The 144,179-nt window shown below is 40.4% G+C and overlaps 2 protein-coding genes and 1 long non-coding RNA gene across 6 annotated transcripts; 2 read left to right on the top strand and 1 right to left on the bottom strand.

The window, feature by feature from the left end:
- Nucleotides 1-39,621: 39,621 nt before the first annotated feature.
- Nucleotides 39,622-41,149, bottom strand: LOC125133856 (uncharacterized). The gene is made up of 4 exons (XR_007136519.1): nucleotides 40,923-41,149; nucleotides 40,596-40,718; nucleotides 40,261-40,430; nucleotides 39,622-39,925 (listed from the first exon to the last, which is right to left on the bottom strand). It is a non-coding gene; the product is annotated as an uncharacterized LOC125133856 (long non-coding RNA).
- Nucleotides 41,150-41,844: 695 nt separating this feature from the next.
- On the top strand, nucleotides 41,845-44,398 carry FOXD3 (forkhead box D3). Its single transcript, XM_047792223.1, has one exon. It carries the CDS (start codon nucleotides 42,328-42,330, stop codon nucleotides 43,771-43,773), a length of 1,446 nt encoding a protein of 481 aa, XP_047648179.1. The 5' UTR covers nucleotides 41,845-42,327; the 3' UTR covers nucleotides 43,774-44,398.
- A 39,728-nt stretch (nucleotides 44,399-84,126) lies between these two features.
- ALG6 (ALG6 alpha-1,3-glucosyltransferase) lies at nucleotides 84,127-140,127 on the top strand. 4 transcript variants are annotated; one of them, XM_047788818.1, is made up of 15 exons: nucleotides 84,127-84,237; nucleotides 89,446-89,729; nucleotides 102,580-102,664; nucleotides 109,134-109,223; nucleotides 110,338-110,426; nucleotides 112,385-112,467; nucleotides 113,119-113,183; nucleotides 113,952-114,137; nucleotides 114,718-114,853; nucleotides 117,849-117,934; nucleotides 119,844-119,928; nucleotides 123,380-123,450; nucleotides 131,985-132,053; nucleotides 132,182-132,380; nucleotides 139,769-140,127. In XM_047788818.1, the coding sequence occupies exons 2-15, from the start codon at nucleotides 89,648-89,650 to the stop codon at nucleotides 139,964-139,966; spliced, it is 1,524 nt and encodes a 507-aa protein (XP_047644774.1). In that variant the 5' UTR covers nucleotides 84,127-84,237; nucleotides 89,446-89,647; the 3' UTR covers nucleotides 139,967-140,127. The 4 variants fall into 4 exon arrangements, 3 of the variants coding, with proteins under 3 accessions (XP_047644774.1, XP_047644775.1, XP_047644777.1); XM_047788819.1 differs by having other exon boundaries at nucleotides 84,127-84,244; XR_007136122.1 differs by lacking the exon at nucleotides 139,769-140,127 and having other exon boundaries at nucleotides 123,420-123,450; nucleotides 132,182-132,298.
- The last annotated feature ends 4,052 nt before the right edge of the window (nucleotides 140,128-144,179 follow it).

The raw sequence follows: 144,179 nt of genomic DNA, 5'->3' as shown, positions 1-144,179 counted from the left end.
GAGATATTTTAAGCGTTAGAGGCGGACAGGGGTACAAATAAAGAAACAGTATAATACATGGGAGAAGCCTATCATTTTACCAGTGCAGAAAATACTAGATAGGAAAACTGCAGAGAAGTCAATTTCTGCAGCACAAATAAGTTTCTGATTTTATTTTCAATGTCTCACTTTTAACATTTGTAAATTTTTAATAGCAAAGTAAAACAGAGTGACAATACTGAGTCTGTGTGAAATCCAAGACATTCTTTTTCCAGGGCTTTGGAAGCATGTAGGACACGAAGAAGACAACCCAGCAATGACAGCAGGTCCTCTCAGAGGTAAATAGTTGCTAGGAACAAAATATAATTCATTTGCACTCTTCTTTTGTGAAAAGATTACTTGTGGAATATCCGTTATAAAGTCATTTCTATTTCTTAAGAGCTCTTAGTACCTGGCCCCCAGCTTCATTAAGACATGCTCCTGCAATGTGTTCTTTTATTTTAGACTTCATCCTACTTCTCAGCTACACAGTGCACACTGCAATTTCACAGCTCCCCAGGGGGATGTCAGCCACACCCACGATGACTGGCATGCAAGGACAAGGTAGCAATGGAGAGGAAGGCGGATTTGTTGGCAGCAAAAGCATTTCTTAAACCCTAGAGGTTAAAAGGGAATTTGGCCAAGCCTCTGAGACAGTGTCAGGTCATTCAGCTGATACTAACATCACCACGCTGCCCATTAGGAGGGCATGGGTCTCCCACCCATTTTAATCTCACCCAGTGTTCTGGGGGAGCTAAAGAAGCCAGAAGTTTTGAGAGTCCCTGCCACCAGACCCCAGTGTTGCCTAAGCAAGCATTAAGAGATTACGGTAATAATAGGTATGCTTACCCCAAATAAAAGGTTTCATTAATCAAGCCATATTGAGATAAACCTGTCACTGGACAGAGGAGACCAGAAATCAAATGCTGTGAAAGTTCTGACAGATTGTTAAATAGAAACCCTTTAAAATAGAATTTAATTTACTGTGATATTATAGATATTTATGCATCAATAGGCAAGTGCAGATTGAGTTCAGAGGTCGGCTCTGGTATTTGAAAAATAAAAGCACAGGATGAAACAAAAGGTGACAGTTACCTTTGTCTGAAATTAAGGTTCATTAGACTAAATGGGAAGGTTCTAACTGATTCATGTAGGGAACTGAAGCACGGCATGTGATGTGGTGTGCAATATTGGCTAACAGGCAAATCCAATTAAGGGACCTTCATTCTGTTAAAGACTTGTCTACAAACTTAAACACACACACACACAAAGACACACTCACACACACACACACAAAGACACACTCACACACACATACACACAAAACCAGGGGCTAGCAGAACACCCAGGCTGTGGTCTGTGGTGGTCCTCTATCACACCACATAGGCGAATATATTTCCTTCCTAGCATCATGTTAGGAGTGCCAGATTTGGGATCGAGACAGACATGAGTTCAAATCACAGCTCTGCTACTTACTAATTGTTTGGCTTTTGGCAGATGACCTCATTTGAGCCTCAGTATCTTCATCTGTACAACCGAGGTATTACCAGTGCCAACTTTACAGGGCTGCTGTGGAGACCGAGAGAAAGTTTGCAAAGCGCTTAGCACAGAGGCTAGCAGCGCTCAACAAACCACAGTTATTAATTCTTCCTTTTCCTTCTTCTCTTTTTCCTCTTCCTCTTCACTTCTTCCAGCCCCTTTCCTTTTGTCTTTTGCCCCCTCATCCTTTTCTCATTTACCCCCGCCCATCCCTCAGCACCAACCACCAGCACGACCAGCACCTGCAGGTGTTGTGCAGCCTCCTGGGATCCAAGGGCCTGCTGACCTCTGGTGTGCAGGCAGAGTTCAAAATGAAGTTATGAAAGGTCTGTTCATTCATACTGCCTCATTCACCAAAAACTACTGGAAGTTCCCTTGGCTCAAGAATGTCTGAAACGTGCTTGTTCACACTGACAGAATTAAGTTCCAGATTCTACCAAATTGATCCACAGGAGCAATCTTTCCTTCCAGTTCAATCAGCATTTTGCCACAAATTTCTTACTGACCAGTGCCTAAAATTTTGTTTCAGGAGTTCCCATCATGGTGCAGCGGAAATGACTCTGACTAGGAACCCTGAGGTTGCAGGTTCGATCCATGGCCTTGCTCAGTGGGTTAAGGATAAGGCATTGTCGTGAGCTGTGGTGTAGGTTGCAGACACGGCTAGGATCTGGCATTGCTATAGCTGTGGCGTAGGCTGGTGGCTACAGCTCTGATTAGACCCCTAGCCTGGGAACCTCCATATGCCTCGGGAGCAGCCCTAAAAAGACCACAAAAAATATATATATATTTTGTGACAAATCACTAAAAAGAAGATTCATTTAAAAACAACAACAGGAGTTCCCGTCGTGGCGCAGTGGTTAACGAATCCGACTAGGAACCATGAGGTTGCGGGTTCGGTCCCTGCCCTTGCTCAGTGGGTTAATGATCCGGCATTGCCCTGAGCTGTGGTGTAGGTTGCAGACGCGTTGCTGTGGCTCTGGCGTAGGCTGGCGGCTACAGCTCCGATTAGACCCCTAGCCTGGGAACCTCCATATGCCGCGGGAGCAGCCCAAAGAAATAGCAAAAAGCCAAAAAAAAAAAAAAAACAACAACAACAAAATTTGTTTTGGCTGTGCCCTCAGCATGTGAAAGTTCTTGGCCAGGGACTGAACCTGCACTGCAGTTGCCACAGCTGTGGCAATGCCAGATCCTTAACCCTCTGTACCACAAGGGGACTTCCAATGACAACTGTTTCAGAGTCCCCCACTCCAAATGCTTCATTCTTACAGACTGGCACTATGTATTTCAATCTCCTAATTCATGTTTCCAACACTTCTAGATTTCCTGGGGTTTGTTTTGCATTTTAATGTTTCTTTTTCTTTCTTTTTTTCTCTTGCTTAAATAAACTATTCTTTCATAGCCACACCTGCAGCATACAAAAGTTCCCAGAATAGGGGTCAAATCAGAGCTGCAGCTGCAGGCCTACGCCACAGCCACAGCAATACCACAACACCAGATCCCTAAACAAAATGAAAAGCCAACCCACAGAATGGGAGAAAATATGTGCAAATATAACGACTGACAAGGGATTAATCTCCAAAATTTACAAACACCTCCTGCAGCTCAATACCAAAACCAAAAAACAAAACAAACAAACAACCCTATCAAAAAAAAATGGGCAGAAGATCTAAACAGACAATTCTCCAAAGAAGAAATACAGATGGCTAAAAACACATGAAAAGGATGTTCAGCATCACTAATTATTAGGGAAATGGAAATCAAAACCATTATGAGGTACCAGTTTACACCTGCCAGAATGGCCGTCATCAAAAAGTCTACAAACAATAAATGCTGGAGAGGGTGGGGAGAAAAGGGAACTCTGTTACACTGTTGATGGGAATGTACATTGGTGCAACCACTGTGGAAAACAGTATGTAGATGCCTCAGAAAACTAAAAATAGAACTACTATTTGATCCAGCAATCCCACTCCTGGGCATCTATCCAGAGAAAACCATGACTTGAAAAGAAACATGTACTACAATGTTCATTTCAGCACTATATACAATAGCCAAGACATGAAAACAACCTAAATGTCCATTGACAGAGGAGTGGATCAAGAAGATAGGGTACATATACACAATGAAATATTACTCAGCTATTAAAAGGAAAGAAATAATGGCATTTGTAGCAATATGAATGGACCTAGAAATTATCATGCTAAGTGAAGTCAGTCAGATGGTAAGACACCAGCATCAAATGCTATCACTTACATGTAGAATCTAAAAAAAGAACACAATGAACTTCTTTGCAGAACAGACACTGACTCACAGACTTTAAAAAACACCAGATCGGAGCCACATCAGTAACCTATGCTGCAGCTTGCAGCAATGCCGGATCCTTAGCCCACTGAGTGAGGCCAAGGATCAAACCTGCATCCTCATAGACACTATGTCCGACTCTTAACACACTGAGCCACAACAGGAACTTTTGTTTCTTTTTCTTAGTGTTTGTGTCTCATTCCAATTATCCTGGTAGAAAGAAAAAGGAAGGGTTTTTTTGCTTCTTTTTTTTTTTTTTTTTTTTTTTTTGCTTTTTAGGGCCACACCCCAGACATATGGAAGTTCCCAGACCAGGGGTGGAATCGGAGCTACAGCTGCCAGCCTAGGCCCCAGCCACATCAGTACAGGATCCAAGCCCACATCCGCCACCTACACCACAGCTCAGAGCAATGTGGAATCCTTAACCAGCATTAAGGACTGAGCAAACCCACATCCTTATGGATCCTAGTTAGGTTTATTAACTGCTGAGCCACGAAGGGAACTCCCAGGAAGTTCTTTTTTTAAAATAAAGTTTGAATGATATCTCAGTGAGAAGTTGTAGAAAGGGTCTCTAGAAAAACAGAGAGCACCATAACAATACACTGACATCACTAGGCAGGCAGAAGACAGGTGTCTAAAAGCAGCCAAGATGGATTCAAAATGCTACAAAGTGGCTATGCAACTCTGTGAAAGGCTGAGTTAGGTGTTCCTCCTCTGTGCTTTGCCTGTTTCCTGTGAATACCTGTATTGGAACGCTTTCTACGTGAATGAAATGACCTACCTCGCCACTAACCTATAAACCATTCATGGGCAGGGATAACTCGTATTCCCTTTGTATTCCCAGAATATCTTTGTATTCCCTGGCTGGCAGTGATGTTCTGACAAATGCTTGCTGAATTGGTCAAAACTATTCATATCTAGTCCTGAGGTAAATAATCCATTGAAACCTCCTCCAAGTTTATTAATTAAAGGTGGCTTAATTCACCCATGTGTAGAGATAAAATGACTCAGATCACATGAAGTGATTTAATATTTAAACAACAGCTCTCAGTAAACATCTCTTTAAATAAAATAAAAGTTTCCTCAAACCACATCCCTCTCTTTTGTATCCGTGGTGTCAATTTTGGATTTAGTCTTTACTTGCATGTTAATAGAGCCATATTTCAAAGAAAAGTGGACAAAGAAGTGTGTTGCAATTACTAGCCACCATCACTCCCTCCAATAAATAAATCATTTAATTGTTCTGGCCATCAGTTTCCTGTTTAATAAAATGAAGATACTGAATATAAGCCAAGTACAGATATAGCTTTTGTTTGTAAGTGTCAAATCTCATAATAAAAACATCAACGACTATTGTTATAATTGCCTTCAAATTGAGACTGCTTAACTCTTTTTTTTTTTTTTTTTTGCTGTCTTTTTGCCATTTTCTTGGGCCGCTCCCGTGGCGTATGGAGGTTCCCAGAATAGGGGTCGAATCGGAGCTGTAGCCGCCAGCCTACGCCAGAGCCATAGCAACGTGGATCCGAGCCACGTCTGCGACCTACACCACAGCTCACGGCAACGCCAGATGCTTAACCCACTGAGCAAGGCCAGGGATCTAACCCGCAACCTCATGGTTCCTAGTCAGATTCGTTAACCACTGAGCCACGATGGGAACTCCCGAGACTGCTTAACTTGTGTCTTGTCAATTGTATTAGTTATCTACTGTTGTGTAACAAATTATCCCCCAAATTTAGCAGCTTAAAACAATAAGCATTTATTATCCTACATGGTTTCTGGAGTCAGGAGTCTGAATGTGGTTCAGTTGATGGTTCTGGCTCAGGGTCTCTTGTGAAGCTACAGTCAAGCAATCAGCTGGTGCTACAGTCACCTGAATGATTGACTAGGGCCAGAGCATCCTTCCAAGACGGCTTACTTAATGAAGGCCTCAACCACTTCCCCAATGGTTGTTGGTATAAACCCTTGGTTCCTTGCCACACAGACCTTACACAGCGCTGCCTGAGTGAACTCTTAACCTAGCTCCTGGCTTTCCCGGAGGGAAGGATACAAGGAGTGCAAGGCAGAGGAGGTATACAAGGCAGAAGCCACAATATTTTCTATGAGGCAGCCTCAGAAGTGACATGACAGTATGTCTGCCATATTCCAGTGGTCACATAGACCAAGGCTGATCCAGTGGGGGAGGGGACTATACAGAGGTTGCCAGGAGGCATGGGATCATTGAGGATCATCTTAGAGCCTGGCTACCACAGCAGCAAAAATGAATGTCCACACCAATGGAGCAGACAAGAAATAATTCTTAGTTGTTCAGAGGGTGGAAAGCCAGAGTCTAAATGACTTCCTCAGAACTGAGATTAAACTCTACTAAACCATCTCAAATAATAAGTAAGTGGATGCACCTGGGATTCGGACTCCTTATTTAAGTTCAAACTTTTCCATCCTGCTGTTTTTATATCTCAACTCTTCATTATATCACTGATCCCCTAAACTCATCAAAAGCAAATTCACTTCCCCATCCACAGCACTTCAGGTTGGGGGAAAAATCATATTTCTCCTAAGCAATAACCAACATTAATAACCAAAACATAAAAATGAACCCCACCTGGGGATACAGGAGCTAACAGACACAGACTGGATATTTAGTGGGCAGCACTTAATTTTTTATACCAGTTCTTTTCAGCCTCTTAGCTGGTTACACAAGGATCATATGAAACTAGATTCTTGGATTCTCAGCTGAAGTATACGAAAGTCTGAAACCTGTGATTGTGACAAATCCTACTCTAGCAAACGATAATTCTCCCCCTTCTCCAAAAGATAATTGTCCCTATACCCTTCTTCCTATATCCTGCCAGGTAAAAAGAAAACTGGAAATTGAGACCTGGGTTCTAGCTCCAGCTCTGTCATCAACTTGCTATGTGACCTCTAGCAAGTCACTTGACATCTCTGCTCTTCTACTTTTTTTTAAAGGGTTTTTTTTTTGTTGTTTTTGTTTTTGTTTTTGTTTTTTGGCCACACCCAAGGCATACCGAAGTTCCTGGGCCAGGGATCAAAGCCCAGCCTCAGCTTCAACTTACACCGCAGCTGCAGCAACCCCTGATCCTCAACCCACTGCACTGGCCCAGGGATCGAAGTCACGCTGTTGCAGAGACAGTGCCAGATGGTTAACCCGTTGCTCCAGAGCAGGAACTCCTGCTCGTCAACTTTAAAGAGCAATAAATGGATCATAAAAGATTTCTTCCAGGGCTGAAATAAATCCTATAATTCTGATTCATCTGTGCTTTCAGATGAACCCAGTTTGCTTTTCCTTATCTACTGTCAGTTGAGAGTCTAATTGCATTGATTTCCTACTACACTGTGTCAAAAAGCAATAGGACAATGGCCATATTGGAATTTATATTAGGTCTTTATCCACCCCACCCCTTTACAAAAATACTGCTAGAAAATGCTCTGTCATATTCACTGTGGGAAGCTCAGCAGAAATGAACACACTCAGCCAGGAAGGTAAAACTATTCTGTGACCAATGGAACCAAATTGGAGATAAATTTAGGCACACGGGCATAAAAACCAATTTTTAAAAAATGGTTTTAACAAAAAATGATTGCTTGTGGATAGAGACGGGAAGATGTCTTTCCCCAAAGGATTCACTCTTCACAAAGTTTGGCAGCTTGATGAAAGACAGAGGAGTATGATTCTATTGCAGTAAAGGAAATGATACTTTCATCAGCTGGCAACCAATTTTCCTCAGAGGAGGTACAGACACAGCGAAGTCAGGCCAAAAGTTATGAATGTCCCTGAATTCCCACGGGAAAATAGTGTAGTGCAAAGAAAGAAGTCTCATCTACTGAGCCCAGACCAGTTTGAAGTAGAAAGGGAAGCCCTTAAGCAATTTCCCAACAAAGAAAGAATGGAAGCGAAGGAAGAAAATGAGGAAAAGAATAAAGGTAAGACAAAGAAAGGGCAGAGAAAGAAGATGACAGGAAAATGCAAGAATGAAAGACGAGAAGGGAAAAAAGAGAAAAAAACTGTCCAGGACTAGACACTCCTCAAAGGAGCCCCGATTGTCTGGTTCAACAAGGAACTTTGACCACCTACCGCAGTGCCTGGCATAGAATACGTGCTCAGTATATGCTGAAGGAGTGAAAGAATGAGGATAAAGAAACAAAGAATAGTTTGGAGAAAGGCAGGGTATTCATTTGCTTCCAGTTGTGTACCTACTCCAGCCAAAATTCTCACAACTGAAGAATAGATGTGAGCAAGTGAGAGAAGGTTAATGGATGGGTACAAATCTATTACCGCTCCAGGTATGGGGGGAGATAAAAACCCATGTCCTACTGCTGCATACTTTGTCAATTTTTCAAATTTCTTCTGTATATTAATAATCTGTATAGTGAAACACATCATAAATATTGTAGGATCTCATGTTAAAAAAAGAAAAAAAATAACTTTTTTATTTGTATACCAATTCCAAAAAGTTTAAGCGTTCTAAAAGAAAACCCCTTGACTTGGACATAGTCACCACACAATCCTCCCTGGCTTTCTTAGAGCTCTATCAATATTTCAGTACTAAAATAAAATTGTCAAGAAAAAGCCACTAGGCAAAACAAAAAGCACTTAAATGTTTTCTAGGATTTTTATCCTTCTGCAGAGTAAGTCATTTGTTTACAAATTTGGTTCTTTGGGTTAAAAGCAGACATGAGATCAAATTCCATTGCAGCTTGAATCCTCAGCTCATTCCCTTCCACAGATTACTTTAGATCTTGGTTTAACACAACTATCCCTTCAGGACCAGCCAGATTGCCATAATAATTGCTCAGTGACCACAGTTGTTGCAACTTTGACACAGAAATGACCACAGTTCTAGGTCAGCTTTCATTTCACTGAGAAATGAAGACACATTAACAAAAGTGGGACCACACCACAGACACACACACAGAGTCACAAACACAGTACCTGTTACAGAGAGGAAACAGAAAGAACAATATCCATTTCAAGATCTCATAAAGACTCAAATTAAGAATACTATTATTTTTTCTTCCATTATTCCTCTCTTTTAAGAACATGAAAAAGGTCGCTTCCACACAAATTTTAATCAGATATGACTTTCTTTTCAATGAATTATATTCCTAATTGGAAATTATCAAACCAGATAGCCTGTTAATAATCTATGCAATGTTTTTTTTCAAAGTGCATATTTTGTAGGAAATAAATATTTTAGAATAAGACTGTGAGAATAATTTTTTCTTAATGAAGTCAATTTCAAACTAATTTGATGTCAGCTGAATGTAAATATTTTTAATAGAGAAACCATATGGAGTTTCCATTGTGGCGCAGCAGAAACAAATCTGACTAGAAACCATGAGATTGAGAGTTCAATCCCTGGTCTTGCTCAGTGGGTTAAGGATCCGGCATTGCCATGAGCTGTGGTGTAGGTCACAGAAGCGGCTCAGATCTGGCATTGCTGTGGCTGTGGCATAGGCTGGCAGCTGTAGCTCTGATTGGACCCTTAGCCTGAGAACCTCCATATGCCAGCGGGTCCAGCCCTAAAAAGTCAAAAGACAAAAAAAAAAAAAAAGAAAAAGAAAGAAAGAAAGAAAGAAAGAAAGAAAGAAAGAAAGAAACTATAAACATGTTTATAAAATGAGTCACTGTATAAGGAATTGAAACATATCTGTAAAATCGAAAAAAAAAGAAAACAGGAGCTCTGGTTTTGGCTCAGCAGGTAAAGAACCCTACTAGTATCCATGAAGATGCACGTTTGATCCCTGGCCTCACTCAGCGGGTTGTTGCAAGCTGCAACGGAGGTCATAGACGAGGTTCACATCTGGTCTTGCTATGGCATAGGCCCTCAGATGCAGCTCCAGCTCCAGCTCCAATTTGACCCCTAGCCTGGGAACTTCCATACGCCACAGCTGCAGCCCTTAAAAAAAAAAGCAATTGAATTAGGAATCAAATATCTACAAACAGTGTTCCATGACTACACACATGCTAAGTAAAATAAGTAAGATAAAAATGAGGTGAGCCACTCAAGGATATATAATACAAGATAGTATATATTTAAACAATAAGTTTTGTATGTTCACATTTTACAAAACAGGGAGCTTGGAGTTCCACTTGTAGCTAATGAACCCAACTAGTGTCTATGAGGATGCGTGTTCAATCCCTGGCCTCACTCAGTGGATTAAGGATCTGGCGTTACTGTAAGCTGTGGTGTAGGTCACAGACAAGGCTAGGATCCCACGTTGCTATGGCTGTGGCCTAGGCCAGCAGCTAGCTACAATTTGACCCGTAGCCTGGGAACTTCCATATGCCATGGGTACAGTCCTAAAAAGCAAAAAATAAAAATTAAAAAATTTTTAAAAATTAAAAAGGGAGCCACCTTTTTTTTTTTTTTGGTCTTTTTAGGGCTGCACCTGCAGCATATGGAGGTTCCCAGGCTAGGGTCTAATCAGAGCCATGTCTGCAACCTACACCACAGCTCACAGCAACGCCAGATCCTTAACCCACTGAGCAAGGCCAGGGATTGAACCCGCAATCCTGTGGTTCCTAGTCAGATTCGTTTCCACTGTACCACAATGGGAACTCTGGGAGCCAACTTTTAAGTGAGCCAACATTACACTCTAAGAGGGGGCCAAAATATTAATTTTAAAATTCATTTTAGTAATTTTCTTTATGCAGATTTGCATTATTATCTAGAGATTCTCAATCAGCATTAATTAATAATTGTAATAACTAACATTTTTGAGCACTTACATATCAGGCACTAAGCTAAACACTTTATATACCTCACTATCTCATTTAATTCTGAAAACACTATTAAGTAAATAAATTACTTTCCCCACATTAACAGTGAGGAAACTGAGACTTCTGATAATACAATGATCTAAGATAACCAAAATGAACTGTCCATTACAAAGACACAGAAATGCTGGAAGAAATAAGATAAACATTATTTTTAAAATGTGACAGAGAAGGAAGAAAGAGAGGGAGGACTCCATCCATCCTAGGTACCACAAATGAGGTTTGCTGAATCATAAGACAGAGTAAAGCCTCAATTGCCTTGGGAGAACTAGTGCCAGTAACCTAAAGGCTTAGGTTTTAATATTCACTTAGGAAAAAAGAAATGAGGATTAGGTATGTATGAAGAACTGAGACCTTGGATAAAGTGAAGACCCTCAAATGGCTGCTCTTTCCGGGAAGAGATGAACTAGAAAAGAAGTATGTTTACCAGGACAAAGTAACAAAGAAGCTCCTCTGTGTCTTTAGAGTTTTAAGTTGGAAGAAGACCCCTTCCCCCTAAATGCAAAATCTCAGCCCTGTGCTCCCATAAACTTGGGGAGAAAATGAATATAATTATACACGGTTTAGGAAGCCTTAAGTTGAGAAGTAAAGACGATGATTAAGCTGTGATTGGTGATGTCTCTGAAGCAACTTGTAGAAGCAAAAGCAAAAAGGTCTCAATAAAGATAATCTCACAATAAAATATGTGAGGAAACAATATTCAGTAAGCAAGAGTCCACATCCAAGAACTTCCACATCCAAGAATTATATCTCAGTCCACAGCATTCTGAAAGAGAATCTTGAGAATGGAATAAAACTATGGGAAAGGAGGTACTATGAAAAAGAATAAATTGATAATGGAAGAAAATAAAACTATACAACTTTTTAAAAAATGTTAGCACTTTCAGAAATGAAAAATTAAACTCTTTAAAGTTAAAACTCAAGGAATGGGTTGAATGAAAGATTAAACTAGTTGAATAAAAGAATTAATGAATTGGAAGACAAATTTAAGGAATGAAACATGTAGATCTAAAAACTGAGAAAATGTAAAGAGAAGAGATGGAGGATATAATCAAAAACTCCAACATCTCTCTCTTTTCTCTCGCTCTCGCTCTCTCTCTCTGTCTCTTGTTTTGTTTTGTTTTTGGCTACAACTGCGGCATATGGAAGTTCCCAGGCTAGGGATCAAACCTGCACCACAGCAGTGACAACACCAGATCCTTAACCCACTGTGCCACAAGAGAACTACCAAAAACTCCAACATATCTCTGATAAGGGTACCATAAGAAGGGAGAGGGTAGAAGAGGTGAAAGGCAATATTCAAGAGATTATGGCTGCTGAAATAGTGCAGCCGCTTTGGAAAACAGTTTGGCAATTCTTACAAAAGTTAAACACAGTTACTATAGGCCATACAAAAAGTTGTACATGGATATCCATAGTAGTATTATTCATTACAGACAAAAAGTAGAAACAACCCAAATGCCATCAACTGATAAATAACAAAATGCATTATATCCATACATGGGAATATTTGTCCACAAAAAGGAATGAAGTTCTGATACACATTACAACATGAATGAACCTTTAAAACATTATGTAAAGTGAAAGAAGCCAGACACAAAATGCCACATATTGTATGATTCCATTTACAAGGAATGTCTAGAATAGGCACATAGGCAAATCCACAGAGACAGAAAGTAAATTAGCAGATGCCAGGGGCTGGAGAGAGAAAGGAATGGAGAGTGATTGCTAATGGATATGGGGTTTCATTTCCAGGCAATAAAAATGTTCTGGAATTAGAAAGTGGTGATGGTTGCACAACTTCGTGAACATACTAAAAACCAATGAATTATAGGTACAATTTAAAAGGGTGAATTTTATGGTATGTGAATTATACCTCAGTTTTTAAAATAACTTTTAAAAATACAGTAGCCAAGAATTTTTCAAAATTGATGCATTCAAGACACAATGAGTCTCAAACAGGATAAATTAAATTAAAGACACAGCAGAGTGTAAGAAACAAAAAAACACCAAAGATAAACAGAAATGTCTTCAGAATAGCCAGAGAGAAACATAGATTATTCACAAAGGAACAATAATTAAGCTAAAAACATTCTCCTCGGAGTTCCCTTTGTGGCGAAGTGGAAATTAATCCAACTAAGAACCATGAGGTTGCAGGTTCGATCCCTGGCCTTGCACAGTGGGTTAAGAATCTGGCATTGCCATGAGCTCTGGTGTAGGCTGTAGATGCAGCTCGGATCTGGCGTGGCTGTGCTTGTGGCATAGGCTGGCAGCTGTAGCTCCAATTCAACCCCTAGCCTGGGAACCTCCATATGCAGAGGGTATGGCCCTAGAAAAGACAAAAAAAAAAAAAAAAAACTGAATCATATATTCAAAAGATCAAAGAAAAATATCTATGAATGCAGAATTCTATAATCAGCTAAATTATGATTTTTAAATGAGTAAAGATATCAGTAGACAAAGGCTGAGACAATATATTTCAAATTTATTTAAAGAATTATTTAATACATATTACAGAAAAGAGAAAATCAAACCAAGAAAGTTAAGAGAAATTCAAAGAAACAATGACGTACAAAGAAATTGGTAGTATGTGGGTAACAGTAAAGAGGAACTGATGATACTGATGAATAAACAAAATGCAGTATATCCATACAGCTGAACATTACTCTGCCATAAAAAGAAATAAAGTACTGATACATGCTGCAATATAGATGCCCCTTGAAAATATTATGCTAAGTAACAAAAAACAGTTACAAAAGACTACATACCTACATACTCTATAATCCATTCATATTAAAGTCTAGAATACAGACACCTATAGAGACAGAAAGTAGTTTAGTGGTTACTTAGGGCTTAGGGAGGGGAAGGAAGGGAGGTGAGAAGTGATAGCTAAAGAATACTAGCTTTCTTCCTCAGGAGATGAAAATATTCTTAAATTAACTCTGATATTAGTTGCACATAATTGTGAAGATAGTATAAACTGTTAAATTGTACACTTTCAAATGGGTGAACTGTATCATGTGAATTATACCTCAAAAAAGCTGTTTTTTAAAAATGAAGGTGAGGGAGTTCCTGTCATGGCTCAGTGGTTAACAAATCCGACTAGGAACCACGAGGTTGTTCGTTCTTGTTCCCTGGCCTCCCTCAGTGGATTAAGGATGCCACATTGCCATGAACTGTGGTGCAGGTCACAGACACAGCTCAGATCTGGCATTGCTGTGGCTTTGGCATAGGCCAGCAGCTACAGCTCTGATTAGACCCCTAGCCTGGGAACCTCCATGTGCTGTGGGTGCGGCCCTAGAAAAGACGAAAAAAAAAAATTGAAGGTGAGGAGTTCCCATTGTGGTGCAGACCTAAAGAACCAGACTATATCCATGAGGACATAGGTTCAATCCCTGGCCATGCTCAGTGGGTTAAGGATCTGGCATTGCTGTGAGCTGTGGTATAGATCACAGATGTGGCTCAGACCCCATGTTGCTGTGGCTGTGTTGTAGGCCAGCAACTGCAGCTCTAATTCAACCCCTAGCCTGGGAACTTCTATATGCTGTGGGGGTGCAGCTCTAAAACGACCAAAAAAAAAAAAAAAATATATATATATATATATATATATATATATATATCATGGTGAAATAAGGACTATTTCAAACATTTAAAATCTCAGCGAATTCATCACCAGCAGACTTACAATACAATAAATGTTAAAGAAATGTCCTTTAGGAAAAAGGAAAATGATAACAGCTAGAAATACAGATCTACTCTAAATAAATAAATAGCAAAAATGATAGATATGTGAGTAAATATATCTTTTTATTCTTATTTAAATCTCATTAAAATATAAGTTAAAATAATAATGTGGTATCAGATGCATAACATATAAAAGTAAAATGTTGGAGTTCCCGTCGTGGCGCAGTGGTCAACGATTCCAACAAGGAACCATGAAGTTGCAGGTTCGGTCCCTGCCCTTGCTCAGTGGGTTAACGATCCGGCGTTGCCATGAGCTGTGGTGTAGGTTGCAGACGCGGCTCGGATCCCGAGTTGCTGTGGCTCTGGCGTAGGCTGGTGGCTACAGCTCCGATTCAACCCCTAGCCTGGGAACCTCCATATGCCGCAGGAGCGGCCCAAGAAATAGCAACAACAACAATAACAACAACAAAAAGACAAAAAAAAAGAGGAAAAAGAAAAAAAAAGTAAAATGTATAACAAGGTACAAAGGCTGGGAGGGGAGCAATGGAAATATACTAGTACAAGGTGCTTATATAAAATATGAAGTAGTAGATTTCACTTGAACGTAAACTGTTACAAATTAGATGAACACTATACATTATAAATCAAGCACTAAGATTAATAAAAATATAACTAGTAAGGCAATAAAGAAGATAAAATATAGTCATAAAAATATCAGTACAAAAGAAGGCAGTAAAGAGGGAAAAGGAGAACAAAAAAAATCAAACATAATAAGATGGCAGATTTAAACCTAATCATTATCAATAATTACATTAAATGTAAATGGTATAAAACCTCAATTAGGGGAGTTCCCGTCATGGCGCAGTGGTTAATGAATCCGACTAGGAACCATGAGGTTGCGGGTTCGGTCCCTGCCCTTGCTCAGTGGGTTAATGATCCGGCGTTGCCATGAGCTGTGGTGTGGGTTGCAGACGCGGCTCGCCCGCGTTGCTGTGGCTCTGGCTTAGGCTGGTGGCTACAGCTCTGATTCGACCCCTAGCCTGGGAACCTCCATATGCCGTGGGTGCAGCCCAAAGAAATAGCAAAAAGACAAAAAAAAAAAAAAAAACTCAATTAAAAGGCATAGGTTATCAAAATGGGTAAAAAAAAACAAACTCAACTACATGCAAAACCTACTAAAAAACTCACATTGAATATAATAATACAAAAAGGTTAAAGGTGCAAGAATCAGAAAAGTTATTCTATGCTAACACTAATAAAAGAGAGATGGAGGGACTATATTAATATCAAAGTAGGAGTTTACTGGTAGCCTAGCAGGTTAAGGACCCTGGGGCTTAGGTTGCTGTTGTGACACAGGTTCAATCCCTGGCCTGGGAACTTCTACATGTTGCAGACATGGCATATATATATAAAATAGATTTCAGGACAAAGACTATTGCCAAAGATAATGGAAATCATTTCATAAAGACAAAAGGGTTGATTCATTAAGAGGGTAACAATCCTAAGTTTATGAATCTAACAACTAAGCACCAAAATATATAAAGAAAAGCCTGATTAAACATCAAGAAGTAAATAAGTCTGAAATTTTAATCAGAGATTTCAATATCCTCTATGAAAATCAATATAATAACTAGACAGAAAATCAGCAAATACACAGAAGACTTGAAAAACACTATGAAACAATTTGATCTAATTAACATTTATAGAACACTCCACCCAATAACAGCAGAATACACACTGAATTTCAAGTGTACATAGAATATTTACTAGGCTAGAAACCATATTCTGAGCAATAAGTCCTCACATATTTAAAAATATTCAGAGTTCCCATTGTGTCTCAGTGGGTTAAGAACCTGACACTGTCCTTCTGATGATGTGGTTTTGATCCCTGGTCTCACTCAGTGGATTAAGGATCTGGCATTGCCACAAGCTGCAGCAAAGGTTGCAGATGCAGCTCAGATCTGGCATTGCTGTGGCTGTGGCATAGGCTTGCTGCTGCAGCTCTGATTCTATCCCTAGCCTGGGAACTTCTATATGCCACAGGCATGGCGATTAAAAAGAAAAAAAAAAAATCAAGTCATACCAAGTAACCACAATAAAATTAAAGTAGAAATCAGTAACAAAAGAACAAAAGGACATGTAGAAAATCCCCAACCAGTGGGGAACTAAACTTCCAAATAACCCATTGGTCAAAGAAGACATCAAAAGAAATTGGAAAGTGTTTTCAACTATATAAAATTAAAAAGACAACATATCAAAATTTGCAGGATGCTGCTAAAGCCATACTCAAGGGAAATTTATAGCACTAAAACATCTATATTAGAAAAGAAGACAGATTTCAAACGAATGACTTCAGCTAGAAAAATAAGAGCAAATTAAACTGAAAGTAAGCAAAAAAAAAAAAGATCTAAACAAAAATTAAATTAAAAAACAACAGAGAAAATCAATGAAACCAAAAAAACAGTTGAGAAAAATCAGTAAAACTGATCAATCCCCAGCTAGATTGATCAGGAAAATTTAAGAGTATGAATTGAATGAATTAGAAGGGTGCATAGCAACCCAGATAAACATTATGCATTATGCAACGAATAACATAGAGGGGTAAAATTGCAAAAAATACTGATAGTTTGATGCTGCTTAAGTTCAAAAACACATAAGTTCTCTTGTGGCACAGAGAGTTAAGGATCCATTGTTGACGCTGCTGTGGTGCAGGTCACAGCTGCACCTCAGATCTCATCTCTGGCCTGGGAACTTTCATATGCCACAGATGTGGCCAAAGAAAAAAAAAAAGAAAATATCACGGAAAGGTTGAAAACACAGGGATGGAAAAGCTATTCCATTCAAATTCTTACCAAAGGAAAGTTGATGAAGACTATTAATACTAAGATAAACTTTAAAGCAAATATGCATAGGCACAAAGAGAATCACCGCCCCAAACGAAAGGATAAATTCACCAAGAGGTTCTAACAATTCTGAATCTATACGCACCTAAAAACATGGCCTTAAAATACATACAGCAAAAATACACAGAATTACTATCAACTCCACCATTACGATGTTAAATTCTAACTCACCTCTCCCAGCAATGATACAGATGAGTGTAGATACAGAGTTTTTGTTTTGTTTTGTTTGCTTTTCAGGTCCTCACCTCCAGCATATGGGAGGTTCCCAGGCTAGGGGTTGAATCAGAGCTACAGCTGCCAGGCTACACCACAGCCGCAGCAACTTGGGATCCAAGCTACATGTGCGACCTACACCAGCACTGGATCCTTAACCCACTGAGCAGGGCCAGGGGTTGAACCTGCATCCTCATGAATACTAGTCAAGTTCATTTCCACTGAGCTACATCAGGACCTCTGATATAGATGTTTTGATAACACAATTTATACAATTGAGCTAATGACAGAACTCTGAATTCAATTGTTGGAGAATATTCTTCCTTTTTTAGCACACATGGAATATTTAATATAAATACATACATACATACATAAATGCCAGATATTAGATTACAAACATTCTAATAAAAACCCAATAATTTGATGCTATTGGGATAAAGAAACTGAAATTTCAGAGAGCTTAAGCAATTTTCCCCAGAACATATAATTAGTTAGGTAATACATGTTTGACTCCATGGTCCCCAACAATAACCACTACATTATACCACTTCCATTAAATATTTAATTAAATATTAGAATTTTTATGCCCCATAATATAGTACATTTATTCCTTCTACATTATCTCTGAAACACATGCTTCTCTGTAAACTCCTGATAATAGAAGTATTTTATTTTACTAGGGAGCTGTAATTTGAAATATGGGTAATTTTTATGGCCTCACCTGCAGCACATGGAAGTTCCAGGGCCAGGGAATGAACCCACACCTCCACAGTAACCCCAGCCACTGAAGTTGAATTCTTAACCTACTGTGCCACAGTGGAAACTCAGAAATATGGGTAATTTTAATAGGCTATGTAAACATGCTAGACAGAGAAAAACACACCAACAAACAACCCAGAGGTAGGATTAAGAGAAAGCAGATTGGGGCTATATCAATAAGAGTTTATTCACTAGAAAGAGATAGAGTACAGAAGATTATTAAGGAAGTGACATGCTTTAGAAGAATAATATGGAGTTCCCTGGTGGCCTAGCAGTTAAGGATCTGGCATTGTCACTACTGTAATGTAGCTCCCTGCTATGCTGTGAGTTTGATCTCTGGCCTGGGAATTTCTGCAGATCTTGGGTGTAGCCAAAAAAAAAAAAAAAGAAGAAGAAGAAGAAGAAGAATATGATGCATATAGAAATAGGGATCCTTTCAAAATTCTGCTTATAAACTACTATATTATTATATCTAAATTGACTTTCATTTGTTTGTAAGGTGTTTATCTTGAGAACTAGCATGGCAGTGTGTGTGTGTGTATATATATATATTTAATATATGTATGTATAAATATATACTACTACTCCCTACTTCTATGTTATGACATTGATCAAAGTATTTCTTTTTGTTGCATCTTGGATTTTGTCTCAACGCAATTCTCCTACCAGGTATGATCAACTGATGAAACTTTTTGAAGGTCCCAACACTGTAAAAGAGAACGGGATTAGGAATTAATGTCCAGCTCTACTACCTACCAGGTATGATCAACTGATGAAACTTTTTGAAGGTCCCAACACTGTAAAAGAGAACGGGATTAGGAATTAATGTCCAGCTCTACTACCTACTTAGCTGTGTGAACATAAACAAGGTACTTGTTACCCCTAAGCCTTGGTTTTAAAATGAGACTGATGATATTTACTTTACAGGACTATATAAAATAATGCAATCAGTACCCAGCCCAAACAGCCATTTAACAGATGTTAGTCATTCTTTTGTCTATATTGCTATTCAAACTAGCAAATAGTATGGACACAGCATTTTCATAATATTATCTTTAATAACTATAAATAAATCCCAATTTAAAGAATTCATGGCATGCAAATATCTCAGGAAATAAAATACCAGAGTATACACGTCTCCTCTAAGTCTTGTTCAAATGTCACTTTAAGACCTTCCCTTGACAACTTAAAAATTGTACCAATGCCCTACCCCTGAGGAGGGGGGTGGGGATGGAGCACAGAAGTCTTAAAAAATAAATAAAACTGTACCAATGCCCCGCCAGTAGCATTCCTAATTCCTTCATCCTGTTCCTCTCTTTTTCCTTAATGCTTATTTCTTTCCAAGGTAATGTATCAATGTTGTTATCTTTTATTGCATTGACACAAAGTAAGCTCCACTAGAACAGGCATCTTTATCTGCTTCATTGATGTACCCCCAAGCACTTAGAACGGGGCCTGCACTATGACACGTGCTCTTTAAAGATTTGTTGAATTATTATTCTCAAAATATAATATGCATTTAGGATGATGTTTATCATTAACAATAGTGAATAAATAAATAAATAAAATCCATATTTCAAAAACTCTTGCTTGATAAAAAGGTTTTTGGCCAATTTCTTGTCAGCTCTAATTAGACTACCAATGCATTGCTTTTATTTTGTAATGTACTGGAGAAGAGCTCTAATTGGATCATAATTATTTTTACCTTGTAATGTAGCTGAGAAAAACCTCTCCTAGGAGAGGAGAAAAGTCGGTACTACCATTTTATCATTAATAACATCTTGAAACTAAAGTATCTTTGCAGGAATTTTTCATGCTTAAATTACATGTACAATTTGATAGATTATTATAATTTAACAATATAACATAATCTGTAAATTCACTTAACCAAACAAATGCTAACTGCAATAACCTCACAGTAAATGGGAAGCAAACAAACAAACAAAAAATCCCTGGAAACCCTCTGTGGTGTACAATTCCTACTCTCTTCTCTCAGAATCCTTCATCTCCCTTAGTTATAGCTTCCTCCCCTTAGAAGACCACTATTTTAAAGAACCAAAGCAAAAGAAGGAATAAATCATATATTTTTGACCTTAATGTTGAGAAAAATAGCAAATCTGGGTACCTTCCCCACTCTATGTCAGACTATTATTAGGTTTTTATGCCAGAGTAAAGGTTAATTGCATGAATATCCTGTTTAGTCCTGGTAGGAGGGGTGGGTTGCATTCCTGAGATAGGTGTGCAAACTAAATCGGTCCATATGTAGTTGTTTTAGCATAGCCCCTGTGGAGATGCTTTGTAAGTCAGCAATTGTTCTCCTCAAATCCCCTGAAGTCACTACATCCCTTAGGTAACAGGTATCTTCTGCTACCTTTCCACAATTATCTATCAATCCTGCAATATTCAGGGATATTTATCATGCTCTTCTTAACAGTCAAAAGGTTGCACCAATCCCTAAAGGCCTCTGGCTCTTCCTTACCCTTACCTCCACTCTTCTCTTGAAGGCACCTTGAGCTGCCTTAAAAATGTATTGTAATATCCAGTATGAACCCCTTCCTCTGTGACTTTGTAACAACGTACTACTATTCATGTATATCTTCCCTCAGCCGTGAGGGATTTGCCAGCACACAGGATAAGCAGTAGAGGAAGATCACAGTGGAGTTCACGCATCACAAAACACACTCAACTCAGGACAGCAGGATAAAGAGCTCCAAGGATGAGAACAGATGGCCAGAGTTCAGATATCCTGAGAGTTCAATGGCCAGAAGTGAAAAACATCTCACAGAACTTGGGGTAGGGGCTGAGGGTGGGGAGTTCTACTTAAATTCCAGTAACATGCATTATGTTATACAAAAAAATACGTCAGAGACAGAGACAGAACAAAGCAGTGCTACTTTAAAGCTGCTCTCTTTCCAGATGAGTGTCCTCTCTCAGAGAGGTCCTGTTTGAAAAGACCTTTGCAGACTAAAACACATTCTTTCCATCATCCTTAAGAATACAAAACTGTCATTATTTAAAGGTGGCTCTTACTTTAGACAACAGTCTCCAAGAGTAAGTTGGAGGGCAGATAATCAAGCCAGTACTAATTAGAGGTCAAAAATTAGATAAAGCGATGGGACGGATTTTCTTCTTACAGTTATATATAACGTCTCAATTTTATAACAATCCTTCCCAATCATGTTGGAATACTTTACAGAAGAAAACTCAGAAGTGGTACACGGTACCACAAACACGGAGGAAAAATGAAAAAAAAAAAAAAAAGCACTGACATTACAATATTCATTATTTACCATGATCAAAAACCATCACCAACAGCTTTTAATTATCAGTATTCATTTTAAGGATCTATTTGTTTGGTCCAAAACAATAAGATATAAAATATATGATATACACAGACTCACATATACACATACACATGTAGGATAATGAAAGTTTTATTGCTTCTTAGAGAAATATATTTAAAGTTATGAAAACAATTATATAATTGGTATTGTTAAGGTCGTATCTTAAAGCTGGCCTGAAGTACTTAAATATAATTTTGTTATATATATAGGCTCATCTTCCTCATGGTATGCCACCTCCAAGAAAGCTTATTTTCTCAATCCCATAACATCAGTCCACACACAATCTGGCTAAATTTGGGTAACTATTAACACTTTGGTATAAAAGACAAAAGAGAAGTATTTTCAACATATATTTTTAAACCGCTCTAAATATCGTACACCTTAAAACACAACTTCGAGAAATCCTGGTTTGGGATTTGAGTTTACTTAAAAATTCATATGTGAAAGTCACGGTTTCATTCTAAATATTCTCTTTGAAAAAGATATTATAAATCACTAAACCATATTAAAACAATTACAGAATTGATGGTATTGCTTTGATTTTGAAAGGTTAAAATGTATTGAGAATTTTTAAAATTCTCTAGGAAATGTCTTGTTAACAAAAAGTCCTAGTTTTTCCTTTTGTCTTCTTAGTATTAAAAATCAGAATTGCTTCAAATGAAGATCAGAAAGAATAATCTCCTTCAAATAGCAATCATAATTATTTATATCAAGCTAAAGAGAACTGGGAGGTTGGTGGATAATAATAAATGCTTCACCACAATGTACTTTAACCCTTCTTCAATTTAAGATTTTTTTCTCAAGATATACAGAGATGGCATTCAGAATAAAACATACACAATATTGCACCTTAACTTTCTAAGAAACCCCTCTTTTCGAAGAAAGCCCTCTGTACAGCATCTTCAACCTTACTCCAAATATGTTTTTTATGTTTTCACTATAATTGATATAAATGCATTCTGAAGTTATTGTGAGTGCTGCTTTTTAAATTGGTGTTGGTTTTAGCTTTTCACTTCCAGATTTTAACAAAGGGCACCACCCCCACCCTCCCCACCCAGTCAGTCAGGACAGATAGCCTTATAAACTGCTTTCGGAATTGACCACACTTAGCCACAAATTTAAATACCTTCAGTCTTCTTTTAACTTCCAAGCTGGAGATATCTTGTTTAAAAAAAGGAAGAAAGAATTTCAAATTACCCCATGGTTCCAAACAAAGCCTTTCTGACTAAAAGGAAAGAGTTTAAACAACATCATTTTGCATCACAGTGCTGTCTTAATTGTTGTTTTTACTGACTTGTTTTATGCAGTATCTGCTGAGCTTTTTCAGAAGCCTTCATAATCGTCACTGCCTTCTTTGGAAGGGGGTAGAAGGGACAGAATCGTCATTTTCCATTTACAGAGGAACAGATCAAGATAGCAATAGAACAAGACTGGATTCTTCATCTCCGCCCCCCACCCCAATCCAATGCTCTTTTAAAACTACCTCTCTAATTCTTTAGGCCTCCATATAATTTGTTAATAAATTCAAGCAGCTGAGAAAATCAAGACAAACAGCCCTGGCTGGATCTACAGATAATTTCCTGCAGAGGGCTATGAACTTCAATCCTACTGCATAACACTTTCAAACTATTTTAGTCCTGGATGTCTCCCAAGGGTCTGGTGACAATCATATCATATTGAGGATCCGCAATGTAGTGAGGACCACGCTAGACACACAGGCACTCATTTAGACTTGAAACTTTTAACAGGACTTTTTGTCCTTTACTCAACTTCCTAACATTTAAATCCCACTTATCCTTTCAACACCGGGAACAAATGCTACCTCCTTCAGGAAGTCTCTCTTAATCCCTCCCCCCCCCATCCCCTCCATCCCCTCCATCCCCTCCATCCCTCCCATCCCCCATCCCCCCCCCAATCACCCAGAGCTAAAAGAAATCTCTTTTCTGAACTCCCAGCAGTAATTTATTGGTATCTTTTATCCCATTGAACATATTCTGCTTTATAATATTTTATATATCGTAACTCTGTTACTACTGAGCAACTTCATTAGGTTAGCCTCCATATTTGACTCACTTAGTATGACTTCAACACATGCTTTCTAAAAGCCAAACAATGTACTATACGGACAGATAGTAGAGAAATTAAAATAAAATGTTGGTCATTTCCAAATGGAAAACTACCAAAGTAAATACATGCACTCTTGAAAAGGGTGTTAGAAGGCTAGATGTACAATAGTTACCATAATATATGCGAATTGGTTAGATCTTGAAATTTCATTTGATGCAACCAAGTATTCCAATTAAGAACCTCTCAGAAACTTACTGTTATCAGAAGGACCGATCTGGGAATGGTTATCCCTCTTTGTACATGTAATAAAATCTAAACTCCTTTCCATGCCTCTAAGACCCTGTGTGATCTGGCTCCAGCCAATCTCTTCAGCTGCATTTCCTGTGCCCCTGCCATAAAAACCTCCTGTCTAACTATCCAAAATTCTTTTTTGCCTCAGGGCTTTTGCCATTTGGGGCCATTCTACCACCTTGAACACAGTGCCCACCTCCCCTCCTTCCTTCCTCACCATCCACCAGCGACCCTAAAACTCTTACATAGGCTGGTTCCTCAGCCTTCAGATCTTTGCTGCAAAGACTCACCAGGCAACTCTAATCTTAGAATTTCATTGTAGGCTTCGGACTATTATTTTCTTTCATACAACTCTGTTTACTCCTTCATAACATTTTACATGTTTTTATTCATTTCTGAACTTGTCTACATTATCTGTCTGTTCTATCAGATCCTCTGGTCTTGAAAGCAGGAACCAACCATATCCCGTGTGGTTACCACCATACACCTAACACCTGTAGGTTCTCAATTCCTTTGTTTTGAACAAACGAATGAATGAAATGCCAAAGACATGAATTTCAAACTGAAGTGAACAAGGTGGCTTCAACCTCATATATTGTAATGGTTAAAACACTGGACCTGGGTCCAAATTCCAGTTTTAACTGCTTACTAGCTGTATAACCTTGAGTAATTTCCTTAAGCCCTCTAAACCTCAATTTCTTCAAAAAGGGACTAAAAATAGTATTTACTTCTCAGAGTAAATACTATTCCTCCCTCCCTACTTAGTTATTAAAAGTTCAATAAATGTTTGGTATTATTTATATTAGAATTTCTTTTATCTCCCATTGGTTCTTTGTTTGTCATTTGTTTCACTGAAAGCAGCAATTTTACCATAATGAGGGTTTTTTTTTTGTTTATTTTTTCTTTTGCTTTATAAACAGCTTTATTAATGTTTAATTGGCATGCCTTTAACTGAAATGAGATTATTTTTTAAATGGGACGTTGGCACAAAGAGTCCTCTAGAAAATGTGTGAAAGAGAATGCTAACAGCATTGTATATAACTTTCCATGCTATAGGAGTACAGGTATGTCCCAGGTGAAGAAATCTTTAGGAAACACTGTGTCTACATTCATTAAACAAATATTTACTGGGTACCAGCTTGTGTCAGGCAGTGTTCTAGGAGTCAGCTTTATACCAGTGAATAAAATGGACAAAAACCTCTGCCTTCTTGGAATTGACATTCTAGTATTATTTGCTGTAATACAAAAGGATTTTAGAAAATTTGTAAATTTTTTTCAAAAGGATTCTTTTAAATGGCTGCACACTGTGCCTAAAAAGCAAAACTGTTGATCCATCTGTCACCTGGAGCACATCTATAATAAAAGGCCACCTCTTCGTTAGGTTTAAAGTCTATACACCAAGGATCTGACAGTTATGCCCAGGTTACAGCTGTTTCATTCCTTACAGGCCACTCTATGAGATAGTTCCTAGCTACAACTTCCTCTACTCTTGAAGCTAATGATGATAAAAATTATCTTTCCATCTTTCAACCTGTAAAATACCAGATCTGAATACAATGGAAGGAGAAAATAAATGTATAACATGAGGGAAAACATGGAAGACAGTGTAAGGAAGAGAGTTGGTTTCACTTGGCTGCAGAATTCCTGAAAGTCGAAAGAATGTATTTCTTTAATTCTGTTATTTCTCTGGAGTCTAGATAGTGTTTTGAGGTTGCTGTTGGTTTTTTGAGGGCCATACCCACGGCATATGGAGGTTCCCAGGCTAGGGATTGAATCGGAGCTGTAGCTGCTGGCCTTCACCACGGCCACAGCAACGTGGGATCTGAGCCAAGTCTTTGACCTACACCACAGCTCACAGCAACACCGGATCCTTAACCCACTGAGTGAGGTCAGGGATCAAACCTGTGTCCTCATGGATACTAGTCAGGTTCGTTAACTGCTGAGCCACTCAGGAACTCCCTAGATAGTGTTTTATCAAACTCTAGGTTGCATTTCATTAGTGAGCAATGAAATCTATTTTGTGAGTTGTTACAAGCATTTTTTTTCCGAAAAAAAAAACCCAAACATAGTACAATACATATTGTGTGACTCTTATTCTATGAAACATGTGTTTCATGTATGTATGAATCTACTTACATGTATTTATCTACAAGGTCATGTATTCCTTACCATGAATCAAAGATAAAAAAAAAAGATAAAGGAAACTTTATCTGTTGGGGAGGATCACTTGTACGTTCAAAAGTAAGAGAATAAGCTGAGTTTTACAAATCAAAGAAAGTTCAATATTAAAACTTCTCAGAGGAGTTCCCATCGTGGCTCAGTGGTTAACGAATCCAACTAGGAACCATGACGTTGCGGGTTCGATCTCTGGCCTTGCTCAGTGGGTTAAGGATCCAGTATTGCTGTGAGCTGTGGTGTAGGTTACAGATGCAGCTCAGATCCCGAGTTGCTGTGGCTGTGGTGTAGGCTGGCGGCTACAACTCAGACCCCTAGCCTGGGAACTTCCATATGCTGCGGGAGCGGCCCTAGAAATGGCAAAAAGACAAAAAAAAATTTTTTTTTTAATTAAAAAAAATAAAACTTCTCAGAGTTCACACTGTGGCTCAGCAGGTTAGAATTCAACTAGTATCATGAGGATGCAGGTTCAATCCCTGGCCTCACTCAGTGGGTTAAGGATCTAACATTGCCATGAGCCGTGGTATAGGTCATAGATGAGGCTGTGGCTGTGGTGTAGGCTGGCAGCTGCAGCTCCAATTTGACCCCTAGCCTGGAAACTTCCATATGCTGCAAGTATGTCCCTAAAAAAAAAACAAAACTTCTCCAAAATGGTCATCAGCGTATGGATTTGGTTTTTTTTGTTTGTTTTTGTTTTTGTTTGTCTTTTCTAGGGCCGCACTCATGGCTTATGGAGATTCCCAGGCTAGGGGTCGAATCACAGCTGTAGCCGCCGGCCTATGCCAGCGCCACAGCAACACGGGATCCGAGCCACGTCTGCGACCTACACCACAGCTCAGGGCCTCGCAGGATCCTTAACCCACTGAGCAAGTCCAGGGATCGAACGTGCAACCTCATGGTTCCTAGTCAGATTCGTTAACCACTGTGCCACGGAGGGAACTTTTGTTTTAATCATTGGAGGGGAGAGTGAGAAGCATTCTGACCAGATGCACTCACTTGTAACTCAGATAACTGATGCTTATTTAAAACCAACCTTTTTTAACCTAAGACATAAAATGTTCTCTTCAGAAATAAAACTAAGGGTACTCTGAGTTTATCTTCAGTCTCAATCCCCAGCTTTAAAGTATTGTATCACCACAAAGATTTAAGAATCCAAGATCCTCTGATTCCTCCCAGGTAGAGTGTTCCTTCCTTCCTTTATAAAATAACAAGTGAATACCTTGGGCAATGATTAACCTCATTGTAAAAAACAAAACAAAACAAATGTTCCTACCTTAACAGTTGGTAAATTCAGGTTTCCCAACTTCAGGCTTCTTCATTCTGGACTGAAAAATTATTTGTAGTGAGTACCTTATAAATATTATTTGAAATAGGAGCCCCTATATCAGGAAAGTCATTTCTTAGGATAGTAATTTACATCCTTTGAATGTTATTTATTTACATGGCTTTAAAAGCAATTAAGACATTTAGGGACCACATTAAACCACAGATTAATGTACATTTTTCTCTAGGACGATCTATCATTCAAAGGCTTATCCCTACCCTTTTCCACCCAGGGAGATAAATGTTTCAGAACCAAAGAGGCATATTTCCTCTCTGTCTGGTTTCTTAGAATTCATTTAAACATGCTTATTGAAATTTCCTGTCATGCAATATTTTAGCCAGATTCCCCAAATATATACAGCGGTGCAGACTGTAAATATTGCATGACAAGACTGCTACCAAGTTTTCTTCCTTAGGCAAACAGTATCACGGGCAAAATCGCCTACAAAAACAATTCTAGTCAGTATGTAAATGAGATTAACATAATACAAGAGTAAGTATAGCTGTTTTTCTCTAAGTCTTTTAAATAAGTAGGAGCGAATATTCAAAAACTGTAAATGCCCTGGGGACCTCAGGGCTCTTTGTGAGTTATCGCCACTGATCTACTGGAGGACCAGAGGCTGCCCATCTCCAAACTAAAGATCACTTTCTCTAAACAACACTCAAATCAGAAGACAAAGAAAGCTGTTTCCTCTTTAAGGTACTATGTTCAAAAATTTCTGAATTCCTAAGAGGTCCCAAGGAGTTACAGTCTGATAAGACTATCAGAGATGGATTTCAGGGCTTTTTTGAGACCAGTGTCCTATTCCTGAAAAAAGAAAGATACATGTCAAAACTAAATATGATTCCCTTTAAACTACAAAATCAGGACACTAAAAATGCAGTTATCTAAGCTAATACACCAGGAATAATTTCCTTAGGCCTCACAGAATGATATTTAGGCCATGATTTGGTATAAAAAAACTCCAGGAAAAAAAAAGATAAATATCAGAAGCAGTTGCTACCCTTTTAGCAGTTCATTATAAGAAAGGATGGGTTGAGAGGGTTTGGACGGAAATCTTCCTCCTGGCTAGCTACCTAAAGGTGACAAAGTAATCAGGTCTCTCTCGGGAACTAGCTCATTTAATGGTCTGGAACTAGTTAAGAAATTAGAATTTTGATCTTGTTTTAAACTCCAGGGGTTTAACTTCCTTTGCTTTAAAGGAAAACAAACATTGAAATTTTGGTTATTTTAAAATTATAGTGTTGGCCCCCACAAGAATTAGAGGCCTTGACCACAGTTTTCTGTTTATCTACCAGGTAGATATATGAACTGAACTAGTTCAACACTGAGAGAGCTAGTGAATGGTTTTTCTTTTAGAAGAATTTTTCTTGCTCCTGCATACTCGTTAAAACACAGGTTTGGGAATCATAGGCTTGAGCTGGATGCTATTTGGCTACTTTTTAGCTGTACGGCCACGAACAAGTTGCTTAATCTAACGTCTCAACTAGAAAATGGGAATGTTAATCAGACAAGGTCGTTACCTGCCAGACAAGGTCGTTATGAGGACTAAGAAAAGTCTTCCACATAAATGGTAACTGAAAGAAGACGGAGGATCAGGAAGCTACCCATACAAGAGGAAGAGGAGGAAAAAGGGAAAATAGGAAGAGGAAAGAGGGAAAGGAATAGGAGGAATAGGTGAAGGCCAGTAAAAAAGGTGAAGGAAGGCTAAAGGGGAAAGAGAGAGAGACCTGTGATTATAATAATCACTTCTTTGCATAGGACACTCACTGTACTTGGCAAACACATAATCACCAAAACCTGCTTGTATCCCATTATCCACTACTTTTCTCTTGGAAGCCTTCACTTGAGCATGTGGCCCAAAAAACCAAAACCAAACAAAAAGCCACACAGCCGTGTGATGGGGTTTCACTTTAAATTCATGACGACAAGTAACAACAGATTTTAAAATTAAAAAACAAATTTGTTTGTCTAGCCTTGATTAATTGAGTTGCCCAATTATATAGTGAAGAATCTAACAGCGCCCCATCGTTTTTCTCCTGCCAACCTCAAGGGCAAAGGACGACAACTGCAAGTATGTTGCAGACACAATGTCTAGTAGAAGAAGAAGAACAGTTTCTTCCTCGGAGATCTTTTTGTCAGCAAAGAAGACTTTTCCTAAAAACCCCGGGACAATCTTCTTCTTCTTTCTCACTGGACAGAATGGTATCACTTGACTATGTCTTAATCTTTGGCAATGAAACCATCACAGTTGGATTAAATCAATGAAGTTTCACCCCCCTCCACACACATGGGGTTCATTTCCATCAATATACAAGACCAGGAGGATGACAGGAGATACCGGAAGAATTATATTAGCAGAAGAAAATTATATTGGCAAAAAATCACTGGATTGGACTAAGAGGGATATAAACAGTACAAAATGTAAAGAGATCTTTGGATCCCCCAACATTCTAAAGCACCAAGCAAGATAAGAAAACTACTTCAGCCGCCAACATGCGCTGTCCTTCATGTGAAAGGAAGGATGACTCGGAGGGTAGAAATGAGAACCCAGAAGGTGGGACCAAGAGCCACAAAAAATTATTTTCAGGCACTGAACCCTAATCAAGAAGACACCAACCTATGCATAACTGAAAATCAGAATTGCTCTGGACCAGTGACTCTGGTGTGACTCTCTATTCCCTTTCTTTTTTGGCCATACCTGTGGCATGCAGAAGTTCCCCAGTGCTGGGCCACGTAGGAACTTCCCCTAGTCCCCATTCTTTTTTTGTCTTTTTAGGGCTGCACCCGCGGCATAGAGGTTCCCAGGCTAGGGGTCTAATTGGAGCTGTGGCCACCGGCCTACGCCAAAGCCACAGCAATGCAGAACCCGAGCTGTGTCTGCGGTCTACACCACAGCTCATGGCAACGCTGGATCCTTAACCCACTGAGCGAGGCCAGGGATCAAACCTGCAACCTCATGGTTCCTAGTTGGATTTGTTAACCACTGAGCCATGACAGGAACTCCTACCCCTTCTTGAGTAAGAGTGTCTGTACAGCAGCTATCCTATGCCTATCCTACCATCATATGTTGAGTGTATGTTGACAAAGATAATTTGTCTCTTTCGTTCACAAGTCTTCAAAGCACGAACTGTACTCAAGGTACTGTGTTTATGGAATTACATCTAAGTTGCACTGACATTTGATTTATATGACCAAATTCTGACGTCTGAGGTGATGCTGTGATGGAATGAGACTTTTAGGAACTCTGGGAGGCAGAGAGTATATTTTACACCTGGGAGCAATGTGCATCACAGGAAGCAAAGAGTGGATGGTGGTAGTCGCAGGGATGGCCCAACCATCCCCACACTCTGAAGTGATAGCCTGTGATGAGGCTAGGTCATAAAAGACACTGTGGCTTCTGCCTTGCTTTTCTCTTTTGTCACTTGTTCTGGGGACCCAGAAGGACACTTAAGCAGTCCAATGGAAAGGTTTTCATGGTAAAGAACTCAGGCCTCCTGCAAAGAGCCATGTGAGGAGGCCGCGCTCCAGTCTTCATATGAGGGTAGCCTCAGTCAACAGCTTATCTGCAGCCTCAAGGGAGATATAGAGCAAGAATCCTCAAGCTATTTCCCTTCTGAATTCCTGATCCACAGAAACCATGAGAAGATAAGTATTCATTTACTGCGTTAAACTTCTAAATTTGGGGATAATGTAGTAATAAAAAACAATTCAAGCTGTTATTAAAAGTTCTATGTTTTGTTTTTGTTTTTGTTTTTGTTTTTCCCTAAAGACTGCCTGTTCTGAGACACTCTCAAAATCAGTTAGTTATCAGGGAGTTCCCATCATGGCTCGGTGGAAAGGAATCTGACTAGTATCCATGAGGACACAGGTTCAATCCCTACCCCCACTCAGTAGGTTAAGGATCTGACATTGCCATGAGCTGTGGCATAGGCCAGCGGCTACAGCTCTGATTCATCCACTAGCCTGGGAACCTCCATATGCCGAAGGTGCAGCCCTAAAAAACAAACAAACAAAAAAATCAGTTACCAAAAAGTACTAGGTATGGAGAACAGTTTGGAGATACCTTAGAAATCTATACATAGAACTTCCATATGACCCCGCAATCCCACTCTTGGGCATCTATCCAGACAAAACTCTACTTAAAAGAGACACGTGCACCCGCATGTTCATTGCAGCCCTATTCACAATAGCCAAGACATGGAAACAACCCAAATGTCCATCGACAGATGATTGGATTCGGAAGAAGTGGTATATATACACAATGGAATACTACTCAGCCATAAAAAAGAATGACATAATGCCATTTGCAGCAACATGGATGGAGCTAGAGAATCTCATACTGAGTGAATTGAGCCAGAAAGACAAAGACAAATACCATATGATATCACTCATAACTGGAATCTAATATCCAGCACAAATGAACATCTCCTTAGAAAAGAAAATCATGGACTTGGAAAAGAGACTTGTGGCTGCCTGATGGGAGGGGGAGGGAGTGGGAGGGAGTGGGAGGGATCGGGAGCTTGGGCTTATCAGACACAACTTAGAATAGTTTTACAAGGAGATCCTGCTGAATAGCATTGAGAACTTTGTCTAGATACTCATGTTGCAACAGAGGAAAGGCTGGGGGAAAAATGTAATTGTAATGTATACATGTAAGGATAACCTGACCCCCTTGCTGTACAGTGGGAAAATAAAAAAAAAATTAAAAAATTAAAAAAAATAAAAAATAAAAATAAAAATAAAATACATTTCCTTAAAAAAAAAAAAAAGTACTAGGGTCCCCTTTTTAAAAGAAAGTAGTACAAATGGTTGACATATATGTTCATCCCAGAAAAGAGCAAAATATCAAACACTGCAGTAATGCCTAGATGATAACGATCTCTATTCTTTGTGCATCATCTTCCATAATTCAAATAATATTAAAATTATAGAGGCATGTAATCAATATGGCCCCCTTGAAAGGTTTAATTCAGTTGTGGTGGCAGTGAGAAAGCCACGGGGCATAAGGAAAGAAAAGAAGGGATGGATGAAGAGAAAGATAATAAGAGAGGGCAGTGCAATGCAGTGGTTAAGAGCCAAATTGCCTTAAAATCCTGGCAGAGTGACCATCCTCATCTGTAAAATGGGAATAACTACAAGTCCCTCCCTCACAAGATTGCTGTACAGATTAATAAATAAATACAAGTAAATCACACCGGAGGGCTCCTAGTCCATAACAAGTATTTAATAAAATTATTTACCTTATCCTGGAGGTGTGGATGGGATGGGAATGTGTAGACGTATTTCAAGTCACAAAGAAGATTCAGTCCCAGTCTTAAATGGCAGGTTATGCTGCCTCAATTTCCCTTCAGAAAACCTCAGGAGAGTGCAAAGAGAAACCCTGATCCGATTGAGAGGCAATTAGAACTATAGTTAGAAGCACCTATATTTGTTTTAAGTACTTCTCTCTCCATCAGCAGAAAACCTGACGGGCATCTTGATTCGCATGCTCTAAGTACTGCAAGTTAGGTCTGCCATGTATGGGGTGACCAAATAATTTATTATCCAAACTGGGACACTTCTGAGAATAAAATAGGCCCTAGTAATAATTATAACTGCAAAGCAGGTTTAAACTGGAACTGTTCCAGGAAAGGAGCGATGAACATTTTGGTCACTGTGACTGTGGCACTAGTTCAGAGAAAGAGGCAATATGCATGTTTTAATGAAACCAGACAATAACATTTTGCAACTACACACAAAATGAAGAAATGGTATCTACTCTCAATCATGGCCTTACCAGAATCTGAATCAACAACCTACTTATATTTAAATAATTCCTTTTTTAAAAAGCTTCATTGAAATATAGTTGGTTTACAATGTTGTGATAATTTCTGCTGTATATATTTAAATAATTCCTATCAAAGATGGCCAAACCCTTATAATAATTTCTATATAACTGTTACATATCATAAAAATACTTTTCAGAAACACTTGACTTTGTTGACTACTTTTATATTCTCAAATTTTATATTCTTCTGGAGTTCCCTGGTGGCCTAGTTGTTAAGGACTTGGTGTTGTCACTGCTGTGTCTTGGGCTACTGCTACGGCATGGGTTCAATCCCTGGCCCAGGATAAAAACAAAAAGCAAAAAAAGTCCCTCTTCTTTGCTTCTCACAATCATACCTGCTCTCCATTTATGCTGTATTTACTTTCTTACTTTCTTTTATGGGTCTTCTTCCTTCTCCCCTCTCTGGTATTGCCTTTGCCTTTTTCTCATCCCACACACTCCCACTTGCTGAGCTTACACACTCTCATTGCCTGAACTATCACACTTGAACACTGATGACTCCTAAGTCTATCTGTTGCCCTAACTTCTCTCTTAAGCTCTAGACCTGAGCTAGCCAATACGCTAGCCATTAGCCACGGAGCACTTGCAATGTGGCTAGTTCTGACTGAGGCAGCGCAAGGTTAAAATACACACCATTCCTCAAAGACTTCCAAAAGATGAATGAAAAAATCTCAATAATTTTTACATACATTGTATACTGAAATGATAATATTTTTAGGTTTATAGGGTTAAATGAAATGCATCATTAAAATCAACTTACCTGTTTCTGTTTACTTGTTAAAATATAGCTATTAGACCTCTAAATGTGCATACATAACTCATCTTTGTAGCTCACCTTATATTTCCACTAGATAGCACTGCTCTAGATTCCTATCTCATACTAATTATCTTGACTCAGAAATTCCACCAGCACCTCAAATTCAGTATGTGCAAAACTGAACTCATCATCGTCTACGTTCAGTCTAGAGTTGATCTCTACAGGTAGACAAGAGTGAAAGCACGAAAATTCCTAAATATTAAGCTAAAGAGCCTGAAGTTGATAAGGAGCCACTGAAGGATTTGAACTTTATGATTGGCATGGTCAGAGGAAAATTCTGCAACAATCTTTTGGGAACACGTGAAGGATAAACTAGAGAGAGGAAGACTGGAGTTAGTAAAAAGGCTATTTCAGTTGTCTCAGTAAGAGATGATAGAGATGCGACTTAAATTATTGGCAGTGGGGCTGGAGAAGAAGGGATGAATGGGAGATTTAGAAGGTAAAATTGATAGGATTAAGTGCTGATTAACAAGAGAGAAGGAATTCACAGTAATTCTAACATAGAAAATGTGGGTGTCTGGAGAAAATGCTGAGATTGAGAGGGAGAATACAGATGGAGAAACACTCTGGTCTCTTGCTTCTCAGTCATCCACTTGACTACCCAAGTTATTGCCTTCAATATCAGTCAGGCCATGCCAGTTACTTCCTGGATCAAAACCCTCATTGCTGATAGAAGAAAATCCAAACTCTTTCAGTCACATTGAACTATAAGCTGCTCCTCAAGTCTTGCATACCTCTGTGTCTTTGCTCACCTGAGTCTCTGCCTAGAACTTGGTTCCTCTCGTCATCACCTCAACAGCAGTTACTCATTCAAGACAGCTCCAGCTTTATTTCCTTTGGGAAACCTGTCTATACATTCCTCTTTTCCAGTGGGGCTAGGGGTGTCTACTCTGAACTCCTGTAACATTCTATGGTAAATATTTATACAATTAATTATACCACATTTTAACTTCATACTTTTGGAAGTAAGTTACTCATCAGCGTGGGGCTGTGTCCTACTACTGATTAAGTCACTGAGCCATTATTTATTGAGTACTGCCCACTATTCCTCCACCCACCCACCTCCAGACCCAGTCCTTGGCTAGAGCATCCTCTCTACCCGAATTCAGCTGTGAGTATGACTGACATCCTTCACCCATACATTGTAGGGAGACCTACAAAAAGAGGCAGCCAAAAATACCTGCTTTGGATCCAAAGCTAATAAAGTCCTTTCCTTTATAAAGTGTTAAGAGAAGAATTCAAATTTTAAAAGGGTCCAGGTCTTGTCATATCTGTATGTGTACCTTTAGTGTGTGGCCTCTGCATTTTATGGTAAATTCAGTTCGAACTTCTGAGAGAAAAAGTGGGTCTTACGACAGTGTTTCCAAGGGGGTCCCTTCCCAGGGTGACTGTGCCAGTGGCATAGTCTTGAGGTTTTGCCCAGGGAAGGCTAGTCTGCAACTGAGGAGCCAGCTTCAATTTCAGTCTCCTGTCGCCTGCGTTCAGGAGTAGGAAGAAGAGGGGATTCCTGCATGAATACAAAAATCATAACCTTCCCGAAGGGCAGAGTTGTAAGAGGTATTCCAGGTCACCTGGGCACTCTGGGTCATGCATAAGTAGGAAATGGACCCAGTGCTCCCCACAGAGACTCCTTCCCTTGGGACGGAATCCTCCTCCCTGCTCCCCTCCCCCACGCAAGATTGCACCTCTGCGCAGTGTGTCTGCAGGCTCGGTGGCGACCGCTCTTACAACCAGACCCCTCCATCTCTCCTCTCCTAGCCAAGCTCCGGAGATGTCACAGATTCTTAAGCGGGGGGTTTCCAATCTGCCCCAGAGGCTAGGCGGGCGGGCCCAAGCTGCGATGTAGAGAATTCGATGTCCGAGCGACCTCCTCGGAGGAGTGGATCGAGTTAAATATAACCGCGCGAATGGAATGGCGCTAAAAATAAGGCAGCAGCTGGCCGGTCCACAGCCCCGTCCCGGGAAGGGCGGGGGCCCTAGTGGTCCTGGGCAGGAAGGCCGCTCCGGGCCCCGGGACCAGGAGGCAGCAGCGGCCGCAGGCCTAGGCCAGAAGGTCAGCGGGGTGGACCCGGGGCCTGAGAACCTCCACCGGGCGCGGGTCCCGGGGACTGGCCTCGGGGTCGCTCGGTGGCCTGAGGGGGTACTTTTGAAGGAATCCGCACCCGGGCGAACTTGCCTGGACGTGACAGGGTGGAAGGGTTGAATTCCCGCTCGCCCCGCCGCCAGAGGGAGCTGAGCGCCAGCGGGGGAAGCCGAACCCTCGAGGAGGCCCGGGCGTCGCCGGAGGTGGAAGTGCAGGGCCGGGTGGCGGCGGCGGCCGCGCGCGCACACTCGAGGCTCCAGCGGCGAGCGGCGCTCGGCCTTCGCACAGCCCACGTTCCCACAAGCCCCTTCCCGCGCGCGCCCCTCGGCCCTGTGGGCCCTCCCCCGTCAGCGCCCCAACCATCAAGCCGACAATTGAAACGTTTCCAAAATGGGCTATTTATTTGCTCCCAATAAATCGATCGGCAGTGATTAAGAAATCGATGTGGCCCGGGTGGACGAGTCGCTCTCGGGGAGGGAAAAGGGCTTCCCTCCCGCGCCCGCGGGGAGCCTGAGGGCGGACGCCGGCCTGGGAGAGGCGTGTCGCGCCCGGGCCACACCCGAGGACCCGCTACCTGGGCGCTCGGGCTGCGCCCGGCCGGGGTCCCTCAGGCGGCGAGGGGCGCGCGCCCGCCGCCCGCGCTCCTCGGCCCCTCTCGCCTCTCTCTCCCGCGCGCGGGGGAGGCCTTGGCTGCGGCGCCGCTTCGAAGCTTTTGTTGCTCCTCCGCGGGCTGAATGGGGGTTTTGTAAAGCGGGACAGATAAAAATGAGCAGCATCATATTGTTTGACAGAATGATCCCATATGATGAAGTGTCAGCTCCAAAGGGGGTGAAAATGGTGAATTCCTAAAAACCTAGCCCTCGGCTCCTCCGCGAGCTGCCGGTAGCCTGGAGGGACCCAGCGGACAGCCGGGCTGGGCCCCATCGCACCAAACCGTGTCTGAAAGACTCGAGCTTTCAATGCCAAGTCATTTTTAAGCCCCGATCCTGCCCAAGACCTTTCTCCTCACGGATGAAAAGAACAATTTTCGAGAGAAAGGCTCGTTTTGATTAAATCTGACATGCTGCTGATAACTCCATGCTAATGTGAAATAATTAACATAATAGCCATAATTAAAAGCACGCTAACAATGCCATAAATTTATCACACAATTTTACTAGCTTTCTGCCCCTAACTGCTCTCTCATCGTTAATTAAACGTGTTGCCTTTTACAGAATGGATGTTTATACATTTCCAATATAAATAAATTCAAAACCATCCTCTCTCTCTCTCTCTCTCCTTTCCCTTTGGTCTCTCGCCATTACAAGGCACTTCTTGGCATGGGCCCTGAGTGGCGGACACCTTGAAAATAAATGAAGCTTTAAGATGCAAATTCAAACAAGAAATTAGTCTTTTTTTTTTTTTCTTTCTTTCTTTCTTTCAACCCGAAGAGATCTGGAGAGGTACAACAGGGTGGTGGAAATGAGTTGAAAATCCCACCCTCTTGGAAACAGAAATAACTTGGATGGGTTTGGGACCTGGGTACCTTCTCAGCCTTCCCACCTCCCGCGGTCGTGGTTATCCAGGCAGAGGCTGATAACAGTTCAACACATCTCTGAAGATTGTCAAGAAAGAGCCGAGTTTGGTTTTTCGGGGGTGAAGGGAGGAGTATATTCCAGGTGGTCTCCACCCATGTTTTGTCTCCTCTGCAAGAGAGGGAGAGGGTGGCCACTCTCTGTGGGGGTCGTGCCTCTCACTGCGCAGAACCTGGTCCTTTCTCCCCGTATTGTGAGAAAAGCGCACCCATGCCTGGGCATAAAGATTCTATTCACCTCCGGCCAACGATTTATTCAAACCATTGGCATAGTCTCTGACCTAAGGAGGAGGAAGAGGGCACCTGTGTTCGCTGGGGCCTGGCTAGGGGGAGATGGGCCATTCCAGGCTCCCGCACACTCAGACCGTGCCCCTCCTTCCGTGTTGACCATTTAAGAACCCAAATTGAGTTGTAATTAATTTCCTCTTCTCCGTCATAAATTGTTCCATCTACTTCTCCTCCCCCTACCCCCACCTCACCCCCCAGGACACACACTCTAAATCTCCCCTCCCCGGAGACGTCTCAATTTTCTCTCCATCGATCCGGACTCCACTTTTCTTGCTTCCTGTTGCTAGAACCTCGGTCCCCTCCACCACCACCACCACCACCAACCCCCGCCCCCAACGGCCCCGGTCCTTCCGCAGCTTGGTACCAACGACTCGGCCTGCCCCAGGAGAAACGGAGGGAGCCTCATCACATTCTCTTCTGGCTGAAACGTTTCAAACATTTGAACAGGTGAGACAGCTGGCTGCCACCTTCTTTAAATCTCTCCTGGGAAGTTTGCTTGTTGTGACCCAAGTAGTCACTCTCACTCAGAGTAATTGTGTGTGTATGTGTGCGTGTGTGTGTTTCCATTCTCCCTCTTTCTACCTCCCCAGTAACCCTCTGAGATTCGGAAAAATGTTTATCCACATTTCCCTTCCTTCGCTGACATTTTCGTTCCCTCTATCAAATTCTTCTTCTCCCCTCAAATGTATCACTCTCTCCATATCCGTCCCGCCTGTCCCATCTCTCTCTGTCCTAAAGTTTGGCGGTAACGGACGACCTGTGGGCTTTTTAGCAGCAAACCGAAATGACGCGGCAAACAGGATTCACTTAGCCCGGAATCTCGTCGGCCTAGGTGGGGACCCTGCACCGCGTCGGGCTCGTGCCCTTCCGCCCCGGCGGCCTCCTGCGGCGATAGCAGCGGGAATCTTCCTGTCTCCCACCTGGGCTGCCGCTAAGCCTCCTTCCTGCCAAGGGAGGTTGCGCGGCGTCACTGCCCGCCCGGAAGGTGGAAAACGCCTGCTTGTTCCCCAAGCCGAAAGTGGTCGCGGGAAAATCCGCCGCCTCCGCTGGAAATCGATAGGAAGCGGTTGGGCCGGCACTGGCGCAGGACGTCGGGGCCGCAGACAGGTCCTGCACGTCTCATCATTTAGCTAATCGAGTCGAAAAGTTTCTGTAAGGGCCAGACCCGGCATCAGATGGTAACACTGATTGAACAAGAGATTAGCACAATAGATCTCTAACCGAGGGGAAGCGTTGCTTTTCACGCTACGCGCCGTAATTAATGGTATGAATCAATTAATTTGACTTTTATTGTGTCGAAGAAAAAAACGCAACAAATGGAACTGGCGGCTGGGAGTTGTTCACCCCCCACCCCACTTTTCCCCCAGGGAGGTTCCAAAGAGACACGGGGGAATGGTCGCATCAGGACAGGTGTTGGTGGAGGGAAGCTGAGAGACAGAGAACAGAAGCGCCGAGGGAGTCCTGAGAGCCAGCCCTGGCGGGCAGCGGAATCGAAATTAGGCTCGTTTGCAGGCTACTTCAAGAAGATTGCAGAGGGCAGCCCCTGGAGCCGCCACCCTCCCCCCACCCCCACCCCCACCCCACCCCCGCGCGCGCGCGCGCGCACACACACACACACACACATCCACGCCAGCCCAGCCTCCTAGGATGCTCTGGGACTCCCGATGCGGCCCGCACCTGCTACTGGCGCTAGATACCCAAAGCTGAGCAAAAGGAATTTCTGAATTTGTGAATTTCAGTTTCTTTCTCTTGTTCTTCCGACCTTTCTGTTGTAATTATTAGCTTGCTGGGGACAGTTGCAGCCAGAACCTCTGCTGCCGGGGGACAGTGGGCAGCCAGCTCGCCGCTCTGGTCGGTTTCGCGAGAGGCTGTCTACATAGTATTGTAAACAGTCCGGAGCCTGCGGGCCACAAAGCAGTGCAGCTGCGGAAATGAATTCAGATGCATTTTACGGTCAGGTGCAACCAGGGTATCATTTAGATACAGAAAAACCTTGGAGTTTCGTGGGCGTCTCAAGATGTAGTAACTGCCCCAACTTCAACCAGAAACATCCCGCGAAATGGAGATCTCATGTGCTAGTGTTTTATCCGGGAAATGATCTAATGTAAATTAAAGTCAGTCTGTGTCTCACTGCCTGTAATGAAGCAAGTTTATGTGTGTCTAGGCTAAGGAAACATGGGGGCGGGTAGTAGGTGAGAGAGCGCTACAGACTGAGGGAATCAAAAGTACTACTGTCCAGTAGGAAATATATCAGATACCTAGTGTCTCCTGTAAATATTTCATTAAGTATTTCCTCTCGGACCATTTCCACTTAAGCTCCTTCCTCTGGAGAGGCCCGCATTTCCCTTCCAGGCCTCAGCGGCCAGACGGCTTGAGTTTCAGGAGCCCACCACACCTGGCAGGCACTCGTGGCTGGTAAGGAGGCGGCCTAAAAATGTGAGAGGGAAAAGGCGGCGCATCGCAGACACCAGATCAGGAACAGTACTGGGAAGTGCGAGGTCCACGCGCCCCGGCAATGTCACACACCCGGAGCCCTTTTGCCCCCCCCCCTTCCCAGCCTCAACCCCAGTTAAATGCCCCCAGTCTTTCCTACCATCACTGACTTTCCTTGGCAGAGGAACTCGGTGTGCACCGGCCGCGTCCTCGCCTCCTCCTCCTCCGCCCCCTCTGCTGCTGGTTTCTGCGGAAGTTAAATCTTGGAGAGTTTATCTACGCCCTAAGAGGAAAGAATCCACATTAGTTAGCAGCAACTGAGAGCCTAGCCCACCCGCATGCCCGAGGCCGCCCCCGCTCCCAGGAGGCTGGGCCCGGGCGCCTGGGAAGTCACACTGCCGGCTCCCCGCATCCTTCTGCCATCCCAGCCCGGACGCTGCGTCTAACCTAGAGGCCCAAAGCCTCTTCCCAGACCCAGGCGACTTACCCAGGCCGCTGCCAATCCCGGCTCCTTCCCCAGCGCCTCATTCCCGACTTTCTCACATGCTAAGTCGTTTAACAACTCCGAGCAGCTAGTTACGGCTTCTTTATTTATAGGTTCCCTGTAATTTTACGTCTTTTTTTATTTCTGTCGGCAACTATTCCAATAGATTAATCAATAGCCATTTTCTGACCTTCGGGAACCCCAGATGACGCTGTGTGGACGAGCGGGAAAAAAATATATGTATGTATATGTATATATACATATAAACACGCCCACATCGAGACAGGAAAGCGAAGGCAGGACGAGGTGGTTTGGCTTTGGGGGAGGAGGAGCGCCTCCTCTCAGTAGGTGTTTCTGCCGACTGAACACTGTGGCAGGAGTTCCTCCTAAATCTAATTAGCAAGATAGAGGTGGGGTGCAGCCCTTACTCTTTAGAGCTAAAAAGAATCAAACAAAAACAAAAAACTAAATAGACACTATAAGTTTTTCTTAAGAAAACGGGATAGGACTCTTGTTCTACAGTCTAAGCCCAATCCCTGACTAGGGAGAGTTGGCAAAGGGATGGAGGGGGGGGAGTAGAGAGGGCGGGAGGGCAAGGCAGCAGAGCCAAGGGGTCCGGCAGATGCTTCCAAACCCACACCCTGACTCACACGCACCCACCCACACTCACACCCACAGGCCCCCTCGACCCCCGCGCTGGGTTCCAGCCTAGGATAGGGTCTCGGGGTGTGCCGGGACGCCCTCGGGACCCGCGGGATGCTAGCGCACGGTGCGGCGCAGAGTTGCGTGTCCCTCGTTCCTTTGTTGACAATTCTCAGAACCAACTTGAGTTTGGCCGGCTCCGCCGCTGTCCTGACGTCACGCACGGTCACGTGGCCCCGCCTCCCGCTGGATCTTTAAGTAGAAAGTAATCTATCAGGCCAGTCCTTAAAACGGGACTTTCGACTACGGGGGCTTCGGCGTCCCTGACACTCCCCCTCCCCCTGTTGCCCCTGCCCAGGCCCTCCCGAACTGCTTGGCGCCCGGCGTCCCGCGCCCGCCTGCACCGCCCCTGCTCCCCACGTCCGGCCAGAGGCCGAGGAAGGCGGGCGAAGTAAGGGGGCGCGGCGTGCAGAAGCCGCTGGGGCGGGGAGCGGCAGCAAGCCCCTAGTACCAAGCGCCAGGGACAGCTGGAGTTTGCGGAGCGCGGCCGCGGGGGGCGGACGGCAGCGCCCGCGCCGCGCGATGCGGGGCTGCCAAGTGTGAGCCAAGCCGAGAGGGCCCGGAACCACCTACGCCCCCCTCCGTTCTCCCAATCCCCCATCTTTCCGGGGCGCCCCAAACCCCTTTCCTGAGGTCGGCGGCAGCCCCTGAAGACCCCCGTCTCGCGCCGCTCCTTCCTCGCCGCCGCCACCACCCCCGAGGAGGGATGACCCTCTCCGGCGGCGGCAGCGCTAGCGACATGTCCGGCCAGACGGTGCTGACGGCCGAGGATGTGGACATCGATGTGGTGGGTGAGGGCGACGACGGACTGGAGGAGAAGGACAGCGACGCAGGCTGCGATAGCCCCGCGGGGCCGCCCGAGCTGCGCCTGGACGAGGCGGACGAGGTGACGCCGGCGGCACCCCACCATGGGCAGCCTCAGCCGCCGCACCAGCAGCCCTTGGCACTGCCCAAGGAGGTGGCTGGAGCCGGGGCCGGGCCAGGGGGCGAGGCGGGCGCGTCCGAGGCCGACGGCTGCAAGGGCGGCGTTGGCGGCGAGGAGGGCGGCGGGACCGGCGGCGGGCCTGGCTCGGGCAGTGGTGCGGCGGGCGGCCTGGCCCCAAGCAAGCCCAAGAACAGCCTGGTGAAGCCGCCCTACTCGTACATCGCGCTCATCACTATGGCTATCCTGCAGAGCCCGCAGAAGAAGCTGACCCTGAGCGGCATCTGTGAGTTCATCAGCAACCGCTTCCCCTACTACCGGGAGAAGTTCCCCGCCTGGCAAAACAGCATCCGCCACAACCTCTCGCTGAACGATTGCTTCGTCAAGATTCCCCGCGAACCGGGCAACCCGGGTAAGGGCAACTACTGGACCCTGGACCCGCAGTCTGAGGACATGTTCGACAACGGCAGCTTCCTGCGGCGCCGGAAACGCTTCAAGCGCCACCAGCAGGAGCACCTGCGCGAGCAGACGGCGCTTATGATGCAGAGCTTCGGCGCCTACAGCCTCGCGGCGGCGGCTGGCGCCGCGGGGCCCTACGGCCGCCCCTACGGCCTGCACCCAGCGGCTGCGGCCGGCGCATACTCGCACCCGGCTGCCGCGGCAGCCGCGGCCGCGGCCGCGGCGCTCCAGTACCCATACGCGCTGCCTCCCGTAGCACCGGTTCTGCCGCCCGCCGTGCCGCTGCTGCCCTCGGGCGAGCTGGGCCGGAAAGCGGCCGCCTTCGGCTCGCAGCTCGGCCCAGGCCTGCAGCTGCAGCTCAACAGCTTGGGCGCCGCCGCGGCCGCCGCGGGCACGGCGGGCACGGCGGGCACCACGGCGTCTCTCATTAAGTCCGAGCCGAGTGCGCGGCCGTCGTTCAGCATTGAGAACATCATCGGTGGGGGCCCCGCGGCGCCCGGGGGCTCGGCAGCGGGCGCTGGGGGCGCCGGGGTAACTGGGGGCACCGGGGGTGGCGGGGGCGGCGGCGCGGCACAGTCCTTCCTGCGGCCGCCAGGGACCGTGCAGTCGGCAGCGCTCATGGCCACACACCAACCGCTCTCGCTGAGCCGGACGACGGCCACCATCGCGCCCATCCTGAGTGTGCCGCTCTCTGGACAGTTCCTGCAGCCCGCAGCCTCGGCAGCTGCCGCTGCCGCCGCTGCAGCGCAAGCCAAGTGGCCCGCTCAATAGGGACGCGCCGGTGGCCGGGATGGAGGGCCCGGCGGCAGCCTCGAGCGTCCGCTGCATTTGCAGGCTGCCCGCCCTGCCCGAGTCCTGGGCCCCCTGCCCAATCCTGGACTCTGCCTCTCCTCCATTCCCCCCCCCCCCCGCGACCCCTCGACACAGACCTTCAGCGGCCTCCACCCCGTCCTGCACACCTAGGCTATCGGAGCAAACCCTCACCGCGCGCCCGCGGGGAATAGCTTTCCGTACAGGTAAAACCGAAAACAGAATTTTCCAAAAATGTACCCCGACGGCGTCTGCTCTCAGTACCTTGAGGATGGGAGGGAAATTCTTTGTACATATTTGTATAAAAATTATTGACTTTCCTTTTGGGGTTTTTATTTTTTTAAGAAAAACAAAATCAGTAGATTTAGAGCTCTGAACTTTCATTTTTTTTGAAGGTTCACTCTCCGCAGTTTTATGTGAGAAAAAATGTATAGAGACGTTGGGAGATTTTAAATATAAAAAAATTTTCAAAAGGCGAAAAGTGTCATTCTATTATAAAGGTCTGTTTATATATGAATGAATATATATGGTATTCTAAATGTTATCCCATCGTGTTGTACACAACTTTGTAAATAAATTTTTAAAAGTCTCAGCTTAGTGTTTTATTTAGATGTCTGTAGTAAATAATAAGATTTTTAAATGGTATTTTTATTTTATCCTTCCCAGATATTAAAGGCGTTTCAAGTAATGACCTTTATAAACTTTGCTAATTTGTAATTTGAGTGTAAGAAAAATTTAATTGGAGAAAGGGAAAATATGCCTAATTTAAATCATATTAGTAGTTTAGTTTTCACGTAAAATCAGGATGTAGGTAGTGATCTTCCAGTTGATCCATTAAATCTAAGTGACTAGATATTTCTGTAGATAAAGTAAGCTGCCATTAAAAAAAACCCAGCCTAATTCCAAATTTTGGCACAATTTTAATTTATTTTAAATACCAGACTTCATCTCTCACAATGAAAAATTCCCAAATGAGAGTTCTTGGTCATTTCTGTTATCCTTTCAAAAGAATGAATTCCAAACATCTCTCTCACTTTAGCATTTAAAGCTTTGATTTTAAAAAATCATTTCTTTTCACCCCCAAGGTGGAAATGGTAATAGACTCAGTTGACTTTTTATGTATACGCTATGGTATTTTAAATTTTGCAGTGGAATTGTATTACCAATATTAAGCTGATAGATGGTACACAGTTGTTTTATTCTTTCATGGTATTTTCAAATAAGATACCTCTTTTTTTTTTAAGATACCTCTTTTCTATGGCAATAATCAACCCACAAGGATCCAGTAGATGCCTTCTCGTTCTCCAATCCGCAGCCTTTCCGAAGGCCAAGAAATACTGGCCTTAATATCTTTGTAAAAACAGATGCACATACCCCCCTTTAAAAACTTTTTAAAAATACTTTAGGATAGTTTAGTATGAAATGCTAGATCACAGAGCCAGAATGGGAGATATCCTTGCAGATTATTTTTAATGTACCTTTCAGCTGTTGTAACCTTATGTATTAAGGTAGAAATGAAACATCTAGACCCAGGAAGCCGGTCCCCATCACCACCAATATATCCTCAAATGGCATCAATTCTAATTATTTCGTAATTAATTTAGCTGTTGCAATTACTTATGCGAAACCGCTTTTTAAAACTGGAGCGGATGGCAGCACTGTCAGCTCGGCCCTATGTGCGTGCTGTTTGCAAAACACCGCTAGTCTCCGGCGCTGGCGTCCACTTCTCCCTGGTCACGGAGATGCCTCCCGGCTGCTGATTCGAGCCTTATTTTTCTGCTGTTGGCGTGGGCTAGGGAATCGCTTTGAAAGACACTTCCTCGCAAATACCAAATCTGTTTTCCTGGTAAACAGTAAACATTATTGTGTCCTGAGTAAACATTCCTTCTGGATCAGAGTCCTAAAATAAAACAAGCTGCGCGCGAGGGGGGGGGGGGGTGAGATCGTTTAACTTGATAAACAAGAACCTAATAATCAGCCGCCACCCGAGAGAAGCAACAGTAACCTTCACGGAGAAGAGATTATGGACCACACAGTCTCCGGGCGGGTCCCTTCTAATCTCTTTTTACAAGGAAAACTAAACGGATCTAAATTTGTTTGTGTGTTGCAGCTATAAAAGTAACAAGTTGTTTCACAGTTGTGTCTGGCTAATCGGTTTTTACACAAACAGCAAATGGTACATGATTTGTGCAAACACATAGAGGTTATTTCTAAATTTAGCTGACACCCCTGGGAAAAGGGAAAGGCAGGGCTTCTTGAATTCACTTTTAGCCTCAAGAAGCTGCTGATCCAAGGCTTCTAAATGACATTGGATAACAGGGGCCTCATTCCATCTCTGATCCTTTGTTACTTATAAAATTACTCGCTCATATTTCCGCGCATAGCAGCAATACCGGCCGAGCCTGCGCCCGCAGCGTGACACTCCGCCACACTCGGCCGCAGCTTGAGATTCGCAGGGCTCTTTTTTCCGATGCGTTAGGCGACGGATGGTAGAGGAGAGATCCACCGGCAACTTTCCTTCCAGACACTTATCATCCTTGAACTAGAGCTTGAAGATGGTCCCCTTTCTTTATTTCTTGGAGAACAGGAGACTCTTAGACCCAGACCCCACACCGACCAGCAACTAAACAGTCCTGGCAGATGTCAGGGAGATAGGCCTGGGTCATAACCCCCTCTGAAAATCTCTTTTTGGTTTAAGCTTGTTAAACCACAAAGGCTTAGAGCAGAAGGGGAAAATGCAAATATCATATACAAAGAACGCAAGCACTTGAGGGAGGGAAGGCTTGAAACCCACATTTGATATGAGCGAACGCGAGCACCAAGCGACAAAAGGAACTGAAATCCTCTCTTACATGGAGATTTAAAGGCAACACGACTGATAGCCGCTTTTTATTTCACTTAGGCAGATTTATTTGTAATAAAAAGGAAGCGGGTTATTTTTTATTGGGAGGATTTTAGCTTTCGGCTACACACGAATTTAAGCTGGTTTCCACTTCCTCTGGCATTCATTTCTAGAAAGTCCATCCAGTTCTGAGGCCTGTGGCCCTTCGAGTATCCCCTCTACTGAGTACCTGAGTGAGGCCCCGGGTACTGAGTCCCTCGAGGATTGGAGGGAGGATCTAGAGGTCCAGGGAAAGGCGAACGCAGGCTGGAACACGTACCCTGGCTATGCTGGGCTCTTGCTGCGCTGGCGGACGTGGCCTGTAGGGGGCGACGAGCAGATGGAAAACTTCCCCGTTTGCTTCCGAGGGTCCAGTCCCAGCCTCTCCTTCCCTATCAGGCTCTTGAGCGCCCTGACACCCCTCCTGTGCTCATCCTCCCGTCCTGGGACACTCAAGTCGAATCTCGAAAAGGCTGTTCTCCTCGGCTTCTCTCTTGGAAGGGACAGAGTCCTGAAGGAAGTTTGCCCTAAAGATTGGGAAGCAATAAAGTTTAGTGATGAGGAAACATAGACTTGGAAGAAATCAAGAGTTATATTTGAAGATACTTATTTTTATATGGTTAATAAGAAGAGTCTTGGCAGTGAGGGAACCAAAGGCTGGTGTGTGTGTGTGTTAACGACATAGGTTCCTTGAAGAACTGTCCTGAAGAGAATGTGATCTGGAAGAAAGCCAGTTCCAGAACCATTGTCCATCAGACTCCACCTGTGTCTGTGAAGGTGGCAAACGGCAGCATCATTACTGATGAACTCCTTTCTGGGAGGTGGAAGGGGAGGTTGGGAGCTGTTCTCAGAGGGCCCAAACCAGTCGAGGGGAAAAGGGGGTAGTTTGTGTCTATTTGTTGGGAGAGAATGATAGGAAGCACTGGAAAGAGAGAGGCCTTCTGGAGTGGGAAGGGTGTCCCAATCAGGGTATAGGCATTTCCTGATGTGACCTTGGACACAAAAGGCTTGGTTTCTTTGAGTCGCTCCCTTCCCTTGCCTGTACATTGAGAATGAGGAGTCTACTTTTCGCTTGGGCTTGCAGAATTCCATGAGTTGGTGTCAGTGAAAACCATTTTATAAACTGTAAAGACCTAAGGGGATATGAGGAGTTTGTTCGTTTGTTAATGGCTTCTAGAAAGATACACAACTCTACTGCAAACACTTGCACTGTTTGGCTTGGTTTTTTGAACAACTAGATTTTAGGTGTGAAAAGTGTGTTTTTTTTTTTTTTCTCTAACCTATTCTAGCCGTTTGCTAACAGAAAAGATGGAGCGAAAGAGAAGCAAGTCAAAAGGGGCTTTGAAAAGGTGGAAGCTCTGGGCCTTGAGTCCTCTGACCCAGCCCTGGGCCTGCGGAGAAGCCCATCGTGCCTACCCACTCTCAGCCCGCACCCCCAGCTCTCAGAGGCCTGGCATATTTGTTTCTGGTTGAGCGGTCTACTTTGCTGTTTGCCCCTTTGCCTCCACTGTTCAAGGCAAGTGGGGAAACCTGAGCCCTCCGCTGACAGACGCCCATTAGCGCAACACGCAGCCTCCCGGGCGAATTAAAGGTAATCAGATCCCAAACCCGCGCAAAGGACCACCCTCCCTTCGCCTCTTTCCAACAGTTGGCAGAGTTACACCCAGAGCCAGCTTCTCTCTTAACCATCACTATCTCCTTCCCTTGCCCTCTTAGGAATGTACAAGCCATTCTTTGCTTCCCGAGGGCAACACCAGCCAAGGAGGGCAGGTACGCAGAACAAAATTTGAAAAAGAAACGGTGCAGAATCAGCCGAGGAGTCCTAGAAAGCATTATCTTATTTTTATTCCCTGAGGGATTGCCTCCCATCTGAATTTTTCAAAATAAGAATTAAATCTGTCACATTCTTTATTTTCATATACAACTCGTATCAAAAGCCCTCCTTTTCTCATACGGTTTCGTGCTTATGCACACAGCTCGGGCCCGTCAGCGGTGAGGTGGAAGGGAGAGAGAACACACACCTTCATTTCCTTGTCTGAGTCCTCTGGGGCTGAATTTCGGAGGCACCTTTAGAAAAACAACCCTAGAGAGTTCCCTCCCCCTCTTTTCATGGAGGCCTTGAAATTTTCGTGACTTCCCCAAGGTCACTCGGCAGCCCAAGGAGGAGCTCGGGAAATAATTACCGGAGGAAAAATCGTCTCTACCCACAAAGGATGTCCCACTTGAGGAAAGGAAAAAAGCGAGCAGTGGGACAAGGAAGGTTGGGAAGGGTGGAGGGATGAAAGAAGACGCAGAGAAACACTGGGCCCGAGCGGGACTCAGCTCTCGGAAGGCCAAGACCTAGACCCTGGGAGGCCCCGCGGTACCCGCGCCCGCTCCGCCCTGACCGCGCCACGCCGCGCAGTGCGCGCCCAGCGCTGGGCGGTTCTGCGGGGACCGACGGCTTGATTTCCTTCTTATCTTGTGATTTGGGAACGGAGGAACGAAGGCGAGAACTCCAGGCCCGAAGCTCCGCTCACCCCGAGGGTCAGAGGTCCAGCCTCCTCGCTCGCATGTCTGGAGTTGGTCCCCAGGGACGTCCCTACCTCCTCCCAGGCCGGGTCCACTTTTGCGCCAGCCACAAGGGCTCGGCCTGCAGGACTCCAGCTCCCCCTGCCTGGAAGGAGGGAAGAGGGAGGCGAGAATTTGAACTGATTAGGGAGGAAACCCTTCCGTAAAAAGCTACCCGCTCCTGCGGCGCCCCAGTGGCAGGCACTGGGGAAGCTCGCGACCGGAGCAAATCGCGGTGTCAATTCTGGCGGCCGAGACGCCCCAGCCTGAGATCTCGAGGGAATCAGGGACAGCTGTACTAGGTTCTAGTTAGGCCACAGCCCTGGGAGTCTGAAGGAGGGTCGTGAGAACTCGGGCGACAGGGCCAGGTTGGGGGACGGACGGCAGTGCCGTTTCGTCAGGCCTGCAACGAGTGGCAAGAAGTCTCCTCTCCGGCATCCCCGCCCCGCCGCTTCCGCTTCAGCGGACTGGACATTTGGAATGCTCCTCTTCGGGATCCGGCAGCAGGAGCTGCAGTGCACGTCTTATCGAAGAAGGGAGCTTTGGTTCTTTTCCTCCCTCCTTTCCTTCCACTCTCTCCTCTCGACAGATGGTAAGCGAGGCTCAGTTTTCTCCGAAATATCAACACATTTTGCCCGTTACCCTTTATTGCAAGGAGCGCATGCCCGGGATCACAGGGAGCTAGCAATCCTAAACCTTACATTTTTCTCTTTGCTCTCAAACTCCACCTGGGATGCAGCGCCTCCTCAGGGAAGGCTTCCTGAGCCTCCCAGCTCAGGTTAGTTGAGCCTTCTTGGAGCCCACGGTGCCGACTAATGAACCGTTGTCTACCATGCCCGTACGAGCTCCTTAACTGTCTAACATTGCTGACCCCAAAAGGGGAGGATCAAAATTTTTTTGGTCTTTAATTAGGCAAATTAGGACCGTAGAAATGGGGATGAGGGGTCCTGAAGGCTGTTCAAATAGGTCTTTCTGGAGTTTGGGGAACTGTTTTCTTCCCATTGCTTTCCTTGCGCCCCCCCCCCTTTAAATAATAGATGCTTTTATAAACACCACGTTAATTTTTTTAAATGAAGGAATTAAAAATAATTTATTAGAGATCAAAAATATATAGAACACGTCAAGATTCATCCATATAATTGGATTTTCTGTGATGTCTTCTCTGCCATTATGAAATTAGTTGAAAACTCCTTGGCCTAGCCTAAAATACCAGCGGACAGTTCCACCTCCAGCTAATGAAGAAAACTCCTCCAGAATACCTTGGAATTTTCAGCCAGCTTCTGCTTCAATTCTTCCAGTAGAAGAGGAATCACTACCTCACAAGACATCCATTGACTTGGGGGCAGCTTTATTTGTTAAGAGTGTCTTGTTTATAGAACTCTTTTTTTCCTTAGTAAAGTATAGAGGATTTCAAAGTTATATTATCTTGTGTTGGGCTTCTTTATCTTGAAATACAAAGAATTCACCATTGTTTGGCTTCTAGGTTAAGACTACTGTTTGTGGAGAACACAAGCAAAAACTAAAGATTTGAGAAAGTATCAGGATTTGGTATTCAGCATACATGTTGCAGGGCTACCCATGGCCTTGCTCTGAGACCTACTTGGAGAGCCCTAGTTATTTATCACTTCCCCCAGGGCTGGGTTCAGACTATACTGATGGTAAAAGTTTTGTAGAATGGTTGTTAGAATCTCATGTTCTCTTTTTAGCCAGACAAAAAAAGCCTTTCAAAAAAGTTAAATTCTCTTTCATTGCTGTGAAAATTGGCATAAAAGTTAATCTCTTACCTGTCAAGTATCCAAACCATTCACCAAATGAAACTAAGAACTTAGATGGCTTCCTTAAAAAATATTCATACAGATTCTACTATCTAATATAGAAAAGAAAGAAAAATCCCAGATTATTTGGCCATTGTCCTCCCATTGGAATCAAGATAATATGCTTTTTATTGTTATATACTTAATAATTTTTTTGCAAATTTATATCTAGTTTTATGGTCCCTATTTATCTCATCTTTTTAATTGTTGAAGTGTGTGGTTGATTTATTGAGTTAGTCTCTATATAGCCCAGTTAGCTTCTTTCTTTGCTGTTGTTATAGATTATACTAGTCAGCTATCTCTCAAATTCTACCTTCTTGCAAATGTAAATGTTGGTTACAAGAGCAAGGTGGAATCAAGATCAGCACAAATTAATCACAACCACTGTGAAATATCTGCTTTATTGATGGTACTTCAAGAGCATCACCTTTCCACATACATCAGGAATTATGACTTTATGATAAACTTGCTCTTGCTGCAAGAGTGCAAGAGTTAATAGGTTGGATTAAAAGACAAGACTGATTCTTAGTCCTAGCCCTGACATTGAACTTGGAAGTACCTGATGGACTCTATATTTGCCCACTGTAAAGACCACTATTTTTTAAAGTATAATATTGGCTTTACTCCCTGTGTTGTACAATATATCCCAGTAGCTTATTTTATACTTAATAGTTTGTACATCTTAATCCCCTACTCCTATATTGCCCCTCTCCTCTCCCCTCTCTCCACCGGTAACCACTAATTTATTCTCTTTATCTGTGAATCTGTTTCTTTTTTGTTATATTCACTAGTTTGTTGTATTTTTTAGATTCTACATATAGGTGATATCATGCAGTACTTGTCTTTCTCTGAAAAGACCACTATTGAAAATTTAGCTGAAAGAAAGAGAGGAAGGAGATGAATTATAATGTAACTATCATTTCAAAGGTTCAGGCAAAAGATCTTTCTGAGTAACTGTCTTAAAATTTAGAGGCTTTTTTATTTACACTTAAATTCACTTTTTGGAGTTCCCGTCATGGCGCAGTGGTTAACGAATCCGACTAGGAACCATGAGGTTGCGAGTTCGGTCCCTGCCCTTGCTCAGTGGGTTAAGCATCCGGCATTGCCGTGAGCTGTGGTGTAGGTTGCAGACGTGGCTCGGATCCCGCGTTGCTGTGGCTCTGGCGTAGGCCGGTGGCTACAGCTCCGATTGGACCCCTAGCCTGGGAACCTCCATATGCTGCTGGAGCGGCCCAAGAAATAGCAAAAAAAAACAAAACAAACAAAAAAAATTCACTTTTTTTTTGTCTTTTTTGCCTTTTCTGGGGCAGCTCCCTCAGTATACAGAGGTTCCCAGGATAGGGGTCTAATCAGAGTTGTAGCTGCCAGCCTACACCACAGCCACAGCAACATGAGATCCAAGCCACACCTGCGACCTACACCACAGCTCACCACAATGCCAGATCCTTAACCCACTGAGCAAGGCCAGGGACCGAACCCGCAACTTCATGGTTCCTAGTCAGATTCGTTAACCACTGCGCCACAATGGGAACTCCAAATTCACTTTTGTTTTAAGATACCTGCTACTGGAGTTCTCTCGTGGCCCCACAGGTTAAGGATGTGGCACTGTCACTGCAGCAGCTCAGGTTGCTGCTGTGGCTCAGGTTTGACCCCTGGCCTGGGAACTTCCACATACCCCATGGGCGGCCATAAGCAGGAAAAAAAAGGATATCTGCTATTTCAAGATATCTGCCATTCAAGCCTCCAGAGTTTGATGGATGATTCCTTCACTCTGATATTGATGGTGTATATTTAGTTCAGGGGAAGAAATTGAATCACCCCCCTCTACAACTACTACCACCCATGGGACCCCCTAAATAAAGTGAAGAAGCCCCACAGGAGACTGGGAATGAATGCACTCTCCACTTTGGGAACCATCATTCTAGTACAAATATTCAGTATTATATATGTGTGTATATATGTATATTATATGTAGATATATATGTGTATTATGCATATACTTAATGCATTACATTTATTTATCTATTGCCTTTTTTTTTTCTTTTTATGGCTACACCTGTGGCATATGGAAGTTCCCAAGCTAGGGGCTCAAATCAGAGCTGCAATCTTTGACCTACACTGCAGCTTATGGCAATGCCAATTCCTTAACCCACTGAGCCAGGCTAGGGATCGAACTTACATCCTCAATAAAGTAAGGTCCTTAACCCACTGAGCCACAACAGGAACTGCCTCTTTATCTATTTTAAGTATTCTTACACAAATAAGATGACATGTGAGAAAAAAACTTTATTAAATTATAAGAGCTAATACTCTTATAGCAAATGAGATACCGTTTTTTTGTTTTTTGGGTTTCTTTTTTTTTTTTTTTTGTATTTTCTAGGGCCGCATCTGTGGCATATGGAGGTTCCCAGGCTAGGGGTCCAATCAGAGCTGTAGCTACCAGCCTTCGCCAGAGTCACAGCAAGGCCAGATCCAAGCCGCATCTGCAATCTTCACCACAGCTCACGGCAATGTGGGATCCTTAACCCACTGAGCAAGGCTAGGGAAGGAACCCGCAACCTCATGGTTTCTAGTCAGATACGTTAACCACTGAGCCACGACGGGAACTCCCTGAGATACTGCATTTTCAAAATTGATTTCCTTACTAGGGAGTGTTTGAGATGTAAAATGATATTCTGGAAAGAGCATGGGCTTTGGATCTGATAGTCCAAAGACTATCAATCAAATTCTGGCTGTCATTTCCAAAATACAATTTTGATCAAAGGTATTTGTCTCTCTGAATCTCAACTTATCTATGAAATGGGAACCATACCATGAAGATTTGCAATGATAATGTATTTGGAAATACAATGATAATGTATTTGGAGTGCTCAGTAATGGTGGCTATTATTACTGTACAGGTTTGTTGCTCTAATATCGGTCATATTTTTATGAGGCTCCCTTTTTTTCCCCCTCTGATGTTATATACTCATAGTTGTCACATTTCATATTTTAAAATGACGTTGCTGATACCACTGTCCCTTCCATCTGTTTGAGCTAGGTATCATTTTTGTGTTCTCACAACTTAACAAATGTGAAACAATTTACTCTGTTGGGCCACTTGGTAAATCACTTTTTCACTTTCAGGGTATTTTTCAGTCTTGCGGATGAGAGGTCTTGACAATAGTCATTAAAGATATGATAGCACTCTCACAAGAACAAGGACATGTGCCTCATGTCTTTGCTGAGCTCTGGTGTAGGTGGACTAATTTCGACATTTTTCTAGATTTACCCTAAGATTTCACTAAAAGAAGTTACTATCTGCCTAGATTGTATCTGATCAGGCAGATACCTAATCTGAGCTTGTAAAGACTACCTCAGTTATACTATCTGGTTAATGGGAGGATATGATGTAGTACAGTTAAAGGAAGATGGGATAGAAGTCAGCCCACTGGGTTTTGCTGCCTGGAGATTTTGGCTAAGTTACCTGAAACTGTATAAACCTCTGATTATGATCATCTAGTAGAGACATTCTATGTCTCTTTAGCTTAAATTAAACCAAACATCACTCTGAAAGTATGAGAAAGAGAGAAAGAAAAAAAGAGACAAAAGGAAGAACAAAACCCATTTAAATGTGAAGCTGCCATGAATTCCATTCAATAGGCATAGGACCCAGGGAAATGAAGCAAAGTGGCATGAAGTTGCTGGCTCCAGTTAGTTTCTATTCCCTTATGCATTTTACAGTGTAAGCCTCTTGCTACAGAAAATAAGATGACATCTCACAATTTAAACATACTGCCTTTATATTTTGGTACAACATGGATTCTGAAAGCAAGCCGGTTCTCACATCTGTAGTTTAACTAAAGAGGGAGGCAGCAGCCTGTTCCAACAATAGAAGCAAAGCTGGCAACTGGATTAAGGGAGGGATGGTATGCTTGTACATTGTAAAATTTAAGGAATTTTGTGGATAATTTTTATTATATTTGATTTTTTTTTTTACCTTACTTGTTACTTTAGAATCTAGTTCCTGCACAAAATGCAATTTCATTGTAATATCTGTCTGACCAGGGTTGTTCTGGGAATCAAATGAGATAATATATGTTAAAGTGCTTTGCAAAATTCATGGTTACTATAAAATGTAAAATGTTTCTGTCCTCTGGACAAGACTTAGCCAGGAATCCATTTAAATGGTTTTATTCTGTGTTTTCACACAGAAAGTGAATTGTGGTTGAGTACAGAGCAATAAGTACAACAATAATAATGAGGGTAGGAGCTAAGAAGATAAATTGACCATTTACTACCTCCTAGGAAATGTGTTTAGTGTTTCAAGTGGATTATCTCAATTAGGCACTGCTTTGGAAGGAGTTTTTCCTCTTAGATTTCTACCCTTTTAGGTTTTCCTAAGGGTACCTCTATTTCAAATATTATATACACTTTCTGGGAAGCCTCCATATTACTCGTGTGTGTGTGTGTGTGTGTGTGTGTGTGTGTAGTCAGTTTTGTTTTCTTTTGTTTTTTATCCCTTCTTATATAGCTGAATTTATTTTTTTATTATGTATTATTATTATTATTTTTTGTCTTTTTGCCTTTTCTAGGGCTGCTCCCGTGGCATATGGAGGTTCCCAGGCTAGGGGTCTAATCAGAGCTGTAGCCACTGGCCTACGCCAGAGCCACAGCAAAGCGGGATCTGAGCCACATCTGCAACCCACACCACAGCTTACGGCAACGCCGGATCCTTAACGCACTGAGCAAGGCCAGGGATCAAACCCGCAACCTCATGGTTCCTAGTCAGATTTGTTAACCACTGCACCATGACAGGAACTCCTATAGCTGAATTTAATAACAAGAAGTTCTAGGTGAGTAAATACTTATTTCCTACTTGATATGCTTCCATAGGAAGGGATTTTTACTAAAAAACAGGTGAGCCTTTCCCTCTTACTCCCTCTCCTGAGTAAGGAAGGATGACATCTAATTGGTGAGTTTAGAAGGAATCAGGCATTTGCGGATCAGCCACTCCTGCGTATTTTGGACTTGCCCATTTACAGAGAGGATGCCTTCTGGTTTTCAGCCTCTGCCATGCCATGACCTTAAGAGAACATGCTCCATGTTTGGGATTGAGGTCTGCAAATCCTATAGCGCTGCCTATGAATGGGTGGGCAAATCTAACTAGTTCAGCAACTATAAGCAAATCCACTTGGTTGTATGGCATTTAATTTAGGTTTCATTAGAAATAAAGCTAATATTTCTGGAGTTCCCATTGTGGCTCAGTGGCAACAAACCCAAATAGTATCCATGAGGACTCAAGTTCTATCCCCAGCTTTGTTCAGTGGGTTAAAGATCCTGCATTGTTGTGAGCTGCAGTGTAGGTCACAGACATGGCTTGGAACTTGCATTGCTGTGGCTGTGGCATAGGCCAGCAGCTGCAGCTCCGATTCAATCCCTAGCCTGGGAATTTCTATATGCCGCAGGTGCAGCCCTAAAAAGGAAAAAAAAAGGGGGGGGGAAGGAAGGAAAGGAAGGAAGGGAGAGAGGGAAGCAGGAAGGAAGCTAACATTCTGATCTCTGGCTTCTATATCTACTTCTCAGTTGGTTCCAAATTTACGTAGGAAAGAGAAGGGTTAGGAATTAACTACTTAAAGCCCTAACAAGAGACAGTATAAGGGAATGAGGATTAAGGCCACAGGTGTGGAAATGAGATTGCCTAATTTCAAATTCTGGCTCCATTATTTTTCAGCTGTGTTATTTTATGCAGTTACTTAAACTCTCTGTGCCTTAGTTACCTTATCTATAAATCACCAGCAATAATTCTACCTACCCTAATAGAGTTGGTGAGAGGATTAAATAAGTTAATACATGTAAAGTGTTCAGAATAGTCCTGGGTATACAATAAGCATTGAACAAGTATTAGCTTTTCTTCTCCTTTCTTTTGGCCATTCTCTTGGCATCTGAAAGTTTTCAAGGCTGGGATCAGACTCTAGCCACAGCAGTGACAATGCCAAATCCTTAACCACTAGGCCACCAGGGAATGCTCAACTTTTATTTTTTTGGTAGTGTTTTTTTTGTTTTGTTTTGTTTTGTTTTTTAGGGCCACACCCCCAGCATATGGATGTTCTGCAGCTAGGGGTCCAATTGGAGCCGCAGCTGCCGGCCTATGCCACAGTCACAGCAAAACAGGATCCAAGCTGCATCTGCAACCTGTACCACAGCTCACACCAACGCTGGATCCTTAACCCCTGAGTGAGGCCAGGGATTGAACGGCATCCGCATAGACACTAGTTTGGTCTGACAACCAGTGAGCCATGACAAGAACTCCAAGCTTTTTCTTATTATTATATTAATACTAATAGTCCAAAGCTACAATCTAAATATTTGCAAATAATTTGCATTCAGTTTCTTCCCTTCTTAATAGAAGTTGATTTACTGATTGCCATGACAGGGGCTCTCTACAGGTTAATTCTCTGTGCTAAACATAGTAATTTAGTCTTTTTTCTCCCCTTTTCTCTGCTTGTCACAACCTGGAGAGAGGAGACTCACAGTGACATTCATTAGGGACAATTTTAAACTTCTTCCACGAGGTTTTCAGGTTAGTCTGCTGCATTCACTCTTATCTCTGTATTAACACTTCTTTCAGAGTCATTTTGTGTATCCTATACAATTTAGCAATTAAATATGTGCTGTCATATGTAATGGAGTAATGGATAGAGTAGAATTTTTCTTTCTTTCTTTTTTTTTTTTTAAAGACAGAAGCCCCTGAGTGGCTCTCTTAGGATGCAAATATCCTGCAGTAACATTTGGGCAGAATGGTCAACATTTTGTCATGGAAAATTTTAAACACAAAGAAAAGTTGAAAGACTTTTGCAACGAATAACCTGTATACTCACCGTTTCCCATTAATATTTTAATATACTCGCTCTATTACAAAGTTGATCCAGCCATTCGTTCTTTGATTCATCCATTATTACACCTTACTTTTCTGATGCATTTCAAAGTACAGTATTGCAGTAATATTCTGAAATGCTAACCTTTGATTCTTTCCTTGGAATTTCCTTCCATTCCTCTATTTCCCGTCGGAGACATAAGCAACGTGGCATATAGAACAGATCTGAAGCCTGACTGCTTGGGCTTGAAATCCAGCCCTGCCACTTACTAGCCGTGGGACCCTGTAACCTTACTATTACTTAGTGTCTTCATCTGTAACAAGAGGATAATAATAGCACCTACCTAGTGAAGTCGTTGTGAGAATACACGTCAAGTGCGGCAATAGTGCTTGGTCAGCAAACGCTTGGAGTGTTTTAGACAATGTATACATTTAATTCTTTTTCATTTCGGTGTGACTCACACCCCAAGGGGGTAGGTAGGACCAGAATAGTACCATTATTATTAAATATATTGTATCTTAGTTATTATTGCCTATTATAGCAGAAATTCATAGGGGAAAAAGGGATCTGCTTGGCTTTTGTGTTTTAAAACAGACACGTGGAAGTTGATGGCAAAAAGAAAGGAAGGTTTTTGGAAAGAAACTGGGCTCTTTGCCTGTCAAAAGCCAAAGTATTTGGGGGAGGCAGAAAGAATTTAGGTTATTAACAACTGATTTTGAAACAACAGATACAACAGATAAAGACAGCTGGCCAAATCATATAAAATTCCCTAGCCTTGGAGAGGAGAGAGAAGCAGCAACCAAGGAGAAATTGATGAAGATAAATGAGACCTTCCTCAAGCCAGGCTGATTCCCAGAGTTGGGATAAATGTCCCTGTGGAGGAACTTAGGGTCTTGAAAGCAGAGAATTGTGCTTCTTGCGAATATTTTTTGGACTCTTGGAATGTATTCTTTTTTTTTTTTTAAATCCCATCCCTCTTTCCAGTTCAAACTAGGACATCATCCACTGCCTCAGAAAAAGGAAACCATAAGAAACAAAAATGATAAATTTTAGGCTCTTGAGCACCAATCCCCAAAGACCTGACAAAACAGAACAAAACAAAAAATAGGTTTGGATGAGGACAGTTGTTTCTGGTTCCAGAGGAGATACCAAATTTCTCAACTAGAAGAGAACTCGGGGAGTTCCCGTCATGGCACAGTGGTTAACGAATCCGACTAGGAACCATGAGGTTGCGGGTTCTATCCCTGGCCTTGCTCAGTGGGTTAAGGATCCGGCGTTGCCGTGAGCTGTGGTGTAGGTTGCAGATGCAGCTCGGATCCCGCATTGCTGTGGCTCTGGCGTAGGCTGGTGGCTATAGCTCTGATTTGACCCCTAGCCTGGGAACCTCCACATGTCTCGGGATCGGCCCTAGAAAAGGCAAAAAGACCAAAAAAAAAAAAAAGAAGAGAACTCAGGGACAGTCCCAGGCAAACTGGGACAGTTGGTCATCCAGGTTGGGTGTGGGGGGGTGTCTTCTGTTTTCAATTATACTTGATATTTATACAATGAATTACAAATTTCCTGGATTGGAAGAGAGGAACAGTCCTAAGCAAACTGGGACAGTTGGTCCTCCTAGTTGGGGGGTGGTCTTCTGTTTCCAATTATACTTGATATTTACAAAAAACTATTGAGTGTTGTTAGGGTACATTGAGAATTCGACTAGTAAAGGAAAGACTTGGCAACATTTCAGTGTTCCCATTATACATGACATAAGTAGATAGCTGGAACCCCCACATTTTTAAGAGAGATGCTTTATTTTGTGCATTACTGACTTGAGTTGGCTATAATTTTCAATTGCTTCTATTTTTGCTTTTTAATTTAGAATTATAATTCTAAGCACTTTACATGAATAAGCTACATAAAAATAATTCATACATATTATTTTGCAATTGCTTTTGTATAACCATGCTTACTGACAACATAAAAAAATTGGAAATGACGATAATAAGTATAAACTAAGTGGAATTATAGTGAAGAGCACAGGCTTAGAACCAGACTATTTGGGTTTGAATCCTAGCCTTCCCTCTTACTAGTGTGTTATATTGGGTAGGTTCCATTTCTTCATTGGAAAAGTGGGAATTAAAATAGTATCTAACTAATAAGGTGGTGTGAGGACGAATTTAGTTAACATATGTAAGGTGTTTGTAAAAGTGCCTGGCCCATAGTAGACATTCAAGGATTATTAGGTGATTTGCAAGTTCTTTTGCCTATTAATGAAAACTTAAGCATTACAGATAATTATTTTTATAATTAAGACTTCACTAAGAGTGGGGAAGGCAGATAAAAATGTTTTCTGAGATGACACAGTGTTTTTTTCCCCTAACTTTTAATGAGGCCGTGCTATGGACCTCAGTGTGCCATTCAACATTCATATGTTGGAAGTTCTAACCTCCAACATGACTGTCTTTGGACATAGGATCTTTGGGAGGTAAAGTTAAATGAGATCAGAAGAGTGGGACAACAGATTCCAACCCATGTTTCCTTACCCTATTCCGCCCTACTCAAAGGTGCCTGATGGAGCAGAATGATGGAGTAGAAAGAAGGCCTAACTTCTCAGACCAGCCTTGCCCCTCATCAACTGAGTGAGTTGGCCCAAATCTTTTAATCTCTTCTGGCCTCGGTGCTCTTAGTATAAAATGAGGTGTGGGGGATTAATACATTAATTGGGTTGAATTACATGTTTGAATTGATGACATAACTGACATGAAGAAGAAGCAACAATATAGAGACCAAGAACTAAGACAAAGTAGTTAGAGCCAGAAGACACTGCCTTGAGAATAAGACCCTCAGTTTTTCCAGTGATGTTGGAAAGGGCATTGGATTTTCCACAGCAGGTGGAGTGGGAGTTTGAGTTAGTTTTGCTATGTCTTAAGAGGTTGGGAGTCCTTGGGTGCCACTTGGGTTATGAAGAGGTTTGAACTAGAAGCTTTTTGCCATTTTCTTGGGCCGCTCTCGCGGCATATGGAGGTTCCCAGGCTAGGGGTCAAATCAGAGCTGTAGCCGCTGGCCTACGCCAGAGCCACAGCAACGCGGGATCCGAGCCGCGTCTGCAACCTACACCACAGCTCACAGCAACACCGGATCCTTAACCCACTGAGTGAGGCCAGGGATCAAACCCGCAACCTCATGTTTCCTAGTCGGATTCGTTAACCCCTGCACCATGACTCGAACTCCTGAACTAGAAGCTTTTTAACTCACCTTCCAGCTCTTGGGTTCTATAACTTAATGACCATAAGGGGTGATGAAAGGAGCAAAGGGGGAGGATGCAGACTCATTTGTGTTAAAAATGAAATGAAGTATATAATTGGTCCCCACATTCCCCTTGACTCCTGTAAACTACAGGGGTCTCTCTTTTTTCTTTCACATGTTTTTTTCTCTGCTTGCCCTTGATATCCATTTTCACTTGACTGGAGTGTCTTAACCTGGGTACTCAACATTCCCTGGAACAGGCGTGGCCCTATAGATCAGTAAGGGTAATGCTGTCCCCTTTCATCTCATCTCTTATCTATACTTGCAGTGTGTGTATTAGATTAGGCCTAGACCTCAGATAAACCTTCAATTTCAGCTCTACAACTCACTACCATGTGCCTTTGAGCAAGTTACTTTAGCGCCCTGTGCTATATGGCAGTTTATGCTTTAGTCTATCTACTGGGTAGGAATAAATAAAATACTTACTATGTATTGTGGTTGAGAGGATTAAATGAGATAATATTGTTAAACTCTCTTCAGATATTTAGTACCTTGGAAACAATAATCATATCCTTCTTGTTCTGCTGCCCAGCAGGTAGTAGGTTCCCTGGAACCATTTTTTGAATGAATAAATCTGGCTTAATCTGGCATCTGGAATATAGTAAGTGCTCAAGAAAAGAGTTCTTTACACATCATCTTCTTTAGTAATCTTCAGTTGCTTTTGCTGCCCGGCATCTATTTGCTCATTTTCTAGTAGCAAAGCCCTAATTCTCCATTGTGAAACCTCACCTCCCTTAGTCTCAGTTTTGAGGTTCTGGTGGGGCTGACCCCATATCTCTGTTCCACAAAGTTGGTATGTGGCCCAGTCCTGGCCCAATTTAAGACAGTGAGAGTCAGGCCAGATCTTTTTCTGGATCTAATGTGAGAGTTTCTCTCTTTCCATCTAGGCTTCCAAGTTGGTAAAAGGTAAGCCTGAAGCTACTGGGGGCCATCTTGTTCCATGTGGGAAGAATCCACCCAGGAATAAAGCCAAGAGAAAGAAAAGCAGACCCAAGGGGTGAAGGGAAGTTGATTCCTGATGATATCCTTTAGCACTTGGATCCAGACAAAAGTGAGACAAGCACAGGTCTCTGTCTTGGAGGAGCTTATAGATAGAAAAAGGACAGTATGCTGGGAGAGGGTCATGCTGCCATGGAAACACCAAGGCAGGATACCAACCAAAGCTTTGCTGAACACAAGTAGGTTGGGGAAGACTTCTGGGCAGGCAGAAGAGACATCTTAGGAGTTCCCTAGTAACTCAGCAGGTTAAGGATTCAGCATTGGCATTGTTGTGGCTCTGGTTATAGTTATGGCATCGGTTCGATTCCTGGCCCAGGAACTTCCACATGCTACAGGCATCCCACCCCCACCCCCCAAAAATGAAGAGATCAAAATGATAAATATGAATTAGTCAGATGAATGTGGGTTGTATAGAGGCTGGTACATGTGAGACAGGGTAGAAAGGAAAAAGTGTAGGAAGAGAAAACAATGGCTTAAAGGAAAACAGTATGATGCTTTCAGGGACTTCAGTATAACTGAAGCATACAAAACTTTTCCAAACACAGTCTCATTTAGTTCAACATGTTAAATCTTGCACAATGAAAGCAATGTACCGGTTAGAATGCCTTTAGTTGCCGGACAATGAAGACTTGATTAATGAAGGTCTTTTATTATCTAAAGGTATGCTGTCCAGGACTGGTACTGTGACCCTATAATGTCATCAAGCATCTGGGCTCTTCCATCTTTCTCTTTTATTATTCTCAGCTTTTGGTCCTTATGCACATTACTTTTGGTAGAGAGAATAAAGGCCCTCCAAAGATGTCCACATTCAAATACTCAAAATTCATCAATATAGGAATTGCTGCCATGGCCCAGTGTTTAATGAATCCGACTAGTATCCATGAGGACATGGGTTCAATCCCTGGCCTTGCTCAGTGGGTTAAGGATCTGGTGCGGCCTTGAGCTGTGGTGTAGTTTGCAGATGTGGCTCGGATCTGGTGTTGCTGTGGCTGTGGTGCAGGCTGGTGGCTACAGCTCCGATTTGACCCCTAGCCTGGGAACCTCCATATGCCACGGGTGCAGCCCTAAAAAGACTAAAAAAAAGAAAAAGAAAGAAAGAAAAAAAAAAACCATGAATATACAACTTTCAATGGCCAAAGAGACTCTGTAGATGGGATTTAGCTAAGAATCTTGAGATGGGAAGAGTAACCTGGTTAGTCAAGGCAGGCCTAGTGTAAACAATGGTCCTTATAAGAGGGAGGCATGAGAATCAAAGTCATGGGAAGGGGAAGGAAAGGTATTGAAAGAAGCTGAGGTCAGAGAAGCAGAGATTATGATATTATGTTGCTAGTTTTGAAGATGGAGGAAGGGGCCATGAACCAAGGAATGCGGGCTGCTTTTTTTCCTTTCCTTCCTTCTCTTTTCTTTTCTTTTCCTTTCTTTCTTTCCTTCTTTCCTTCCTTCCTTCCTTCCTTCCTTCCTCCTTCTTTCTTTTTCTTTCTTTCTTTTCTCTTCTTTCTTCTTCTTCTTCTTCTCTTCTTTTCCTCCCTCCTCCCTCCCTCCCTCCCTCCCTTCCTTCCTTCCTTCCCTTCTTTCTTTCTTTATTTTGGCCATGCCTGCAGCATGTGGAAGTACCCCAGCCAAGGATCACACCTATGCCAAACATCATATCCTTAACCCTCTAGGCCACCAGGGAACTCTTGGGAAGCTTTTAAAAGTTGGAACAGTTCTGACTTCCAGAACCATAATATAATGATTTTTTTTTAAAGCCACCAAATTTGTGGGAATTTGGCAATAGAAAATTACCACATCACCCATGTTTGCAAGACGGCTGTCAGAGCCCCAGGTATTATTTCTGCTTTTAATGCAGGAAGAAGGGATAGGAGCTAAACAGAGCACACTGCATCTATACCTTTTGTCAGAAAAGGAAAAACTTTCAGAGATGCCCTACCACAGGACTTCCTCGTATGTATCACTGACCAGAACTTGCACACAATGGCTACATGTAGCTGCAAAGGAGGGTAAGAAAATATCTTACTTTCCAGCCTCATTTGTTTTGCAGATGGGTTCAAGTCATTATTAAGGAAAGCATAAGAGATCATGCTAGAACCTGGGAATATGTGATCGAAGGTGCTCAAGAAAAGAATTCTTTACGCATCACCTTCTTTAGTAATATTCCATTGTTTTTGCTGCCCTGCATCTATTTGCTCATTTTCTAGTAGCAAATCCCCAATTCTCCATTGTGAAACCTCTTCTCCCTTAGCTCAGTTTTCATCTGGGAGAAAGGCCCATGGGAAAGTCTTGGTCCTATGTGCTGGTGTCACTCTCCTTCAGCAGCTTTCGCCACAGTGACAGAGTGCCTCATTAACTGGGCTTCTTATAAGAACCTGGGGGTTCAGGTATTTTTGGAAATGAGAATGGAGAGCATCGGAGAGCCTTTGGTTGGGGAGGGCTGGTGTGTGCCTCGAACCAGAGCATAGGAAGCCCATGTTCTCGTTAAGTTGGTTCTTCCCATCAGGCATTTGTGAAGAGGAGAGAGCCTGCTCCAAGTCTATAAGACAGAGTGCTAGCTGAAAAACTATGACCAGAAGAAGGGCCCTAGAAAGCATGAAAGAAGATGAGAGCTGGAGAGGAAAGGGGGAAAGAGAAGTAAAATCAAGTATCCCATTAGGAATACAAGGCAGAGAAGTCTAGGCTTATTTGTATCCGTGTTTGCCTGTTCGGTAGCTCTCTTACAGCGACAAGCTTCCCCCCCGTGAGAGGGAGGAATGAGATTGGTGATTGTGGTCAGAAGCTTAGGTAGACTTCCTGGCTTTTGATAGATGTCTGGGCAAAAGATATGGCAACAGGAGCTTCTGGCAAAAGTTCAGAAGCCTACTATAATGTCCCAGGAGGGACACATAGCACTGAGAACAAGAGCGTGACTCTGGCAGGGAGGCAAAAGCTAAACGAAAACTTAAGTTGCCTTCCATAGGGATCACCCTCATTGGCATTGACTGGTCAATAGGACTGTCTTACTATTTCTGGCTACTGGAGGGAAGGTTGTTGGTGTGGACTCTCCGCATATCCGAGCGAGGGAGCACCATCCCTGATCCCCACCCCCATCTGCTAGAGAGACGCAGATATACTCACATGTGTGCACAGATGTAATGTGCAAAGATGATCATTGCATCTATGTCAGTGACAAAAAAAAGCAGGAACGGCCTAAATGTCTTTCTGAAGGGGCCTGGTTAAATGGATTATGCCAATGATCCATAGAACGGAATGCCTCCAAGGCCATTGATATGGCCGATATAGAATAAGTTCCAGGAGTTCCCACTGTGGTGCAGCGGAAAGGAATCTGACTAGGAACCGTGAAGTTTCAGGTTCGATCCCTGGCCTCGCTCAGTGGGTTAAGGATCCGTTGTTGCCATGAGCTGTGGTGTAGGTCACAGACACGGCTTGGATCCCACATTGCCATGGCTATGGCCTAGGCTGGTGGCTACAGCTCTGATTAGACCTCCAGCCTGGGAACCTCCATATGCCCAGAGTGCAGCCCTAAAAAGCAAAGAAAAAAGAAAAAGAAAAAGAAAAGAATAAGTTCCATATTAGAGTTCCCATTGTGGCTCAGTGGGTTAAGAACCCAACTAGCATCCATGAGGATGTGGGTTTGATCCCTGGCCTCACTCAGTGGGTTAAGGATTCAGCATTGCTGTGAGCTGTGGTGTAGGTTGCAGATGGAGCTCGGATCCAGTGTTGCCGTGGTAGTGGTATAGGCTGGCAGCTGCATCTCTGATTTGACCCCTAGCCTGGGAACTTACATATGCTGCAGGTGTGGTCCTTAAAAAAAAAAAAAAAAAGAATAGGAATACAAAAAAGAAAGAATAAGTTCCATATTATATTAAGGAGCCAAGGAAGATGCAGAGCAGTGTGTAGAATATGCCCCTGTTGCAAGGGCCGTTGTGTCTAGGGATGGCCACTCAGGCTTTTGGGAGAAAGGAAGATATATTTTTGCTTGTTCTGAAATGTTTTTTACCAGATGTATAACACTAGCCATTTATTGCTATGTATTAAAAAAAAAACTTCAAAACTTAGTGGTTAAACAAATGTTTTCTTCGGTTATAACCCTGAGGGTCAGCAGCTAGAGCTGGGCTTACATGGTAGTTCTCCTGGCCTTCTCTTGATCACATGGCTACAGTCATCTGGTGACTGGACAAGAGCTGGATGATCTAACGTGGACTCAAACATCTTGCTGTGGATGCTGGCTGCCATGCGTGCCATCTGTCTCCAGCAGGTCAGCCTCAGTTTCTTGATATGATGCCTGAGTTCCAGGAGAGCAAGAGCTGAAGTGACAAGGCCTTTTGAGGCCTAGACTTAGAGGACCTCACACAACATTTCTGCCGTATTCTGTTAGCGAAAGAAAGTCACAGGGCCAACCCAGATTTAAGGATTGAGGAAATAGACTCTATATCTTACAGGGATGAGCATCGAAGAATTTGTGGTCAATTTTAATCTACCACATACACATATTACTTTTTCCAATAAAAGCTACTTAATTAAAAAAATAAGTAACTAAACAAATGGGACCTAATCAAATGCATAAGCTTTTGCATAGCAGAGGAAACCATAAACAAAATGAAAAAACAAACTACAGGCTGGAATAAAATATTTACAAATGATGCAACTGACAAGGGACCAATTTCCAAAATATATAAACAGCTCATGTAAGTCAATATTAAAAAAAAACCCAATCAAAAAGTGGGCAGAAGACCTAAATAGACATTTCTCCAAAGAAGACATACAGATGGCCAACAGGCACATGAAAAGATGCTCAATAACACTAATTATTAGAGAAATGCAAATCAAAGCTACAATGAGGTATCGCCTAATACCAGTCACAATGGCCCTCATCAAAAATTCTATAATAACGAATACTGGAGAGGGTATGGAGAAAAGAACCCTCTTACACGGTTGGTAGGAATGTAAACTGGTGCAGCCATTATGGAAAACAGTATGGAGGTTCCTTAAACAGCTAAAAATAGAGTTACCATATGATCCAGAAATCTCATTCCTGGGCATATATCCTGCAAAGATGAAAACTCTAATTTGAAATGATACATGCACCTTGGCATTCATTGCAGCACTGTTTACAATAGCCAAGACATGGAAACAATCCAAGGGTCCATCCACAGAATAGTGGATAAAGAAGATACAGTATATATACAGTGGAATGTTATTCAGCCATAAAAAGAACACTATAAAGCTATTTGCCACAACATAGATGGACTTAGAGAAGTAAATCAGACAAACACAAATATTCTATGATATCACTTATATGTGGAACTAAAAAAATAGTACAAATGAATTTATTTACAAAACAGAAAGAGACTCACAGACATAGAAAACAAACTTATGGTTACCAAAGGGGAAGCATGGGGGGAGGGAAAAATGAGATACACACTACCATATATGAAAAAGGTAAACAGATACACACTACCATATATGAAAAAGGTAAACAACAAGGGTTTACTATATAGCACAGGGGACTATATTCAATATCTTGTAATAACCTATAATGGAAAAGAGCTGGGGAAAAAAGCAGTGTATGTATAACTGGAGTTTTCCTGTGGCCAAGCGGCTTATGGCATTGTCCTTGCAGCAGCTTGGGTCACTGCTGTGGCACAGGTTCAATCCTTGGCCCTGGAACTTCCACATGCCATGGCACAGACAAAAAAAAAAAAAAAAAAAAAAATCGAAATATGCATATGACTGAATCACTTTGCTCCACACCAGAGACTAACACAATATTGTAAATTAACTATACTTCAATTAAAAAATATGTATCAATGCTGCTTGTAATAAATTCACAGGATTTTAAGAATTGGGTGGGACTTTGGAGATTAGTATAAAAACCATTTAATTTTATAGTAAGGAAACTGAGGTTAGAAAGGTAAAGTGTTTTGGATAAGATAACATAGTAACACAACAGGATCTCCTTCTGTAAACAAAGCTTATTAGTGATCTTTGATCTAAAGAACCTGACAACATAGCCCTACTGTTCTTAAGAGGCTGCATCCGGGGCATATGGAGGTTCCCAGGCTAGGGGTCGAATTGGAGCTGCAGCTGATGGCCTAGGCCACAGACGCAGCAGTGGGATCTGAGTCGTGTCTGTGACCTACACCACAGCTCAGGGCAACACCGGATCCTTAACCCAATGAGCAAAGCCAAGGATCAAACCCACAACCTCATGGTTCCTAGTCAGATTCATTTCTGCTGTGCCATGACGGGAACTCCTCTTATACTCTAATACTTAAGAACTTTAAAGGTTAATCTCAACCAAGCAAATGAAAAGACCAAGCAAATGAAAGACCAAGCAAATGAAAGAATCCGGAGCTCCCATTGTGGTGCAGCAGAAACGAATCTGCCTAGGAACCATGAGGTTTTGGGTTCGATCCCTTGCCTCGCTCAGTGGGTTAAGGATCCACATTGCTCTGAGCTGTGGTGTAGGTCACAGACATGGCTCGGATATGGCATTGCTGTGGCTGTGGCGAAGGCCAGCAGCTGTAGTGCCAATTTGACCCCTAGCCTGGAAACCTCCAGGCTTGGAGGTTTAGAGCCTTGGATGCGGCTCTAAAAAGCAAAATAAATAAATAAAATAAAATTAAAAAAATTAAAAAATAAAGAATCCAAGCAATTCTGAGAAAAGTAAAATAGCAACTTAAGTTATCTAGGTTACTTAGTCTCAGAGCTTTCTTTCTTTCTCTTTCTTTTTTTCTTTCTCTCTTTCTTGCTTGCTTGCTTTCTTGCTTTCTTTCTTACTTTCTACCTAGCCTTAGTGTTTCTGTAGAATAACTTACCAAGTCATTATATATAATCTGGTTAAAATCACTTTATACAATGTTCAAATGGAGCTAGATGCTTTTTCCTTTGGGGATATTTCCCCCCCCTTTTTAATTAAAGTATGGTTGATTTACAATGTTATGCCAATTTCTGCTGTACAGCAAAGCGACCCAGTCATACATATACATATTCTCTTTCTCATACCATCTTCCATCATGTTCCATCCTAAGAGATTGGATACAGTTCCCTGTGCTGTAGAGTAGGACCTCGTTGTTTATGCATTCTAAGTGTAACAGTTTGCATCTACTAACCCAAACTCCCCATCTACCCCATTTCTTTCCCTTTCCCCCTTGGCAACCCTAAGTCTGTTTTCTATATCTGTGAGTCTGTTTCTGTTCTGTAGATAGGTTTTTTGTGTGTGTGTCATATTTTATATTCCACATATAAGTGATATATATGGTATTTGTCTTTCTCTTTCTGACTTCATTTAATATGAAAATCTCTAGTTGTATCCATGTTCTTGCAAATGGCATTGGTTCATTCTTTTTAATGGCCAAGTAGTATCCCATTGTGTATATGTACCACTATGTACCACATCTTCTTCTTCTTCTTCTTCTTTTTTTTTTTTTTTTTTTTTGTCTTCTTAGGGCTGAACCTGCAGCACATGGAGATTCCCAGCTAGGGGCCAGATCAGAGCTGCAGCTGATGGCCTAACCACAGCCACAGCAACTTGGGATCCAGGCTACATCTGCAACCTACACCACAGCTCACAGCAGCGCCAGATCTTTAACCCACCGAGTGAGGCCAGGGATCAAACTTGCATCCTCATGGATGCTAGGCAGATTTGTTTCCACTGAGCCATGATGGGAATTCCCCACATCTTCTTAATCCATTCATCTGTTGATGGACATTTAGGTTGTTTCCATGTCTTGGCTATTGTGAATAGTGCTGCAATGAACATCCGGGTGCATGTATCTTTTTCAATGAAAGTTTTGTCCAGATATATGCCCGGGAGTGAGACTGCTAGATCATATAGTAATTCTATATTTAGTTTTCTAAGGAACCTCAATACTGTTTTCCATAGTGGTTGTACCAATTTGCATTCCCACCAACAGAGTAGGAGAATTCCCTTTCCTCAACACCCTCTCAGCATTTATTTGTAGATTTAATGATGGCCATTCTGATGGCTGTAAGTTGGTACCTCATTGTAGTTTTGATTTGCATTTCTCTAATAATTAGTGATGTTGAGCATTTTAAAAACAAATGTAGGAGTTCCTGTTGTGGCAGCAGAAGAGAATCCAACTAGGAACCATGGGGTTGCAGGCTTGATCCCTGGCCTTGCTCAGTGGGTTAAGGATCCGGCATTACCATGAGCTGTGGTACAGGTCACAGATGTGGCTTGAATCTGGCCTGGCTGTGGCCGTGGCTGTGGCTGTATCTCCTATTCGACCTGTAGCCTGGGAATCTCCATATCCCTCCGGTGCAGCCCAAAAAAGCAAAAAAAAATAATAATAATAATAATAATAAATTTTTAAAAATAAAAACCAGTGTACTGTCGAGTATATTCAAGTCATTCTTAGGCCCAAACTGGGAACTTGGGAGTTCTCTAATAGCTCTGCTTCATCTTTAATTAATGTAATCATGATTATTAATTGGTTGGTTAATGAATTTTTTTTGTTTTGTTTTGTTTTTGTCTTTTTGCCTTTTCTAGGGCCACTCCCATGGCATATGGAGGTTCCCAGGCTAGGGGTCTAGTCGGAGCTGTAGCCGCCAGCCTACACCACAGCCACAGCAGTGCCGGATCCTTAACCCACTGAGCAAGGCCAGGGATCGAACCCGCAACCTCATGGTTCCTAGTCGGATTTGTTAACCACTGTGCCACGACAGGAACTCCAAATGAATTTTTAAATTAAGTCAGCAAATGTTTATTGTGAACACACTAATTCAAAATGTTGCGCTGAAAATAGTAATGAATGTAGAATAGAATAACGAGTTTACTCTCACATCTCGTTGTGGGCAAACATATATCTACCTAACTACAACACAAAGAGGCATGAGTTAGATGCGGTGAAGGAGGTATTAGCAAAGTAGAAGTAGAATAAGAATTTGGGAGAACAATTGTTGCAGCACCAGCTGGGCAAAGCGGGAAAGCCTCTAATCATTTGTAGCAGAGGGGAAGAAGAACCCAAAGAATTTTTTTCTATATTTAGAGTGGCTAATACAATTTCTTCATAAATAGTTAAAGTTGGGGAATTTAAAAGGCTTAAATGCTGAAGATGTATGTCTGGGCTATTGGAAACCCTAGAACAGAGAGTCATTTTTTTCTCTGTAAGGGGATCTTTTGGGTACATAAAGTTCTGAATCCAAGAATTCCTGTAATTACTGTTATATATGGATTTTCTGGATTAGATAGAGCTACTGAGCAATTAAAATAAAAAGTTCTGGCAGGCCAAGGAAGTAAAGACAGGAAAGTAGCCTTTCTAATAGAATTCTCCCTTGACAGACCTTGTTTGTTTCGTTAATGCAGTACAATAGATTGTAAAAACTCTGATAAAACAGAGGGAGGCACAGGAAAGTAATTTCTTAATTTACATAAGTTTCTTTAACTTTTAAATTATAGTTTATCTCAGCTCATTCATCAACTTTTTTTTTTTCTTTTTCTTTTTAGGGCCCTACCTGCAGCAGTGGAAGTTTCTGGGCTAGGGGCTGAATCAGAGCTACAGCTACAGGCCACAGCAATATAGCAATGCCGGATTCAAATTACATCTGGGACCTACACAGCAGCTTGCAGCAGTGCCAGATCCTTAACCCACTGAGCAAGGCCAGGGACTGAACCCGCATCCTCATGGATACTAGTTGGGTTGTTAACTCCCTGAGCCACCATAGGAACTCCTGACATTTTCTTTTGTGTTCACAAATCACCTAAATAAAAAGGTAAACGGCCAGGCAGAAATACCTTAAAGACAACAAGAGAAAAATGCTAAAGTTGGCCTAAGTGGCAGTACGAATGAATGGAAAATATCTCTGTTCATTAGAAGCCCATAAACTACTCCTTTTAGAGCCTTGAACCCCCAAGAACGAGTTGAATTGATATGAGGATAGAGTTTTAACCAGTTATTGTTGCTTTTTTTGGTTTAAGTAAGACTTGGACTCTCATTTTATGACTGCCTATGTTATTTTTCAACATCTGGCCACCTTATGATATGCAGCTGTTAATGGAGCACAGGATATATATATATACATACATACATATATATATATATATATATATATATATACACATATATATCACTGGATAAATAAGAACACTGTATTTTTCTGGAGGGACAAAACATATTCTTGGGACTTTTATTGAGTTACGTTTTACTAGTCCTAAAATATTTAGAGTTATGTACTTAAAAGATACAGAGCATAGGTATTACATCCACAGAAAGTATTTTAGTCAGTGAATGTTCAATGTAGCAGGTAGAGATGAACTTAGCACGTCTTGTAGACTGAACTGGGAACAGACTCTTCAGCCATAAAATGCACTTAACAGTCTATTTAATAGTAGTGAGGTCCTTGAAAATGCAATATCCATGCTAATCTCGCCTTTTTCTAAATCACAGATGAAAAATAGGTCAGTTAGGTAGAGCCTTCTCTTTCTATTTAAAGTGTGACATTTAATCTATTTAAACAACTACCAAAACTTTATTAATTCAATGTAAGATAAGCATGCTGAGAACGTTGAGAACTTTATCAAGAACGCAAGGTTTTCCAAAATTTGATCTGGATATCTTAGGTTTTAGGACTCAATAAAATCTCTGCTGGGTAGTTTTGACCACATCAGTAACACCAAGGAGGAACCAGAAAAAAAGCAACCCAGACTGTAATTAAATCTCACACTGTGAAATGGCTTAAAAGAACTGAGTGTTTTACAGAAGGTAAGAGGCAAAACATAGAAAAGACTTTCCCCTTCCCTGATGCCTCTAGGAAAAATTCATTTGGGAAGAGAAAGCTTCCAGCAGAGAACAAACCAGGGAGTCAAATTAGGGCAATGAACCAGATACCAGCCTTGGTGCACTTCTTTTAAACCACAGTGTTCTGTAGAATTCTTTGGAGAGGAAAATGCAGGATATCTGATAAATCGTAATTGCATTTCTTTGGGGTCTCTTTTGGAGAATGTCTGTTCACACTTTTCTTCTCCAGTCCTTCTCATTTATTTGAATAGGATTTAGTACTCTTGGGCTCCACCCTTGCAAATCAGCCCAAACAAATGTATGCCTAAGGTAATGCAATAGTTTCAGTCTTTCTCTAGAACAATTATAAAGAACATGAGCTCTAGTATTTGAAAAGTAAACAGAATGAAACTCCACTACAGCTTTAGATAGGGGTTTCGTTGAAAACTTGTTGCTGTTTTTTGTGTGTTTGTTTTTAATTTTTTCTTACCATACATTCTTGGGTTGCAGATTTGGGTGTCAACTGAAGGAAGGGGATGCTTTCCTCTTTCTACCCTCTCTTCCAGAATCGAAAAGAAATCCTGGAGGAGAAAGGGCACCTAGAGGTTATGCACTGACTACTGTGGATTTTGTAAGAGTCCAGTTCTGTTCAGTTCAGTTCTTATTCCAGAAAACTAACTCCATCAATTATAGAAAATAACTTTTTATAGATAGTTTTTTCCAAAACTGTCTTCACCGCATATCCAGGAAGGATTATTTTCCTTCGCACCATCAAAGCACCTAGGTTCTTTCCTTCATTTTATGAGAATCATTCAGGTGATATGTAGTAGCTACTATTATTGGGCACATGTGGTATCTCATTTAGATTTTTAAATCCATGTTCCTAGAGGCAGAGTGCTACTATTGACAATATATGTCATCCCCCTTCTCATTAAAACCAAACCCCAAACCCACTGTAAAACAAAATGGTGATAAAAAAAAATCATGCCCTACATATTTTGTGTCCCACCCCTCCCCTGAATACTCTTTTTTAGTTTGGCAATCTTTAAAAAAAAAAAAATGGTGAGCAAAAGCAAAAACCCAAGCAGGAAGCAAAGGCTTTATTTTGTGACTTACCCTGTTTCTCTGATGTGGACTTTCATTCTTTACTATAAATAAAAATTTATTTAAAAACCTGACTTTAAATCTTGATGTATTTACTGTAAAATTTACAAGTTGGAACCTCCTACTATCTTGATTCATATGATTTTAAAATGGAGTTTTTATCATTTCCCTTGGGGAGACGTTTTGGTTTGAATAGTTCTTACTGGCAGGTTTCCTCCTTTATATTTAGCCCAAATTTTCATTTTCAAAGACCGTTTTAGACAAGTACCATGATAGCTCTAGCCAATGGATCTGTGTGCCACATAATAGAGTGTGACAATCCACTCAGTTGTGAAAGACACCGAAGATAAAGTAATAAAGTAGAATTTGTGTTATCACATTGGCTTTACAAATCTACTTAAACACTGACCCATCAGTGTTTCTCATTATTGGAAATTATAGATGTTTATAATTCTCCAAAATATGTTGGGCTGAGTTATATCGTATATCATATATTCAGATTTAAGTTCAAAATCCTGGGCTGAGAGAGAGATAGATTTGTGACACTCCTTGGAGGTTTGGGGTCCATGAACCAATGAATACATTACATTGTCACATGAAAGATCTCTTTTTATCTGTAAAGATACAGGGACCATCTGATATTTTAATAACTTTTAAAAACAGAGTTTTAAAATATTATGATTTTATAGAACTTAGACTTCCACACCAAATTATATCTATGGATTTTTATACATTCATACATCTAGATAGAAATAAAGATATAAAAATGATGTTCTTAGAATTGTTCCTAGGTGCTGTTACAATAACACCGTTTGAACTATGTGGTCAGAATGTGTATTATTTCTTTTATGGTCCAAATCAACAAAATTATTTTTATACGTATTATGATGTACATACATACAGCTGAAAAATTTGTATTTCTGTGAGAATAATTCCAAGTGGTATTTGAAGTTGACAGTAATTTATATTCTGCTGGGCTGTGTATAATAGTGGTCTATAAACTCCTTAAGGGCAGGTTGTTTATTCAATAACTGAGTATATCCATAAGTAATTATAAATGAACTTGATTAGTTTCATTTAAGCAATAAAGAAATTTCAGTAATTCTAATTCACAGTAGATAACAGAGGGTTAGTTTCTGAAGTCCCCAAAGCAGTTTATCTCCTCTATAAGGCTATTTGGTGGTTTGAAACAGAGATGATGATTCTGTGTGTGTGTGTGTTTGTGTGTGTGTGTAGGTGTGTAAAAGAGGGAAGGGAAGAGAGAGAGAGGAAGGAGGAAGAGTGGGAAGGGAAGGGTAGATTAAATACTCTATAAAGAGAACCTTTTCTATATCAACTATTTGGCTGCCCACCGGAATAATTTATATAACAAAAGCAGATAACTGCTTGATTCTTTTTCTTTATTTACCACTTGTCGAAATAACGTTTTGCTAGCTTACTCCACTGGTGACCTTTTTTTAAAGTATCTTCATGAGCTCACAGATAATGTGACAGACAATTCACATTTGATGTGTTTCATGATATTGTAGTTATTATGCTTACCAGTGCTCCATGTGTCCCATCCATGGCCCAAGGGAGTCTCCAAGGTGGCTCCGGAGTCTTTCTGACATTGACCCTAGCAGTCTTTGATAGTTTTCCTTGAAATCTGGTAGAACAAAATGTTCCAGATTGATTTTCTGTACATTTCTTTTCCAAACCTGTAATTAGCTATTTCTCCAGTGATCCTCCATTCCTTTTTAGCAAAAATGGTGTTTCAAGACCACAATCTGTGTGCTAAGGCTGCTCATTGTTATTGAGTTGGTCTTTGTTTTTAGTCCTTTCAGTAACAGGAGCTAGAAAATGTTTTCTATTTTCTCCCTCCCTCTTTCCCTTCCTCCTTCCCTCCCCTTCTCTCTTCCTCTCTCTCTTCCTTTCAATAATTAAGTAAAATAAACTGAGTTCATGTTAATATTTAATTTCTGTCTTACACCTTTTACCTTTCATCTTTCCCACACCAAGAATTCTTGCATCAAAATACCAGGGTGATAGAATCTGAATATCACATAAATCTTCATTTTCTTTATTACACTTTACATATACAGTAGTCTTAGAATAATAATACTAATCCTAATGCCATCAACACAGTTACTAACAACAATCATTTTATTTTTTTTAATAGATCTTTTTTTCTTAGGGTATATTGCACTTGGGATACATTGTTACATTACTGTGTTTTAAATTCTTGGGGAGTTCACTGGTGGTCTAGTGGTTAGGATTGGGTGCTTTCCACTGCTGCAGCCCAGGTTCAGTTCCTGGCCTGGGAACTGAGATCCCACATCAAGCCACTGCACTATAGTACTCAATAAATTAGATACATAGATAGATAGATAGACAGACAGACAGACAGACAGACTGTCACTTGGAAATAGTTATTCTCTTTGTAGTTGAGCCACTGATTGGACATACATTTAAGTTATTTCATTTCATTCTATTTCTGATTTTTAGGGGTTTATTTTTTCCCTAAAAATAGTTTTAGTTTTGTAATTTTGTTTTATAATTAATTCAGTCTTCCTTCCTTTCTTTCTTCTTTCTTCCTTCCTTCTTTCTTTCTTTCTTTCTTTCTTTCTTTCTTTCTTTCTTTCTTTCCTTCCTTCCTTCTTTCTTTCTCTCTCTCTCTCTTTCTCTCTTTCTCTCTTTCTTTCTTTCACTTTTTAGGGCTGGACCAGTGGCATATGGAAGTTCCCAAGTTAGGGGTCAAATCAGAGCTACAACTGCCAGCCTACGCAATAGCAACACCAGATCTGTGACCTATACCACAGCTCACGGCAACGCCAGATTCTTAACCCAGACAGACTCTTAATCAGGGCCAGAGATGGAACCCAAATCCTCAAGGATACCACTCAGGTTTATTACCACTGAGCCACAATGGGAACTCCTTCCCCCCTCATTTTTATTTTTATTATTATTCTTTTTTGTCTTTTGGGGTTCCGTTTTTTTTTTTTTTTTTTTTTTTTTTTTAGGGCCGCACTCGCAGCCTATGGAGGTTCTCAGGCTAGGGATCTAATCAGAGTTGTAGCCACTGGCCTACGCCAGAGCCACAGCAATGCCAGATCCAAGCCACGTCTACCACCTATACCATAGCTCACGGCAACATGGGATCCTTAACCCACTGAGCGAGGCCAGGGATTGAACCTGCAACCTCATGGTTCCTAGTTGGATTCATTTCCGCTGCACCACGATGGGAACTACCCCCTCATTTTTAAAGTTTTATTGAGATATGGTTGATTTACAAGGTTGTAATAATTTCTGCTGTACAACAAAGTGATTCAGCTATACATATACACACATCCATTCTCTTTCAGATTCTTTCCCCACATAGATTATCAGAATATTGGGTAGAGTTCTCTGTGCTATACTGCAGGTCCCTGTTGGCCAATCATTCCACATATCTCAGTGTGCATATGCCAGTCCCAAACTCCCAGTCCAACCCTCTCCGCACCCTACCTGTCCCCTTTGGTAACCACAAGTTTTTCAAAGTCTATGAGTTACTAACTTAATTTTCTCTAAAAATTTTTTTTTTCTTTTTATGGCCACTCCTGAAGTATATGGAAGTTCCTGGGCTAGAGGTACAATTGGAGCTGCAGCTGCAGGCTTATACCACAGTTTGTGGAAACACGGGATACTTAACCCACTGAGTGTGGCCAGGGATCGAACCCACGTTCTCACACACATACACACTATGTCAGATTCTTAACCCGCTGAGCCACAATGGGAACTCCTAACTTAATTTTCCAATTCATAATCATACTGAGGATAGTTATCATCAATATTTTTCCTGTTTTATTGTTGTTTTTTGTTTTGTTTTTTGGTTTTTGTGCCATGCTTACAGCATACAGAAGTTCTCAGGCCAGGGATTAAACCCATGCCATAGCTGCAACCCAAGGCACAAGAGTGACAATAGCAGATCCCCAATCTGTTGAGCCACCAGGGAACTCCAATATCTTGTCTTTTTTGTGTGCAAAAAAATGAAAATAACTTGAAAATGAATAAAAATAACTAAGATCCATATTTAATTATATTCCTGACATCTATTTGTTGTATTTCTTAGGGAAATTACACAATGTCTCAAACCCACATTTCCAACAAATGTGTTTCATGAACCACTGTAGGATGGGATGTGGGAGTTGAGGTGGATGTGGGGATAGGATTCCATGGTGACATGAGTATGAAAATTCTATAATCTCTTGGAGACTCGTGATTAAATAACAGATAAAAGGCTCTGAGAAACCTATAGTAAGGAATCCTTTTTATTTTATCTTTAAAATTTTTTTTTTTTTACTGAACCTGTGGCATGCAGAAGTTCCCAGGCCAGGGATGGAACCCATGCCACAGCAGTAACCACAGCCACAGTAGTGACAACACCAAATCTTTAAGCCACTGAGCCACCAGGGAACTCTAGGAATCCTTTTGAGATTTGCGTAACCCATTGTTTTCGAACTTGTCTCTGTATCAAGAGATTGTCCTCTTACTTTTTTTTCCTTTTTTTTTGAAGGGGAGGGGGCATACTCTTGGCATGTGGAAGTTTCCAGGCTAGAGACAGAACACATGCCACAGCAGTGACTCAAGCTGCTGCAGTAACAATGCTGGATCCTTAACCCAGTGTACCACAAAAGAACTCCCCCACCCCATTTTCTTCTTTTTAGGGCCAAAACTGCAGCATATGAAAGTTCCCAGGCTAGAGGTTGAATCGGAGCTGCAGCTGCTGGACTACACTACAACCAAAGTAATGTGGGATCTGAGCTGCATCTCTGACCTGCACAGCAGCTTGGGGCAATGCCAGATCCTTAACCCACCGAGCAAGGCCAGGGATCAAACCTGCACCCTCATGGGTATTAGTTTGGTTCTTACCCTGCCAAGCCATGACGAGCATTCTCCCCTCCCTTTTTTTGACAATAATTATCCCATTGAGTGACAGTTCCATGGGATATACTTTGGGGAATGGTGCTCTCCAAGTTTTCTTTTATGTCCAAAGGGGATATTAATAACTTTTCTACCATTTTCTCAGGATTATTGTGAGGATCTAGTGAATTGGATATGAGCAGCATTTAGCATATGAGACAATTACTTTGCCAATGGCCGCATAGAAATTTGGAGGTTTGGAGTTCCCATGTGTCTCGGCTGTAATGAATCTGACTAGTATCCATGAGGACGTGGGTTCGATCCCTCACCTAGCTCAGTGGGTTAAGGATCCAGCATTGCCATGAGCTATGATGTAGGTTGGCAGCTGCAGCTTTGATTTGACCACCAGCCTGGGAAATTTCATATGCTTCAGGTGTGGGCCTAAAAAGGCCAGGAAAAAAAAAAATTGGACGTAAACTCTAACTCTTTGCTACTTAGGTGGACTTAGTACCTGGAGAAGGCAAAGGTATGATGAAACCTGAAGATTTTAGAAGAACGGAAAGTGACATACAAAGGTCAACTGAGAAAGATGTACGGATAGGAAAAAAAATCTATTTCAAAGAACAGCTATGATTAGGAGTTCCTATCATGGCTCAGCAGTAACGAACTCGACTAGTATCCATGAGGATGAGGGTTCAATCCCTGGCTTCACTCAGTGGGTTAAAGGATCAGGCACTGCCGTGAGCTGTGCTGTAGGTAGGAGACATGGCTCAGATCTGGCATCGCTGTGGCTGTGGTGTAGGCCGGGGGCTACAGCTCCTATTCAACCCTAGACTGAGAACTTCCAAGTGCCGTGGATTCGCCCCTAAAAAGACAACAACAAAAAGAACAGCTATGATTAGATGCATTGTTTTCACCTAGAATCACTGAAGTCCTGGGCCTGATATAGAAAAAGGCTTGTTTTCTTAGTGGGTGCAAGAGATCTAGGAAAGGGACTAGAAACTACTATAAAAGTATGATTTGTGTGAGGAAGTTCACTTTGCTCTTTGCGTACTGGTTTGTTAGGGTTGCCATACAGAACCAAGGACTGGGTGTCTTTAACAACAGAAATTTATATTCTCATACTTCTGGAAGCTACATGTCCCAGATCAAGGTGTCAGGAGGGTTAATTTCAGTTCCACTTAGTGCAGATGCATTGTCTCTGGTTTCCAGGTATAGGAAGTAGGAATTTCTGATTCCTAGACTCCTCTTGTCACAAAATCCATCTCAGAAACCTGAGGATACCAACTTCAGGCAATCAGAGGAAAGGGGTGGGATCCTAGCCAAGGTCCTTTTTATCCACCAGACCACAAGAAAACTCTGTGCTAAAAGTTTCTAAAGTAGGGAGCTCAAGGAAAAGACTGACCTCAAATGTTCATTGCAGCACTATTAGAGGAAAATACAAACCACTCAAATGAACCATCAATAAGAAATGGTATGAGGGGGGGAGTGGGATGGGTGGGGAGTTTGGGGTTGGTAGATGCAAATTATTACATTTAAAATGGATAAGTAATGGGGTCCTACTGTAAAATACAGGGAACTATGTCCAGTCTTTTGGATCAGAACATGATGGAAGTTGGTATAAAAAAAAGAATATATATATATATGTATATATATATGACTGGTCACTTTGCAGTATAGCAGAAATTGAAGGAACATTGTAAATCAACTATACTTTAATAAAAAATATTTTAAAAATTTAAAAGAAAGGAGTTCCCATCGTGGATCAGTGGTTAACGAATCCAACTAGGAACAATGAGGTTGTGGGTTCAATCCCTGGCCTTGCTCATTGGGTTAAAGATGCGGCGTTGCTGTGAGCTTTGGTGTAGGTCGCAGACGTGGTTCGGATCTGGCATTGCTGTGGCTCTGGCGTAGGCTGGTAGCTACAGCTCCGATTAGATCCCTAGCCTGGGAATCTCCATGTGCCGCAGCTGCTGCCCTAGAAAAAGACAAAAAAAAATTTTTTTTAATTAAATAAAATAGATAAACAAAGTCCTACTGTATAACACAGGGAACTACATTCAATATCCTGTGATAAACCATAATGGAAAAGAATATGAAAAAGAAGATATATACACGTATAACTGAATCACATTTCTGTAGAGCAAATCAACACAACACTGCAAATCAACTACATTTCAAAAGAATGCATTTAAAATAAAATAAAAACTAAGTAAAAAAATGAAATGGTAAATTGAAGTTATTTTGATTTCTAGGAATGCTCATCCACAGACACAAAGACTGAATTACTTGTATTCATGTTGATAGGAAAAAAAAAATCTCCCTGTACAATATAAAGTGAAGTTAAAAAAGAAAAAAAAAAAGGTGTGGAGTTCCCATCATGGTGCAGCGGAAATGAATCTGACTAGTAACCATGAGGTTTTGGGTTCGATCCCTGGCCTCGCTCAGTGGGTTAAGGATCCGGCATTGCTGTGAGCTATGGTGTAGATCACAGACGTGGCTCGGATCTGGTGTCGCTGTGGCTCTGGTGTAGGCCTGTGGCAACAGCTCCGATTAGACCCTTAGCCTGAGAACCTCCATATGCTTCGGGTGCGGCCCTAAGAGGACAAGAGACCAAAAAAACAAAAAAACAAACAAACAAACAAAATTATCAGCAGGGTTGGTTTCTTCTGAAACTTCTGTCCTTGGCTGTAGATTGCCATCTCCACGTCTTTACATTTCCTTCTGCATGTGGGGATGTCTGTGGCCAAATCTCCTCATAAGGATACTAGTTGCACTGAATTAGGGTCTACCTTAATGATCTCATTCGCAATGTGTTTACTGAGCATCTGTTTCGTATAGAGAGGCACTGAACATTCAGAAGTGATAGTAGCTAGTGGAGGAAAAGAGCAGGACTAGGTATATAGATGCAGTGGTGGGCAGTTCAGTGATGAATTAGAGGCTCTAAAGTTCCTTCCACATTTTAAGCACCAGCTTTGTCCTAAATACTATGCCAGGAGCTATTGAGGTCGGAGGAAGTAAGCAGAGAACTAACACTAACTGTTATCATTTGAAGATAGATCTTTTATCACATACTGATGTTTCTGAAATTAGATGTGTTTTACAATCTTCACTAGTTTAGATGGGAACTTGTGTTTTTCTTAGTGGTGCATAGGATAATGGTGTTTCTTAGAACAGATAGCCAATTAGATTTAATAAAACATGACGTTTGGTCTGCCAAACACAGTTCTTGTTCACAAAATGCTTAATATTTATGATCTTGTGATGTAAGATGTACTGGATTTCCTCCTAGCCATGTAATATCCTCATCATCTTGCCTTTTTCCCCTTCGACTTAAAAATGTGGGCACTCAAGTATGATTGTCTATTTTTCTTCCGTACTGTCTCCATCATTCTTCAGCCATATAAAAGATGTTCATAACTCTATCTTCAGCCCCAACTTCTTTTCTGGGCTCTGATTCACATCTGGTACTTGAATATTAACTACTTTGTTGTCTTGATGTCACCTTGAATTTAATACAATACACCTTATTTCTCTTCAAGACATCTTCTCCTCCAGGCTTCCCTATATCTTGGTTCTTCTGCTCATTCAGACTTGAAGCCATGCTTCACTTTCTCTTCCCCTTTGTTTCACTTCTACACATTTATTTTGTGACTAATATACCAAGACTTGTATATTCTTCCACTTGTCCTGATCTCTTCCTTTCCAGTCCCACTATTGCCATCTCAGTCCAGGCCCATGCATGGACTACCATAATGATTTCTGCCTCTCCCTCTGATTTATCTTATCCATTACCACTATTTAAATTTTCTAACACTTTACTGTACACTTGCTAAAAGTCATTACACACTAAGTCATTCAATGGCCTCTTAGTGATCACTGAATAAATTCTGAACACCACAACCTGGCACTCCAAACTCTCTACAATTAGTCCTTTCCAGCTTCTTCACCCACCATCTAAACTAGAGGAAATGTTTAGCACTTTCCAATTGCCACAACTTTGTCTGCAGTCCTACTCCCATTTTCCTGGCTTATGTAAGCCAGGCTTTCCTTCAAAGCTCATGTGATTTCTCCAGGGAAAGCATTTCCTGATAGTTTTTGGTTTACGGTGAACCCTCTTCTTTGAACTCCTACAGGACTTAATGCATATACCAGTAATCTGACGTTCACATCTGTTTCGTTTTATCCTTTTCTCCATGAAAATGTCTTTCCAGTGAGAATGAAATCTGTTGAGAACAGGGGCTTGGCCATAGTTTTCCATATTTCCAGGGCCAGCGTAGTATAAAATTTTAGATTTGGAAGTTTACCTAGCCCACTCATTCATTTCACAGATGAAGAAACCAAGATCCAGAGAGTTGTTCAGATCCACTTAGAATAAAGCCATAGTCATGGCCAAACATTTGCTGATATCTATGAATTATAAATTAGGGGGATTGATTTATACAGGATTCAGAAGGGGGCGGGGAGCTTAGGGCATTCTCTCACTAGAAGGGAATGTGGTGTTTTTGTTTGTTTTGTTTTGCTTTGTTTTTGGCCGCACTCGTGGCATGTAGAAGTTCCCAGGCCAGGGATCAAACCTGTGCAGCAGTTAGGACCTGCGCCATAGCTGTGGAAACGCCAGATCCTTAACCCGCTGTTCCACATGGGAACTTCCGGGAATGCGGTTATTACCTGCAAGTTTGGGGACAGGTGATCCAAGCTGCCTGATGCAGAACGTGTGATGCACTGGAGAGCAGGCAGGGCTGTTCTTCTGCATCATTTACAGGCTCCGGAGAATGCTTGGACGTTCAATACCGTTTCTGTTATGAAGAGACTTCTCAGCTTAATACCTTCTTCGCAGGCATGTAGCTTGAAGAAAGTGAAGCAGGTTGGCTTTCTGGCACCTCGAGGGCACTGGCCCAGAGGACGATCTCCCACTCATTGGTGCGGACTAGCCAAGGGCTGTCCACTCTATGAAGCGAGCCAAGACGCGCCCCTGACAGGAATCCGTGGACTAAGCAGCCGCTCAGGCCTTGGCCGCGATCCCAGGAAAGAAGAGCAAGGGGCTTTCCACCTGCCCCAAGCCTCACCCGGGCCGCCAGGCCTCTCGGGTTCCAGCCGCTCCAGTACCGCCTCTGAAGCTGCCTACTTCCTCACCACGCCTTTTCCCCGCCCCTCCCCTCACGCTCGACGGGCTCGCTCCCGCGGCGGGCGCGCGGGCGGCGCGCGAGCACGCGGACGTAGAAGGAAGGCCAACAGGGCACTCCGCCGCGGGGGCGAGCGCGCAGGCGCCTTCCTACCCGCTGCGGCGCGAATTCCCAGGTTCAGCGCTCTGCAGGGTAAGAGGTCGGTTCTTGGGGCTCTGGAGCGCCGGGTCGAGGTTCGGAGGGTCTGGGGGCTGGCCAGCGGATTATTGGCCCCATTCCACTCAGAGAACGGCGCACTAGGCCTCCCCAGCCCAGCCCGCAGGCTCGCTTGGGGGTCAGGTGAGGGACGTGGTGACGGTGGTGCGACCCTGGACTGGAGCGGCTTGGCAGCCTCGTTCCTATGGTCCCTGAGGGTGGGGCCCGCCGGGGAAGGGGAGAGAGCCATCCGGAAGGGTCCCTTTGGCGACACCTGCTACCCTGGAGTAGCAGCACTCCCTGGGTGTGGTGTCCACCCTGAGGGAAGGACCTTTCAGACTAAAAGGAACAAATTCGGCCCTGGGAGGTGGACGGCCGACTTTTCTGTCTGGACGCACCCTCGGGGCAAAGTAGGACTGAAAACTCTTCTGTCGCCTGCGTGGCAATTCCGTGGTTCGAGAATGGGTTAGGAAGTTTAAAAAAAAAAGTATTTTGCTTTACATAAGGGAAACGTAATAAAGTACCCTTTTTACGGTTCAAGGATAGGAGATTGCCTAATAGCCTCAATAGTATCTTTAACCACAAAGGACTCACGAAGATTTCCATTCAGCATATATTTTTGAGTACCTGCTTTCCGCCAACTTTGTGAAGGATCCCTGCTTGCCTGGAGCTTATATTCCAGTTGACAAATAAATGTAAATTCCTTTTGGAATTTAACATATATACAAGAAGATACAGTATACAAGAAGATACAGTACACAAATCATAAGTTCTAAATAGTCGATGTATTATTAAGTAAACACATCTTTTAACCACCGTTCAAATCAGGAGACAAAATTCACGCATCTTCTCCGAAGACCTTTCTGGAGACCACTCCCGATCATCATCCCGTATCTTCCCCAAAGTTTATCTCTTTCTTGATTTCTAACACCATAGATTAGTTTTGTCTATTTATGAGCCTTTTGTAAATGGAACCATATAATATGTTCTTTAGTGTCTAGCTGGTTGTTGGTGGTTTTTGTTTTGGTTTTTTTTCTTTGGCTTTTTAGGGCATATGGAAGTTTCCAGGCTAGGGGTCCAATCAGAGCTGCAGCTTCCAGCCTACACCACAGCCACAGCCACGCAGGACCCTAGTGGTGTCTGTGGCCTACCCCACAGCTCAGGGCAATGCCAGATTCTTAACCCATTGAGGTAGGCCAGGCAGGGATCAAACCCACATCCTCATGGATACTGGTGGGGTTCGTTAACCCCTGAGCCCCGGCAGGAACTCCAGTGTCTAGCTTTTTAAACTCAAAATTGTGTTTGTAAGATTGTTTCATGTTGTGTGAAATATATTTTCTGATAGTGAAAAGAATTGGGAAGAAGAAGGTAATGGTACAGATGGTAAGAAGTGGAAACCTTAGTAGGGGGGTCAGGGATCAACTTTCTGAGGGGCTGACTTGAGAAATGACAAAAAATTTGCCAGGGAGCTGGCTCTAGAGCATTCCAAGCAGAGGGGAGAGAAGTGGAAAGGGGCTGAGGTATGAATGAAACAGACCTTGTGGGAAAGTGAGAGGAGATGAAGTTGGAGAGGTAGGCAGGGTCTTAGGTTGAGGTATTTAGATTTTATTCTAAGCCTAATAGATGTCAGAAAGAGATGTTTCTGATATTCTTCAGTTCCTAACATCAGCCACTTGTGGAGGATGGGCCTACACCTCACTCATTAAAGAAAACCCACAAGGAGTTCCCGTCGTGGTGCAGTGGTTGACGAATCCGACTAGGAACCATGAGGTTGTGGGTTCGATCCCTGCCCTTGCTCAGTGGGTTAACGATCCGACGTTGCCGTGAGCTGTGGTGTAGGTTGCAGATGTGGCTCGGATCCCGTGTTGCTGTGGCTCTGGCGTAGGCCGGAGACGACAGCTCCGATTGGACCCCTAGCCTGGGAACCTCCATATGCCGCGGGAGCGGCCCAATAAATGGCAAAAAGACAAAAAGAAAAAGAAAAAAAAGAAAACCCACAAAAGCAGCAGTGCATGGCAACTGTTGGGGAGTAGGGTAACATGTTGAGACATCAAATCATCTTTCATATTGTCAAGATTTGTATTAACTTATACACATAATATGCATCCAAAATCAGATTCAAAACACTGTTTAGAAATTAATTATCTACTTTCCACTCTAAAACTATTCTTCTCAGGTAGTTTGCTTAGCTTCTGATTGAACCTATTAAAGAGGAACTCTTTTCTCAAGGAGAAGCTCATTTAATTTTTGGGCAGCTCTCGTTGTTAGAAAAGCTTTCCTAATATTTAAAATCGGTCATTAGTTCTGGGTCCATATGGAACTGATAATTATTTATTTATTTTCATGGCTGCCCTTACGGCCTATGAAAGTTTCCAGGCCAGGGACTGCATCTGAGCCTCTGCTGCAACCTATGCCTCAGTGGTGGCAACACTGGATCCTTAACCTCCTGTACTGCAGTGGGAATTTCTGTTTATTATCTGTTGCCTCCCTTTAGTACTCAAGCAGTTAAATTTTTTTTTTTTTTGCCACCAAACTCCGATTTTTTTCATTTATAATGATTTTTATTTTTTCCATTATAGCTGGTGTACAGTGGGCTGTCAATTTTCTACTGTACACCAAGGTGACCCAGTTACACATACAGGTACACATTCTATTTTCTCACATTATCATGTTCCATCATAAGTGACTGGACATAGTTCCCAGTGCTATACAGCAGGATCTCATTGCTTATCAAGCAGTTAGTTTTTTCATTTTTTTTTTTCACATGTAACTGCAAGACTTTGGATTTACTTGAATTTATCCCTGTAATGATTTCTAGAGTTAAATTTGGTCTAACATAGATGTCCAAATCTTTTTGGGGATAATTCTTTCATCTGTCAGCTGTTCTGCTATTGCGCCCTTAAAAACTCGCTCAGCATGTTATGAGTTCAGCATTATATTCTTTTTAAGGTCATGATTTTTTTTTTTGCTTTTTAGGCCTCCACCCGCAGCATATGGAAGTTCCCAGGCTAGGGGTTGAATCAGAGCTCTAGCTGCTGGCCTCAGCCACAGCCACAGCAACGGCGGGATCCCAACTGTGTCTGCCACCTACACCATAGCTCATGGCAATGCCAGATCCCCAACCCACTGAGCGAGGCTAGGGATCGGACCTGCCTCCTCATGAATACTAGTTGGATTCATCGCCACAAAGGGAACTCCCATGATGATTTTTTAAGTGTCATTAGTTGTCTTTTTTTTGTTACTTAAGGTTCTTGGGGAAGTACTTAAATATGATTATCTGAAACTGTGGATAATTGGTTTAAATGGGTCTTATTAGTGATTTAAATTTCTAAGACGGAATATTAGTTAAGCTGAATTTTAAATCCAGAAATTAGTATTTGTAAAAATCAATTTTAAACTTGATATCTCAGCAGAAAATAGAATGATGTATTGCAGTGCAGAAATATTTAGTGCAGCATGTTGTTAAAAGGGACTTTTTGGGACTGAAAAAGGATTTGAAAAGTTTATAATGGCCTGTAAACTGTGTCAAACCTGGAATCAACATCAGAAAGTTACTTAATTTTTCCTTTACCTTGCCTCTGTGATAGAATTTCTAGTAAACAGTGGTGCATCAAAGGTAGATGCAATAGGAGAGAGGAAAGAAAAAGGCAATTTATATAAACGAAATTTGAATAACATATTCACATAACCTCATTAAATGCTTCGAATCATTCTACCTGGTTGAGGTGCTTGACTTACTAGTTTTAGAGTTGTCCCTTGCTATTTTTAAGTAGGAAAATACTTTTTGTGTGTGTGTGTGTGTGTGTGTGTGTCTTTTTAGGGCCCCACCACTGCATGTGGAGGTTTCCAGGCTAGGGGTCTAATCAGAGCTACAGCTGCCGACCTACACCACAGCCACAGCAACCCCAGGTCCTTAATCCACTGAGTGAGGCCAGGGATTGAATCTGCAACCTCATGGTTCCTAGTGAGATTAATTTTCACTGTGCCACAATGGGAACTCTGGAAAATACTTTTTTGACCAGTACATGGAATGTGCCAGTTCTTCCCTAAAAATTTCAGTTGATTTATTAATTCTATTTTTCTGAAAGTATTTAAATTAAGTTATATCCTGTGGGTAAAATGGCTCACAATTTTTCAGATCTTTTTAGTTTTAAACCTCTAAGGAAAAAAGTAAGAAATAATGAAGCATTTAAGTGTTAATTGTATTTTACTGCTTTTGTATTTTCTCCTAAGAGTTGGGGCTATTACTGATTCTTGCAAAGGTGGATTCTCAAGGATGGAAAGTTGGTGTAGTTAGTGCAATTTTGGAAGAAAAGAAGTAAAAATCAAACTACATAAATTAGGGAGTTCCTGTCATGTCTCAATGGAAACGAATCTAGCATCCATGAGGACAAAGGTTTGATCCCTGTCCCCGCTTAGTGGGTTAAGGATTTGGCGCTTCTGAGCCGTGATGTAGGTCAAAGACATGGCTCTGATCCCGTACTGCTGTAGCTGTGGCCTAGGCCGGGGCTGCAGCTCTGATTCAACCCCTAGCCTGGGAACCTCCATAGGCCATAGGTTTGGCCTTAAAAAGACAAAAATAAACAAACAAAAACTATATAAATTACTTTTGTGGAAGATTTTCTCAAGCTAAATAGAAAGATACCAGAAAAAATTCCTCTTTCTCTGTATACCAAAGGTAAAATCATCCCTTTATCATTGTAGTCTTGTTTTTACCTATCGGTGAAAACTCACTATTTAGAGCTGACTTGCTATCTGCATATCTCTATTGTTTTTCTTCACTCAGAAATAATTTCCTTGTAAGAGCAGATCCTTAATGTGTCATTAGACCTGTGGAGTCTTATTTAATAGGGAGAGCTGCCTTTTTGTTGTTGTTGTTAATGACTTAAATTCTTCTATAGTAGGTCAATGTTAGGAGGCAAATTAAAAAAAAACAAAACAAAAAACTGTTCTCTGTTGGTAAAGGAGCAAGTGAATTGGCTTCAGGTATGTGTCTTGCTGCACCCATAGCTGCTGCCCCGGTGGGAAAGCTACCTTTTGAGGTACATTCCCTAACTAGAGGAGTAGGGAATAAGGAACTTGAAACTATCCCCTTTCCCGGATTCCCGCCTCTCCACCCCCCATCTTTCTACTTGGTTTAATAGGTTTGTTGTTGTAGGTACTATGATCAGCTAAATCTTGATATCTTTTTTTTTCCCCCTCCAGGCTACTTCTTCATAGACATAAAAATCAATATTTAGCTGTTTGGAAACGAAGCACCACTTAAAATCCTCTCAAACTCCTAATTCCAAAGAACTGGTAACATTTTTCTGATCAAGAAAAGAAGTAACTGACTGCATGTTAAAAGTATTCCAGCATTGGTCCTGTTTTTTATTTTTTTTTCTCTCCTTAAATTTGAAGAAGAAATATGGAGAAATGGTACTTGATGACAGTTGTGGTCTTAATAGGACTAACAGTACGGTGGACAGTTTCTCTTAATTCTTATTCAGGTAACACATTTTTCTGTTTAAGATAGATAAATATTAAAAAAAACTTTTTGTTTGTTTTTGGGGTTTTTATTTTTTGGTAGTAGTTTACAGTTTTCTGACAAGGACAGAGGTGAATTCAGGTCTTATTAGTATAGTCAAGAAAATACACTTAAACAACTAATTCTAATAAAAAGAATTTAGGAGTTCCTGCTGTGGTACATGGGATCAGTGGTGTCTCTATAGCACTAGGACACAGGTTCCATCATTGGCCGGGCACAGTGTGGTTAAAGGATCACGAGTTGCCACAGCTGTGGAGTGGGTCACAACTGTGGCTTGGATCTGATCCGATTCCGGGCCTAGGAACTCCATGTGCCAGGAGGTGGCCAAAAATGGAAAAAAAAAAAATCAAAAGAATTTGCGTAAGAGCTAAATAGAAGCATGAGCTTTATGATATGAGAAAATAAAGATGTCTTCTAATTGGGAAGATGACAAATTGAGAAACAGTTATGTATTGACACTGAAGAGAGAAATGAGCTAGTACTTCAAAGGGGAACAGACTTAAAGGAGGCTTCACTTGTTTGTTTGGGGTAGAGAAGGCATGTTACTATGTTGACAGGAAGAAACCAGTGGAGGAGAAGATTGGGAATAGTGTGGGGGAAAGGAAGAGGGAATTGAGTGTGGTCCTAGAGACTGGGGATGGGATTAAATTTAACCTTGCGAGTATTTATTTAATACCTCTCATGTTCCATGTAATATGTTAAGTGCTAGAAATATAAGGTGAACATGCAATTCTTAAAGAGCCCACAATTTTTTTTTTGTCTTTTGTCTTTTTGGGGCCACTCCCGTGGCTCATGGAAGTTCCCAGGTTAGAGGTCCAATCAGAGCTGTAGCTGCTGGCCTACGCCAGAGCCACCACAACGCTAGATCAGAGCCGTGTCTGCAACACCACAGCTCATGGCAATGGGCAAGGGCAAGGGATTGAACCTGCAACCTCTTGGTTCCTAGTCAGATTCGTTTCCCCACGACCGGAACTCCTAAAGAGCCCACATTTTAGTAGATAAGTAGTGTCTGTGTACTGTGATAATTATAATGTTGAAATATGTGTGAGGTTCAAAGGTACAGAAATGAATGATCAGGATGTAGTAGAGAAAACTTTTTCAGAGAAGATGATACTAGAGTTCAAGTTTTGAAGGAGAAGTTGGAATTTGCTAAGAAATGAAATGGGGAAGGTATTCTAGACAGCAGCACATATGTAAAGACATGTAGGTGACCTGAGAGTATGGTTATAATTATTTAATATTGGGTATCATAAAAAGAAGAAACAAAAAATGAGGAGGATTGCTAGAGATTTGGCTATACAGTTAGCTTGGGAAATTATTTGTGTTTTATAAAAATAGCTTAATAACTTTTTTTTTTGTCTTTTTAGGGTGGCATCTGCAGCATATGGAAGTTCCCAGGCTAGGGGGTTGAATTGGAGTTATAGCTGCCAGCCACAGCCACAGCAACATCAGATCCAAGCCTCATCTGCGTCCTACACCCTGGCTCATGGCAATGCTGGATCCTTAACCCACTGAGCGAGGCCAAGGATAGAACCCACATCCTTATGGATACTAGGGTTCGTTACTGCTGACCCACAGTGGGAATTCCCACACATATGTCTTTTTTAAAAATCAGATTGTTAAAGTCCTTTGAAAAACCCTGTTGGAATTTTGATTGGAATTATATTCTATACCATTGATTAATTTGGGGAGAATTGGCAATCATTACCATAATAGGGCTTCTAGTTATTAAGATGGTGTTTATCCATTTATTTAAGCCTTCTTTAATGTCTTTCAACAAAATTTTGTAGTTTTCTACATAAAGGTGTTATACATCCTTTCCTAGATGTAGCCCTAGGTATCGTTTAAATTTTTTCTTCCTCATCATTGTAGATGGTATTTTTTTAAAAATTTCTTTTCTAAATGCTTGTTGCTGGGATATAAAAATGTGGTTTATTTTTTTCTGTATTTGGCAACCTTCCTAAACTTATAATTCTAATAGTTTTTATGAGTTACATTTTGGGTTTTCTATGTAAAATAAAAGCGATCCTTGAATAAGGACAGTTTTTTTTCTTTTTTTCTCTTTTTTTTCTTTTCTACTCCCTACCTTTTTTTTCTCCTTTTTTTCTTAATAGTAGGACCTTAAGTATTGAAAAAAGTAATGATTCAGGCGTTTTTATGTTGTGTCTAATTTTAGTGGGTGCTTTAATTTATCATTGAATATGTTTTTGTTCTTTCTAGCATTGAACCAACCTTGCATTTCTAGAATAACTCTATTTGTGCTATATTGTATATTCTTTTAAAAAGTATATTGCCAGATTTGGCTTATTAATATTTTATTTATGATTTTAACATCTATGCTCAGAAATAAAATTGGTCTGTAATTTTACTTTTTTATTTTAATTTTTTTGGCTGTGTCTGTGGCATAAAGCAGTTCCTAGGCCAAGGATTAAAGCTGGGCCACAGCAGTGACCTGAGCAACAATAGTGACAACACTGAATCCTTAACCCACTAGGCCACCAGGGAACTCCCAATTTTACTTCTTTAAATACCTTTATCAGATTTGTTATCAGGGTTGTGCTAGCCACCTGAAATGAATTAGGGAGAATACCCTCTTTTCCTAAAATCTGGAGTAGTGCTCAAGTTTGAAATTGTTTGTGCTTTATTTTTTTTCTGTCTTTTTTTTTTTTTTTTTTTAGCTGTTTCTTGGGCTGCTCCCTCGGCATGTGGAGGTTCCCAGGCTAGGTTCCTAGTCGGATTCGTTAACCACTGAGCCACGACGGGAACTCCTGTTTGTGCTTTAAATGCTTGGTTAGAACTTACTAGCAAAAGTATTTGGAACTGGAATTTTCTTTGTGGGAAATACATAATGATTTAATCTTTTAATGGTTATAGGTCCATTTGGGCTATTATTTATTCTTGATTTATTTTATAATTTGTATTTTTAAAGGAATTTACCCATTTTACCTGATTTTTAAACTATGTTGGGAGTTCCCGTCGTGGCGCAGTGGTTAACGAATCCGACTAGGAACCATGAGGTTGCGGGTTCGGTCCCTGACCTTGCTCAGTGGGTTAACCATCCGGCGTTGCCGTGAGCTGTGGTGTAGTTTGCAGACGCGGCTCGGATCCCGCGTTGCTGTGGCTCTGGCGTAGGCCGGTGGCTACAGCTCCGATTGGACCCCTAGCCTGGGAACCTCCATATGCCGTGGGAGCGGCCCAAAGAAATAGCAAAAAAAAGCCAAAAAAAAAACTATGTTGACATAAAATTATTCATGTTTTCTTAACTTTTATATCTCTGCTGTATTACTGGTTATGGTGCCTTTTTCATTTCTCATATAGTTTAAGTTGTTTAATTAAAAAAATAAGACTTATTAGACATTTATTGATTTTATCAGAATTTCAAAGAACTAATGTGAGTTTTGCTTTTCCTCTCAATAATATATTTCGATTCATACTATTAGCTGTTTAGCCAAATGCTTTAGCTCATTAAGTTGCAGTCTCTCCTTTCTAATTCAGTCACTTAAGCTATAAATTTCAAGTACCACTCTACAGGTAATATTTTCTACTTTCTATGTGGTTATGCTTTGAATTATGAGTTAATGTGGAAGTATATCTTAAAATCTTAACTATTTAGGCTTAAAAATTATCTTGATATTTTTAATTTAATTGCATAGTAGAAAGAGAATCTTTATATATGAGACTAATTCTTTGAAATGTGTTGAGACTTGGCCTAGTATATGATCAATATTTGTTAATGTTCTGTGTGTCTTTAAAAAACTATAGGCTCTCCAGTGACAGTCTGCACATATCCATTTACTCAATATCAATTATTTTGATGCCAAATTTTTACATTTTTGCATATTGATCTACCATTTATTGAAAGAGCTGCAGTTTCTCTTTGAATTTTATCAATTTTTTTATTATTTTATTTTTTATTTTATTGTCTTTTCTAAGCCCGCACCCGTGGCATATGGAGGTTCCCAGGCTAGGGGTCCCATCAGAGCTGCCAGCCTATGCCAGGGCCACAGCAACATGGGATCCGAGCCGCGTCTGCATACACCACAGCTCACGGCAATGCCGGATCCTTAACCCCCTGAGCGAGGCCAGGGATCGAACCCGCAACTTCCTGGTTCCTAGTTGGATTCATTAACCACTGAGCCACGACTGGAACTCCAAATTTTATCAATTTTTGTTTGTATATTTCGAATCTGTATTATTAGGTGATTAGAATTTTTTCCTTGTGAATTTTTCCCTTGAATTTCATGACATCACTGTTGTGTCTGTTTATTTACAGTAATGCTTTTGTCTTAAAGTCTGTTTTCTCTAAAACTAATATAGCTATTCTAATTATTTTTAGGCTACTTTTTGCTTGGTGTATCTTTTTCTATTCTTTTATTCTCTACCTCTGAAGTCCTATGATTTAAATCTGTCTAGCCATTTCCCCTCCCTAATTCTGCTTTCTCTCCTCTACTGGTTTGGAAGCTATACTTTATTTTGTTCTTTCGGGGCTTAGTTTGGAGATTTTCACATACACATTTAACTGCACAAAATCAAAAATTCATATTTATATTTGTATCCTCTTGTTGAAAACATAAAGACCTTGGAACATTTTAACTCTAGAGTTTTAAATCTTGATATCTTGCCCCAAATTAAAATGTTATTATTCTAGGATTTTAGTTCGTGATTTTAGCTATTAGTCATTATTGTTTTATACAATTACTTAGTTTTGCCTTTGTTTTCTCTGCTTACCTTCCTTCTTACATAGTACATCTTCCTTTGAGATCATTTCCTTTCTTCTTGAAGTACCCATCTCTGGGAGAGGTGGTTTTTTTTTCTGTGTTTTTTTTTTTAAAGTGAGTCTTGTTAGCAAACTCCAGTTTTTTTCTGAAAATACCTTAATTTTGCTATTTGTCATAAGGTTTTTCTGGGTATAGAATTCTGTATTGATAATTTTTTTCTCATCTACAGCCATACCACCCTGAATGCACCTGATCTTGTCTGATAATTTTTTTCTCCTAATATTTTGAATATTTCTTTTTGTTGTCTTTTAGTTTCTGTTGTGGATGTTCAGATATCAGCTGTTATCTTAATTGTTATTCCTTAGTAAGCAATTTGCTTTTCTCACTGAAATTTCACTATGATATGTCTACATGTGAATATTAAAAAATTTTTTCCTCTTAGGATTTTCCGGGATTTTTGACTCTAAGGAATGGTACCTTCTCTCTGTTTAGAAATTACTCTCTCATTGTTTCCTCTCACTCTTTTTCTTTCTTGTAGAACTCTGGTTAGATGTATGTTATATCTTTGTTCTTTTAATCATTCAACTCACGTTGTGCCAAGGGTAAGTGGTATAGCAGAACATAAGATAAACAATTTCTTCACCTCATTGACTTTATAATTTTGTTATTTCTTCAAATATTGCATCTCCCTTATTTCTCTTCTCCTTGTGCAGACTCTTACTAGATAAATGTTGGGTCTTTCATTCTCTCCTCTGTATCTCATATTTTCCACCTCATAGTTTCTTCATACTGCTTTCTGCTTTCTTTATAATCATCATATATGCCTTCCTGTTCATTACTTTTCTCTGTAGCTCTTTTTTTTTTTTTTGGCTTTTTAGTGCTGCGCCTGTGGCATATAGAAGTTCTTAGGCTAGGGGTTGAATTGGAGCTGCAGCTGCCAGCTCCCTCCACAGCCACAGCAATGCAGGATCTGAGCCACATCTGCAGCCTATTCCACAGCTCATGGCAATGCCTGATTCTTAACCTACTGAGCGAGGCCAAGGATAGAACCCACATCCTCATAGATACTAGTTGGGTTCGTTAACCACCGAGCTACAGTGTGAACTCCCTCTTTAGCTGTGTTTAATCTTTTTTTTTTTTTTTTTTTAACTGTCTATTGTATTTTAGTGTCTTATTTGGCTTTGCGTGTGGCATATGGAAGTTCCCAGGCCAGGCATCAAACCCACACCACAGCAGCAACCTGAGCCAGTGCGGTTACAATGCCAGATTCTTAACCCATTGCGCCACAAGGGAACTGCTGTTACTGAGTTTTAAAATTTCAGCTATTACATCTTTAATTTCCACAACTTCTACTTGTTTCCTTTTTCTTTTTGATCGCTTCTGATCATCTTGTTCTCCAACATATTCTCAGTGTCTTCTCATAGCTTTAAACATACTAATCATGCTTACTTTATATTCCCTATCAGAAAATTCTTTTATCTGCCATCTGATTTCATGGTTTGTTGTTTCTGCTGACTCTTGCTCATAGTATTTTGTTTTTGCATGGGTTTAGTGATTTGTTAAAATTATGAGCTCATGTTATGTAGAGCTTTTATCTGTGGGAATTCTTTGAGGTCTGAGTTTACTGTGTGTTTCTCCACGGAGTGTATGGATTGCCTCCCACCAGGCTCCTGAGGCACCAAACTAAATTCTTATTTTAAGATTTCTTTGTCGAATACTTTATGTGAATTCAGACTCCAAACGGTGAATGCAGGCTTATGGTTAGGAATTTTCAGGAGACTTCTTTTTTCCTATACTACCAAGAGCCAAGAGATACTTCCTACTGTCTTTGACATCTCCTCAAAGGCTTTGTGTTTTTAATCCTAGTGTAAATTTCTCTGAACTTAAATTCCTACTTGTTTAAGTACGAGGCTTTGCCTCATTACGTGGAGCTCTCAGTATCTAGGCTATAGACCACCAAAGCTCATCAGATACCCCCAGGACAAATGCTTACTCTTCTGGATCTATACTTTATTTTTCTTTGTTTCTGGCCTCTGAGGAATTCTAAGGAGTTTTGTTGCTAATTCAGCCATACATTAAAATCAAGTATGTATAATATATAAAACAAAATATTAAAAATTGGATACTTTTCCTGTACTGGAGGTGCTTTTCTGTCCTTCTAAGTCTGTCATGTTGCTAAAAACTAGTTTCATCTGTATTTATTTATTTATTTTTTGAAGCTGCACTGGTTATTTTGAGGTTCATAAAAGGTTGGTACAAAAAATGACTGAAGCCACATAGTTGGGAGCATCTGTAGTGCAAGAAAACAGTCTAACCACTGATCATCTTCACAGAGAAGGGGGAATGATTAAAGGAAATTGGGAAGGGAGTTCCCATTGCAGCTTAGCGGTAATGAACCTGACTAATACCCTTGAGAATGGAGGTTCAATCCCTGGCCCTGCTCAGCAGGTTAAGAATCCGGTGTTGCCGGGAGCAGTGGTGTAGTTTGCAGATGCACTCAGATCTGTCATTGCTGTGGCTGTGGCTCTGGCATAGGCCAGCAGCTGCAGCTCTGATTCAACCCCCAGTCTGGGGACTTTCATATGCTGCAGGTATGACCCTTATTTAAAAAAAAAAAAGAAAAAAAAAGAAACTGAGAAGATATCATGTAGGATCAGAGCCTGGAGAAATTGTTATCCTGGAAGCCAGGAAACTGGAATTTTAAGAAATAAAGACCAGTCAACAGTGTCAAGTTCTAGATATGTCAAGTTGAATGAAAATTAAAAATAAAGGATTACTAGGAGGCCATTGTGAGCCTCCTGATTCCCAAATCATAATGAACTAGTGTTGCCAGAATTCTGCTTCTGTCTGCCGGTGCTGAATTGAAACGCAGAGACAGAGTTTTGGGTAAAGGAGAAAAGAACTGCAAGGAGTTTTATAGTAAACAAGAAGAAAGCAGGTTTTCAGATAGGAAGCTGGATTGGGACGAACATGCATTCTTCTTCCTTTGGGGGAATCTTAGTCATTAAAGCTGAAGTCAGGAGATCTTGGTGTGATCATGATGGTGGTCTTCTGGTTATTGCCCGGAATCGCAGTGCTTGTGATTAGGACATACTGATCAGAGATTAGAACAGACTAGGAAAGTTTCTGAAAAACATCGTGTGCTAATAATCTGCAACCCACAGGCAATTATGCTCAGGATGCCTAATCTTTAGCTTATGGGTGATGGTGTTTAGGATGCAATTAAGCCAGGGAGAAGGACAAAGAAGGACTCTGAACTGTTCAATTTTAAAGTATTCATTTCCAAAAGAAGCATAAGGAGTACACCTTTTCTCTTAGGTGAATAAGATGCCTGTATTATTTTTATGTGTATCCCTTGAGAGGGAACCAAGATCCTGCCCCAAGGCTGTACTATTATTGCTTGACTGTTCCTCCCTTCCCTGATGAGCAACTGTCTGAACCCGTCCCTAGGCGCTCAGGGAAGGTCACGGTGGCTGAAGGAGGCCTATTTCCTAAGAACAGGAAATGGGAGACACAGAAAGGCTTTTGCGCCCAGGAGTGCCACAGGGCCGTGCTTAGTTTCACGAGGACTAAATGGGAGATAACACGGAGACGCAGCAACTTTTAGGAAGTTTGTTCGTGAATGGAAGGAGGGAAGAAGGGAGTTAACTGGTACCTGGAATGGGGTAAGGAAGGCTGAGGAAAAGGCCAATTAAAAGTTGTCATGTGAAATGTGTAATTTGCGTTACCTTTACTTTCAATCCGTATCGTCCTTTGGATAGTCATTCCCTTTTCTTCCTTTAGCACTGAATTACTCCTGATCTTATTTAGTTTGCAGTCCTGTGTTTGTCTTCTAATTTTCCTTTAGTTTTCTAATTTTGACAGACTCTAAAACCTAAAATCAGGGTATTGGGTTTTATAATATAAATTATAAATAGTACAGTTTAAAAATCACACCGGAGTTCCCATTGTGGCTCAGTGGTTAACAAATCCGACTAGGAACCATGAGGTTGCAGGTTCGATCCCTGGCCTTGCTCAGTGGGTTAACGATCCGGCGTTGCTGTGAGCTGTGGTGTAGGTTGCAGAAGCAGCTCGGATCCCGTGTTGCTGTGGCTCTGGCGTAGGCCGGACGTGGCTACGGGTCCGATTCGACCCCTAGCCTGGGAACCTCCATATGCCGAGGGAGCGGCCCAAGAAATGGCAAAAAAGACCAAAAAACAAAACAAAACAAAAAACCCCACCATTTCAGTACTAGTGATGTATATAATCAAATACATAATGAGAATCAAGTAGAGGACAGCACGCATGTGTAATGCTTTTCTGTCCCTGTGGCCTACATCCATTCCTTATTCTAACACTTCTCTCTGAAAGTCTGAGTTGATTCAGTTACTTCCCTCATCTGGAAAGCAGGACTCCTGCTACTCATTTTGTTGGACAATAGTAGAATATTTGTATGCATCTTTTGTAGGTGGTTGTTATATATTTTTGTCATTTTTCAGATGAGAAAAATAAAAATGCTGAACACTGAGAAAAATGGTGATTCTCTCAGAGTTCTGAACCCCCATCACAAAGAGTAACATTTAAGGTTCATATGTGAGGAACTTCTGTCTCTTAGGAGGCCGGGAGGATTAATGAATGAGTGTAACATCTTTGATTCTGCTGAGGTTATTTTTTTTTCCTGCTATTAAAATACCTTTTTTTTTTTTTGGTTATAATTTGTTTTTAACATGGTTATTTTGGTTTTGCTTTTTGTTTTTCTTGTTTTAAGATTGTAAGTAGAAAGTGCTGGAATGAGGAAGCTCTGGGGAATTATTATGGAAAATTTTAGTCAAATTCTTTTCTCTTACATTGTGTAAAATTTCAGTGTAAAGCAATTAGTGTGTATTGTTATCAAAGAAACTACTTGTTTTTTAAATTCTAAATAGTTCAGCAGTTAATAAAATGAACATATAAGTGGTGCTTAAGCCTATTTTCCTAAGAATGAGACAAAATTGAAGCTTCGTAATTATATACTAATAAGTTTTCTTTATATAATTCTGAATCTCATGTAAATGAATTTGTAGAATTAAGCACAGTGAAAGGAATCCTTTTTGCCCTTCCCAAGTGAAGCTCCCATAGGTACAGTTGGGTTGTCCTTCTGGGTTGCTTTAAGGGCACTTTAGCAGTTTTAAAAACTTAAGTACTAATTTCATAGCCAGTGTCAGCTGAATTTATTGAAGTAGGTCAGACTCTGGATAGAAACTTGTTTCTCAACCCTAAAGAGAGTCATTATCCATTCTTCTATTTGTTAGAGAATGGTAATAAATTCTTCCATTGACCACAAGTCTAGAGCAATTTCAGAAAATCCAGATAGTTGGATTTTTCAGGTATAGGAAATTACTTAAGATCCTCTATGGCTTTTATTATCCCAGTGGACTGAAAACAAACAAATAGAAACAAAACAAACAAAAATCAACTCCTTTCTCCCCATAGATAATAGTTGTTTTCTTAAAAAGAGAAAAGTATACACACCCCTCCACACACATCTATAAAATGCTGTACAGAAATGCAATTAATTCATTGGGGAGTTATTTTCCTTTTTTTTTTTTTTAATTATAGGTTAACCTTCCCATCTTGTTCAGCTACTTAAGCAAGTTTTAACTGAAAGTATATGCCTAGCAATATATTTCCTTTGAACTCTGGAAAATCACATTCTATGTCCATAGGATCTAAAATTCTTCTTTGAGTAGCAATCAGAAAATAGTATAATCATGTGATATGATTATATGATTATATGATACTCAAAACGTAAGTATTAAGAGAAGTCAATAATTATCAATATGTTTTTAATTTATAGGGGAAGTTTTCGTGGAGAGTGTTGCCATTGGGATAGTTCTTAAAGGTTGGATATGAGTTGATAGAAGAGATATATGAGTAGAGAATAAGCAGCATAAACAGAGACTTGGGATTTCAAAATATCAGGCAGTAACTTAAAGATGTTTTGAGGCAAGAACTAATATATGGGCATTATGTTAAAGTAGCCTTGGCATAATTAATTGGTCTGCTATCCAAACTGCTTAGTGTTGCACTTTTAGTAAATAGAAAATCAGGGACTCAATAATTCAAATCTTGGAGTTCCTGCAGTCGTGCAGTGGGTGAAGAGTCCAACTGCAGGGACTCAGGTCACTGCAGAGGTCTGTGTTTGATCCCCAGCCTGACATAGTGGGTTAAAGGATCCAGTGTTTTTGCAGCTGTAGTGTCAGTCACAGTTGCAGCTTGGATGTGATCCCTGGCCCAGGAACTTCCACATGCCATGGGTGCAGCCACAAAAAAAATTCAAATCTTTTGAACTTAAAATCCTTGCTATGTCACACTGATAATATTAATATCCTTGCTATGTCATCATTAACTGATAATATGCTAGGTGTAGTTACATCCTGAGAATACAGAAGTGAGCAAGATATGGTATTTTCTTCTTCTTCTTCTTTTTTTTTTTTGTCTTTTTGTCTTTTTGTCTTTTCTAGGGCCGTACCCACGGCATGTGGAGGTTCCCAGGCTAGGGGGTCTAATCGGAGCTGTAGCCCCTGGCCTACACCAGAGCCACAGCAACGCAGGATCCAAGCCGCATCTGCAACCTACACTACAGCTCATGGCAACGCTGGATCCTTAACCCACTGAGTGAGGCCAGGGATCGAACCCTCAACCTCATAGTTCCTAGTGGGATTCATTAACCACTGAGCCATGATGGGAACTCCTCAAGATGTGGTATTTTCTAAGAAGGACGGGATTGGTTGTGTCTGTGTGTGTCTGTATCCATGTGTCCATGTACTGTGGGTAATTCCTTGTTGGCAGTCACTCAACATGTATATGCTTTGGAGATGTTATCTGCTTTTCCCGTGATTATCTCAAAGTGGGAGAATCTCCTTGGTTGGAAATGCTAGCGATTAAAGAAGAGTGAGGTAATTTAGCTTTTAAATGCCAAAAAAAAAAAAAATGTCTACTACATGTCGTGTTCTAAAGCTGGAGAAAATCTGGGTTTAGATTTCAGTGAACGATAAGGGAATTTACCAATGTGGCACACCTTCCTAATGGATTAATAAGTATATTTGACTATGCAGATTTCACTTGCTGATTAAGAAACTTGTGTCTGTACTGTACTTCTTTGGGCTTTCTCACAATTTTGTGGTCAACTGCTAGCTAACTAGTGGTTGTTTAAATTTTCTAAGTGGAATTACTTTATGTCATTTCATTTATAACTTAAGATTAATAACCTACCCATACAAGTTGTGAGGCAACACAGAGTAGAAGTCAAGAACATGGTTTATAAAGCCAGTATACCAGGGTTCCAGTCCAGACTCTACTACTCGTTACCTGGGTGACCACTGCCGCTGTGTTTCTAGCTGTTAAGTGAGGATGATCATAATACCTACTTCATTGTTGTATTTGGCATGTAGTGGACACTGTCAATTGTTAGTTATTAAAGATCCATTATCTTTTATTTGAAATTTTATTTAAAAAAAAAACCCTATAAACTGACAGTTTTTATATAACTCACTTGACATCAAAGCCTGACCTAACCATTGTCTTTGTAATAATATGGTCTGTTTTTGGTTCTATACTTGACCTTAAGTTATTTATGTTTAGTTTGTAAAAGCCCTTTGTGAAATATAGATATTCATTATTATTATTGTTTTATGGTACTTATTGGAGAGTATAGTTGACAGTCTTTCTTATGAAGTAAAAATAAATTTGGCTATCTTATGATTAGTATTATCTAGTAATTAATTAAAAACTAATTAACATTAATAACTAATTCATGTTAGCAGTATTTATTGAATGTTGATATGTGCCAGGTACTATACTGGATGTTTTATATTCATTATCGCCTGTATTCCAGCAGTCCTTAGGTACTGACAGTATTGATTCTGTTTTTAATGTACTGAGGTTTAGGGAGGTTAAGTCGTTTGCTCAAGGTCACACAGTCAGTGTGTCAGCAGTGCTCTCGGACGTTTTGGGTGATTTCTGTGTTATTTTCCTCTACCTACACCATCTCTATGATTTAGAAAATTTTCATAAGGAAGCAAAATCACTAATATACTAAAGTATATTTTTGTTTTGCTTTTTTTGAAATCTTAGGTGCTGGAAAGCCCCCTATGTTTGGTGATTATGAAGCTCAGAGACACTGGCAAGAAATTACTTTCAATTTACCAATCAACCAATGGTATGGGTAGTTTTAACTTGATTTGATTGTTTATTACTCAATTAATGTAGATTATTTGAAGATACTTAAAAGGAAAATATGCTATTTCTTTTTTCTTTTTAGGGGCACACTTGTGGCATGTGGAGGTTCCCAGGCTAGGGGTCCAATTGGAGCTACAGCTGCTGGCCTCCGCCACAGCCACGCCATATCCAAGCCGAGTCTGCAACCTACACCACAGCTCACAGCAACGCCAGATCCTTAACCCACTGAGTGAGGCCAGAGATGGAACCTGCAACCTTATGGTTCCTAGTTGGATTCATTTCTGCTGAGCCATGATAGGAATCCCAAAAAAATATGCTGTTTCATCTGGAACATCCTCATCTTCCACTATGTTGATGTCACATATATTACCCTGCATTTTGTGGGCTCATTTTGACATTTCATCCTTTTGAAAGTTATCCATATACTCAGGTACCGGCTGGGATATGGTATTGAGCTAGAACCTTAAGGATAGAAGCTCCTCAGGACATAAAATGTGGAAGTTTACGAACTAAGACTATTTCTTCTGGAGGTTTCGCAAAGTTTCTCTGTTAGGAAAATAAGAGATGTAAAAAAGCAGTAGCTTAGTGGTGAAGACTGCAGGTGCTAGAGTCAGATTGCCTGAGTTCAGACCCAGGCTCTACTCTTTACTAGCAGTGTGACCTTTGGCAAGTTATTTAACTGTCTCTGTCACAGTTTTATCACTTGTAGAATGGAAATAATAGAATGCATATTTCACTGGGTTATTGTGAAGATTGAATAAAATTAATCATTTAAATCACTTAGACCAGTGCCTGCAGTGTAATGAACTCTCAGTAAATGTTAGCTGAAGTTATATGTTCACAGGAAATCCATGCATGTATAGTTTTTGTTGAACATGTTCTGATAACAATCTTTACTTATTAGATACCTGGTAGGTTATTTCATTAAGATCCGCTATATCGGAGTTCCCCAGTGGCACATTGGGCTAAGGATACAGCATTGTCACTGTAGCAGCTGGTGCAGATTCTATCCCTGGCCCAGGCACTTCCACATGCCACAGGCATGGCTGGAAAAAAAAAGACTGGCTATACCAGGCGAACTATTTATATTGTTCTGTGGATTGCTTTGGTCACTGCTTTTATATTACTGCTTTATGAGAGAGTTACATACCAGAACTTCGTATTGAACTCTCTATTAACAGGTTGGCCATACCCTTGAGCTTGGAGTATTTAAAATAGAGGTCAGCTAAATATTTGATACTATTCTTTCTTTCTTTTTTCTTTTCTTGCTGCACCTGCAGCTTATGCAAGTTCCCAGGCTAGGGGTCAAATCGGAGCTGCAGCTGAGGCGTACACCACAGCAATAGCAATGCATCTGTGACCTATGCTGCAGCTTGCAGCAGTGCTGGATCCTTAACCTTGGGTTGAATCCTTACTGAATAAGGCCAGGGATTGAACCTACATCCTCATGGAGACCACATCCTGCTGAGCCACAATGGGAACTCCTGATATTATTCTTTATTGCATCTTTCATATCCTCAGACATTGATTTAACCAGAGTATCACTGTACAGATTATTAGTACATTCTAATACTCGGCTGGTAGAATAAAATGATATTTTATCTGAGGCAAACCAGACCAGTGCTTTTGAGCTTTGTAATTCTTTTCTATTCTTTTATAAATATTACATGGAGAAGATAATTGTATTCTTCACTGTTCTTTGTAAGCAGTTCTCAAGAAAGATTTTAATACAAAATTAAATGTAATTTTAGTATTGGAAGATTAGAGAAAACTGATAAATTTCAGCTTTTAACTTAATACTTGGTGGTGAAAATACTGAATCCAGGAGGAGTGAGAATGTAATCTTAATCCAGTAAAGTGCTTGGGTTATTCTAATGCTGACCTACCTCAGTTTTCAGTTTTGTGCCAGTGGTCTCCTGCTTTGGCCTAGATTATCAAGAGTTGACTATTATACATTTTTATTCTTTTTCTTTATTAAAAATCAGAAATATATTACCAAGACAATAATTGTATAATTAGGTTTTGACTATGGTCTGTTAGTCTTGAAAAATTATGAAATGCCTGAAAGAATCTTTGTGGTAAATTTCATAGGGTTGAAATTTTTATTAAGGATTGTGTAACAAGAGAATCCTGAATAGTGGGCTCAGAAACAAAACATATAGAATAAAGAACTATAATTTATCATCAGTCGATTATGCAATACTTCAGGAAGTTCATGAAAAATTTAGGAAATGTGATTTACTATGGTAAATGCCAGGAAACATCTCTTGATGTGTAGATAGACTAGAAAAACCAAAAATGCACAACTGGCAATTTTAAGAGAAACTGATCTGTTTCAGATTCATGTTTAAATGGTGTGATTTCTATTTTTTACTTTCTGGTTTGAAGTTCATTGATATATGATTCATAATGACTATCACTGAAAAAGATACATCTATTTCTTTTCTTTTTCTTGTTTTTTTTTTTTTAAGTGCTGTACCTGCAGCATATGAAGATTCCCAGGCTAAGGGTCCAGTCGGAGCTACAGCTGCTGCCTTAACACCACAGCCACAGCAATGCAGGACCTGAGCTGCACCACGGCTTCCAGCAATGCCACATCCTTAACCCACTGAGTGAGGCCAGGGATTGAACCTGTATCCTCATGGATACTAGTAGGGTTCATTACTGCTGAGCCACAGTGGGACCTCCAAAAAGATATATCTCAGCAGCACAGTTCATGAAACAGAAAATACATACTTGGGACAGGTTAACTGTTACCAACAGTGGACATAAATCTGTATTGGCAATAACGTTTGTAATATTTTGAATTTTTTGTCTAATTTTGTAAAATTGATTAGTTTGCTAGTATTGTTACCTAGTGACTGAGCACTGCTTTATTTATTTATTTATTTATTTTTTTGTCTTTTTAGGGCCACACCTGCAGCATATGGAGGTTCCCAGGCTAGGGTTTGAATTGGAGCTGCAACTGCCAGCCTACACCACAGCCACAGCAATGCCAGACCCGAGCCACATCTGCAGCCTACACCACAGTTCACGGCAATGCCAGATCCTTAACCCATTGAACGAGGCCAGGGATCAAACCTGTGTCCTCATGGATACTAGTCAGATTCGTTCCCAGGATGGGAACTCCTGGTTTGTTATTTTTTAACTTCAGTTTTCCAAGAGAAATGTCTTTGTGTCTTCATGTAGAAGGTTAGCTACAGTGTGGTCAAAACTTTCAAGTGACATCATAGTCTAAAATATGAAATCTGGATAAATCAGGATAACTTTAAAAATAGCAGTTTTACATTTCTAAATTTAAAAACTTAACTCCATTTCAATATACATAGTTGTAAGTAATAGAGGAAAGTTGAATTTTTTCCTTTAATTTTATGATGAAAATTTTTTATGCGTGAAAGCAGAAGCTCTTTTGACATCAGGTGATAGAAAACCTAAGTAATAGTATTTTAAGCAATACAATAATTATTACAATAAATAGGCCTTGCAGGGCTGGTAGAGCAGCTCAATGATAGCAATCAGGCTTTTTAATTTTTCTTCTCTTCCATTCTTCTTGACATGTTGGCTTTTTATCCTGAGGCTTTTCATCCCATGTTTAGTAGATGACTGCTGGGGCTCCTGGCACTATGATTTTGTGCAACCAGATTCAAGGCAAGAATAATAGCAAGACCTTATTTTCTTCACTCTATTTGTTGAGGAGCAAAATTTTCCCCACCCTTTAACCATTAGTAGAAAGAAACACCTGGTCCAGTGCAGGCATGGTTTATACCTGGGGCTTGGAGAGGAGTCCGTCTACCCTGAACATGTTGCTTTTTTAAACAAAATCACAGTTTTGTAAGTCAGGAATTGTGGAATGACTTTATTTCAGCACTGTTTACAATAATGAGAAACCTGAAACACTAAATATCTTTTGGTAGGAGAACGATTAAATAAAATATGTTCCTCCCATGTACATGTATACATGTTTTTTTCTAGGTAGATTTCTAGAGATGGAATCTCTAAAGTAGTCGGTTTTAATGAATACCAACACCAGAATATCTCTTTCCACATACTCAGTGTTTAATCATAACAGTTAACACCAGACTCTTAAAATTTCCATTTCCTTGAGTTCTTGTGATGTTGAGCACCTTTTAATGTATTTACTGATCATCTTATTTTTCTCAAATTTACATATTCATATCTTTCCCCATGTTTCTGATGGATTGCAGATCTTTTTGGTAATTATATGTATGATTTTTTTTTTAAGTGGCCATGCCTGTCACATATGGAAGCTCCTGGGCCAGGGGTTCATCTGAGCCACAGCTGTAACTTATGCTGCAGCTGTGGCAAATGCTGGATCCTTTAACCCACTGTGCCTGGCCGGGAATCGAACCCTTGCCTCTTCAGCAACCTGAGCTGCTTCCATCAGGTTCTCAACCCACTGTGCCACAGTGGGAACTCCTAAACAGTTGTATTAATTTTCTATGCTGTAACAAATAACCACAAATGGTAATTACTTAAATACATATTTATTATTGTAGTTTATTTAGGTTAGAAGTCTAGGCATAGCTAGTACAATATTATGATCAGGGACTCAGGAGGCTGCAATCCAGTTGTTATCTGGGGCTGCAGTCATATCAGAGGCTCAACTGGGGAAGGAACTATTTCCAAGTTCCCTCAAGTTATTGGCAGAGTTAATTTCCTTGCATCTTCAAGACTAGGAGTTTTGGTTTCTTTTTGGAAGCTATCCTTATCATCTAGAGTATGCTTCCATTTTTTTTGCCATGTGGCTTCTTTAATATGTCCATTTACTAAAACATGACAACCTGCTTCTTCAAAGTCAGGTAAATGGAGTCTCCAGCTTGGCTAGCAAGATGGAATTTAACATATACATAAAACATAAGTGCCAGAGTGACCATCCTATCACCTTTATCATATTCTGTTGGTTACAAGCAAGTCATAGGTCTCACCCACACTCAAGGCAAGGGGATTGTACACACTTAAGGCAGAAACACCAGGAGATGGGTTCATGGAGTCCTCTGGTTTCTGCTATTGGTCTGGCCCAGTTCCCAATATTCAGGCTATCAAAGGGATTCCAGCTAACCTGGAGATTCTTGGATTTACTGCCTCGTGGCTTCTGGCAGATATAGGACCTAGGATGTTGCTGCTGGAGTGGAGAACTGCCAACAGATGATACCATACTGTAGCACTATGCCTGTGGCTGTCTAGCATGCCCTGATCATTTTATTAATTCCTATCTCCCGCATACAAAGCCACACTTTATGTGACAGACGTTAAGCAGACTTTCTGAAGATGAACATGGTTACCCTTGAGCAACACAGGTTCGAACTGTGCAGATCCACTTATACATTGATTTTTTTAATAGTAAATACAGTAGTACTACAGAACCCATGATTGGTTGAATCCCAAGATGTGGAACTCAGATACAGAGGAACCTCAGGAATGGCCAACTATGACTTATACTTGGATTTTCAGCTCTGTAGAGGGTTGGTTTCCCTAACCCCCATGTTTTTTAGGGGTTAGCTGCAAGAGGTTATTTAACTGGATTCTGATGAATGCTAACTTAACTTTTTTTTTTTTTAATATGAGTAAGGGATTGTGATGTTGAAAAGTTGTGACCCACTTTAAACAGGCTTGAGAATAACAGTTATTTGTGATTTGTATAGTTTGGTGTCTATTCTTTTAAATTCTTATGACTCAGAATAAATTGGATAGAAGAAATTGCCTAGTTATAAAGAATATGATTAAGAAATTTGTTTATGTAAATTTAATTTCCATTTCTTGAATGTACTTATATATACTTTTTTCCCATTCTGATCAACTGGAGGAACCTATTAGTTTATAAATATTAGATCTAGTTTTCTTACTTAATTCACAGAATTTTGTATATACTGAATTCTTATTACATATTGGTTGAATTGTGTTCAAAATTTTATTAATAAAAGTCTACCTGTTTCATGCAATATTTCTTTTTTTATAACTAGAATATGTGGTCTTTGATATTCATTTTTTTACTTCTTTAAAATTGTGATTTCACATTGTTTCTTAGACTGTCAGAAGCAAATTCTCTTTTCTTGTCTATTTTCTTTTGTATAAGTGTTACTCATTGATTAAGTTTAATAGTAGAGTGACAGTAAGTTCTGGTTTGCCTGTCACAATCTTGGTTTGCCTGTATTATTATGGCTTAATTATTAATAGCTTCCTCGTTCACTCTTAGAAGAGTATCTTGGTTTGGACAATAAATTATTTAGTCACAATATTCAATAACAACTTTTAATTGTGAGTTCACAAAAATTTTTAGAGAAGAGGAAAGGACAGGAAAGTTTAGATGATTTTTTTTTTTTACCCTGTGTAACGTATGTTTTCATTTAATTAAATTAAATAGGATGTTAAATATAAGTGTATTCTTGAATATTGATTGATGAAATGATGCTTTTTTTCCTTTTTTTCAGGTATTTTAACAGCAGTGATAACAATTTACAGTATTGGGGACTGGATTATCCACCTCTTACAGCTTATCATAGTCTTTTATGTGCATATGTGTAAGTTTTTCTTCCTTAACATAACTGAATATTTATGACCTTAGCAGATATAGTAAGGAACAATTTGTTGAATAGAGTAGCTACTATTGTATTAATGGTTTATAGAGCACCATGCCTTTATAATTGGGTTGTAGGAAGGTTGACTATCAATTTGAACATTTCCATAATTTTTTTGGAGGAAAAGCTAGAAAGAGATGCAAAAATCTAGCTTTGTTTTGAAGTAAAGATGTTACCAGTTATGCATGGACTACTGAGAAATAGATGTAATATGCTTAGTTTTGCATAAGAAAGCTTTTTTCCTGGAATGGCACAAAGTAAGTAAAAAATAAAGGTCTAAATGGTATTCTGACTAGCCTGTCAAATTAGAAACTAGAGATACTGTGGTGCTTCACATATGATTTAAGATCGGGATTGGAAGTCATTCTTCTTTTACAGAAATGGAATGGTTTATAGAAGATTAGGCCCTTCTATTTGGTGGAGACCCAGTTCTACTCTATAGTGTTATTCCGTTTCAGAGTTGAAGTGCGTCAGCAGAAATTTAAAGAACTTCTTCACAGTATTTTCTGATCTTCTATTTCATATTTTGTAAAAATTAGCTTCCTGGATTAAAAATAAGTCTCCAAGCTTTATGATAAGCAGTTATACTTCACAGTGTTCAGGGTATTGTAATATGATTGAAGACTTAATTTATCTTTAATAATTATGTTTAGCTTTATGCAATGATTTATGATTAATAGCTATTGTAGCCCATTCCTATAACTAAAAAGTTTATAAATTGGAAAACTGTGATCATCTTGTCAATACTAGTGTATTGCTCTTTACAAAGCATATGATTAATAAACGGAATATAACACATCAGATTGTTTTCACCCTGGAAGGATTATGAAGATAGAGCTTTTAGTTACAACATTTCGCATATGTTTGTTGGAAGGTGAGCAATGCAGATTCTTTATTACAGCGTTAGTTTCACATGGTTAAATACAAAGATAAAATTTAAACCTTAACTCTGTTGCTTTATAAGGGCAATGACCACTTCTCAGAATAGATTCTTATGTTCTCAGATGTCCTTATTGCTGTAAGTGATGCAGGATAAAGTGCATGCTTTGATTTGCAGGGCAAAGTTTATAAATCCAGACTGGATTGCTCTCCATACATCACGTGGATACGAGAGTCAGGCACATAAGCTCTTCATGCGTGCAACAGGTAAAAGAGCAGTAGGTACTGAGCGTAAAATTTGATTTAAAAAATTTTTTGAACAAACTGATGACAGGTTCTATTACTGTCCTTACTGATTTTTACAGTTGTATAACTATAATATGCATGTATGTATATGAGCAAAGGTATATGTAAGGTAAAAAACAAGAGTAGAACTGAATAATTCTGAGTACTTTAAATTTATTATTACCTCACTTAATAATGTGAATACCCAAATGAGGTAAATACTGTTGTTATCCTTATTTTAAGCTAAGGAAACTGAGGTATAGTAAGCCAGCTCACCTAAGGTCAGTTTACTCTAAAATTGAAGTTTTATTTGTTTAGGCTGTTACTCCAAATACCTTTCACCTTTTCTCTTAAAGTAAATCTTACACTTGTATATCATCCATTGTATTGCTGTGCATTGTTGCTAAATTAATCTTTACCACAAATGTTTATTGAGCATTTATTGTATGCTGTACTCTCAGTTGAAAGTAATAGGCTTACATTTCTTTAAAAGCTTTAATAAGACTTTAGATTTTGGGGGGCCTTTTCCTTAATTAGTCTGAATTTAGTCATAGTTTGTTCTCTTTATTATTCATCTAGTCATGGACTCTCAAGCCCTAGAGATAACCTATATGGCCCATTTTCCCTCTCCCACACCACTCCTCTCTTCCCAAATGTTTTAATCCTCTCTGACCTGCACACTCAACACATGATATTTAGCTTCTGAACCAATACCTGTATCTGCAGGGAATTCATAACCTTTAGAGACAGTCCATTCTATTTTTAGAGAGCCCCAATCATTAGAAATTTCCTTCTTGGAGTTCTTGCTGTGGCAGAGTGGGTTATGATCTGGCTTGTCTCTGTGGAGGTGCAGGTTTGATTGCTGGCCTGGTTCAGCGGGTTAAGGATCCGGTGTTGCTGCAGCTGTGGTGTAGGTTGCAGCTCCAGCTTGGATTCAGTCCCTGGCCCAGGAACTTTCATATGCTGTGGGTATAGCTGAAAAAGAGAGAGAGAAATTTCCTTGTTACATTGAACCTTCACTAGTCATTTAGGTTCTGTTTCTTTGGGCTACATAGAACAAGTCTGATCCTTTATGTACCTAACACCCTGTGGTTATTTGATTATCTTCTCCAGTTTAAACATTCTTAGATACTTTAACTGTTTAGCTGTTTCTTGAATGTGATTATGGTTTTGAGGCCTTTGGTTGTGCTCCTTTGAATATTTTCCAGCAGTTTGTCAGTGTCATCCTAAATGTGGCATCTGAAGCTGCAAATAGATTGTATGCATCTAACACTGACAGGTTACTATCATTTACCTTATTCTGCACATTTAAATGTACGTGTGGTATAAGGAAAAAAATAGGCTCTATGGATAACTTTGTTGTACTGTGGAAGAACTTAATGTGTTAGTTTTTCTTTGTTGTGAAAGGACTGGACATTCAGAATTATGAATTGCTTTATTTTTTTCCAACTTTTTTCAGCTTCCTTCTCACCTGGGCCTCTCAAGCTCTTTGTATGCATTAATTAGCAAAAAATTTTGAACTTTCAAAAATGTGAACATTAAAAAAGATTCTCCTATGCGTCTGCACATTTTAGGTGTTCTTCACACCGGAAGATTTGGAGTATACAGATTCTGAGGGGGAAAAACAGTTTTCTTCCCTTGGTTTGAGTATTCTTAATTTTTAAGTTCCAAGTCAGAGCAAAGAGAGAATTAGTTTTGGATACATCTACTTGATTTAATGTATGAATTTGTTAGAGAAAATTAAGGGACTCTATAGTACCATAGAAATTGAAAGTAGGCACAGTTAAGGGATTGGAAAGGGCTAGATGTGGAAAGGACTTGCTCATCGTGGGTAGGGTCCTTGTATTAGAAATTCCACTCATCATTGGAGGGAGGCAATTAATAGGTTATGGTAGATCCTGATGTACTCGCATGTGGAATCGTTTGCTTGTTTTTTTCAGTGTTAATTGCTGATTTGCTGATTTACATACCTGCAGTAGTTTTGTACTGTTGTTGTTTAAAAGAAATCTCAACTAAGAAAAAGGTAAGTTTTAAAGTAACCTGACATTTCATCTCTGAAATGTGTTACTAATTTGATTATTAAGTATAGAGCTTTGAAGGAAACCGTGCTTTGGGGAATAGATAACAGGGGACAATCTATCTTCTGTCAGTTTTCATTTAGAAACATTAACTTATCTTAGAGTAATTATTTTAATGCCCAAATGTAGTAATAAGATGTAGTAACTTAATTTTAGAAGTTATATACTGCTGAATTACACAGCATGCTAAATTTATTGCTTAACTGGTAAATCTGAATTTTGAGTTGTCTGTGAAAATGACAACTCAAAGGCATTTTGAAAAATTGCTGTATATTCTCATATTCATAGTTAATGAATATTCTCTTTGGTCATTTTATGTAGACTAATCATTAGATTAACTCATCTGATTTGTGTATCTGAAAGTGCTTTCTCTGCAAAATACCTTTTAGTGATTTTTTTTCCTTTTTACTCAAGTATATATACCTATGTCATCTCCAAGGAAAACTTGAATGTTTAAGAGTTGTTTTATAAAAATAGAATATTTTGACAATTAGAAGCCAAGAGGGAACATTTGCTACTGTGTTAAATGAAACTACACATTTACCTTGCTTGATTCGAATAACAGATTACTTATTTCACAATAATTTTCTTTACAGATTGCTAATGCATTATGCATATTGCTGTATCCAGGCCTTATTCTTATTGACTATGGACATTTTCAGTATCCTTTACTAACGTAGAAGTGAAGCCAGATACGTATCATGAAAGCCAGGCTCAGTTTGTATAATGTTGTCATCTAGTAATGTCTTTTTTTTTCTTTTAAACAGGTGGCTGTACCCTCAGCATATGAAAGTTCCCAGGCCGGGGATCAAACCAGAGCTGTTGCAGAGACAACACCAAGTAGTTATGCTGTGAGCCACAGGGGAAATCCAAGCAGTGTCTTATTTTCTAGGGTTCTTGCTTATATAAACTGTATTTATACCAAGCTTTTACTTGAAGGGTAGAGGACAGATTTATAAAAGTAGAAATACTTTTTCATACCCATTTGTCTTGGGAAATGTTATATTACTTTTTTTTCTTTTTAGGGCTGCACCCACAGTATATGGAAGTTCTTGGGTTAGGGGTTGAATCAGAGCTGCACCTGCTGGCCTCCCATAGCAACACAGGACCCGAGCGGCATCTGTGACCTACACCACAGCTCACAGCAATGCCAGATCCTTAACCCACTGAGCGGGGCCAGGGATTGAACCTGTATCCTCATGGATCCTAGCTGGGTTTGTTTCTGCTGAGCCACAATGGGAACCCCTGTTAAGGAGTAGATGTAATATATTCAAGGCCCTTATATGTAATTTCCAATTCATGCATCAATTTACTACGTACAGTTTTTATTTAGAAATAGTTTGCATTATATATATTATTTCAAAATTTCTAAAAAATGCAGAATCTATCTCTTTTAATTATTGAGATAATTTCCTTGACATAGGAACAGATATAATTCTGTGAGTCTTGGCTTTGCTTTATGGGGTGTTCTTGGAGTGTCTTATGACTGGGACCTGCTAGGGTCACTGGCATTCTGCTTAGCTGTAAATTATAAGCAAATGGAACTTTACCACTCCTTGCCATTTTTTTGCTTTTTACTTGGCAAGTGTTTCAAAAAAGGCCTCAAAGGAAAGGGGTGAGTAGCTTTTAAACAGCAAAATTCAAAAAAAGTGCTTTAGAGAATTTATTTTGCATATTAAGAGGAGGAAGGTGGTCTTTCACTTAGCCTCATGATGATTTCTTACTAATGTCTTGTGGGTATGGGGTGAATGGAAAGAGAGATTGTCATATTTATATATTTTTAAATCCTCCTCTCTAGAGAACTGTTTTGATCAATGCACACACTAGAGGCAATGTGGTTTGACTACTTAGAACATTACTGTAGGATTTCACCCCTTTAGAGCATATTACATTATATGCTTTTTAGAAATACATCCCAATTTGACATTTTTTTCACAGCTACGTAAGAATAGCATTTAAGCTAAACATTAATGAGGATGGTGATAGTCTTTTTGTTGGGGCATTACACATCTTAATATTGGTGAATTTCTTAACTTTGATTTAAGTAGATTCTCATCTTAAACCTGTTTTGGAGGCACAGATTTATCATTACATTTAATACATTTTACATTTATTAAATTTAGTGAGACTCAGGTTGACTTCTCAGAGTCATTAACCTCTCCCTATCTTACCAATTTCCTTTGTTTTTGTTCTAGGTTTGTATTGTTAATTAAGCTGGCTTGTACTGTTGTGGCTTCCTTCATTCTCTGCTGGCTGCCATTTTTTACAGAAAGGGAGCAAACCCTGCAAGTTCTAAGAAGACTCTTCCCAGTCGATCGTGGATTATTTGAGGCATGTTTAAAAACTTTTCTCTTACTCCTTTCTGTTCCAGTACCTTCACTTCGACCTTTGGGGACTTCACCTGCTCTCCTCCTGCAGTCATTCCTTGCCACTTATTTAATCTGGTATATACCCTTCTAGCTCAGCTGGCATTTTCTAGTACATTACATAAATAGGAGTATTTATGCTATCATGAAATCCATAATTCACTTATACATTTTTCTAATGAAATAGGGTCCATCATGAAAGACTGCATGAGAAGTTGGAGCTACAGAGTTAATAGCTTTGTGATTTTTTTTTTTTTTTGATTTGTATTCTCTCTCTCTCTCTTTTTTTTTTTTGTCTTTTTTGCCATTTCTGGGCTGCTCCCACGGCACATGGAGGTTCCCAGGCTAGGGGTCTAATCGGAGCTGTAGCTGCCAGCCTACGCCAGAGCCACAGCAACGCGGGATCCGAGCCACATCGGCGACCTACACCACAGCTCACGGCAACGCCGGATCCTTAACCCACTGAGCAAGGGCAGGGATCAAACCCACAACCTCATGGTTCCTAGTCGGATTTGTTAACCACTGCGCCACAACGAGAACTCCCTGTATTCTCTTTTTAGTCTTAGGAAATTATTTATTAAACTAATAATCATGTTTGCTTCAGAAAGATCTTTATAACCTTCATCCACAGTAATTTTTAATGAGAATCATTCATTTCATTTCATTTAATGCCAGCTTAATCACTCTTGTTAAACTTTTATTGCATGGATAATTTGATTTAGAGTTAGTAATTAAATTAAACAAAACATTTTTCTGAACAAAAAGGTCTTTTAATAAAGTTAGACAGAGACAACATATTTATAGATAATTTGCTTTTGAATAAACATTTCCTTTTAAAAAGAATTAGAGAAACATATATATCTTTCTAATTTTTAGATATATAAATAGCCATAGAAAATCTTTCAGTGGATCTGTGGGAGGCTGGAACCAGCATTTTGAAAGAGACTGAGAAAGAATTTGGTGTTGTGAAGGAGTGGAAAGGTGTGCCTTGTGTATCAGTGGGATGGTGAGGGTGACAGCACCAAAAATCATAAATAATCACTATTGTTATGACCTCCCCTTACTGACGAGGTGCTAGACACGTCACGTTTATTTTATTTGATCTCTTCAATAGTGCTGAGGTATTATATCCACTTTACAGATCAGAAAACTGAGGTCAGAGATTCATACACCTTGTACATGGTAGAGCTGTAACTGGAAATTTTGAGAATTGTGTTCCTCAGAGTTTCCGTCGTGGCGCAGCAGAAATGAATCCGACTAGGAACTACGAGGTTGCCGGTTCAATCCCTGGCCTCGCCCAGTGGGTTAAGGATCGTCATGGCCGTGAGCTGCGGTGTAGGTCGCAGACATGGCTCGGATCTGGCGTTGCTGTGGCAGTGGCGTGGGCTGGCCGCTACAGTTCTGATTCAGCCCCTAGCCTGGGAACCTCCATATGCCAAGAGTGCAGCCCTAAAATGACAAAAAAAAAAAAAAAGAATTGTGTTCCTAACTTCTTTATATATCCTCTAACCTTAATACCTACATAAGGAAAAGTTTAGTTCTCTGTGTAAGCTGCCTGGATGTTTACCTTGCCTTCTGTTTCAGAAGTGGTTGGAGTTCCTGTCATGGCTCAGGGGTTAACGAATCTGACTAGGAACCATGAGGATGCTGCTTCAATCCCTGGCCTTGCTCAGAGGGTTAAGGATCTGGCATTGCTGTGAGCTGTGGTGTAGGTTGCAGATGCGGCTCAGATCCCGCGTTGCTGTGGCTCTGCCGTAGTCTGGCGGCTACAGCTCCAATTCGATCCCTAGCCTGGGAACCTCCATATGAGGCTGATGCAGCCCTAAAATACAAAACAAAAACAAAACAAAACCAGAATGGTAGTTATCATGATAATTATAAAAAGATGTTGTACATTTTTTATGGTATTCCTGGTCACGTCCATTCACTTGTTGCCCTCAAAACCTGAGGAGCAATTTCATTGCTTGACAGAGGAAAGTACGATGGTACAGTTGTCAGTAATAGTTACCTTTTTTTTTTTTTTGGTCACACCCGTGGTATATGGAAATTCCCAGGGATTGAACCTGTGCGGCCATTGCCCTGCACACAGTTGGAGCAATGCTGGATCCTTAACCCACTGCACCACATGGCAACTTCCGGTAGTTACTTAATGTTTTGCCAGCACAGCTGTGAGTTACGCTGTAGGGGATGGGTTTCATGAGCCCAGTACTGTAGTTACAAACTTTCTTTTTGTTTTCTTTTTAGGCCCACACCTGTGGGATATGGAGGTTCCCAGGCTAGGGTCAAATCAGAGCTATAGATGCCAGCCTACACCACAGCCACAGCAACTCGGCACCCGAGCTGTGTCTGTGACTTGTACCATAGCTCACCGAAATGCCGGATCCTTAACCCACTGAGTGAGGTCAGGGATCAAACACGCAACCTAATGGTTCCTAGTTGGATTCCTTTCCGCTGCCCCACAAGAGAAACTCCTGTAGTTACAAACTTAATTTTGAAAATGACTCCAGCTCAACTGCTAATGTCTTTAAACTTTTTGGTTTATTAGCAGTTAACTCTTGCCATTGCTAGTAGATTACTCTAATTTCAGGTGCTTGACAAAATGGGTGCAGCAATGTGTGTACTACAAATTAGAGAAAGTAAAGTTTTTTTAGAAAAATTTCCTGAGTTTTTCATCTTTAGGAATGATGTGCTGCTCTTTGAAAAATACTAAGTATTTTTTGGGAACATCTAAATTATGGTTGGCCAGCGATTTAGATCACCCCGCATTGCAAAAACTGAAAGGTCCTATTGTTTGAATGTGTGTGTGCACGTTCCTTCAAGAGTTTAGTCAACTTAGTTATGAAATTATGACTGCTTCCTATGACTCAAAAGTTTATCTACAAAGAGACTATGGGCTGTACTTCATGAAGTTTAATATTTCTTTCAATTACACTAGAATATAAAATAACATTTCTTTTAAGGATAAAGTAGCCAATGTTTGGTGCAGTTTCAGTGTCTTTCTGAAGATCAAGGATATTTTGCCACATCACATCCAGATAATGATCAGGTAAGAGACACAAAGTTTGTATATAGTATTTTATAAACTACTCTAAAAGTGTCACTGGAGTACCTCATTTATCTGGCATCATAGGAATTAAAGTGTTCTTCATTAGTGCATATTCCACACAGTGTAAACCTATCCCTCTGTACAATAGAACTTCTATATGAAATATTTTGTATGAGAGTTATTGTTACCTACTTCGCTCTTCCTTAAATAGAGTACACTAAACATGATTTAACATGACCATGATTTTCAGTGGCAAATCAGTCAGTGTTGTCCAGAGACGTAGAATAAGTAGATCACTCTGTGCATGTTTGTGTGTGTGTGTGTGTGCGTGTGTTAATTTATTATGAGGAACCGGCTTAGACAATTGTGGGACCTGAATGAGCAAACTGGAGGTCCACAAGACAAGCATTCCAGAGGGGATTTCTGGGAAGAAGGAAGAGCTCTACAAAGCCCATTGCTGTTTGGAGTTTCAGAGCTCATGGAAGACCTAAGCCTTCTTTTTAAGTAATTCAGAGAGCTCCTTTCATGGCTCAGCATGTTATGAACCCAACTAGTACCCATGAGGATGCTGGTTTGATCCCTGGCCTCGCTCACTGGGTTAAAGATCTGGAGTTGCTAGGGCTGTGTTGTAGGCTGGCAGGTGCAGTTCTGATTCCACCCCTAGCCTGGGAACCTCCATATGCTGTGGGGATAGCCCTTAAAAAGAAAGAAAAAAAAATTTTTTTAAATAAAATGATTCAGGCCCTGCCAAGATAGCCCCCATTTCATTAACTTAAAATGAGATGAATAGGGTCTTTAATTACATCTGCAAATCTTCCGAGCAGCACCAGCACTAATGTTTGAATAACTGAGAGGTGTGTGTATTTGCTGCCTCCCTCTTTCCTCCAGTTCTTTCAAGAATATCCTTTGTAGCCCACCTTCATGGGAAGCACTGTAGCCAAGCTGACAGGCCACCAAGCCGTCACCTGGGAAAATCAGTTACTGTTTTGCATTATAATACTTGTCTTCAGGGCTTTCAAAGCCTGTTTGCCGAGGTACTGTGTGGCTCCAGATTGCTCTGCCTGTTGAGTTCTTTTTCCTTCTTGCCTCTCAGGCACTGTAAGGAGAAGCTCTAGCAGCTTCCTGTTCCCTTTCTAGTTTGTTCTTTCCAATTTACCATGGGCTTGAAGTCAGATAGCCAACTTTTGTGAAATGAGGGCTGAAGATTCTCCTGTGAGTAGTTTTATGAAAGTTTGTGTTTTATATATATAGTATTGTCTCTTTATACCTTGTGTTTTCTTGTTTGGAGTGTTTGCTTGTTTCTTTTCTTTTTTCTTTTTGTCTTTTTAGGGCCATACCCTCAGCATATGAAAGTTCCCAGACTAGGGGTCAAATCGACTGCAGCTGCTGGCCTGCACCACAGCCACAGCAACGAGGGATGTGAGCCGCATCTGTGACCTGCACCCACAGCTCATGGCAATGCCGGATCCTTAACCCATTGAGAGAGGCCAAAGATCAAACCTGCGTCCTAATGGGTACTAGTCAGGTTTGTTACTTCTGAGCCACGATGGGAACTCCTGAGTGTTTGATAATTGATTTTTAGCTATCTATTTTTATATTTTTCCATAATTGATACTAAATACTAGAATAACATAAAAAATAAAATAAGCAACATTTAATTCTATTATATTTTGTTTTGATTACATAATACATGATTATATAGTCATGTATATATTAAAATGTGTACATATTTCAATGTATGGATTTTATTTAAATGTTATTTGGTCCTAAATTTATTTTTTAATGCATTAAAAAACTTTAGTTTGAAATCAACGTAAGTTGATAAGTAATGTGATCCTTACATTAAAAAAAGTTTGTTTTAGCTGTATACCTCTACAAAGAAAACACATGCTTAATTTTTATTTTTTAGCTTCTGTTTTACATTTTTGAGCCTGCTTCCTGCATGTATGAAATTAACACTTCACCCTTCTCCTAAAGGATTCAAATTTACTCTGGTAAGTTTCTCATTACTTTCGATATTTAATTCTTGCTGCATCTGATCTTTTAAAGACACAGATAATTCTTGCTCTGAACAGAATTTATTGGATTGAGACATTATTTGGCGAATATTTACTGAGTGTCTGACATACGTAGGAGCTGTTTTGGGCACTAGGTTGTTGAACAATCAGAATAATTCAGCAACTATTTAATTTTTTCTTTGTATTGGTCAGTGAGGGAATACAAATCTGCTTTTTTATGCTTAAAGCAGATGGTATTAAGTTCTCTCAGGTACAGTGGAGTGCTGTGTTAAGTTTGGGAAAAGGAGAGACTACTTTTAGGGCAGATTTTAGGCAGTTTCTTAAAGCAGGTGGGCTCAGAACCAAATTTTGAAAGCTAGGCAAGATTTGGAATAGGTGGTTATATAAGAGAATTCAAGACAGGAGGAAAAGCTTAAAGGTACAGAGGTGGAGAGGATGGGGGTGATGTGGGAACAGCATTAAACAATGAAATTTGTGTGACTGTTAAGTGGGTGTGTGCGCGGGCAGGTGAGGAGAAGATATAGTGAGTGGGAAGAGTCAGAAAGAGTCATATTCTGTATGACCTTGAATGTTGGGTTGGAGAAGTTGGAGTCAGATTTGTGTGCAACAGGAGCAAAACGAGTTTGAAGAAGGGGAGGGGACAGATCTCCGTCTTAGGAGGATAACTTGTGTCAGTTTGAACATGGACTAGTTGTATATCCTACATTTTATTTTATTTTTTTAATTTATTTTTTTTATATCCTACATTTTCGAATTTCTTTGAGTAGATATACAAATTCCCCCTGGTTCTATTTCTGTGGTATTTAAAATTTGTTTCTGTGTACCTTGATCTATAAAATGATGTTTACAGATATCTTTAGATATCTTTTAAAGATGTCTTTTTAAGATATCAAGAAAATTTGGTTTATGAAATAAGTCTTAGTGGACTTATACAAGGGACAGCATTTTAGAAATTAGGGTTTCAATTCTGGGACTGCCACTTATTCACATTGCATTCTAAAAACAAGCCAAGGAGTTCCCGTTGTGGCGCAGTGGTTAACGAATCCGACTAGGAACCATGAGGTTGCGGGTTCGGTCCCTGCTCTTGCTCAGTGGGTTAATGATCCGGCGTTGCTGTGAGCTGTGGTGTAGGTTGCAGACACGGCTCGGATCCCGTGTTGCTGTGGCTCTGGCGTAGACTGGTGGCTACAGCTCCGCTTAGACCCCTAGCCTGGGAACCTCCATATGCCGCGAGAGCGGCCCAAAGAAATAGCAAAAAGCCAAAAAAAAAAAAGCCAAAAAAAAAACAAGCCAAAACAGAGCATATCAGTCACATATTTCATAAGTGCGTATCAGTGCCATGGTCCAAAAGGATAGTTTCGTGTTCCTCTTTTTTTGTTATTGTTATTATTACCTTCTTATTGATGATTTCTGTTGTTTCACTCTGTGAATGAACTCTGAGCATACTATGTCATCTATGGTTAATATTCTGTAGGATGTTTAGAATAGGGATATATTTGCAAGCTTATGAAAAATTGTTATTTTTTTCATGCTAACTAAAGATATATTTCAAAGATAACGGAGTGGAATTTCAGAGTTTGAAATATTGCAACAGAGTTGGAGTTGATTACTTTTAGGATTATAAAGCAGAAAAGCCATTTTCTTTCTCCTAATTTCCTGATTTTATTTTGTTTGTTAGGTTTTAATACTAGCTCTTGTGTTTGAAAATTAAAATGACTTAAACTTGTTTTTGTTGATAATGTTTTAATTATTACTGAATATTTCTGAGAGCTTTAAAAACAACTCCCATTAAAATTATTTCAAAGTATTTTCAATCTAGATTGAATTATTTTTTTCAAGTAATATTTATTAGATGCCCTCTAATGTGCTATGCCTTCTTCTAGGTATTGGCATGAAAGTGAATGACAGCTGACATCCCTGCTCTCTTAATTGGGGACACTCATGGGGGCAGGAGAAGGACAATAAGCAAAATAAATCAGTCAACAGGAAAATATCTGGGCATAATGAAGCCTATGAAGAAAAAAGTATTATGAAAAGAGGGCTGGTGGGGTTTGGGGGCAGGGGGGCACTACTTTCCTTTAAGGGAAGGCCTTTCCAGGGAAGTGACATTTGCGCCTAGAACTGAATGACCAGAAGGAACCAATTACAAGATGACCTCTGTTCTGACTTGATAAAAACAAGTTTTTTTTCAAGGCAGGAATGCATTTGACATGTCTGAGGCAGTACTTTTTTTTTCTTTTGCTTTTTAGGGCCTCACCTGCGGCATATGGAAGTTCCCAGGCTAGCGGTCAAATCAAGCTGCAGCTGCCGGTCTACACCACAGCCACACCACCTCCAGATTCAAGCAGTATCTGTGACCTACATCACAGCTCACGGCAATACCAGATCCTTAACCCACTGAGCTAGGCTAGGGATCAAACCCGCATCCTCATGGATACTAGTTGGGTTTATAACCCACAGAGCCACAACGGGAATTCCTGACATGTTTGAGGCATTAAAAGGACAAGTACGAAGTGGCTGGTCTGAAATGAGTAAGGGAGACAGTGAGAAATAGACTGGAAGAGGAAGGCAGGATCCAAATTATGTAGGAGTATATATTTTATTCTAAGTGTAATGGGAAGCTGTTGGAGGATTTTAAACAGGGGAATTACATGATCCGATAAGGTGGCTGAATGGATTGTAGGGAGCAAGAGCATCACCAAATAGGAGGTTATTCCACTGGTCCAAGAGAAGGCTGGGGGTGGCTTAGACCATTTCTCTGCCACCATCAGCAGAAGGGAATGGAGAGAAATTGGTGGATATTATATTTAGGAGATGGTGCAGGTAAGATTAGCTGATAGATTGGATGTGTAGCATGTACAAAATAGCGATCCAGACTTTTGCTTCTGCAAGTGGATTGGATGTATATAGATAGATATCTAATATGCAGAATGTGAACTGAAAACGGATCTAATTAATTTTTATTTACAACCCCAAAGAGCAAATGATTACTTTATAGAACACTTAATATATTTTACTGACATGCACATTTTAAAAACACTAAAATAGATTTATTTTGCCAGGTTTAGATTTTGACTTTCTCATCCTTAAACTTTTTAATTTAAATCATCAGAGATTCCAAGAGAGGATGAAAGTATATTGTATCTGAAGTATTTGTTAGTTTTCTTTATTAATAACTGAGCTCATGAATGTGTTTTAGATGATTAAGTATAGCTTTATTATAATTTATTTTTCAAAAATATTTTGGTTATTAAATTTGAGTAAAATATTATGTATATTAGAGTGTGTATATGTTTTCCTTCTAGCTAGAAGCTATTTTAAGCTTTAAAATTTTACTTGAAATTATCTTTAATCAGATTCATAGTTAAATTGCTATTATATTTTATAAGTTGTTATTATCTGATTTTTCCCCCCTTTTTCCTTAAAGGTTAGCTGTGCACTATCATTCTTTTTATTTTCTTTCCAAGTACACGAAAAGTCCATTCTTTTGGTATCAGTGTAAGTAAAAAGTTTCAAGTATGTGTTTATTTATGTATTCATTTATTATTGTGTTTATAATATGTAAATAAATGTATTACTTATGTATAATCACCTAAGTGCAGATCTATACAAATGTTACAAGTGTACAAATGTTAGTTACTTAGTTGCATAAAATTATTTCATAAAATCACATCTTTTCCAGTATGATGATCTCTTAACAATTTTAGTTCTTTATATTTTAAACTGATAAAGTTTTATGGAATCATTTCTGACTTATTTCTTATTTCTTGCTATTTTTTCATTTATACCTTCTATATGCTAATAAAAACCCTCTTCCAAGAGGCTCTACTCAGGCTGGAACCTGTTTATCCTCTCTGTCTTTTTCATTTCATTCATTTCCTCATCTATTCAGTAGCTTTGTACTATCCAATAACTTCTTTAGGGGGCTTTTATATGTTGCCTCTTTTCTAGTTCTTCTGTCAGAACCTTTGTTTAGATCCTATTGGCAGTCTTTAACCAGACTCCTTTTCTCTTAGCGCATTAACATTTTTTCTTGGTAATCATGAAAACTGGGTGGCAGTTGGGGGTATAATATCCAAATGATAAAATAATACTTGCCCGGAAGAATACTTCTTGAATCATGGATACTTGAATCCTGTTGTAGATCAGTCCCACCCTGACTGCCCCACCCTTTACCCTGTATTTGAGGTTATTGTGGAAGATACATGTGTGATGTGACCAATGACAAATTGAAGGAAGTACTGCTTTTATTAGCTGGAGCTTTGGGCTAAAACCTCAGTGCAGAGCTTTCTAGTAAGCTGGGCTGGTCTGTAGGAAAGCCTTCGTTGCTCTAACAAAATAGTCTCATGGCATTGCAGATAGGGAGGTCAGCTTAATTTCATCCCCCAAAGTCTAAACTTGAGTTAGATCTGACCACTATTACATGAGGCCAGGCTGACCCTACATAAATCCCTAGTGCCAGGGGATGGAACTATGGAGAGGTGGTGCTTTCAAATATGTATAATTTTTCCTAGGATTTCTACCCATAGAAAGAAGCTCTATCAGTGACCTATGATCCGACCGTGCAGAATAACTTTTGGGCTCTGAATTTCTGGGAGTTCGTACTCTAGAACTGTACCTAGATTATTTATAATAGGAGTTCCCTTGTGGCACAGTGGGTTAAGGATCCAGTGTTGTCACTGCATCTGCTTGGGTTGCTGGTATGGTGCAGGTTTAATTTCCGGCCTAGGAACTTCCTCATGCCATGGGCACAGCCAAAAAAAAAAAAAAAAAAGGAAGAAAATGTACTTTGGAAGAATACAAAAAAATAAAGATTATAACAGTGCATAATTTTAATATAATTTTGATCAAATATTTTAAAGTTAACATTAAAAGTTCCTCTTGACCTGGTTCTAGCTAATCTATCATTAAACAAATATTTCATTCAATAAATATTTTTTTTTCATTCAATAAATACTTATTGAAAGCCTACTATTTGTCAGATACTATTCTGTACACTTGGGATATATCTGTGAACAAAACAGACAAAAATCCCTACTTTCTTAGCTTTCATTCTCAAGGACAGACACTAATAATTAAATAAAAATAAATTAAATAGTGTGTTAGAAGGAAATAAAGGCCATGACGAATAAAACAGGATAAGGGAAGTTGGGAATACTGGGTAGGGGTACAGGAGCAAGTGCAGGTTGTAGTTTTAAATACAGACGTCAAGATAGGTATTGTTGAGAAGATAATTGAGTGGACTGGAGGCAATGAGGATTAGCTGAATGGATATCTGGGAGAATAACGTTCTAGGTGAAGGTCAGAATAACATTCTAGGAGTTCCTGTCGTGGCTCAGTGGTTAACAAACCCGACTAGTATCCATGAGGTTGCAGATTTGATCCCTGGCCTCGTTCAGTGGGTTAAGGATCCAGTGTTGCTGTGAGCTGTGGTGTAGATTGCAGACACAGCTCGGCTCCTGCATTGCTGTGGCTGTGGTGTAGGCCAGCAGCTACAGCTCCGACTTGACCCCTAGCCTGGGAACCTCCATATGCCATGGGTGTGGCCCAGAAAAGACCCAAAAAAAAAAAAGGGAATAACATTCTAGACAGCTAAGTGCCAAGGCCCTAAGCTGGGAGTATGCAGATATGTTTAGGGAACAATAGAATGGCCAATGTGGCCAGAATGGAGTGGTCAGGGTGGGGCATAATAGGATATGAAGTTAAAGAGGTAATGGGGTACAAATTATATGGGGTTTTATAGACCATATTGGGAATTTTGTCTTTTATTCTGAAGGAAATGGGGAGCCGTGGGAGGATTTCGAGGAAGAAGCATTATCTGACTTGATGTTTTAAAAGGAGTTCCTATTGTGGCAGAGTGGGTTACCACTGGCACAGATCTGGCATTGCCACAGCTGTGGTGTAGTTCACAGCTGCAGGCTAGGATTTGATCCCTGGCCCAGGAACTTCCATATGCTGTGGGTGCAGCCAAAAAAATAAAAACAAATGGATCACTCTGCGTATCAAATTATACATAAGAAATATGTGCAGTTATTTGTATATTAATTATATCTCCATAAAGCTGTTAAAAAGTAAATAAAATTATTCTGGTGGCAGATCAAAAATAGGTTGTATGGAGCAAGGGTAGAAAGCATGGAGTTCATTTAGAAAACAATGACCAGGAGTTCCCATCATGGCGCAGTGGTTAATGAATCCGACTAGGAACCATGAGGTTGCGGGTTTGGTCCCTGCTCTTGCTCAGTGGGTTAAAGATCCTGCGTTGCCGTGAGCTGTGGTGTAGGTTGCAGACGTGGCTCGGATCCTGCGTTGCTGTGGCTCTGGCGTAGGCCGGCGGCTACAGCTTCGATTCGACCCCTAGCCTGGGAACTCCATATGCCGTGAGAGCGGCCCAATAAATGGCAAAAAGACAAAAAAAAAGAGAAAACAATGACCATAATCCAGGTGAGAGATAGTGGTGATGGGAACCAAGGTAGTAACAGTGGAAGAGGTGAGAAGTGGTCCTGAAAGCCAGGTTTTCTGATGATTTGGATGTAGCATGTGAGAGAAAGAGGAAAATCAAAGGTGTGTTCTTGCTTTGGGGCCTAGAATGGGAAGCATGGAGTGACCATTGACTGAAATGGGGAAGATTGCAAGTGGAGCAGGATTACACTAGTGTGAACAAGTGGGAGGTTCCCAAGTTCAGTGTTGGACATGTCTTTGGACGTCTGGGTGGAGATGTTGAACCAGTGTTTAAATGTAAGTCTGGATTGGCTATATGAATGGAGTCCAGAGAGGAATTGAGCTGGAGACATAAACTTAGTAGTTTATCGGTAGAGATGACTTTAAAGTCATAAGACTAGATGAGATCACCAGGGAAGTGCGTATAACTAGAGAATACCAGAGACTGAGGCCTGGGCCGTACAGTATTAAACAGCACAAGAGTTGGTGTCCTGGGAGCTGAGTGAAGAAGGTATTTTAAGGACACTATGTCCCCTATCCATACCACTCACAAAAATTAACTCAAAATAGATTAGACTCAAATGTAAGACCTGAAGCTATAAAACTCATAGAAGAAAACATAGGGGAGAGGCTCCTTGATGTTTTTCTTAGCAATGTTTTTTTTGGATATGACACCAGAAGTACAAGGAATAAAGGCAAAAATGCTATTGGGATGACATCACACTGAAAGGCTTCTGTACAGCAAAAGAGATGATAAAATGAAAAGGCAACCTATGGAATGGCAGAAAATATTTGTAAATCTTGTATCTGATAAGGGGTTAATATCCAAAATATGTAATGAACTCATGCAGCTCAGTAGTTAAAAAAACCCCAAATAATCCAAAGGACCTGAATAGATATGTTTCCAAAGAAGACATACAGGTGGCCCACAGGTCCATGAAAAGGTATTCACCATCACTAATCATCAGGAAAATGCAAATTAAATCCACAATGAGATATCACCTCACACTTGTTGGAATGGCTCTTATCAAAAAGAGAGATAACAAGTGTTGGTAAGAATGTGGAACAAAGGGAACCCTGTGCACAGTTGGTAGGAATGCATATTGGTACAGGCAGTATGAAAAACAGTGTTTAGGTTCCTAAACAAATTAAAACCAGAACTACTATACCATTTCTGGGTACATATCTGAGTAAATGAAGTCACTTTTTCCTTTTTTTTTCTTTTTTTTTTTTTTCACTTTTTAGGGCCACACCTGTGGCATATGTAAGTTCCCAGGCTAGAGGTTGAATTGGAGCCATAGTTGCTGGCCTACACCACAGCCACAGCAACATGGGATCCTTAATCCACTGAACAGGGCCAGGGATTGAACTCGCACCCTCCTGGATACTAGTCAGGTTCAGTTCCACCGTGGGAACTCTGAAGTCACTATCTTGAAGAGGTGTCTTCACCCCTATGTTCAATAGCAGCATTATTTGGAGTAGCCAAGACATAGAAACAACTAAAGTGTCTGTCAGTAAATGAATAAATAAAACGGTGTGTGTGTGCACGTGTTCTCATGCACATACACACACAGATAGAGGCATATTATTTATTTAGCCATAAAAAGAAAAGAAATCCTGTCATTTGCAACAACATAGATGAACCTTGAGGGCATTATACTAAATCAAATAAGTCAGCTAGAAAAGACAAATACTGTATGATCTCACTTATTTGAGGAATCTAAGTTATAGAAAATTATCAGCTGAACTCGTAGAAACAGTAAGTTGGTGGTTGCCTGGGTTGAGAGGGTGGGGAAAATGGGTGAAGGTGGTAAAGAATACAAACTTCCAGTTAGAAGATGAATAAGTTCTGGGGATCTAATGTACAGCATACACCACAGGTGGCTGTAGTTAACAAAAGTTAGCAAGTGCTGTATATGGAGTTCCCATCATGGCTCAGTTAGCGAATCCAACTAGGAACCATGAGGGTGCGGGTTCGATCCCTGGCCTTTCTCAGTGGGTCAAGGATCTGGTGTTGCCTTGAGCTGTGGTGTAGGTTGCAGACGTGGCTCGGATCCTGCATTGCTGTGGCTCTGGCGTAGGCCAGTGGCTACAGCTCTGATTTGACCCCTAGCCTGGGAACTTCCATATGCTGCGGGAGCAGCCCAAAAAATGGCAAAAAGACAAAAAAAAAAAAAAAAACAAGTGTTGTATACTTGAAATTTGAGAGGAGGTAGATCTGAAAAGCCATCACCACAGACACAGAAACACAAAAGAAACTAAGTTGATGGATGTGTAAGAGAACCTCTTGTGGTAATTATTTCACAGTGTATATCTATTGTCATGTTGTATACTTTAGACTTACACAATGTTATATCACTTACATCTCAATAAACTGGGAGGAAAAGGGCTTCCAACTGATCACAACTGAAGTGATCAGTTGTATCAGATGCTATTAGTAGGTCAGGTGAGATGAAGGTTAAGAATAGACTCCTTGCCATAGTGAAGTGGAAGTCACTAGGGACTTTGGAAAGGGTAGTGGAGTGGAGTGAACCAGGGAAAAGCCTGACTAGGGTGGGTTTAAGACATAGTGAGAAGAGAAGAATTGAAGACAAGTGTAGATAATTCTTTTTTAAAAAAAGGTGTGTGTGGGAGTTCCCGTCGTGGCTCAGTGGTTAACGAATCCAACTAGGAACCATGAGGTTGCAGGTTTGGTCCCTGCCCTTGCTCAGTGGGTTAAGGATCCAGCGTTGCCGTGAGCTGTGGTGTAGGTTGCAGATGCGGCTCAGATCCTGCGTTGCTGTGGCTCTGCGTAGGCCAGTGGCTACAGCTCCGATTCGACCCCTAGCCTGGGAACCTCCATATGCCGCAGGAGCGGCCCAAGAAATAGCAAAAAGACAAAAAAAAAATGTGTGTGTGTCTATAATTGTCATAAAATGGTAAAATATACCATTAGTTTATTCACAGTGTTATGCAGCCTTCACTACTGTCTACTTAGAGAATATTTTCATCATCCCCAAAGGAAACCCCATGCTCATTGAGTAGTCATTCCCCATTCTCCCTTTCACCTAACCCTTCTTTTTTTTCTCCCCTTTTTTGGTTGCACCTACTGCATATGGGAGTTCCTGGGCCAGGAACTGAATCTGAGCCACAACTACAACCTACACCACAGCTGCAGCAACCCTGGATCCTTAACCCACTGCACCACAGCGGGAACTTCCGCTAATCCTTGTAACCACTAATATACTTTCCGTCTCTGTGGATTTGCCTGTTTTGGATATTTCATATAAATGGAATAACAAAATATGTGGTCTTTTGTGATTAACCTCTTTCACTTCCCATAATATTTTCAGAGTTCTTCCATGTTGTATGATGATTCGCTATTTCACTCACGAAGCACTGAATAATGTTGCATTGTCTGGATATACTACATATTGTCTGTCCGTGCATCAGTTAGTGGCTGTCTGGGGCTGTTTTCACCATTTGGCTCTTGGGAATAGTGTCATTATGAACATCCCATAGAAGATTTTGTTTGTCAGTTCTCTTGGCTTTATACCTAGGAGCGGAATTTCTGGGTCATATAGTAATTCTATAAACTTATTGAGAAACCACCAAATTTAGTTTCACAAAAGCGGAAAATAAATTTTACATTCCACCACCAATGTATGAAGGTCCCGATTTCTTTACATCCTGTCATCACTGGTTATTGTCTGCCTTTGTTTTTGTTTTTGTTTTTAGGGCCACACTCATGGCATATGAAAGTTCCCAGGGTAGGGGCTGAGTGAGGCCAGGGATCGAACCCGCATCTTCACGGATCCTAGTAGAGTTCTCACTGAGCTGCGACTGGAACTCCCTGTTGAACATCTTCTTATGTCTTTGTTGGCAATATGTATATCTTCTTTGGAGAAAAGTATTTTCTTTCTTTCTTTCTTTTTTTTTTTGTTCAGGGCTGCACCTACAGCATATGGAAGGGCGGCTAGGGATTGAATGGAGCTGCATCTGCTGGTCTACACCACAGCCACAGCAGTGCTAGATCCAAGCTGCGTCTATGACCTACACTACAGCTCATGGCAACGCTGAATCCTTAACCCACTGAGTGAGACCTGGGATTGAACCCATATCCTCATGGATATTAGTCGTGTTCCTAACCCACTGAGCCACAATGAGCTCCTCCAGTATTTTCTTTTAATGCAGTAGTTGTCAATCAGTTTATAATCCCAGGCCTCATATGCTAGTTGACAGGGGGAAAAGTCATCCTTTTACGAAAGGAGGAGAATACTCAAACTTTGAAAAATAAGGAGACCCCAAATAATAATAATAATAACAAGAAAAAGTAATTATTATTCAGTAATCATCATTAGTAAAACAGTTATTTATTTATTTATTTTGGCTTTTTGCCTTTTCTAGGGCCGCTCCCGTGGCATATGGAGGTTCCCAGGCTAGGGGTCTAATCAGAGCTGTAGTCACTGGCTTACGCCACAGCCACAGCAATGTGGGCTCCAAGCCGCGTCTGCAACCTACACCACAGCTCACGGCAATGCCGGATCCTTAACCCACTGAGCAAGGCCTGGGATCGAACCCACAACCTCATGGTTCCTAGTCAGGTTCATTAACCACTGCGCCATGACGGGAACTCCAAAAGTTATTTATTTTTATTGTAGTAAAAAGTAAACACTAGTTAATACCTGCAAAAAGAGTTCTTTCAAGTACTTAACAAGCCAGGGTATTATTATTTCCACTTACACCTAGGGAAAAAGGTTAAATTCATCATTTGTTCAACGTCATACAATAAGTAAGTGGCAGGGGTGGAACTAGGACTCAGGTCTTCCGACCAGCCCCCTTCTTCTCAAGCATTGCCACAGTGCACCCAGAAGGTAACGTGACCAGGGGTGGTGCTAAGGAGGTCACAGTTTGGACCTATGACCCTAAACAGCTCTTTGAGAAAGTCAGTGGTTCCATGTATTGGTGTTATGCTTCTTCTTCCTCTATTACTGCTCTTTTCATGGAGCCTCTTCCTACTCGTTTTTTCCTCTTTTATCGTTATCACCCTTTGTAATTCTTCTTTGCCTCTGTTGTCCTCTCTTCAGTAGCAGATGACAGTCATGTCTTTTAGTTCTCAACTTAGCTGAGTATTATGTCACATGGAAGATCATAAAAAGAAGTTTAAAAACCACTATACCAGGAATTCATTTCCTCTTTCCCAAATAGAATGAGATATGTGAATATGAAAAAGTTCTCTCTGAATGTTCAGTTCTGTTTATCTTATCCCGTCATGGCGCAGTGGTTAATGAACCTGACTAGGAACCATGAGGTTTATCTTATCCTTTGTTTAAGCTACTGTTTGTATGACAGAGAAAAATGTTTCATTAATGGATACTGGAAGCAGTTTTCTAGTTATTATGAGTTGATGCCTCAGTATCTAGATTCATTTAGTTTGGATTGATAGTTATAAAAAAGTGAATCAGTAGTCCATATGGGGACTTTGCTGGCTGTATTTTGTGTGTTTTGTTCCTTTTTAACTACCTCAAAAATCAGATAAAATGTGTTCATATTTTTACATATAAGCATTGATGTTATATTCTCTAAGATTAAAATATTTTTCTTTGTCATTTTAGACCAGTCTGCTTAGTTTTAAGTGAAATTCCTTTTATGTCTACTTGGTTTTTACTTGTGTCAACATTTAGGTGAGTCAAACCAGTTTCCAGTGTAATATTTTCAATGTAGTACTTATAAACTCTTTTAAAACTTTTTTACAAAGTGAATGAGGTTTGAAATGACAATTCTCTTTTGATTTTTTCTATTTCCCATATAGTATGCTACCTCTTCTGCTGAAAGATGAACTAGTAATGCCCTCAGTTGTGACAGCGATGGCATTTTTTATAGCTTGCACAACTTCCTTTTCAATATTTGAAAAGACTTCTGAAGAAGAACTGCAGTTGAAATCCTTTTCCATTTCTGTTAGGAAATATTTTCCGTGTTTTACATTTCTTCCCAGAATTATACGGTATTTGGTAAGTTGCTTAGTTTTTTGTGTTGTGTGTGTGTGTGTTTCTTTTTAGGGCCACACCCACAGCATATGACACTTCCCAGGATAGGGGTTGAATTGGAGCTGTAGCCACTGGCCTACTCCACAGCCACCACAACACCAGATCCGAGCTGCATCTGCAGCCTGCACCACAGCTCACGGCAACGCTAGATTCTTAACCCACTGAGTGAGGCCAGAGATCGAACCCTTGTCCTCGTGGGTACTAGTCGGCTTTGTTAACCACTGAGCCACCACGGGAACTCCTGGTATGTTGTTTAGTTTTTAGGGAAGGGCATTATTTTAAAAATTATCATAATATCTCTTTTATGCATTTTTAAGATAAAATTTTTATAAAGTCACACATAAAAATCCACCCATTTAAAGCATGCAATCAGTGTTTTAAGTATGTACACAGAGTTTTACAGCCATCAACCTAACCTAATTTTAGATTATTTCCATTACCCTGAAAAGAAATCCTATACCCTTTAGCCATCATTTCTCATTCCACCCTCACCCCTAACACCAGAGCCACTGATCTTTCAGTCTCCATAGATTTGCCTGTTTGGACATTTCATATAAATGGAATGTATTAGTCTCCTAAGGCTGCTATACAAAATACCACACCAGGTAGCTTAAACAGCAGGAATTTATTTTCTTACAATTCTGAAAGCTTGAAGTCTAAGATCAAGGTGACATCAGTGTTGGTTTCTGGTGAGGCGTCTCCCTGGTTTGTAGGTGACCTTGCTGTCTCATGTGACCTCTTCCCTGTGTGTGTGTATGTGTAGAGTTAGTTCTTTGGTGTTATGCTTGTAAATTCTTTTCCTCTTCTTTTTTTTTAATCTTTTGTCTTTTTAGGGCTGCACCCACGGCATATGGAGGTTCCCAGGCTAGGGGTCGAATCGGAACTGTAGCTGCCGGCCTACACCACAGCTTACGGCAACGTCGGATCTTTAACCCACTGAGCGAGGCCAGGAATCGAACCCGCAACCTCATGTTCCTAGTCAGATTTGTTTCCACTGCACCACGACACGGGAACTCCTCCTCTTCTTATAAAGATACCAGTCCTATCAGATTAGGGCCCCAGTCTTGAGACTTCATTTAACCTTAACTAAATTCCATCTCCAAATGCAGTCGCATTGGAGCTTAGAGCTTCAATATATGAATTTTGCAGGTATACAGTTTGTCCTGTAACATGGAATCATACAAAATGTGGTCTTTGGTGATTGGCTTCTTTCACTTTAGTATGAAAGAGGTTCATCTGTGTTGTAGCATGTGTCAGGACCTCATTCTTTTTTTGCCAGTTCCATTATATGCCCCATTTTGCATAATGCCACATTTTGTTTATCCATTCTTCAGTAGATAGATGTTGGGTTGCTTCCACTTTTTGGCTGTTATGAATAATGCTGTTGTGAAGATGTGTGTATAAGTTTACCAGTGCGTATATGTTTTCATTTTCCTCAAGTATATAACTTGGAGTGGTAATTCTCTGTTTAACATTTTGAGAAACTGCCAGACTGTTTTCCAAAGTGCTGCATGATTCTGCATTCTCACTAGCAATATATGGGGTTTCCAGTTTCTCCACATCCTTGACAGTGCTTGTCTTGTTATAGTTCTTCTTTATCATAGCCACATGTATTGGGTGTGAAAAATGTTTTCTCATTATGGCTTTTGCATTTCCCTAGTAACTACTGATATTGGGTATCTTTTTATAATTTCTTTGGAGAAATGCCTATTCATATCCTTTGCCCACCTTTAAATGAGTTGTCTTTCTATTTTTGAGTTATAAGAGTTCTCTATATGCTCTTGATACAGATCTCTTACTAGAGTGCAAGTATTTTCTCCCTTCTGTGCATTGCTTTTTGACTTTCTTGATGGTATCGTTTATAGTACAAGTTTTCATTTTTATAAAGTCTAATATATCTATTTTTTTTTGTTGTTTGTGCTTTTTGTGTCATATCCCAGAAAATATGTATAACCAGAGGTTATGAAGACTTTTGTGTTTTCTTTAAGAGTTTGTAATGTTAGTTGTCTTTAGGACATTGATTCATTTCAAATTAGTTTTTGTATATAGTGTGAAGTAGGAGTTTAACTTTATTCAGTTGTTCTAGCACCAATGAATTGTGTTGGCATCCATGTTGAAAATCAACAGATCCTAAATATAAGAGTCTATTTCTAGACTTTCAGTTCTGTTCCACTGATCTATATTATCCTTATGCTGTTACCATACTGTCTTGATTACACAGTCTTCATTTTATAGTTAGTTTTCAAATTGAAAATGTGAGTCCTCCAACTTTGTTCTTCATTTTCCACGTTGTTTAGTTATTCCATATCTCTTACATTTCCATATTCTTTTTAGGATTAGCTCATTAATTTCTCTGAAAACCCAGCCGAGATTTTGATAGGAATTGCTTTAAATATGTATTTCAATTTGTGGAGGATTGACATCTTAGCAAGATTTAGTCTTCCAAACCTGTGAACGTAGAATGTATTTCCATTTATGTAGGTATTTTTAAATTTCCTTCATCAATGTTCTGTGGTTTTCAATGCATAAGCTCTCACTTCTTTTGTTAAATTCATTTCCAAGTATTTTATTCTTTATAATGCTTTTGTAAGTGGAATTGTTTTCTTAATTTCATTTTTATAATATTCGTTGCGACTGCATAAAAATACAATGAATTTTCTTATATTGACCTTGTATTTTGTACTATAAGTTTTTAGTGAATTCCTTATGATTTTCTATATACAGGATTATGTCATCTATAAATCATGATAGTTTTATGTCTTCCCTTCAAATCTGGATGCCTTTTATTTCTTTTCCTTGCCTAATTACCCTGGCTGGATCCTCCACTACAGTGTTGAGTATCAGTGGCAAGAGAGCACATCTCTTCCTGCTGACTTGAGGGGGAAATCATCTAGTCTTTCACTGTTAACTATGATGTAGTTGTGGGATTTTTATAGATGGTTTTTATTTGGTTAGGAAGTTCTATTCCTAGTTTGCATGTTTTTATCATGACAATGTGTTGGATTTTTGTCAAATGCTTTGGATTTTTGTCAAATGCTTTTCCTGTGTCTAATGATATGATCATGGTTTTTTTCCCACTTTATTTTATCAATATGGTATATTACATTGATTGAATTAACCTTGCATTCTTAGGATAAGTTCCACTTGATCATGACATATAATCTTCTATATATACCACTGGCTTGGGTTTGCCAGTATTTTGTAGAAGACTTTTTTTTTTGGTCTTTTTTTTGTCTTTTTTAGGGCTGCACCCGCAGCATATGGAGGTTCCCAGGCTAGGGGTCGAATTGGAGCTACAGCTGCCGGCCTACACCACAGCCACAGCAACACCAGATCCAAGCTGCATCTTCGACCTACACCATAGCTCACAGCAACGCCAGATCCTTAACCCACTGATCGAGGCCAGGGATCAAACCTGCATCCTCATGGATACTAGTCGGGTTTGTTACCACTGAGCCACGATGGGGAACTCCTGTAGAAGACTTCTGCATCTTATATTCACAAGAGTTTTGGTCTGTAGTTTTCTTTTTTGTGATGTCTTTGTCTGGTTTTGGAATCAGACTTAATCCCTGCCTCATGGGATGAAAATGTTCCTTTTCCACTTTTTGGAGGAGTTTATGAAGGACTGGTATCCATTCTTCTAGAAACATTTGGTATAATTTACCAGTGAAGCCATCTGTTCCTGCACCTTTCTTTCTGGGATCTTAAAGACTCACAGGGCGAGCAGTAAATTAGGAGTATGGGAGTAGCAGATACAAACAACCACACATAAAATAGATAAGCAATAAGAATCTGAAAAAAAATATAAAATTAAATCACTTTGCTCTACAGCTGAAACCAACATAATGTTTTAAATCAACTATAGTTCAATTTTTTTTCTTTTTTTGGCTGTCCTGTGGCATATGGAGTTCTTGGGCTGGGGATAAGATCCTAGTCGCAGTTGTGACCTCTGCAGCAGCTTTGGCAGCACCAGATTGTTTAACCCACTCTATTGGGCCAGGGATCGAACCTGTGTTCTGGCGCTACAGAGACACCACTGATCCCATTTCACCACAGCAGGAACTCTCATACTTCAATTTTTTAAAAAGATGACTAATTCAATTTCTTGTTATAGGTATATTCAGACTTTTTGTATTTCTTTTTCTTTTTGGCTGCACTCATGGCTTGTGGAAGCTCCCAGGTCAAGGATCGAACTTGTGCCACAACAACCACCTGAGCTGCTGCAGTGACAATGCCAGATCTTTAACCCACTGCCCCACAAGGGAACTCCAAGACTTTCTGTATTTCTTGACACAATTTCAGTGGTGTGTCTTTCTAAGGCTGTATCCATTTTATCTATGTCATCTAATCTGTTGCCATACACTTGTTCACAATAGTCCCTTAGCATCTTTTTATGCATGGTAAGGAGTGGTGCCCCTTTTTCATTCCTGACTTGGGGAATTTGTACATGTTCTCTTTTTTCTTTGGTCACTCAAGCTAAAGTTTGTTGGTTTCATCAATATTTTTACAGAACCAACTTTTGGTCATTGGTTTTCTCTATTGTTTTTCTGTTTTCTGTGCCATTGATTTTGGTTCTAATTGTATTATATATACCTTTTCTCATGTTTGGGTTTGGTTTACTGTTTTTCATCTAGTTTCTCAAAGTTCAGATTCAGGTCGTTGATTTGAAACCTTTAATTTTTACATAGCCATTCAAATCCCTCATTTATATATATATCCCTTGTACCTTTTTTTTTTGTCTTTTTGCCATTTCTTGGGCCGCTCCCGCGGCATATGGAGGTTCCCAGGCTAGGGGTCAAATTGGAGTTGTAGTCACTGAGCCACAGCAACGCGGGATCCGAGCCGCATCTGTGATCTACACCACAGCTCACAGCAACGCCGGAACCTTGACCCACTGAGCAAGGGCAGGGACCGAACCCGCAACCTCATGGTTCCTAGTCGGATTCGTTAACCACTGCGCCATGACAGGAACTTCCCCTTGTACCATTTTTAAGCAGTATTCCATAAGCTTTAACATACATGTTTTTTAATTTAGTTGAAAATATAGTCCATTTCTTATGGTTTTTTCTTTGATTCATGAATTATTTAGGCATGTGTTGTTCAGTTTCAGATATTTGAGGATTTCCTCAACTTCTTCCTATTTTTATTTTCTAACTTAATTCTGATGTATATGGAAACTATACTCTGTATTCTTTCAGTATTTTCAAATGTATTAACTTTGTTTTGTTAATTCCTCCTTCACTTTTGAAGGGTATTTGCCAAAAAGAAAAAGAAATACAAAAAGTCTGAATATACCTATAACAAGAAATTGAATTAGTCATCTTTTTAAAAAATTGAAGTATAGGAGTTCCTGCTGTGGTGAAATGGGATCAGTAGCTTTAAGCCTACTAATTCGTGCTGAACTAGGTCAGCCCGGGACCTTACTCAGTGACGACCAGATTTATAACGTAATCGTCACAGCCCACGCCTTCGTAATAATCTTTTTTATAGTAATACCTATTATGATCGGAGGATTCGGCACCTGACTTGTACCATTAATAATTGGAGCACCGGTGCAATTTGAATATCATCCATTGCACTGCCTCATGGCTTCCATATTTCTGATAAGAAGTCACCTGCTAATCTTACTGAGTATAGTTTTCACACACACACACACACACACACACACACTTAGTTTTAGATGCCTATTAGATACCCAAATATAGATATTAAAAAAGAGAACTTGAATTTATGGGATAAAATATATTTTAGAGTTTGTTTTAAATGACAAGAATTCTAGCATATCTTTTAACACTGATTCAAGATCCTAATATCATGACATTTCAGTCAGTCTCATATTTCTTAAGTTTGAAACTGTCGTTGATTTCTCTTTAGAAATTTTCATTCCCCACTAAGGTTGACTTAGATTTTCCCTTTGGAGGATACTTTCAGGCTGTTTACACCTGTTTGTAAGCCTTCCATCCTTCCCACCCTTCTATCTGGAATGATCACTGCATCACTCTCTTTTCAGGTCTTTCCAATTCTCTAATAATATAGCCATCAAAGCATCTTTCTAGGTTCCATTTCTGTCCTACTTCCACTATGAACGTCACTGACTTTTTCTCACTGCTTGCTTTGTACATTTCCTTAAGCAGCTTCATTGTCCTTGTCTGGCAGGTCCTTGAATCAGTCTTCAGTTATATTGTCCAACATGGTAGACACTAGACACATGTGGATTTAAGCTCAGTAAAAATAAATAAAATTAAAAATTCAGCTCCTTGGTTGCAGCAGGCACATTTCAAATGCTCAGTAGCCACATGTGGTTAGCAGCTACTCTTTTGGAGTACCCAGGTATAGAATATTTCCATCATCGCAGAAAGTTCTGTGGCACAGTGCACTGGTCTAAAGAATATTGACTGCTATGCAGTTATAATAAATGGAGTCATTTCTGCTACTCATTTTGGTATTTAATAAAATATGACTTTGTGATTTTATTTAACTAGTTCATGCATTCCCCTAAATTGGAAGCTCTTTGAGGCCGGAGGACATTGTTTTTCACAGTCCCATCTTGCTTCATACTATAGCACTAGCTCATTGAAAGAGTTCCATGAATATTAAATATAACTTTGCATTTGCTGTTGAAATCTTTTTCATAGATGAATTCTTAGATTAACTTAGAATTTTATATCCTATAGGGCTCAGGGCCCTAGAGCATGCATTCAACCCTGACTAGCAATATTATCTGTTCTAGATACCTTTTTCCAGTGCTTGATTGATATGAAGCATAAGATGGGGGTTCTCAGTCTTTGGCTACAGATGGGAATCACTTGGAGAGCTTTAAAAAATACTAAGGCCGGAGTTCCCGTCGTGGCGCAGTGGTTAACGAATCCGACTAGGAACCATGAGGTTGCGGGTTCGATCCCTGCCCTTGCTCAGTGGGTTAACAATCCAGCATTGCTGTGAGCTGTGGTGTAGGTCGCAGACGCGACTCGGATCCTGCGTTGCTGTGGCTCTGGGGTAGGCTGGCAGCTATAGCTCTGATTGGACCCCTAGCCTGGGAACCTCCATATGCCACGGGAGCAGCCCAAGAAATAGCAAAAAGACAAAAAAAAAAAACCCAAAAAACAAAAAACTAAGGCCTACCCTAGAAACTCTGGTTTAATTGGTCTGGGGTGTAGTCTGAGAATTAAGATTTTTTTTAAAAAACTTCCAGATGACTAACATTCAGCCTGGGTTGAGATCCATCAGTAGAAGAGATCGAACCCCAGCTCTCTCCTTCAGTTCTGATCATTTATAACCACAAATCAGTATCACCAGTACATTTAAATTTTATCTTTTATGCTATTCAATAACATTTTTTTCCCTCCTTATAGTTTCTTACCTCAGTAATCACTATGGTCCTTCTGACACTGATGACTGTCACACTGGATCCTCCTCAGAAACTACCGGACTTATTTTCTGTATTGGTATGTTTTGTATCCTGCTTAAACTTCCTGTTCTTCTTAGTATACTTTAACATTATAATCATGTGGGATTCCAAAAATGAAAGAAATCAGAAGAAAATCAACTAGCCTTATCCCCAAAGAAATGTGAGAATGTTAATAGTGCTACAAGATTTTATGAACTTTTTTGCTATGAATAAATAAAATTATTTTGAGAACCATGGAATTTTAGGAAAGGAAATAATGAAAAGTCATTGTCTACACAAAATAAATGTATATGAGGTCCAAAGCAGTGGAGGCTTTTTATTTTCTAACAACTGAGTGGCTAAGAAGTATTGTAGATTTATTAAATTCGCAGTTATTCAAGTGAGAAAATAAGAGAAAAATGTCCTTAATACCAGCATTTATGTAGGAAATATAGTCTATAATTTGTTGCCTTGAAAAAAAAAATCTGCAAATACAATGAATTTTAATGGGAGAATTTAACCCTTTCTTTTTGAAGGAAATCACTAATTTTTGTATTCAGATTTAGTTTTTCTTACACTTTAGTTTTTCTTACATTTTCTTATGTTCATTCTTTAAAAATTATATCTCAGGGATTAAATGTGTGTGATAATCTTTTTTTTTTTTTTTTTTTTTTGCTTTTTAAGGCTGCACCTGCAGCATATGGAATTTCCCAGGCTAGGAGTTGAATTGGAGGTGTAGCTGCCAACCCACACCACAGCCACAGCAATGTGAGATCCGAGCCCCATCTGCGACCTGCACCACAGCTCATGGCAATGCCAGATCCCCAACCCACTGAGCAAGGCCACGGATCGAACCCCCATCCTCATGGATACTAGTCGGATTCATTTCCACTCTGCCACAACAGGAACACGCAATAATCTTTTAAATTACCATGAGAAGGCAATTTAAACTGCTTAAAGTTTGAATATGCCTTACTACATGTGCACATTAGAACTTTTTTACAAGGTAGAGAGATTAAACTGTTCTTATTTATTTCTAAGAGCGCTGATATACTTGAATGTAATTAAACAATGTATTTTCCTGAATTTAAATCTAAGTGAGTGAAGTCTCTTTAATTATTCATGGTCATTAGTTCTGAACTTTCAGGATCATTCTTTTTAACTTACTGGGGTTCATCTTTCTGTTCTCTGTGGTTCAAGGTTACCACTGCCATAAACATTGATCCATATCATGCTGCATATTAATTTAGCCCTGTTATTACTTTATCACTATATTAGAAGTCCATCTATTTTTATTTATTTATTTATTTATTTTGGTCTTCTTAGGGCCGTACCTGTGGCATATGGAAGTTCCTAGGCTAGGGGTCGAATCAGAGCTGCAGCTGCCAGCCTATCCCACAGCCATAGCCACACCAGATCTGTGACCTGCACCACAGCTCACCACAACACTGGATCCTTAACTCACTGAGCAAGGTCAGGGATCAAACCCACGTCCTCTTGGATATTAGTCAGGCTTGTTACCATTGAGACACAATGGGAACTCCATAAGTCCATCTTTGCTATGGTGTTCAACTGGTAAAAATAATTTATTATAGCCATGTTGTAGTTACTCATGTAAAGCTGTGTTTTCTTTAGTCTCTGTAATAAAAATAAAATAAATCATTTTCCCATCAACCCATGCTTTTTAATGAATACATTTCTTTAATAAGACAGCCATTAAGGCATATTAACTAAGTGGTGGTATATTTTAAAACAATGCAAGCAAAACACATATACACACATAAAAGGCTGATGCAACAAGGTATATGTTTTTAGGTCTGATGAAGGAAGGAAGTGGGTTTAGACAAAGCAAAAATCAAGAAGTATTTCTTTCTCAAAGCAAATGTGCATAAAGACTCAAAGGGCAGGTCAGCACAGAAAAGCAGCCTTGAGTCACTGCCGAATCAGCAGGAACATCGCTGTCCATGGTCACCATCTGTAATCACTGTGCCCAGATGTCAGCATCTTGGCTGCCTGGCTGGTGTAGTCTTATTTTTTTTATTTTTTGTAATAGAATACTTGAGTTTAATACAGGATGGTGATTTAAATTGATGATGAGGAAGTTCTAATTTCTAAATAGTTGGAATGGAGAAAAGTTATTTGAAAATGAAAGTATTATAAATATTGGTAAAATAGAAACACTCACATATTCAAGGTATCTTATAGGCAAATTCTAAATAAAAACATTTCCAGATCTTTTAATCTAGTGATACAGAGTTACATTGTAGCTTTAATGGAGACTTGGAGCAATTATCTCAAAAGTCAAGTATCTCTTATCTTAGAAACCAGTTTAAGAAGAATCCACTTTGAACTCTGAGGGATTAGGTACCAAAATAACAAAAATGTCCAGTGATGAATTAAGATCCCAGAAATAGGCAATTCCAAAGCATTTCTTTCAGCTACATTCACAACTATAGGGCTATTTTAATAAAAATACTTAACTTACACAAAAATATTAAAGATTTCTGACTTTATTAATCTGTCAAAAAATGATCTAAGTTATTTTCAAGTTCATTTTAGAAGGAAGAGCTGTTTCTGAAAAATGCAGTTTTCTCTGTTGACAGTAAACTTAGGTTTGCTTCTTAAAATGAAGAGAATAGTGTGTATGTTCATGTATCAAATATGAGGCAACAGAAGTCATTTTCCCTTGAAGCCTTAGGGAGGGGAGAAAAATCCCCGATGTAGCATTCTGTCTAAATGATAAACCACAACTAAGTGAGTGAAACATTTACAAAAGTCAAGGCAGCCAAAGGAGCCTCTCTGTTCAATAGAAAGAGAGTAAGAGATGGATAGGATGTAACTAAATAATGGTTGGAGTAACACAATGGTTTCAAGTCTCAATTGGTCTCTCTCTCCTGTTATGTTCATTGGAAGATCAGGGCCAAGTGTATCCCCCTCCTTCTGTTCCACCCTCCCACCCCATATAAACATTAGTTTTGTGAGTGGATCTTTCTGCTTTGTCCTTCATGTGGCCTCCAAGGGTGATAAAGCGAGAGTCATCCGATCTACAATGAAGAGAACTGGGAAATGATTCTTAGCAGACCCAGCTGTTCTGAAAGGCAAAACTTAGTATATCAAGAGGTCAAACATACAGTAACTGATTTAATAGCATTAAGCACATAGCTACACAACTTGGATTATGTATGAAACCCAGCTACTTCTTAACCCTTCATTTTCTTAACATAGTTTTCTTTATGTGTTTTCGCTTACAATCTAAGGTTTGTTTTCCATGAGAGAACAGAAGGTAATTATCCATTTTGGTATATTTTAGGTAATGTTCTATTATGAGGACTCTTTTCACAAAGTATTATTATTTAAATAGTACCAATAAAATCACTAGTGAAGGAATTATTAATTAACTGGGTTCCTGTTTAGTAACATTTCAATTAGTAGTTTTAAAAAAACTCATTTTGAGGTGAATCTGAAATTTCTCTAAATGAAAAAAAGTTATTTTCAACCTTAATTTGTTAAATTTTGTTAAAGATTTTTTCATATGGTGTTTTTATTTTCATGTTACAGTGAATTAAATGACATGCTAATATCTTATATAAGTTTTTTCAAGACTTAGGGTGAGTTCCAAGGGAACAGTACTTTTTTTCTTTGCAGAAATGGTCAAAGAAAAGTACAGAAGTTTTTTTGAAAGTGCCATCAAGCTTTATTACACACTCTGTGATTCCCTCTTCCCCTTTATTTTATGGCAGCACAAACGGGTGATGATACAAGACAACACCATAAAAAATTAGAAATATAAAATAATCTTCAAAATAATTTGAAGGGGATCACATATTGCCCATAAGGTAGGTCTTTTCTTTAAATTTGGTAGTCTGTAGTTCAACTTGGAAACAACTTCCTGTTTAAATGTCTGTACTGACAAATGCATTCCAATATTTTTAAAAGATGTGAAAATTTTAAAACTTTGAAAAAATATATTTTTTTCTCTACAAATGTAGGAACACTAGAATATAAGGAAAACTTCCCTGAGATAGTAGCTCCACAATAAATTTATAGATAAAAATTTTTAAGTTTTAAAAGGAATCTAATTTATGTGTGTGTGTATGACTTTAAGTGGGAAAAGTGATAACTAATTCCACTCACCATTAGATTTAGTTTGAGTTTTAAAATATATAGCTCTACCAAAGATGCCATTTTCATAAACGCCTTGTTAAATCTGTCCACAAATGCTAGAAGTATATGTGGTACAGAATATAAGTCAAGATCCTCTTCTATATGTTGGCTTACTTTAAAGAGTCAAGAAGAAATGTATTATTTACATTGAGATTATCCTCTGGTGTGTGTAGAAAGTTTAAATTAGCTGCAAGAAATTTTATCTAGATATG

This window comes from Phacochoerus africanus, chromosome 8, assembly GCF_016906955.1.
Source record: "Phacochoerus africanus isolate WHEZ1 chromosome 8, ROS_Pafr_v1, whole genome shotgun sequence".
In the NCBI taxonomy this organism is placed as follows: Eukaryota; Metazoa; Chordata; class Mammalia; order Artiodactyla; family Suidae; genus Phacochoerus; species Phacochoerus africanus.
The sequence above is the reverse complement of the archived record's forward strand: the minus strand, read 5'-3'. Positions and strand labels throughout refer to the sequence as shown.

Excerpts from the sequence above, each read along its gene's own strand:
- ALG6 (XM_047788818.1), top strand. The coding sequence starts at position 89,648 with ATGGAGAAATGGTACTTGATGACAGTTGTGGTCTTAATAGGACTAACA. Across the intron at positions 102,665-109,133 it reads AATTTACCAATCAACCAATG|GTATTTTAACAGCAGTGATA; the intron begins GTATGGGTAGTT and ends CCTTTTTTTCAG. Across the intron at positions 110,427-112,384 it reads GCTCTTCATGCGTGCAACAG|TGTTAATTGCTGATTTGCTG; the intron begins GTAAAAGAGCAG and ends TGTTTTTTTCAG.
- FOXD3 (XM_047792223.1), top strand. The coding sequence starts at position 42,328 with ATGACCCTCTCCGGCGGCGGCAGCGCTAGCGACATGTCCGGCCAGACG.